At 43.8% G+C, this 113,471-nt stretch overlaps 1 protein-coding gene across 4 annotated transcripts; it reads right to left on the bottom strand.

The window, feature by feature from the left end:
• Positions 1-16,892: 16,892 nt before the first annotated feature.
• CNKSR3 (CNKSR family member 3) lies at positions 16,893-105,398 on the bottom strand. Of its 4 annotated transcripts, XM_077349112.1 has the most exons (14): positions 104,944-105,398; positions 64,204-64,367; positions 53,219-53,421; positions 51,047-51,134; positions 49,736-49,777; positions 39,948-40,067; positions 37,560-37,619; positions 31,181-31,249; positions 30,004-30,150; positions 26,575-26,699; positions 23,835-24,040; positions 22,082-22,171; positions 18,229-18,443; positions 16,893-18,019 (listed from the first exon to the last, which is right to left on the bottom strand). In XM_077349112.1, the coding sequence occupies exons 1-14, from the start codon at positions 104,993-104,995 to the stop codon at positions 17,975-17,977; spliced, it is 1,626 nt and encodes a 541-aa protein (XP_077205227.1). In that variant the 5' UTR covers positions 104,996-105,398; the 3' UTR covers positions 16,893-17,974. The 4 variants fall into 4 exon arrangements, with proteins under 4 accessions (XP_077205227.1, XP_077205234.1, XP_077205217.1 ...); XM_077349119.1 differs by having other exon boundaries at positions 16,893-18,443; positions 64,179-64,367; XM_077349102.1 differs by having other exon boundaries at positions 16,893-18,443; positions 104,944-105,395.
• Positions 105,399-113,471: the final 8,073 nt, after the last annotated feature.

Below are 113,471 nucleotides of genomic sequence, written 5' to 3'. Positions count from 1 at the left end.
AATGTTTCTTTTGACATCCCCAAATCCTGTTTTAATTGAATCAGTTGCAAAGTTTTTTACAACTTGCAAAGAGGTGCCATGATCATCCTCTATCTCACCCTGAAGTATATCTGCTTTTGTCTACTTTGTATTGAGGTAGGACCTTCTGTATATGGTTCCCTTATCTTGTAGCGCTTTCATATATGTTAATAAAGGCTTTCTTGTTGCTGTTGTAGGCCTGGCTGAAGGTCAATATCAGTTTTTGATGCATGCTCTGTATCATGGAAAGTTTCAGGGGCTTTTTGCACGCCTTCAAAATCACACAATGGTTGCCAATTGGAAACGCTATTGATTTGCCATAACGCACGACGTCGTAGACAATCTGCCACACACCTGGAACCAATCTGCAAAAAGCGCTTCCTTGTAGCGCTTTCAGGGAAATCCCAAAAAGTGGATTCACCCTCCGGAAAGCGCTACACTCCTGCAACCAATCTGCAACACTAGCAGGAAAGTTCTGTGCGTTACCATTGTTGCGGTTTCTGCAAAGTCCCTCCTCCTGAGCCTGTCCTCCAAACTTCCGGCGAAGCGATCGCCATTTTTTTTTCTCCGAGCGAGCGGGGATAAACGCACCAGCGAGCCTCTTTCTGTTTAGAGGCTTCCCTGGCTTCAGTCCTTCACCTTTAGTCACTAAGCACAAACCACAGAAAAGCCCGTTTGCTGATGTATTTTCCCATTAATTTTTACACATTCAGTCAGCCGAAAATCGGGCCCGTGAGAGGGGGGGGGATTTTTTTTTTTCACTCGGAGGCACCGTGGCAACGATCAAACGACAGCTCAAACACATTAGGCAGCTGGATGGGTCTCTCCGTTGCAACGAATCTACCCAGATTCGTTGCTATGGGTCTGTTTTTTTTTTTTTAAACCTTTCTTAAAGGGAAAGGGGCTGTTTGGGAGCATGCTAACGGCTGCCCATTGGCTGCTTGACGGCCAGGGGCGGGACAGCTCGGCAATAGCGCTTCCTTTCTAGCGATTTCTGCCGAGACCGGAAGCCTGTGGGAAACGCTACAAAACGCAACTGGATTCCACCACAAAGGCAGGTATGCATAACGACGAATTCCACTACTTTAAATGGCGATTTTTCATTCAGTGACCAATTTGCAACAAAGATCCCGGTGCGTAAAGCCCCACAGTTACAGCACATTTCATTTTATATTAAATTGTGCAAGAATACGAGTTATAACACAGGTACAGACCTTATCTAAGGCTGGGTTTTTTTAAAGAGGCGGCTTAGCATTGGACTGTACCCATTGCTTGAATGGGGGCTTTGTGCATCTATCAGGCATCTTTAAGATGACCAAAGTTTTATTCCAGATATAAGCTTCTGTGTGCATGAACTCTGTGATTCTGTTAGAACCATAAGTCCTGGCAGCCTCAGCTGTTCCATCACCTGGGATTGACACACTGTAGGCAGCAAGGGAATAACTAAATCAGGCAAGCTGTACTTCAGATGGGAAGTACAAAGACTCTTCCAATAGGTAAGATATGCTAGCTAGCCTGCATGCACTGGAAATACTTCATTTGTATTAGCTAGGAAATCAGACAGGTCTGGGGAGCTGTGGAGGGGGAGGCCAGATGCCTGGGTTTTGACCTATGAAGGCAAAGGGGTGGCAGGTGACAGTAGACGAGCAATTGGGATGAGAGTGCCCTGCATAGTGCAGGGGGTTGGACTACATGACCCATGAGGTCCCTTCCAACTCTATCCTTATCCATTGTTGTTCCTCTATATATTTCTGAAACAGCCTAGGGGGTGGGGCGTGTCCGGCTGTCCAACTAGGAATAGGGCCAATCAGGGTGCAGCCAGCTTTGTCTTGATTAGCTCTGCCTCTGCGGCTCCCGCCCTCCAGCCCTGGACTCTAGCCTCTTTGCTCTCAGATGCCTCAGTGCTTGGAGCCAGCAGCAGGTAAGGGGAGAGGCCCTGGGCAAAGGGTCATGGTGGAGGGCTTGCTAACGAGGACCTTGTGGCCTGCTAGGCTGGGCCTGCTGACGAGGGCTTCGCAGCCTGCTGCCTGCCTGCTAAGGAGCTCTGTCTTGGGCCTGTTAACAAGCTGCCCAGCCCCCGCCTGTCCCACTTGATTTGGCTGCGAGCTGCAGCCCAAAGCCACCTTAAGCTGCCTGGCCAGGGGCAAGGGGAGGGGACCCTTTCAGGGCCCGTTCTTAGGAACGGGCTTTGAAGCTACTTATTCTATGATTCCATGACCTCTCTTTCATAAGAAGCAGCCCAGTCACCTAAATGAGCAGGATAGTTAATGGATTTGATACACCTTCAATGACATTCCTGAGGCAGAAGCTAAGGTTTTCCCTTCTCACCAGCAAACACAATCATAGAATCATAGAATCATAGAGTTGGGGGGGGCCATACAGGCCATCTAGTCCAACCCCCTGCTCAACGCAGGACTAGCCCTAAGCATCCTAAAGCATCCAAGAAAAGTGTGTATCCAACATTTGCTTGAAGACTTCCAGTGAGGGGGAGCTCACCACCTCCTTAGGCAGCCTATTCCACTGCTGAACTACTCTGACTGTGAAAAACTTTTTCCTGATATCTAGCCTATATCGTTGTACTTGTAGTTTAAACCCATTACTGTGTGTCCTCTCCTCTGCAGCCAGCAGAAACAGCATCCTGCCCTCCTCCAAGTGACAACCTTTCAAATACTTAAAGAGGGCTATCATGTCCCCTCTCAACCTCCTTTTCTCCAGGCTGAACATTCCCAAGTCCCTCAACCTATCTTCATAGGGCTTGGTCCCTTGGCCCCAGATCATCTTCGTCGCTCTCCTCTGTACCCTTTCAATTTTATCGACGTCCTTCTTGAAGTGAGGCCTCCAGAACTGCACACAATACTCCAGGTGTGGTCTGACCAGTGCCGTATACAATGGGACTATGACATCTTGTGATTTTGATGTGATGCCCCTGTTGATACAGCCCAAAATGGCATTTGCCTTTTTTACCGCTGCATCACACTGCCTGCTCATGTTTAGTTTACAGTCCACAAGTACCCCAAGGTCTCGTTCACACACAGTGCTACCTAGAAGCGTATCCCCCATCCAGTAGGCATGCTTTTCATTTTTCTGACCCAGATGCAGAACTTTACACTTATCTTTATTAAATTGCATCTTGTTCTCATTTGCCCATTTTTCCATTGTGTTCAGATCTCGTTGAACTCTGTCTCTATCTTCCGGAGTATTTGCCAGTCCTCCCAATTTGGTGTCATCTGCAAACTTGATGAGTAGTCCCTCCACCCCCTCATCTAGATCATTAATAAATATGTTAAAAAGTACCGGGCCGAGCACCGAGCCCTGAGGTACCCCGCTACTCACCTCTCTCCAGTCTGATGAAACACTTACAATATCAGTAAGAAGGATGTATACACTCATCTCTCACACCCACATGCTCTGTCCTTTGCCCATGTGCTACCTGAATAAGACCTGTCTCCTGAATTTATGATCTGGGAATTAGCAACTCTAGGAGACAAAGCAGCTCTAGCAACTCTAGGAGACAAAGCTTTGCAAGAGGGGTAACAAGCAGGACTCTCCACCAAGTAATAGGAGAGAAGGATCTAGCCAGAAATCTCAGCCAGAGACAGACTTTAGATATTAATAAAAAGGATTTTATTGAAAAACAAAAAACCACAAAGCTCCTAACACACAAGTCCATAAATTTAAACTAATACTTCTGCACAGAGGAAATAAAATGTCCTTAGCACACAAGGGAGATTAAGTTTCTGGGATACCATCCATGAGGTACAGTGGTCCAGTACTGGGAAGAAGGAGGAGAAGCAGCAGCCCAGCCGGTAAGCTGGGTTCATGTAGGTCAAGCCAAAGCAGAAGACAAGGATGGCTGCCCTCCATCTGCTATTTATAGCCCAATCTGTAACTTGAGGCTAAGACTGGGTATGACATCCCAATAACAATGGGAATAACTGGGAAGTACTTAAAAATTTTTTAAAAGGTCTGGCCAGGTGTCCTGATAATGCCAACATGATGTTACTGGAGATGTCCCAATTTGCAACAAGTGTCAATGATGGCTGGGGATGGGGGAATTTTCTGAGCAATGAATAGGTGCTGAATTGCATATGGCAGTTTGACATTACTGGAGTAGGCCTGGTTGGGAATCTGGGGGCAGGGATTTGCTTTGGGTGTAACAGGAAAGAAAAGATATTTAGTCAAAGATTGGATTAAGTGACCTGGGGCAGGTCATAGTTGTGCAGATAATGCATTATTGCTATGTCAAGAAAGGGAAATCAATCAGGCCATACAATAGTGGGCTACAGGCATGCTTAATAAAGGGTGTTTGTAGGCAAACTTCCCCCCAGAGTGAGGGAGGATCTAACTATCAACACATTGGCTATCTATTTTGTAAGAAAAGAATCACCCCCCTCCGGTTCTACTCAGGAACTGAGAATAATGTGAGAGGAGAGAAACCTTGAATATTTGAAAGCACTATTTTGCAAGAGAGAATTTTAATAGTGAATGGGAAGGTTTGAAATGGGCCAGAGGACCCCTTGACTGAGAGGTGCAGTCCTGCTATCTTTAATTTTTTGTTATAATTTAGACATTTGTATGGGGGTTTATTATGCTTTCATTCCTTCTATATTTAGTCTTGTATGACTTGGTTTCATTGTGTTTTTATGTTCTATTAGCTTACCTTAAGGATATAAATCACGTGAATAAACACATTCTGTTGGATTTCTGTGCTTTCTTTTCAGTGACAGAACCTGCTTAAACAGGTAATCTTTCCTTCTTTCATATTAACAGCACCAACAATACACAGTCATTGCATATTGTTGCAAGTGGTTGTTGGCAAGGCTATACACAGGAGAATACTGATATATTGCCCCCCTTACACAAGTCTGGTGTAATGCATGAAAGTGCATGAAAACTAGCTGAGCCAGTTCTTTGAACAATGGCTTTGAAAAATGGAAGAAGCCTGTCCTCCAGCTGAAGGGGGCAGGTTTGTCATTTCCTTCCATTTAAATGATTGGTTGTAGGCTGAGAACTTTCAAAGATAAGAGGGTGACACAGTATGAATGTGACTGACAGGTGTTGCAAGAGAAACAGAAATGATAAACCTCTGGTCCTAAATATGAAATCAAATCAACAAATTCTCCAGAGGATCCTTGTGAACTTTGGTCCAATTGGATTGGGAACTGAAATCTTGCTGGATGAATCATCTTAAGCCAGTTCCACCCCAAACCTAAAGATGTCAGCCTTCTTGATAATCTTATCCAGAAATTCAAGTTAAAAAAAATATCTGACCATACAAATAGTTGTGTTGGATAAAGCAAGAGTTCAGAACAACTGTCAGATGCCCCCTGGGCACTGGTGAGGGATAGGATTGCCTGGTGCAGAATGAGAAACTTATGGAGATTTGAGGGTGGAATCTGAGGGGCTTCAGTGAGGTACAATGCCATAGAGCCCACACTCCCAAGGATCTATTTCCTCCAAGAGGACTGATCTCTGTAGTCTGAAGATGAGGTGGCATCCCTAAATACAACCTTAACAACTAACAAAATATGTAGCAAGGTATGACTCAAGAAAACTCATATACTGCTACAAATGTTGTTCTTTAAGGTGTTATTGGACTCTTTTCTTCTGCTACAAACTCACCTACCTACAATGGCCAATCAGATGCTTCCAGGAGGCCTATAAAGAGGGTATTGATGACAGAGATTTTCCCTGTTTTTGCTCCTGAATGAGGAGGTCCTATGTGGTCATTGTTGCTGATGATGGCCTTTGGAAGATCTACCTTCTATGAATTTGTCTAAAGCTCTCAAACTGGTCTCTGAAGACACAGCATAGATACTTTCCTAATTCATTAACTAAATCAAACCAAACATGTAACCGGCACTATATCCTGCCCTGTTTTGACTTTTCATTTGCACTACTGGCAGAGGAACTACCACTATTGGTAGAAAACAAATCAGATACATTGACTCAGAAATTATGCTAGCAGCCTGGACATCAGAAACCCATGCCACCCAATCACACATGGATCTTCCATGCTTGGTGGCTGCATCTGATCTGGTTTAAGGAAACAGGATCAGTTTTCCAGCATGAAAGTGTTTCTTGCTTTTACTGCTCATTTGGGTGTGAGGATTGTAAATGGCAGTGGTAAACATGTGGGTTTAGCATGGCATTCTCACACAAATCTGAACATGGAAATTGCATAAACACTAGCAGTTTGCCTGTATTAGATCCATGGAATTCTCTCTTTTCAGGCAGGGGAACCATGTTGCAGTAAAAGGTTTAACATTTGAATATTTGAATATTTTATCAGTTCCCTCAAACACCAACAATTCAGAATGCTGACAAAAGCAGAAACAGCCTTTGCTAACTCATTACAATCTTCTGCCAAGTTAAATAAATGCCAGCAAGTATAACCTGCAGCTCAACCTTAAAGAGATCTCTCATGTGGCTGACCCCATGACCTTGTTTCTCATTTTCAAAAGGGACCAGGAAGGATCTACTCATTACCAGCACACTTTGAAATAACTGAGGAGTGTGATTTCCCGGTTATGCACTCACCAAAATGTTCTGCCAGACACTTTGGAAAACCTGTCATTTTCCCTGGGATCATAACATGCAGTCTGATAATGTATCAATTATTCTACTGACCTCTCACCATGGAGAAATTAGTGGTTTGCATTTTCTTTCCTGATAATAACTGTGGGTAACCAAAGATGTAAACATGTATTTAACTCAGATTTCTCTCCCTGCAGCTAAACACATAATGTGTCACTTTCTGCCAGCAAATATGGGATTTTCTTCATATTAAGCAAGGCATGTGAGTAATATTCCCATTATAGGGCATGCACACACGTCCTGCATGTAGATGCATACATCTGTAAGAAAAAGTTAGCGCACATTCACTTTACAAATGTATTTTTTTGTTTGTTTATTATATTTATATACCACCCTCCCCTGAGCCTCTTGTGGCGCAGAGTGGTAAGGCAGCCGTCTGAAAACTTTGCCCATGAGGCTGAGAGTTCAATCCCAGCAGCCGGCTCAAGGTTGACTCAGCCTTCCATCCTTCCGAGGTCGGTAAAATGAGTACCCAGCTTGCTGGGGGGTAAACGGTAATGACTGGGGAAGGCACTGGCAAACCACCCCATATTGAGTCTGCCAAGAAAACGCTGGAGGGCGTCACCCCAAGGGTCAGACATGACTCGGTGCTTGCACAGGGGATACCTTTACCTTTTTACCCTCCCCTGAGGCTCAGGGCAGTTTACATAGAACTTAGCAAATAGGGAACAGTACAATAATTGTAAACAGCAACAATACAGTGATGACAATAGAACAGTATGATGGAACAGTGGAACACGGACCAGTAATCGAATGAAATGAAATAAAACCAGGGACCAGTAACTGGATAAAAGCACATGTTCAGCTGTATGTGCATTGAATGTCACAGAGACTCACGAAACACATGTATAAAGAAATATCAAAGATACACTGTACACATGTGTGAGATCTCATACTTTACACGGCACTTCATTGTGGAGGCTTTTGTGGATGGACCCATTTGTTTCCATTATGGAACAATAACAAACTTTGGCTGACACCAAAGAACTGTTTTAGACACACACATCCTTTTCAGCACACAAACCCTAGGATTCTAACTTCCCTCCCTTTTCTAACCCTGTTTACAATTAATGTCAAATCTGTGTATGATGTACTGCTGATTTTTCATTATACATGCAGTGCTCCTATTATATTCAATCCACATATAGCAGAATGTGTGAGAGAGATCACAGAGATATACAGGTACAGGTCCCTAGTTTCTTTTGCAAAGTAAGTGCACGTTAGCTCTTTCTTACACAGATGTATGTACGTATGGGCAGAATATGTGAATAACTTGGAACAGAGCTTTAGTATCATGGGGCCGTGAACTGGAATCTGTGAAGATTCTGTTGTTCGTTTGTGTTCTTTTTGTGATTTCCCTATTTGCACTACATTCGCTTTATGTATTTTTCTTATTTCCTTGTGGGGTTTGTTTCACATAGTTGCTTGGGTATCCTTTAAGGAGCAACCGCTAGACACAGAAAGGGAGCCAGCAAATAGGAAGATCCTTCTGGCACAAACCATAGAGAGGGAGGGAATTCCAGCCCGCCCCCCGTAAAAACAAACAAAATGGTAGTCTCAGAATTGGGTTGCCATCCCTTAAGCTTGAAGGGAAGGAATTGTTGAAGGAGGCAAGCCGGGCCCTGTGCCTCAGCAAAAGCAGCACCTCTGAGAAGTGGTACTGTGGCCCCAGGATGAGGTCATTCCACACACACTGCTTTTGAAAGCCACTTCCTTTTCAGCATGCCATGAAATTGCTTGAGAAATGGTCAGCCCATTACTCTCTTGGTCATCCAGAGCTAGGGTAGCCCACTCCAGAATGCGCAATTCCTGGAGATTTGGGGATGGAGCTTAAGGAAGGTAGAGGAGGAGAAGGGAGGTCAACAGGGATTTTATGCCATAGTCTGCCCTACAAAGCTGCCATTTTCTCCAGGGGAATTGATCCTGGTAGATTAGTTGCAATTCTAGTTGCAAGGATTAGTTGCAAGGATTAGTTGCAATTCTAGGAAACCTCTGAGCCCCACTGGAAGGTTGTCAAATCTAGTGACACAGTTTTTTGGGGGACCCAGCACCTGTCTAAAATAAAATGCCTCAGTGATTATAAGTATTCAGAATGCTCATAGTATGAACTCAAAGTCTCTTTTCTACCTTATTTGGCAGTCTTGCCCACACACCACACACAGCCCTTTTTCATAGTGATGAAGTTTAATTTGGAAGACTTGGGAATAAGAACTCCCCTAGCTTGGGAATGGGTAGATGGTTTGACAGATGGGAGTAGGCTTTACAAGTACACTTTCTTTCCACCCCCAGCCCCAAAATTAACATAGAGGTTGCTACCCTTGGAACACACATTGTGCAGACAAAAGCCTCACTGAATAACATGAGACTTACTTTAAGTAAATGTGCATAGGATTGTACAGTCAGTAGTGTAGCAAGGCGTTTTCTTTTTGCCACCAATAAAAACAACCTGTTGCATCAATAGAAACCAATTTTTGTGCTTCTGTAAACAATCCCTGATATTTGCCTTACCAGACTTTGGGAGATCCAAAGAAATATTCATCATAATGCAACAGTCTAGAAACTTACCCTTTGACAGTGGTGTATTCTGATTCCAATGCAGTTTAAGTTTAATGGAAAATACTCCCAAGGGTGCATGCTCAGCCTTCTGTTATCTCCATATAGTTCTCAAATAATGCTAAGACAATTTAAATGGGAGGTGGCAGCTAGAGGGGAGAATGGGAAAGAGGAAGATGGGAGACCTTCTTTGCATCCATGGATCTATCTTGTTCTCCCTAGTCCCTGCAAGGTTTATTTCTGGTACTGGAGGCCAACTGTGGGGAAAAAATGTCTAAGGAGGAAAGGAATCTCCAGGTGACAATCATCAGCAGTCAGAAAAGCACACCCTACCCTCAACTTTTACTCTGCCCCTCTCTCCCCTGTCTGCATTAACACTGTGAGACAAGCACAGGCTGTCTGGAAAATGTCCTGGTTGGGCTGCTAGCCACACAGTAAGGTAACTATTATTACTTGATCCTCTGTCTTCCTAGTTCCAGTAGGTGTTTGCCAGCATACATGGGAAGAGGGCCAGTTCGAGAAGCAGCAACCGTGGCAAGTAAAGTTTTTAACTGATCATCATACTAGAAAAATTGGCTTGAATGTCCCCTGTGCCTAAGACAGAAATGCAGGAGACCAGAGTAAGGCAGGAAGAGACCAGGTAGCAGGGAAATGAATCTATCAAATCCATCTAAACAAGAGTCCATAGACCAGGGGTTCTCAACCTGGGGGTTGGGACCCCTTTGGAGGTCGAACGGCCCTTTCACAGGGGTCGTGGCAGGGCAAGCAGTTTGGCCGGGGGGGGAGGGGTGCCATCCACACAACAGATAGAGCATTCGTCTGTCTGGAGCAGCAGAAAAGAGCGAGATCAGCATGGTGGGACAAGAGGCAGAACTGAACTGAGAAACCCCGGAAAAAAAACAATTTATATACAATCGTGAACAATAGATTTTCATGCCATTGGTCATGCCATTTTGGTTTAATTTCTGTGAAAGAACACTTGCATAATTTTATGGTTGGGGGCTACCACAACATGAAGAACTATATTAAAGGGTCGCAGCATTAGCAAGCTTGAGAACCACTACCATAGACTCTTTTTTTCAACTGTGAAGATAATCACCCGGGATTATTCTGGGCAGAGGAAACAGCTAGCCCAGAGTGAAAACAGCATAGGTATAATGTGAAAGATAGGAATTCCAATGCATATAGCTCTGGACAAGTCACTGACAACCATAAAATGGAAATAATGAAATACCTTAAGGATCTTGAAGGGAAAATACAAAGTATCCTAAAGCAAAGTTTTTGTTTTTTAGAACAATACTTATGTAAATGCTGGTGATTTTTCACAAAGTTTTGCAAGTGACCTGTCCAGTCCCATTCTCTCCCACCCCCAAATTGAGGGCTGTTGCAGTAGCCTATTTTTTAAGAAGCTCAGAATATGCATGCACACACACTGCCGCTAAAATGCAAACCGAGTGCCAATGGTTCTTTGAGACCCAACTTGAAATGAAGCTCTAAATGTTACACAATTACTAAGTATCCAAACATCTCAATGAAATGAGTGAAGTTTGGACGTCACTGAAAGGTTCAAAATGTGCAAACAAGAGTTCTCCTCTCCTTTTCTGTAGGCACAGAGCCTGGCCTGACGAATGTTTCTCTTCTTCCAGCTCTCCTGCCTAAACACAAAAGAACGAGTGTTTACTGCACTCCTTTCAAAGTCAAGTGCTCAACTCTCCCTGCATCCAGCAGCTTTCTATTTTTAAAGCGGTGGCGCTGCAACGTTGGTGGTGGTACAGTCTAATTAGATTAACTATTAGGCCACGGCTTCAGCTACTTGTGTCCTTGTCCTTGTGCTTCTGAGAGAGTTATTTGAAGAAGAAAATACCAAATGTGACTAAGGGAGTCGGAGGAGGAGGCTTTCCGTAGAAATAGTACTGAGCTGCAAGGTCAAGCCTCCTCTCTTGGGCAGGGTGGTGGTGAGGGGCACATTAATTATTCCCCCTAATCACTGTGGCTTTTTGATCCTTCTTCTTCTTCTGAGGATTCTTCTTAGGCTTTCTGGGAGGAAAGTGGCTGAGGTGTGCTCTGTACTTCCCAAGTCAGGAACAGCTGGGAACCCAGTGAAAATGTATAGGTGCCCAGTCTGAAAGGCCACTGATTTACTGGCTTTCATTAGTATCCGTTTTGAAACCCTAGCAGGGCTTGTAATCCTTTGGAGCCCTTAGGACTGCAACCAGTTTTTCTTACCAGTTGCCATTCTCAAAAGATAGAAGTGGCAGCGTGAGAGCAACTCGGGCAGTGGTCTCCAAAGCAAGAGAACACTGAGCACATGACCTGAACACATGTGTGTCAAGAAAAGGGTGCACAAAGAAAAGGGAAGGGAGCATTTTCACCACAGAATCAGCATACAGCCTGTGTAGCCTCAACCGGTGCAGTTAGAAACCATGCACAATGCCTGAGCAGAGATACATGTGGGTTGTATACTGATATTTTGAAAAATGAACAAACGTGAGGGGTGGAGGTGGGAATGCCACAGCAATATTACTCTTCTAGGCATGTTCATATTCAGGCCTATGTCACATGGACAAGGTTTGTTCTGCTGAAGATTTCAGGCACTTTCTAAGATGTAGCATAGATTGTCACCATCATTCACATGAACTGAGTGCACACGCTAGGATGTTCCAATGTATCAGGTACCTGCATTTTGTTAGGAAAGGCACACAGCCATGGCCAAGATGTCTTATTTCCAAAATTGCCTGCTATTTCGTGTCTTCCAATTGAAAAACATCTGATAAACTGAATTAAATTAAAATAAGCTGGTTTTCTCCATGAGGAGGCAAATATCACTATTATTGTTCCCTAACCAGGCAGGCAAAGGAGGCAAGGCCCTCAGATAAACATGGATAATAAGAAGAGCTGTTTTTTTATACCTCACTCTTCACAATCTGAAGGAGTCCCAAAGTGGCTTACAAACACCCTTTCCTTCCTCTTCCCACAGCAGACACCCTATGAGATAGGCAGGACAGAGTTCTAACAGAACAACTCTGTGAGAACAACTCTGACTGTAACTTGCCCAAGGTCTCCCAGCTGGCTGCATGTAGAGAAATGGGGTTCTCTAGATTAGAATCTGTCACTCTTAACCACTACACCACACTGGTGTAGGACACAATACACAGACAGAAGCTACATGCTTTAAAGAAACATGCACTGGTATTTAATCAAGGGCAAAACTCTAAGGAGGTATTGGCATGAACTCCATGGATTTGTGCTCCTATATTGGCTTTGGAGATCAATTGCACAAGCAGGTGTCTTCCCAGCTACCCCATTACGGAACAGTTGGGCTACCGGAGGTGGGGTGGGGGAAGATGTTCACAGTGGAGGAAAGTATTTCATTTCCTTCTCTTAAAAGTAAAGGTTTCCATTTCTGCCATCTGTTTCCTGGCTTGGCTGTGTTTAGGCTTAGTGTTTTCCTACACCAACCTGCAGAGATGCACAAGTTTTTAAACCTCGGCTGGAAAGAGGAAACAGATTGTTCATTGGTTTCCTTGACTCTGAAGAATACACTCACAAAAATTGCTCTGCTGGTTAGCTATATCCAGGAAAACTCTCCTTTCCTTAAACTGGTGTTTGTTGCCCTTCTACTGTAGTCATTGCTTTGCAAGGACTTGAAAAAAGCCTCTAGCCCTCACTGGCCCAGATACACCCATCATTTAGCAGTGTCTCCATTGACCTTTGGAAGAAGGTTTTAAAAAAATAGCAACCTTTCTGTGGTTCCCAAATTATAGTAAGGTTGCTATGTACAGTTATTTAGAAATAATTCCTTGAATGCACTGAGATCCAATACAGAATATCCATGCATAAGATCAGTCTGTTTATACTGTCGAGTCTTGTTTCGCCTTACTATCCTGAAGGGCTCTGCTACATTTTTTTTTCAGATGAGGCTATAGGGAAAGATAAAAAGGACAAAACCAGTCTTGATGCTCCTTCTCCAAAGATGAAGCTCTTCAAAGGATGATAAAAAATTGCTTCTTCTTTTACCATTTACAGAAGAGAGAGAAGGAATCCAAGGGAAATTCACACACACTTGAGATCATTTACTCCTCAAAAGCCTGGTATGAAAACAATCTCCCCAGGAGAAGGAATAAGAAGAGATTATTGTGCAGCCAAGCTAAATTATCCTTTTAAAAGCCTTTCCGCCAGAACTACCTCACCAGCTGTTGAATAGCCAAGATTAAAAATTAGAAAAGCTCCACATTGCATAACTTGTACACATATATGGATTCCCCCCCCCACCCGCAAATTTAATTATAGAAATCCTAATCCAAATTCTAGAACCCAAGAGCTCTTGGCAATTTTAGCTCCAAAGAAATGAATGCATCTTTCCTTGGTACTTCATGATAGCCACCGAGGACACAAGTTCTCCAAATCCTTCACCAGAGCGAAATTTGACAACCTGCACACATTATGAAAACTGGTGAATTCACATAATTTATACCATTCTGGATTTGCTAGGTAGGTAGGCAGGTCACCAAAGCCCCACCTTCAACCACTGGAAGCATTATCTAACCTCTTCTGAGTCTCAGTAGATATTACCAATGCAGGTACATGTATAGCATATCAGTTATAAAGACTGTACAATCAGCATACCCCAACGTTCCAGTTCTTTTGTGCTGTCACAGATTCGCAGCACAGATACCGTCATGGATATATGGAGCGGCATAATTTAGAATTGGCAACAAGGCAGTGAAAATCAAGTCTTCTTCCTAAAGACTTAGCTGAATGATCTCTCAACCTAGCTACTTGAAGTCCTGAATAGGAAAGTCAAAGATAGTGAATCTGAGATCTTGTGGGCAGAAAATGCACTGCTGCTGTTGCCTAAATCTACAGGCCCTGCCCATTTCTGTGTGGCACACAAAGAAAACTCCCTGGGCTAACACCCTGGTATTCCCTGCCCCAGAGAGCCCCTTGCAGTTTGCCCTTCTGGAGGATGCAGTCACTTCTTTCCAGAGAGCCTTTAATGGGAGCTGAATCCAAATTTGGGGGGTTTGATAACAGGCTTAGGAATAGATTTTTATTGCCACATTTGGGGGGGAGGTAGTACCACTAAGGTTTTATTGCTGGAGTTGGTAGTATTGTTTGTTTTCATTGAACTTTTATGCTTTCATGCTGCTGCTTTGAACTATGCTTTTAATTGTGCATTTTTATATTTTGTATAAACTGTTCAATTTAAATAGTGCCCATTTTGATGCATTCATCTATTTCTGGATGTCTAATCTCTAGAAAAATTCTGTGTTAAAGATACAAGAATCCTTTCCATATGCCGATATAGTGCTTAGGCTGTGTTTTTTTGGGGGGCTGGGGGGAGGGGAGGGAGAGGATTGGTAATTGTTTTTGTTTCTTCATTAACCAGGGCAGGATGAAAGAAAAACAGAACATAGTGGACAGAAACCTATTGCTAAAAATAATTTGTTAACCATGAAGTACTAAACATTCTAACAGAGCAGACATTATAGTAGGTTATTTTGTGGCTTGTATCAAACATCCAGGAGATTCACTTGAATTAACAGAAAACAAAAACAGTCAGCTAGCGTTTAGAATACACTTAAAATGTGCCAGGAAAAAGACTGAGTTGTACAGGAAATCAGAATGTCCTGAGGATGTAGCATCAGCCAGCCTCAAAATGAACATGTCATTGGGTACAAAATAGGTGTGGGGGTGACTTTGCTCTGCTTTATCTTTCATTCCCAGCTGCAGAAATCACATGTCTCCCACAGCTCATGCTTAGCCTCAGAGAACCTATTTTCCAGTAAAACTGTGGGCTCCTGGGAGGGGGGGGGGACACTGAACATGCATAATAATACAAGAGCTTCTTCCCACACGGCTGTGTGCATCAAGCGAGGAGCCAACCACCACATTGGCTGCATCCATGGATGCTTAGCTCTTGCACATATACCAGTGGCATGGGACAAAACCAAAGTAAAGCTTAAGCAGCTTTCATCTTATTCGTATGCAGGTCTGGGGCACTAGGCAGGACTAGGATATCTGCACACACCAAACATAGTGGGCTTTGTTAGGACACATACCCTATTCATAAACTTGTGAAAAATCTGGTCTTCATAAACTGCGTGCCAGAATTATTATGCATGATGCACTATGTATTATTTTTTCAAACGAACTACACAAGTTAGCTCATAAGGAATGTAACTAATGGGAAGATGTCCAGCAACACTACTGCTTTAAGCTATAAGAGCTGCTTTCTGAGCCCTTATCAGGTAGAAGTCTTTCTTGGGGAAGAAAGGCAACTTAGAGACAGCAATTTTTTAAAAAGGCTAGGACCAAATGCTGAACTGGAGGAAGAAGAGACTCAGTTTACTTATTACAAATGCAAACGTGTTTGGTTACCCAGGGGCCCTGGGAAAGATCCCAGGGAAGTGAAACAATTGCAGAAACTGCAAAAGGGAGAAAAAGAGGGAACTATGTCAGGAAGAATCTTGGGGTCCAGCAAGATCACAGTTGGAGCCTTTCCTAGGTCTTTGCCCTGACTGCTGTGGCTCTGTTCTGAGGGAAAGAGGAAGCAAGCTGAGCACCAGTGTGGTGAAATAGTCATCAGGTTGGACTTGAAGCAGGGATCTGAACCCAGGATTTACCTGTCAGTCACAAAGCTTACTTAGACACTTTGGGTCAGTTGCAACCTTTCAGCCTGACCTAGCTCACAGGGTTGCTGTGAGGAAGAGATGGGAAGAAGGGAGACTTGATCTTTGTAAGGCAGATGAGTTTGATAAAATCCTGAAAGCAAAAGTTTACCAAAGGCCTCTACCTTACATACATGGGCTGAAGTATAATTTGAACCAGTCTCACACACCCCAGCCACTGATACAGCACTACTTTTCATGTAAAATACAACCAGATATTTGTCAAGGTGTTTTTCAGATTAGCTAACTAGCAAAGCAAGCCAAGTTAAAAAGAAACTCAAAACTGAGGCAAAGGTTGCCAAAACATGTAGAGAGATATGGCAGCATCAAAGCAAGGTTTATGTCCTTTACTGTCCAAGAATTGGGCTCCCTTGCTGCAACTTCCTCAATCATTCAAGAGACAGAGAGAGCTGCACTGTTCCAAGATTTATGGACTTAGTAAGATAAGATGCAACTCTGTTCAGGACTGCACTGTGGAGGACTCGGCTTAAATGCATGGTACGCCTTTCACATTCTCTATCATACAATCCACAGTGAGTAAAAAGAAACAGACCTGGCATGCCAATTTCCCCTGCCTTTTAAATCAAAGCCAATATTTTAGATACTGGGAGGAAATATCAACATGCAGCTGGGTTGAATCAGTATTAATGACATTTATCCAGCTGGTGCTGAATAGAAATCGGGGGAGGGGGGGTTGGGAGGGGAAGAAGATAAATATTGATTGTTATATTATCATTGGCTCTTGTCTGTGAAGACTGCATCAAACTGTTTTATATCCATATGATTCTTTTAATAGTAAAAATTAGTGCAAATTCAGAGAGCATAATAAAGTTGTGTTTGTTTCCTATACCGTTTTATCAATGTCTACCTTTCAAGCTAAAAACAAGTACACAAAGACATCACAATTCATCCCATCCTTCTTATAAACTTCTCGGTGCAGCTTGCTGAGGTCCAAATGAAAGCGTTAGACCCTAATCGAAGATCCACTGAATTCCTTTCTTTAGTGTGGGTGATTCACAAAAAAGCCCATCAACCAAACTGAGACCATCCAAGTGAAATATCTGACTGTTAATTTAATAGGAAACAATAACTTTTTTTGCAATGGCTAATTAGTGCACAGTACTGTAGAGAGGAATGTAAAAATTCCCTAGGGTTAAGAGTAAAAAATATAGATATATATATATACAGCTCTATTTAACACTTTTTAAATTACATTGAAACAGAATGTGCTTGGTGGATTTCTAACAAGACTCCTCCATACAAAGTTTTGCAAATCAACCATTTCTCAGCATCCTATCACTCTTACAAGTTCCTTTCTCCACAAACCAGCCCACCTCCCATGCAATGCTATGAAATTAATGGGGGCCAAATAGGTTTCCCGTTAACGCTTTAAAAGAGCAAAGTGTCTTAAAGCACAAACAACGTCAAATCAGTTCAACCTCTCATTTCTGTAGTACAAACAACATCATCGGTTCAGCCTTGAATTTCTGTGGCTGATCTGGAAACCTTCAAGGATTTGTTTTCAGAAGAATACTTTGGTTAACAGCAATTCAGTTTTAACATTATAAAAGAAATAAAAGACCGTTCTTTTTTTTTACCATCATCCCTAGAGATGCATTTCCTTGGCATGTTGTAGTAATCCATGTCTTAACTGGACGTACGCTGCAGCAATTCAGGGAAGAGTTTTGACCTGTACTGAGATTTTAATAACTAGGTATCAACTAGGATAGGTTCCCATCTCTGACTTATCAAAATGAAAAGAAGAAACTGCCTTTTATTCCTTACGGGTTTCAGTCATCTGCAGCCACTTGAAGTACCACAGTGTTGTTCAAAGGAAGAGGGGAGAGTCATCTCCCTCTCTCTCTCTCTTTTTTTGCTTCTTGGTCAGGAGAGCAGCTTGGGAATTTATTTTCTGCTGAGTGCTACACAGTCTTCACAAGCAGTAGGTCAAACAGCATCGTAGCAAATGAAGTGCTACCAGGTTTCATTACAATGCAGAAATTGCTTTGCCCTGCACAGGTCCTGCAGATTTCAGGTCAGCAGTAACCTGTGAGAGCACACGAGCCAGATCAGTTTCTCTGAGGGACCCTCTGATCTCAGATAGGCAAGAAATGGCTACATCTTATGATCTCTCTTCAACTCCAGTGAATTCGAGACAGCGATCTCAGAAGAGAAGAATCCTCCAGGGGAAAGAAAAAAAAGAGAACTTATAACCAGTAAGTAACTCTACTGTTTGACTGAGTGGGAACAGGAGGAAAAAAGGCACATGATAGCAAATCCTAACAATTATAATCCAACCAGTGATTCAATGAGTCAACAGCTTCAGCCTTTGGAGCCAGCTGACCAGCAGTGAAGGTTCTGTGGAGGACGATTTTGTGGAGGTGCTCACCGGTGGCCTTTTGGCCCCTTCTTCCTGAAAAGGAATAGTTGCGCTGTTATGAAGATCTGCGTTGACAAAATATCTGCTCCCCCTGATGTAGTCTGCACCTCTCACTAGCTGCCTTTCAGCCAGAGGCCGGGAAAAACGATGTTGTGATGGAGAACTTTCCTCAATAATGGGAGGGATCCTTTCGTTGCTGAAGTACCGACAAAGGACGTTTTCACCTACAACAGAACAACACCCATCAAACTTCAGCGTTACGTAGTCCCATGGAGGCTGAAACAGGACATGTGGTGAGCAGCTTCTAAAGGTAAAGATTTCATCATTTAATTCGCTTTCTTTTTGGCTTTAACCTGAACTGGGTAACACAACAGATACTTCTGGTATCCCTGCAATAAACACTATACAGCCACATTTTGCCCTATGCTTTTGCTACTGGGGTTGTGCCTTCAAGGCCATATGATACCTCACACACCAGCACAGACACAGACATGGGACCACTTCCTCCCCTATGTCCCTCAAAGGAGCCTTAGCTCCTGCTCACAAAATCTGCTGAAGATCCCTGGCCCCAGAGAGGAAAAGATGGCCTCAACCGGAGTCAGAGCCTGGTGGAACAACCTCCCATGTGAGATCAGGGCCCTGTGGGCCTATGGTTGAGGCCCCCAGAACACCAAAGGTACTGGCCTCCTGACATCCATTCAGTAACATACTGATAGCCCAGCGCATAACACTGAATGCCGCCAAAACATTTTGCTGGCACTTTATCCCCCTCCCCCTCCCTGTCACCTCTGAAGAAGGCATTAAACTCCTAAGCCAATACACATTATCACCAGGAATGTAAATTAGAATAGAGAATTTTATAATTGTAATAATCTTAAGAATTTTTTAACAACAACAAACGGCTTTTATGATTGTGACTGTTTGGTATATATTGTAAACCATCCTGAGCCCATGAGGGAAGGACAGTATAGACATTCAATCATCATCGTCAACAACAACAATAATAAAAGCAATCCCCGGTTCTGGGTCTCTTTCCTGGGTGGTGGGAGGACAGCTGGGTTGGGGAATTTTGACATAGGGAATGGAGGAAGAGCTCTATTGGGCCAGACTACTGAAGTGCCTAACCAGGTGCATATTCTGTCCCCCAAAGTGGCTAACCACACATTCCTGGAAAGCCCCCAAAACAACATTTTGTTGTTTAAACCCCAACCCTCAGCAATTCAGAGGTACGTGCATAGAGTCATCATGGTTAATAGCCACAAATGGGTCTATGGATTTATTCAGTAAGTGCCATTTTATCCCACCCCTCCTCCCGGGAGTTCAGGGCAGCATAAGTTGGTCTCTCCTTCTGCCCTTGACTCCCACAACAACCCTGTGCATTTAGTTAGGTTGGAAGGAAAGTGACTGGGCCAAGGTCACCCAACTAGAGTCATGGCAAACTGGGGATTTGGATTGGAAGCAGGCTCTCCCCGATCTTAGTCTAGGGCTTTAACTACTGCACCATGCTACCTGTATGAATTTGTTAAATCCCCTTTAAAGCAGTCTAAGCTAGTGGCCCTTTCGTGGATGCTTAACTTTCCCCTCCATATGCTTCTCCTCTTATGAAGCTATAGACTTGGTCACCCCTCACAGACAATATCTGAAATCCTCATAGGGAAAGGTATTTTTATTGGGGGGGGGGGGGGCTGCAGCACAAAATAGCAGGCAAAGATTAAGCTCACTAAATTGAGAGCCAGCTTGCTGTAGTGGTTAAGAGCAGCAGCTTCACTCTAATCTAGAGCAGTGGTCCCCAACCTTTTTATCACCAGGGACCGGTCAACATTTGAGAATTTTATTGAGGCCCGGGGGGGGGGGGTAGTCTTTTGCCGAGGGACGTCACCGCCGCCTGAGCCCCTGCTCCCCTTATTTTCCCGCCACCCGTTGGGGGGCGCTGCCAGCAGCAGCTGTGCAGTGTCATGCTGAGGGGGAGCCTCAGCCATGGCAGCTCCTGGAGAGCACCAAAGGTGAGCAGGCAGCAGAGTGGCAGGGCAGCTCCCGAGGCAGCAGCCAGGATGGAGGATGAGGAGGAGCCACAGCCCGGTACTGACTGATCCACGGACCAGTACCGGTCCCTGGACCGGGGGTTGGGGACCACTAATCTAGAGAACCGGGTTTGATTCCCCACTCCTCCTCCACATGCAGCCAGCTAGATCACCTTGGGATAGTTACAGTTCTCTCTCAGCTCCACCTTCCTCACAGAGTGTCTCTTATGGGGAGAGGGAGGGAAGGCAGCTGCTTTGAGACTCCTTTTGGTAGTATAAAAGCGGGGTACAAAAAAAGCCAGTTCTTCTTCCCCTAGAAATAGCAACCATTGGGCAGTTAATCTACATTATAACCTTGATTGTGAGTATTAAGCCTACTTTGTTCTGTAATACCACGGTAAGTGTTACAGTTATTTGCTAGTGCTAGGCCCCTCAGACCTGGCATTAGGGGTCATGACCACCCATTTATGCCATACTTCGGTGTCCTGTGGGTGTTTTTCATGGCCGCTGGTGCAGCATAAATTATAACTGCTGCTGTAGTACAAGGAATGGGACGGTCCAGCAAATGAATAAGGATCAGTGTGAACAGAACTGTTTAGTCAGTGTTTCATAAAGGCTATGAAATTAATCTCCATCCCAAGGCAGCATTGCACATTACATTCTGAAAGAGCAGTGCGTCTTCTCCTTGTCTGTCAAGACACGCACTGCGCAATAAAAGTGGCTGGCTCACAACCCTACCTATCTGCAGTGTTCTGGAAGCCATTCATGGGCTTTTGCACAGACTTTATCCCATGTGCTTCAGGACTGGTAGGAAGGGCCAGGGCTTCACTGGTGTGGCAGCATCTTGATCAAATTGCTCCCTAGGTAAGATTATGTTTCAGGCTAGCGTCTCAAAGTTTCCACTCACCACTTTATAAAATAATAGCTCCTAATATATTTATGCCCTTGAACAGAAAGACATATAGTTTTAAAGAAGAAGAAGAGTTGGTTCTTACATGCCAATTTCCCTACCCAAAGGAGGCTCAAAGCGGCTTACAGTCGCCTTCCCATTCCTCTCCCCACAACAGACACCCTGTGGGGTGGGTGAGGCTGAGAGAGCCCTGATATCACTGCCCGGTCAGAACAGTTTTATCAGTGCCGTGGCGAGCCCAAGGTCACCCAGCTGGTTGCATGTGGGAGAGTGCAGAATCGAACGTGGCATGCCAGATTAGAAGTCCGCACTCCTAACCACTACACCAAACTGGCTCTGTGGTAGTGACACTGTAGGTCAGAAGAAAATGGGAGAAAAACACAAGCTTTGGCCTGGACTCATTTCTCAGTCCAAAATAAAGGCCTACATATGAGTTCTCCACAATACATTGAAGAACAATTTGGTGTCCAAGCTTTCTACCCACTTCTGAGCCCAATAAGACAATGTCATATTAAGAAAAGCATAATATTTGGAAAACTTTCGGCAGGTCATCTTAAGATGAATTGACACAGTCTGATCCCTGCAGAAATTGCAGCTGCCTGTTTACATGAGTCGAGGGCAGGCCAAAGCTGTGGGTTTCAACAAACAGGAGCCCGATCTCCACATCCTAAGTAGGTTCTAAGAACATGCAGGTCTGGGTCTGGTCAAAGGCCATCAAGGAAGACATTCGCCATCTTGAATCCCTTGATGGAACAAACGAATGAGAAAATAAAATATCAACCCCTGACAATTTAGTGGCAAAAGCTAGCTGTACTCTCATTGCAAACCCTGTGCTGGAGCCAGGTACATGGCTTTAGCTCTCTCGCCGTGATCAGGAATCCACATCAGGTAGTGTGTTGTCAAACTGGAACATGTTGCACCCATGCCTTACCTTTTCTCCCCATTGCTCGGGGCTTGGAGAAAGGCTCTGCAACTCCCAGCCAGTTCCCATCAGCAGGCATAGACAGCGGGCGGGGCTTTCCTGAGGAAAAGAATGCAGTGCTACTACTGAGGGTGGAACACTGAGTGAATGATAATTACCTCAGCTTCCCAATAGTAGAATTGTGAGAACAGTTAAAAGTAACCATTAGAGAGCACCTAATTATTCCAACATTTGTGATACCTTAAAGCAGCCTTTTTCAACGTTTTGACTGTGGAAGAAACCCTGAAATATATTTTAAGGCTTCAACGGCCCCCGGAAGTGATGCCAGCTGGCCATGCCTCCCTGCCCTACCCCTGAAAGTGAGAAAAGCAGAACCTTTCCAAGGCAATTGGTACAATAAATTTTATATGTCAATAATTTTTTAAGGACCAACCAAAACGGTTTCTAGATATACTCCGTTTTCACAATTTATCTTCAGTGGTTGATTCCTTATACTCTTATCAAACAATTTTTATATATATAGATAGACCACCGGCTCTGTAAAGTATTGTGGGGAATGTCAGTCAAAAATCATGGAATGACTGTGGAATGTTTATGTTTTGAACCTTTCTTTCTTTTTTCGAAAACTACACACATCCTTCGCCCTCCTTTTGCTCCCTCCCCACAGCTTTACTACTGCTACTGTCTCATGGAGACCAGAAAGAAGGGCAGGAACTGAGAGGACAACCTGAACCCCCCCATATCACATTTCAACCAACTCCCCCTTTGAGTCTTACACCTATGGCCTACCCATTGAGCCCCTGGGGGGGGGAGGTGGCCAGTTCCCTAGCTTGTGTCCAAGTCCATTAAAGCAGGAGGGGAAAGGCCACGGACCCCCTCTGGAGCTCCCTGGTTCGGAATCCCTGCCTTAAAGACTAATCAAATTTTACTTCAGCATAAGCTGTCGTGGGTAAGATCCAACTTCAATAGAAGTTGCCGAAGAAATGGGCTTATGCTGGAATGAACATCATTAGGATTTAAGGTGCTATTAGACTCCAGTATATCTTGTGATAAAGGTAAAGGTATCCCCTGTGCAAGCACCGAGTCATGTCTGACCCTTGGGGTGACGCCCTCCAGCGTTTTCATGGCAGACTCAATACGGGGTGATTTGCCAATGCCTTCCCCAGTCATTACCGTTTACCCCCCAGCAAGCTGGGTACTCATTTTGCCGACCTCGGAAGGATGGAAGGCTGAGTCGACCTTGAGCCAGCTGCTGGGATCGAACTCCCAGCCTCATGGGCAGAGCTTTCAGACGGCTGCCTTACCACTCTGCGCCACAAGAGGCTCTTATGATAGAGGCTCTTATGATCTTGTGATAGGGAACCCCATAAGTCATGGTCCCAAAGAGCACTGCCGATAAATCAGATGGGATAAACCCAAGTAGTGCTAGTACTACATGAGCAAGAACGAGGACACATGAATTACATCAATTTTAAAAGTAAATGAATTACAAAGCATACAGACCACTTTCTATTTTTAGTTGTTTTCATTAGATGTTTCATCGTGCCACTTCTAACATCTAAACTAGCCAACTGTTTTTGTTCATTTTTAAAGCTACAAATAATTAACAAGTGATGACTCAACAAGCTTTCACTTTGACAAATTGCAACAGGCGGTTTCAAACTTCCTTTCTTAGTTTGCCAAATTCTACTTTTTTCTTTAAAAGAGTTTTTTTTAAAGCTTTGAAGAACAAGAACAGAGAAAGCAGCAGAGATTTACTCACCATAAGATGGAGTTTTTTCTCGCATCTTTGCAGGCAGAATATTTGCTTCTATGGGACGAGTCAAAGGATCTGAATCGGTAAGGGTAAACCTTCGCCTCCTGCATTCCTGATCCAAGAAAGAATTGGGAGATTCTGCACCTTTGGAACCAGGTAGGGGCAGCTTTGGTTTATTGCCTCCTCCATAAACGAAGCTCCCCTTCTCATCCCTGGAAAGATATTTGATTAGATTAGGATTGCAAATATAAAGGTACTGAAATGATTCACTCTCAGAACCCTTCCTTTCTCTAGGGGCCTGGTACTTCTCTGCTTCCATCAAGGTGAAGCAAGAAGCAGAAGATGTGTAAAGGCATTTGTCAGCACTGCAATTCCACAAAAGTACAGAACAAGTACAAAATCTATAGAAGTCATCTGAAAACTAGCTTTCTTCTAAAAGGGTATTCTAGCCATTCTGCAACAGCATACTTCCCATCTCCCTGCTCTGCCCCCAAAAGTTGCAGCCTCAAACACCTGAGGGGGCAGCTGAGTAAGATTTTGGCGATCAGGAGGTGAACTACTTCCACATCACACCTTTTCTCCTCCCAATGATTAGCAGCAATCCAATAAAGCAGGGGTAGTCAACCTGTGGTCCTCCAATTGGTCCTCCAATTGTAGTCCATGGACATCTGGAGGACCACAGGTTGACTACCCCTGCAATAAAGCATGAAAGACACTGGATAGCTCCAAATTGATCATGAAAGACAGTTCTGCAAATTGTGGTCTATTTGAATCATGTGAACATTCTTTCAAACCTGGCCTTTCTTGGTGCCAGACTGAATTTTCTGTGGCATCTAATGAGAAGAGGGTGTGTGTGTTAAGTACTGAATACAGACGGCCTTCATTAAACACACAGATGCACAGTAAGCACACTTATTCCACCCCTTCTCTTTTTGCCTATTGTCAACCTAAGTTATTAAGTTATTGACAACTACCACAAAGAAATGTGAATCTGTTACGAGAGTTTGGGAACCACCAAATGGAGTAGGGCTGATTGAGCAATGGGAAGAGAAGGAGACAAGCAGCTTTAAATGTACAAGACATGGTCTGCTTTACCCAATCATTGCAAGGACAGGTAGGGACTGGCAAGACCCATGGTGGAGAATCCCATTTGCCCCTGCTTAGCTCACTTGTCCTTCTCTCTTTGAGCTCCCGTTCCTCTCCCACCCCTGGTGGGACTTGTGAGAAACTTATGGAGGAAAGGAAATATTGCACATCCTCCCCCCACCCTACTCTGCCTTCCTGCTCCCTCCCTGTAGTTCTCCCCAACCACCCTCCTCCTCCCGCAATGGCTTTCCTATCCTTCTTGTCCTCCATATAAATCTGGCCAACCTCCTACGAGCTCTCCTGCTGCCTGCCACTCCACTCCAAAGGAGGCAACAGCAGGGGCAGGAGTCCCCCACTCTCTAATTTCCCTGCCTACATGCAGTGCAGCTACCACTGTCACCACCTATTTGTCTCACACGGGGCAGTAGCTCCCACTCCTCTTCCATCTCTGTGGTGGGCTGATGGAGGCACACTCCTCCCCCTCTATTATTTCCTAACTTCAAAGATTTTCTTACAAACTTTGTTGTCTTCCCAGATCACTAGAAAGATTTCACGTTCTAGTGAAGAAAGATTTTAATATCTGCCAATAGGTCCATGTTGAGAATTAAATATGAAAGAGGATGCCTAGGTGAGGATTGAAGTAGAAAAAAACAACAACCAGAGTTGTCTATATTCTTCTTCCTTTTAACAAATGGCATGACACAACAGGCAGGGGAGCGGGGATCTAGATGGGGACCAAAAGTGGAAAAGTGGTTCTGATTAAAATAAAAGATAGTTTTCATGCAATTCAAAGTATGGGAATCATCTCCTATGGATTTTAACTATGCACATTATCTTGGCAAAAAGGGTGTGCATAAACCTCCCATTATCTTCTAGGGTCCTGGTTTGTTTGGCTATATTAATTACAAAGAACTTGGGGTAGAAGAAGAAGACTTGATTCTTATATGCCGCTTTTCTCTACCCAAAGAAGGCTCAAAGCGGCTTACAGTGGCCTTCCCTTTCCTCTCCCCACAACAGACAGCCTGTGGGGTGGGTGAGGCTGAGAGCGCTCTGATATCACTGCTTGATCAGAACAGCTTTATCAGGGCTGTGGTGAGCCCAAGGTCACCCAGCTGGCTGCATGTGGGAGAGCACAGAATCAAACCCGGCTCGCCAGATTAGAAGTCCGCGTTCCTAACCACTACACCAAACTGAAGATGGGGGGACGTGAAACAAGGCATTTTAAATCATCATTAGATTGACTGATTGATTTAGATTTATAAGCTGCCGCTTTTGAGCCCATCATCTTGGGGAAGCATACAACATGGAACTTATTGTTTCAAAATGCTAGTCTGGCCTTCTCTTCTTGCTTTCAAACATGTTGACCAGCCTTGCATCCACATGTGCATTCTCAGCATTTTAAAAGCAGGGTTTCTTTTTCTGCCACACAGCAAGTTCTAAACTAGTAAGAACAAAGAACCTCAAGTGTCATTACTTTGTCCATGGCCCATGCACAACTATTTTCCCCAAGAAGCCATAGCAATGCTAAATACTTAGTGGCTCCGTTATTTAGCCAAAAGAAAAATCTGTCCAGTCTCAGGCTAATTTGTAGAGTTCTGCAATGCAGCCAGTACTGAGCAGTTTGAAAAGTATCACATATAGCATGCAAGTATTGGCATACCGGGGCGCATAAGGAACAGCTGGTGGTGGAGGTATATAAAGATCCAAAATGGCTGGCTTCTCCTTCTTCAAGGAAGTTTCTATGGTGCTTTCAGGTGACTGGGTTGTAGTTGGGGGAGGGCTGGTCTGCAAGTGAAATAAATAAAAAATTATCTTGGAAATAATATACCTTCTACTTGAGCAAAACATTTTCCATCTCTCCCCTAGCCTCCTAGACAGGAATATTTTTATGGTATTATTCAGCAGTAACCAGTTGTTATCTTGACCCTCTTTCCTTCTCTCCAGAGGTAGGGATAGGGGGGGGGGAGTTGGAGAGTTGGAGGTGTTCTGCCATGTTGTCTGTTTTATTGTGATTTTTGTTGTCTGTTTTAATGGGGGTTTTTTTAGATATCTGTAACCCGCCACAAGCCTATCTCAGGAGTAGTGGGAAATAAATTAGAGGATGGTGATGATGATGATGATGATGATGATGATGATGATGATGATAAAAAGGTATGAATTGGGCTCTCAGAAGCAGCATTTCAAGGGCCATTTTGGGCTGCAGTAGGACTGGGAACACAAGGAAGCTCTCCTTCAACAGACCGAAGTCCACCCATCCATGGATGTTTTAGGCAAGACCCATCTCACTATGTCTGGGATCATCTGCCATTGATTTTTTTTTAATTCAGAGACTTCTCTGGACATCTCTTTTAGATGTAAACATATTGTTATTCTGTAATCATCACTTCCAGTTAGAAGAAGAGTTTATTCTTATATGCCACTTTTCTCTACCCGAAGGAGTCGCAAAGCGGCTTACATTTGCCTTCCCTTTTCTCTCCCCACAACAGACATCCTGTGAGGTGGGTGAGGCTGAGAGAGCCCTGATATCACTGCTTGGTCAGAACAGTTTTATCAGTGCTGTGGTGAGCCCAAGGTCACACGGCTGGTTGCATGTGGGGGAGCGCAGAATCGAACCCGGCATGCCAGATTAGAAGTCCACACTCCTAACCGCTACACTGAGCTGGTTCTTGTTAATAAAAGGACAAGCATTCTCACCTAATCAAACATACATAATGAAAAGAAAAAACGACACTAACACCTGTTTGTATCTGGTTGCAGAGTAGTGCCTCAATAATACAAAGGGAGAAAATTTATACATATACCGTATTTGCTGGCATATAAGACTACTTTTCCCCCCTGAAAAACATGGCTCCAAGTGGGGGGGGGTCATCCTATACGCCGGGGTGCACTTCAGTTGGGATAGACATAGCTGCCCATAGTGGCCTTCCGATGCCCGCCCACCTCATTCTATATTCCATCCAGTATTGCGCAGTATCCAGAGCGGCCGCGGCGGGTCATCAGCATGGCTGAGGTGAGCATCAGCAGCGAGACAGGGGTACCAGCCTTTTCGGCGTGACCGGCCCATTCTGCTCGGTGGGAAGCAGCGGCGCTCTGGCCCACCCCTTGTCTACACAGAGCTCGCACATGCGCACTTGCACACTAGTGCCGGTCACAGGGATATGCAGGGGCGGGCCGGAGGCGCTGCGGTCACGCTGAGGCTGTACAATGGTGACAAACTCTATATTTTGAGTGGAAATGTTGGGGGATCGTCTTATACGCCCAGTTGACTTATACGCCGGCAAATACGGGTAGTTGCAGTTATATGCGATCAAATCAATTGAAGGTGTTAAACTGCACTTCCTCTCCATCTCAAAATTATCTCATTTCTTTCCCTCCCCCTACATCCTCTGCACGTTGCAATATACTCAGTTCTGCTCCTGCAAAAAGCTGCCAAGCAGAGGTCACCATCAGCTACACTGCAAACACCACCATGGATAATGCTGCTCTGATTCACAAATATAATCTATCACTATTGTTAGTTTCACAACCCAGGAAGTATTTACTGTTTCTTTCCAGAATGCTCAGGTCACAAACTCATCAGAAATTCATCCCAAATGACCTCACTAGGGTATCTGTTTGGATCAACAATGCAGGATTAACGCAAACGAGTATTTTGTTCCTTCTCATTCTTTTGATATAGCTAAAGTGGAGATTATTCTCCAAGCAATTGCCAAAAATATTTTAAATTAAAATGTGCTGTTAATGTAAAATTATCTGCAACTTAAAGAGATAAAGTCAACTGTGTGCTTCTTTTTTTGCATGATCAGTTGGCTCAGAGACATTGTATGGTCAATTTATACTTAATGGGTCCTGGATCATTTTTAAATGAGAGTGAAAGAAAAGCTTTAAACATATTGGTACCAGGGCATTCAAGTTTGTTTGTTTGTTTATTTATTTATATTTTTATACCACCCTTCCCTACAGCTCTGGCTGGTTTACATAAAACATTTTTGAACATTCACAGAGAACGCTATCAAAATCAATATAACAGTATAACAATAACAACAACACATCAACTGGAACAATTAGAACGGCACTTCAACAATAACTTGACAATCCCTCAGTAGGTTCGGTCCCTCAGTCTGGGGGGCACCGGTAGGTGTTATGGCTCAGTCAGCCCCACCAAATGCCTGGTGGAAGAATTCCTTTTTGCAGGCCCTGCGGAATTGTGGAAGTTCCGGCAGGGCCCTGATCTCTTCGGGGAGCTCATTCCACCAGGTGGGGGCCAGGACTGAAAAGGCCCTGGCCCTTGTTGAGGTCTGACGTGCCTCTTTAGGGCCAGGGATCCGTAGCCAGTTGGAGGTGGCGGAGCGTAGAGCTCTTCTGGGGGTATAGGCAGGGAGGCGGTCTCTCAGATACACTGGGCCCACACCCGCGTATGGCCTTAAAGGTGATTACCAAAACCTTAAGCTTAATCCGGAATTCAACTGGGAGCCAACTGAGTTCTTGGAGTACCGGCCGGATATGAGATCTCCATGACGTCTTAGTCAGAATCCTGGCCGTGGCGTTCTGCACAAGTTGTAGTTTCTGGATCAAGGATAAGGGTAGGCCTGCGTAGAGCGAGTTGCAGAAGTCCAGTCTGGAGGTGAACATCACATTGATCACTCTGGTTCCAGGTAGGGCGCTAGTAGTTTGGCTTGGCGGAGGTGGTAAAATGCCAGCCGTGCTACCTTCGTGACTTAGGCTTCCATTGTAAGGGAAGCATCCAGGATCACGACCAGGTTCCTGGCGGAGTGAGTTGCTAGGAGCTGCACACAGTCCAGGGTGGGCAGCTGCGCTTTCTCCCATGGTCCCTTCCTACCCAAACACAGGACCTCCGTCTTTGCAGGATTGAGCTTCAGACGACTCTGCTTGATCCATTTTGTCACAGCTTCCAGGGATCTGGCTAAAGATTCTGGGGGGGGGGGGAGTCAGGGCAGTCATCCATCAGGAGGAAAGTCTACCCCACAAAAAGTAGAAATAAAGAAATAAAAGTAGAAAGACTACCCCACAAAAAGTAGAAATAAAGGAGTATAATTAGGGGGTACATTTCTGCATAATTATATGTTACCTGTACAAGTGGTGGTTTCCATCTTAGGTTTTTAAGGGGAGCAGGAGTAAAATTAAAAGAGCCGGTATGACGTTTCTTTAGTAGTAAAGTAACTCCAGAAGGGTTCTCCCGCAGTTTCTTCACAAGGTTCTTCAGTTGCCAGCCCACCTTCAAAGGAGTAAGAAAAGGATGTGTGGGTGAATTGGCTCTTTTCGCCACACCCCATCCCTGTGGAAATAACAGACCCCTGCAGTCAAAACAAAACATCTCCCTTGTTTTGTATATCTTGACATGGTCTTTTCCCAGCTACTCTCATCCTGGCAAGCGGACAAGGGGGCACAGAAACTACTTTTGCTGCCCACTCATAGCACTGCCATGGGAAAGAATGAGGGGTGGATGGTAGTGGAAGATGACCCACTTGCTGACCATCGTTGTCAATTCAGTAAGCATATTCTTCTCTGATGCTAACCTCATTTCCCCCCTGCTGTACTGTAAGAAGGAAGCCACTAACAACATCCCCTTCATTTCCTCCCTTCCTGTTCCTTCCTCTTCTTTCCCCAAGCCCAGACAGGCCCAGTGAGGCAGAGGCTTGGCTGTAGCATTTAATGGGAAAGGAGGTGGGAGATGTACTTTGTGGAGGCAACGAGGTAGACATGATCAATGGTAGTGGTGGATCTAGATCTGAACAGACAGACAGGACACTTCTGCATACATTTGCAAGTGTCATGTCTGGTGAGGCCCTGTTACTACCGTAGCTGACAGATTCCTCTCAAAGCTGCAGAAGTAAGCTCTGGGATTGGGACAGTGCAAAAGGAAGAAGAGTCCTTTCTTCCAGTACCACAACTTCCAACACGAACATAAATTTGTCCTGCTCTAAGAAATCCACCATATTTCCCACAAACACTTATTTTTGAGCAGTAATTCGGACCTCATGTTCTGAGACGCACAAACAGCTGAAACATTTCCATCAAGAAAAATACATGCTTAATGGCCAAACTTTTGTCAAGGACGTTGCTGTCTTCACAGCTATTTCTGTGAAGAACACATGAAAGGCTCCCAGTGTTCTAAGTGACATTCCTTGTTTTTTTACTTGGAGGCCCATCACAGGTGAAAACAACAGATCTGCCTTGTGAACTACTGGCAGCCTGAAATCTACTTAACCCAAAAATAAGGATCAGCAAAAGCCGCCTATACTTACCACAGTCTGGCAATTCACCTGAATCACTTCGTCGCCAGCATGAATTTTCTGTGACCTATCAGCCGGAGACTATATAAAACAAAACAGAAGCATTCGTTTTTCACACACTTTCCCACTGCTTTTTTCTTTTTTTTAATTCCCCCTCCCCAAAACAATGCTAATGTTGACAAAAAGGCTACATAAACAACAACAGTATGCCATCTGAGTGAGAGCTTCAGCTGTCAGGGCTGGACAGCACAACTATTGTTCAAATAACTAACAAAAGTCTTGCCTTTACATAGGAGGAAGAGAAGGAGAAGAAGAGAAGTAGCATGGCTTAAGTGGTTACAGAATAACTACTCACAATATTAACATTTACTATCAAGGCGTTTCTACTGTTATTCACATCTTGTTTTATTTTGTTTCACTGCAGTAAGCTTATGTCAGATTTTTGTAAGAATTCACAAACCCTGAAGTTCACATCTTCTTTATTGCTCATTCATCTATTAAAAGCTGCAGATTTAACCATACATGCGTAATATATTTGTTTAAGCCATCTGCCTATTTTGAAGCCAGAGGAACATACCACCTGTTCACTTGTGTATTGAAAGACTAAAGGTGTTAAAAACTTCATAGATTTTGCAACTAGATGAGACACTTGGGTACATGTTAGCAAGCAGCAGTTAAAGACAGCTAAATATTTACATTGTCCTATGATCTATTCAGCATAGAACACACGACAGCAGCCATTGCGTAAAACATCTCTGCTACTATAATGCATAAAGAAGTGCAATGACACACCAGTGTTATGTGTCAAAAAAGTGGCCGGGGGGGGGGAGGGGGGAAGCACACATACTAAGCTAATTCCGCAGGGCCTGCAAAAAGGAGCTCTTCCACCAGGCATTTGGTTGAGACCAGGCATAACCAACAGCGACTGAAGGGCCCCTGCTACCCCCCTCCCTCCCAGAAATCCACCTGAGCGCTCTGGACCTCTTGCGCTGTTGCACTGTTGCATTGTTTGTACTATTATATTGTTATATGTTATACTGTTACAGAAATCGTTATTAATATTACTGTATGGTTATTAATATAGATTGTTTCATGTATTGTTCCCATGTTCTATGTAAACCGCCCTGAGCCTCCAGGGAGGGTGGTATATAAATAAAATAAAATAAAATAAAATAAAATAAAATAAAATAAAATAAAATAAAATAAAATAAAATAAAATAAAATAAAATAAAATAAAATAAAATAAAATAAAATAAAATAAAATAAAATAAAATAAAATAAAATAAAATGAATAAATGTGACTCATACTACTGAACCAAGTGCCTCATTTCCCCTCTTCCCTTATTTGGAGCAAAGGAAGGCAGGATAATCCCCTTGAGCTACCTGTAAACTGGAAACCTGCTAAGGAAAGCTACTCTCACTGAACATCAGCTGACGGGTCTCACACATTCTCCTCAGACTGAGTCAGAATTGTGAAACAAGAACTACGCCTATAGAATCTTTGTCAACTGGAGTTCTTGGGAAAGGGAGGGAAGATCCTGAGGAAGATAGGAAATCTCCAGCCATAATGAACAACTCATTTCCTCAGCATGGAAATACCTATTCATCAAATAGCCCAGTAGATCATACCTTGGGCTCTGCAGTTATGGATGTGTAGCTATAAATATATTTTGCACATACCAATGAATCTCTTTCAGGATTGGGAATCTGCTTCTAAAAGCTCACCCTCCCCCCTCAACTACAACTAAAAAATTTAAAAGTATGCATCGCAAGCAACTGGAAAAAAGACTGGAAAGTTGTGTTCAGGTCATTGCATTCCCACAAAAAGCAGGAAATTACAAGTCGTTAAACTCAACCTGGAAATCCTGTCACTTGACTGAGCATCAGACACGTAGCATTCTTCTTGAGCAGCTACAACTGCCAACAATAGGCTATGATTTATATTTACTAACTAATGGACAAAAAGCAAAGGATGAGCGGTCCCAAGGAATACAATATCAGTTCTCTACATTGTCACTAAGAATGCTGACCACCAGCTACCAGTAGCTCCTCTGCAGGTTCCCTTAAAGTGGACGCTGTCTTGTTTAGATGCCAGAACACTCAGAGATAAAGATTCAGATGTTTAGACCTGCACATTATGAAAAATGAAGAGGACTTGCCCTCTCCTCAGAGAAATATCCACAGATCCAACACTGCGCCACTTAGCATAGTTAGGAAACTCTGACACTTGGGGAAAGCAGATCCAAACAAATGAATACAAAATTTAATCTGCTCATGAATCAGCAAACTGAGGCAACTCCTAGGAGGAGCTGCTGAGTCAGAATTTAAATGCCTTTTCAAAACTGAATTAGACTCATCAAGGAAAGGGAGTGTAATTCTACCGAGAACAATCTTCCTTGCTCACCAGTTTATGTGTCCTGCTCATTTTATTCTGACAGTGCTGGATATGGAATCGTTTTCACTTTTGAATAAATCTTGCGCTCAGCTGTGTGCTGCAAAATAGTTGCTGCTGACTAGCAAGACATGCAGGATGCAAATGTTTTAATAAGTGCATGAATGCTAGAACTTCTGGCCTCTCCTGGAATGTTCCCTTCCCCTGCTGCCTTTCCCAGCTGACCGTAGCATTTGATGGAACATGTGATGAAGTGAGCTAGCTTAGCGATTCCCAGCCAGAAGCCCAAGGACCCCTAGAGGGCTGTGCAAGGCGTAATAATCCATCCAACTTGGGCAGGTTCCCGTCTTCCCCCACCTGTCTCTTCCCCCCTGCTGGCCTCCCCATTTGAGTGAGGCCAGCTGCTCTGACTCAAGAAAGCTTCTGCTAAAATAAAACTGTGTCACTTGTTAAGATGCCACTACACTTCTCATTTAGTTTGCCACCTAGATTAGTAATCACTACATCATCAGCTGTGGAAAAGATCTGCCAGTCAACATGTGCACAGAAATCTCGACACATATTCCAGAGATGAAGTTCCCCTTCTTCGAAACCAAGTGCTATTATTAAGGCCTGGGTGGTAGAAGAAGCAGTCAGGGATCCTTTGACCATGCCTGTATCCAGTACTATTTAGAATTCAGAAGGAACACTTTGTATTGCATTTTAATTATTAGTTGTGCTAGATTCTAATATCAGGGTGCTCTTTTTGGAACCAAGTGACCACTCAAAAGCAGGATTAAAAATACAATGAATCCACCAGCTGTTCTCTCAAGGGCTAAAAGCTCATTGGGCATTCAAGCACATTCCCATAAATACAGATTAAAAGCTAATTATTTGGGATGGGCACAAACGAGTCAATGAAATGAAATTTGACCCAAACTTGAGCTGGTTTGGAGTTTGCGAACCCATGATCAAGAAGGTGTCTTCCCTGAACATTTACCAGTCTTGTGGCTGATTCAATTTAATAATACAGTCATTGACCAGCAAATTTCCAACATGCAGATATAAAAACACATTCAACATTTGTTCACAATGCTGAGCTGTGTGGGTTCTATACAACTAAGCATTAAATCTGATAAAACATAAATTAGAAAGTATACAATCTAATCAGCTATAGGACAGGAAGGCCTGGAGGATCATTGTCCATGGGGTTGCGATGGGTCGGACACGACTTCGCACCTAACAACAACAAATCAACTATACAAATGAAGAAATGTCTATCAAACAGTGTAGTAAACATAAATATAAAATAGAATCCTAACTATAAAAGTGACATCATTGTTGGCAATTACTCAGTATTAAAAGTGATTTGCATTTACAGATCACTATATTACAAAAGTTTGCTACAATGCATGAGACTCTGTTGTGCCTGTTATCCAGAAGATATTTCAATAAAAGACTCTGCGTGATGGAAGAAGCTTTCTAGGGGCTGAAAGTGCATGAGGAGGGGCTTGTGGCCAGTTCAGTTCAGCTGTTCAGGGCCAGCCATTTAACACTTTGGTTTTGCTCCCCCTCTGCAAAGGAGGTGAGCAGTGAAACCAATGAGTTAAATGTGGACCCAGTCAGCTTTTATATTTAAACTAGAAAAAAAAGCCCATTTCTAAAAATGGGCAGAATGCGGGCATAGAGCGAGGCCCCCGTACCTGGGAGTTTGTTGGGTAGCTGGTGGGGACAGGCGGGTAAACGGCGCGACATGGAAGTGGGGTGGTGCGGGTGACGGGGAAGGGAAGCACGCATGCTCGGGAGTTCGGTGCATGCGTGCTGCAGCTGGGGGCGGGGGGCGGGGCGTAGGGCTGAGCCACCAGACATGCACGTGAGTCCGCGCATGCCTGGTTTATTTGTGTGGCGTGCCGGCCAGCGCGCAGGCTGCACCAGCTGGCGGTGTCGCTGGCAGGCACAAGGGAAGAGAGGGACAGGGAGCAGGAGGCCCGGAAGAAGGTGAGCGAGGAGCAGGGAGCAGGGAGCGGCCAGGGGAAGGGTCTGTTGGTGTGGGGGTTGGAAGGGCGGGGACAGGGGCTGGGGCAGAGGCGGCGGATGGTTGTCGGGGCATTGTGGCGGATCGGGAAGGGGTCTGGGGAGGGTTTGGGGGGTTAGCGGGCGGCGGGTGGGTGGCGGAGTGTGTGGCTGGGTGGGTTGTTTTGTCTCGGGAAGCGGCGGCGGGTCGGGCAGGGGTCTGGGGAGGGTTGGAGGGCGGCAGGTGGGTGCCGGAGTGTGTTGGTGGGTGGGTTTTTGTGTGTCGGGAAGCGGCGGCGGGTCAGGAAGGGGTCTGAGGAAGGTGTGGGTGGGTTAGCGGGTGGCGGCTGGGCGCGGCAGTGTGTGTGTGGGGAGGTCTTTGTGTCGTCGGCAGTCGCAGCGGGGCGGGAAGGGGGCTGGGGATGGAGGACAGGGTAGTAGGACTTACCCGTTAGCGTGGTGTTGGGGGGTGGCGGGAAAGGAGCAGGGACGACACGGTGTCCCTGCTCCTTTCCCAAGGGCGATGGGAAGGAGTCCCCTGGCGGGCTCTGTCCGTGGCAAGCGGCCGGCCGCTTGGCCCAAGAGTGGCACTCATAGGGGCGAATCACGGACAGAGCCCGCCCTAACTCCTCCCCAATAGCCCTTAGGGCTTTATTTAATCCGCTCTGCAGGAGCGTTTAAAGATGGCTGTGAGCCATTAAACCTCTGAGTTTTGCTCCCTCCTCTTCAAAGCGGGGGGATTTGAAACCTATGGCTGACAGCCATTTAACCCTTCCTATTTAATCCTCCCCCCACTTTCTTCTGGCCCTAATGAGCCAGGGCTGGAAGAAAAATGTAAAGAAAATCTCTTCCAAGGTAGCCTCCACCTCCTTTCTCCCACAGGGGGAACTGAACTACTAGACTGGATTGGTTCAGTTGGCTCTTTTGGGTCATTTTGGTTTGGAGGCTCTGCTTTGGGGAAGGAGTGCCCATCCCTACTAATTATGTTAGCAAAGGCAGCTACACCAGTATTTCCAAACTATACAAACATGAATCTTTCATAATTTCTTTGCACTCTCTACCCTTCAACCAGACTTCCATTCTCTGGAATCTGCAAAACAGTATAATAAATAGGCACATGTACCTCCTGTAGACAGAATAAATAATATACCTTGTACATATACACATTAGTGTTTTTCCAATGTATGTAGATGCAGACGTAATTAATAAAAGACTAATCAATTTAAAAAAAAACATTAATTCATTGTAATTTTTGGCCACTATGCATTTTCTCAACCAGCAGATAATAATAGTGCAATTATCATCATGCATCGGGGAGGGGTCCATACATTTTTGTTTACATTAAAAGGAGTCCATCATACTTGAAACCACTGAAACTACATTGGAAATCACTGTTCTAGATCCTAAAATCTTAGGCTACAATAAAATTGTCAGTCTTGAAGGGTGCAATAGGATTGCTAGCTTCACCTGAAGCATCAGTTCTTCTGATCATTTTTCACAGTCATCCACTCAGCTTGCCCTTCTCCATTTTCATGAAGCTTTGCAATTAAAAGACTGGTTTCTGTTATCTTGCAAAATTCCTTTGTCCCAGGAAGTACATAGAATTTTTAGACTAAACATCCTGCTGCTGCTTTTATAAGGACAGAGCATATTATGAGAGTACATATTTGCTTAGCCAGCATTTACTAGACAAATCCATAAGCTCTTTGCTCAACCATACTTCTGGTAATTCAGGTCACTCCAAATCTTGGTTGGATTTTGAAACAGTTTTGTCTATTTGCATGGAGCAAAATGAACTAGTAGGCTGATAATAAACAGGCAGACACAGACAGACGAGAACACTCTTAATTACTGCCGTCAAGGATAAGTTAATAGCATTGCAAAACTGATATAAATACAATATGGCTTCAGAATCTGCTTTTACTCTAATTAGTGCCTTGAGTTCTCTGTTATATAAAACAGCTTTTGATCATTCTGTTTTGAAGAAGACATTAAAAAGAAACTTACATTTTCAGTTGTACCAGTGACGACATGTAATCCATCATATGTTGATTTTATGTACATTCCCTAAGGTAGAAACGTTGAAGAAAAAAAGCACACTGTAATTACAGCTTACTCACAATTACACCAAGACTGTGTACAGATTTCTAAATAGCAACTTTTCCTTTCATAAATACCACAGCACCAAGCCCAGTCGAGCACTGAGAGCTTGAATGGGGAGAAGCCTCACTCTTCTGAAGGAAAAAGCCCATTATTTCCTATTCTGTTTCCTAAATTACAGCTGCACAATTTAGACTTATGTAATGCAAGTGAGTAGTAAAATTGCCTGCACCAGCTCACAAGCAGCTTATAACCCAGACAATCAGAAGCTGCTAATGGCCGAGAAGCAGAGGGGGACCTTGTTAAAGACTTAATAGGATATTTACTAGGTGTTATTTATTCATGGACTACTGTACAGAGGTGAGAGTTAAAGGCATAGCCCATCACTTTGACTTATCAGAAACGCTTACCTAAAAAAGTGGAGTATAATATACATCATCTTCAGAGCTTTGGAGTTGGATATTATCTAGATCTAGATCTATATAGCTATATCTATATAGCTTTACCTTTGTGGGGGCATCAAGTCATATCTTACTTATGGTAACCCTATAGAGTTTTCAAGGCAAAAGACATGCAGAGGTGCTTTGCTATTGCCTGCCTCTGACCCTGATATTCCAAATACCAGCCAAGTCAATTCCTAGTTTGAGGTCTGATAAGATTAGGCTATCTTTGGCTCTCCACTCAGGGCCATCCAGATATATTTCATTATGCAGGCTTTCAGCTGTGACCATCCATGCTTTGAGAACATGGTTAGGTGAGTAAGGCAGAACAAGCTGAAGCCGGACAAGACTGATGTTCTGGATCTACTTCTCTCAGATACAAGCACTTGGATTTTGCAGAGTCAAGAGTTTGGGGGTACTCATAGATCCAGCCTTGTGCCCAGAGAACTTTCTATCAGCTTTATCTGGTTCACCAATTCTCTCATTTCCTAGGCTTGGATGACCAAGGTCATGGTTGGCTTAATGTAACATGGTCCACAGTGGGCTCCCTTTGAAGACAACTTAGAAACTGCAGCTGGTCCAGAATGTGGCAATTAGAATAGCACAGTTAGGGCATAAACCAGAGTCCGGACTTTTCCTGTTGCGTGCTTTGTCTGTTTCCCATTGTCTGTTTGCCAGCGCTTCTAATGGAGTATGAGCAGCAGGCATTTTTGGGAGGGGGATATTTGGAATTGCTTAATTTTATTTGGTTTTAATTTTAAATGTTTCAATTGTTACTTGTAAGCCATCTTGAGCCAAGAAAAAAGGTATTGTATAAATATTTCAATAAAACAAATGTTATGAAAAGCTTCAGCTGCTATTTCTATACATTAAGGCAGTGGTCCCCAACTCCCAGACCGCGGCCCGAAGGCCTTGGCGCCGAGCCGCGGCTCCCTCTTCCCGCCCCCCCCCCCCGCAGCGAGAAGCTCGCCAGGCCTCAAGCAAATCGGCCGCCGAAGCAGCTGATTAGCTTGTGGCCTGGCAAGCTTCTTGCTTCGGGAGGGAGGGGGGAAGAGAAGGTTGCCGGGCCGCAAGCTAATTGGCCACTTTGGCGACCGATTTCATCGCGGCCCAGAGGGGTGGGGAGAGGGAGCCGTGGCCGCCGGCATGCCAGCGGCGCAAACGCACATGCGCGGACTTGCCGTGCATGCGTGCTTGCGCCTGGCGGGGGCACAAAAACGCATGCGCTGCAAGTCCGAGCATGCGCATTTGCGCTTGGGCTGCCACGCGTGCGTGTGGCCATGGGTCGCACTCTCCCCCCACCCCGGCACAGCGGTCCGCGGCTGCCAAAAGGTTGCGGATCGCTGCATTAAGAGACAAAACAATTTTCTCCAAATCTGTTGGGAAGCCTACAGGCAACTGCACTTTAGAGATAACTTGGGGGGGGGATGACAAAGCAAATGTTGTGGATAGCCTGGATGAGAAGTGAAGATGGCTTTACAGGGATTTGGAGGGGGTCCTTTACACAGCTACCGTATTTGCCGGCATATAAGACGACTGGGCGTATAAGACGACCCCCCAACATTTCCACTCAAAATATAGAGTTTGTTAGATTACATTACAGTACTATGGGCCACTATGGGCAGCTATGTCTACCCCAACTGAAGTGCACCCGGCGTATAGGACGACCCCACCACTTGGAGGCATGTTTTTCAGGGGGGGAAAGTAGTCTTATACGCCAGCAAATACTGTATTTAGGTTAAGTACTAATTTGTGCCCCCACCCCAAAAAAGCATGCTCTAAAGTCACTTCCAAAACTGATCCAAGACACTGAGTAAGGCACAACCCATGTACGTTATACTGAAAGTATTCTTACCAGGCCTTCACCAGGTTTGATATTAGTTAAGTGAACTGCCTCAAGACAAGCACCCTGGCTCATCAGTGGATCAGTTGCTGACCGGATTGTCTTATCACAAATTCCATTTAAAATTTTGGCCTACAACAAAAAAAGGAGACAGTAGTATTATTTTCCCCTCATAATCACAGTGTCTGTTCCATAGTCCCCATGCTGTCTCCAAAGAACAGAGGGGGAAGCTTTAATAACTACTCCCAGTTGTACCCAAATTTGTAGGTTGCAACAGCTGCTAGGAGCTACCTTTCATCAGCCCTACCTGTTAAAAAGGGTGTAGTCCTTCGTTTCATATTTTAAATTCTGAAGCCATAATATAAACCCTATATACATTGAAGCTAGGCAACTGTAATCAGTCAGTCTGTCAGTCAGTAACCTTTTATTGGCATAAAATATGTATAAGACATATAAAAATAGGGTTTAAAACTTCAACAAAATAATAAAATAGGCCATGGGGTTACATAATCAAACAGATCTTAAAATGATTAAATAAACTATAAAAGATAAAATACAAGGTAAGCAGCATATTATAAAACCATCTTAGTTAAAACTCTGGCAACTAAAATGGTTACCTCTGGGTCTTTATCAGAGAGCAGAAATTGCAAGGTCATAGATTTACTTACAGAAGGCTTGTTTCCCAGCAAAACAACAAAGCTGTCATCCCGACACTGCTCATATAAGGGGCAATCTAACAAAATGTGTGAGACAGAGTCAGGGCAGCCAGAACCACACGGACAGAGTCTCACATGGTATGGGAAATGGTGGAATCTTCCCTCTAAGACCTTTGAAGGGAAAACATTCATTCGTGCCAGGAGAAAAGCTCTTCTCGGGGGTGGGACATCAAGAAGATGCAAATATGTAGACATAATATTTATCTGCATAGTGATGCCAAAGAATGCTGGTGAGCAGACTCGAGGCTGGGTAGGTATGAGTTCTTGCTTCTCATGGTCTAGTATTCTCTGTTTAATAATCCGGAAGATACATTTTTCTTCCAGAGGTAGTAGGGAGTTCAGATCGATGCCAATGAAAACTAATTTTTGATCAATAGCCTGGAACCATAGAAATTTTAAAGGGTCACTTTTTAGACAAGATAAAAGGCTGCCAGTTTCTACTCTAAAATAGAGTCTGACCCAAAATTGTCTCTACCCTTGTCTCTACCCTAATTTGGCCAAATTCTGCGCAAATGGCATGATAGGCGACAACTGGGAACCCGTGCAATTTGCCTATAGAAAGCAGATTGAACACCCTCAATAGATTTATTAAAAGCAGGAACCCATAAGGGGCATCCAAACAGGAGCTGGCACATCACTTTGGCATTAAAAATTTTAATTGCTGCAGGAATAAATTGGTTACCTTTCGCAGAGAAAAAGAACTGTTTTATCAAGGAAGATGAGGATTGGGCCAGATTGATAGCTCGTTGGCAGTGGGAGCGCCAGTTCTGGTTATATTGGAAGGTAACACCTAGATACTTAAATGTTTTGACTTGTTCTATTGAGGTGCCTCCAAGAGACCAAGTCATTGCATGCCAGCTCTTAGACCGCTTATGCACTGGGAACTTCACTGCCCCAGCTCCTGTGCAGGAGCACAAATCAGGGGCGGACGACGTGCACCAGACCAAATGCTCCCCCGTGTGGGTGCAGGAAGAGGCGGGACAACCTGCTACGACTAAAACTCCAGCCTGCAGCCTGGCATGAAACCTCCAGTGCATAAATGGTCTTAGAAAAAACCAAAACTTTTGTTTGACCATAGTTAATTACTAACTTATTATCTTGGCAATACTGGTAAAAGGTGGATAAGTATCGTTGTAAGCTAACCCTTATATATGAGAGTACTGTAGTATCGTCAACATACAGCAACAAAGGAATATGCTGGGAACCAAGTTTTGGGGGATGACCATTAAATAGTTTTTGTGCTAAATCATTAATGAATAAATTAAACAACAAGGGGGCCAGAATACAGCCTTGCTTAACTGCAGGGGTAGTCAAACTGCGGCCCTCCAGATGTCCATGGACTACAATTCCCATGAGCCCCTGCCAGCGAATGCCCCAGAGAATGCCCTTGACTACCCCTGTCTTAGAGGTTAAGTCTCCCTTTGAAGGCAACTGTAATCATGGCTAACTTACAATTTGGAAACTTTGTGCAGAAAAGAATACAATCATCACCTTACAAGTGGAAAGGATCCTAGGGAATATATATCCTGCCTCTAAGTCCAATTCTGTTATGGTGTATAAATCCCCAAATAGTTCAATTGCTAAGAGACTTCTTCCACCACTACAATTGCCCAAGCGCACCCATTTATGTTTATCACGTGCACATCAATTCATAAAACAAAGACACAGAGAGACATTCTTGGCAGTTGTTCCTCAGCTGTTGAAATCTCTGTTCTGTAGAAACCTGACAAAGCCCATTGGAACAGCTGTCTTAAATATAAAAATACCTTTTATATGGGTTGGCTTTAGACATCTAGGTTTAAAAGAGTCATAAGTGAAGTTTATTTTTCATTTTATTTTTTGTTAATCATTTTAATAGATGTATGCTTTTTAAAATGTACTTCTTTAGTTATTTCTAAGCTGCCTTAGAGTCAAAACAAGTCAGTTAATGTGAGTCCTTTGTTATCTATTTATTTAGTTAGTTTATACAAATATATTTTGTATATTTTATTACAGGTCCAAAAAACTTTATAATACGGCAAAATACAGAAGGAAGGAGGTTGTGAGAAATGGAGCTTTGTGTTACAATTTGACTGCCTTACAAACAGTATGGCTGTCTGGTTTCTGAAGTGAGCAGTGACTCACAAAAGCTCATAACCCTGCCACAAATTGTATTAATCTTTATGGTGCTACGGGACTCTTGCTCTTTTCTACTGCTACAGACAGAATAACAGGGCTACTCATCTTGGTAAACAAGGTTATCATATCATAAACTCTTTCTGTTTATATCAATCATAGTCAAGAGTTTCACAACTTTCAAAAAACATAGAACGTTTCTGCTAGCTTACCCCTGGATCTGTGGTAACTGCATCATGACAGCTAGGGTTTTGTGGGTGGTACCACATACAGTGATCTCATACATGACCACGCATGAGACTCTCCCAATCTGCCTTGTCAACTGACCCACTAGCTTGGTGGTGCTGCTATTAAATGCCAGGTTATTCCAAAACAAGTCTTTTCTCATCCATGACCTGATATATGTAACAGAGATTTAGATGGGTGAACTCGGAGGACACTTATTCAGATTTGCCCCCCACCCCACCCCAGAGTATCTGGTGCAGTGCCAGTCCAGGCCTGTGGATCAGGGTGGGGGAGTTACCACAGTCCATAAAGAATCAATTTCTTTCACTAGATGCCCCTTTTATTCTATAACTGGGTTTGAGGGACTGTTCCTGCTGTTGGGCCAGAGAGACAGAATGGGGTTGCTCTTGGTGTACCATTCATGATGCTGCCCAACAGCTTCTCTGTCTGTGTTGGTGGAGGCTGTCTTGGAGATGATGTTGAGAGACTTCAATTTCCATGCTGAGGATGCCTCTTGTAGACCAGGCCAGGACTTCATAGCCTCCATGACAACCATGGGATTATCTCAGTATGTTACAATCTACCCTATACTGTAGGGATATACTCTTTACTTGGTCTTTTCTACGGAGCATGAGGGTGAATATCCGTTGGTAGGGGGACTTTTAATGAGTCCTTTATCTAACAAAGTTTGGGCTTATGGTGTTTGTGCCTCTCTGCAGGGTTGAAAGACCAATTGAGATGATCTGCCCCTAGAGACTTATGGAATCTAAAAGATTCGCGATAGCTCTGAGGGAGTTTCCAGTTCACATGGCTCCTGTCAAGGCTGTGGCCTTACTTTGGAATTGTGAAGTGAGCACAGCTATTGACACCAAATGTCCTTGCTGACCCTGAAGAACTTATAAGGCACCCAGGTATAGCAGGGAAATTTGTACAATGAATTGGGGGCGGAGGTTGACAGCTATAACACAAGTGGTGTAGTATTCAATATGAATCTGACCAAACACTGGTTAGAGCACATTAGCTGACCATGTGGCAGCAGTGAAGAAGAAGGATTACTTCCCTGCTCCATTGCATCTTCAAGTGGCCATCCAGCTGAGGTGTTCTGGGTGGTTAAAGGGCTATTATCATCAAGCCATAATGTTAAGTCCATGCCACCTTCACAAGCTTGCTGCAATAAATTTGCAAGGCACTTTCAGGATAAGGTCACTCAGATTCACAAGAAACTGGACTCTACGGTTGGTAAGAGTTAATTTATTTTTTATATATTTTTAAAATTTGTCACATTAATCTTGTGATATGACAATATATCAGTGGTCCCCAACCTTTTTCGGGCTGGAGACCGGGGGGGGCCAGAGGGAGGCGGCTGTGCTAGCACACTGGCGGGTGCAAACACACAGACACAGCAGCTCTGCTCCTGCAGCCATGCCCGCACCGCCCCCCCACACACAGCACAGCACTTGCTGTGCCAGGGCCCAGGAGCAATCAGCCACCAAAATGGCCAATCGCTTCCAGGCCCCAGTGTGGCGAGCGCAGCGGGGGGGAGGGAGGCATGGGAGCTGGCATTCTGGCAGGCGCACACACGCAGGTGTGGCAGCTCCGCGCCTGGGCATTTGCGCCAACCGGCGCCCACACTTACCCCCTACACACACACAGCACGGCGCTTGCTGCACCAGGGCCCGGGAGCGATTGGCCACCGAGGCGGCCGATCGCTTGCGGCGCAGTGAGTGCCCTGCCACGGCCCAGTACCAAGAGCTCCAAGGCTCAGTACTGGTCTGAGTCTGTGGGTTGGGGAAGACTGCCATATATGATCATGTTGACCCCCACTCCCAAAATGGTCAATGATTGTCCTGGAGGGGGCAGGAAGGGCCCTGGGTAGGCATTTCTACAGTTATTCTGCATGACTGTACAGTTATTCTACAGTTATTCCAGCCATATTTTGCACGATTGCACCATTTTTAGAGTTTCTTAAAGACTGAAAAATGTTTCTCGGGTTTCTCAATGGTAAAAAAATTGAGAAAAGCTGTATTCAAGGACATGACCAAAGGCCCAAAAATATGAATTAGGGTATATTTCAGCAAATTGTCTCAAAGGAAGAGCTGCAGCCTCCAAACAATTCTAACACTAAATTCTGAGATAAGGTAAGTATATTTAAGGTAAGTATATTTAAAGTAGCTGAAAATAAGCTTCCTTAGAATTGCTTAATAAATCTTTGGTATTCAAAATCTAAGGACAATACCAAAAGGGAGAAAGAGTTTTTAAAATTACGTTTATATTCCGCTGTTCCCAGTGTAGTTCAGCAGACAAGCACACTCTCAGAAGTATTAGTTCTACGTTCTACACTTAGGTCTTTTGCTTTAAAAGGATCTCAAGGAACAGGTTCATTTAAGACCACTGTCTAATTCCACAGTCTTCAAAAGCTGTAGCTGAAACTAGTTGACAGTACTGGGCTAGATGGCCTAATAGTCAGTAGGCATAAAATTTTGCAAAATGACTAAAATTCTCCCCCAAAAAAACATGTGCACATACACAAAATATACATAAGAACTGAATATGTAAAAAATTAAAACTAAAGCAGTCTTAATGGTTCCATGTCTGAGGCAGCAGGGGTATTTTTAAATACTGTCTAATGAATTCCTAAGTATCTGTTAGCAGGCGGAAGACCTTATCAAACCATGTCAAACGCAGGAAGCAGTGATTAACTGTTACAAAATATTTAAAAGTCTGTCACTATGCCTCTTTCGAGGCTGGAAGATTGCTGTAAAAATATTTGGAGTAATCTTTTTTCAAACCAACTACAGTAAGAAACAGAAGTTTAATATCTCCCTAATTGGTGCAAGTCACATTTGTTCTAATATAAATAGTTTTATTATAAAACTAGTAGTAGAGCCCGCTGAAACTAAAATTCAGCGGGCGCTAGGGGTCTGGGAGCTCCCCCCCCCCCCGATCCGGAAAAAAGCTCCCCAGGCCCCGGGGAAGGCGACCCGCGGCTCTGCGAGCCGCGGATCGCCTTCCCTGGAGCCTGGGGAGCTTTTTTCCTCCCCCCCCACCCGGAAAGGAAGGAAAAAAGCTCCCCAGGCTCCAGGGAAGGCGATCTGCGGCTGGCAGAGCCTTCCCTGGAGCCTGGGGAGCTTTTTTCCTCCCCCCCCCCCACCCGGAAAGGAAGGAAAAAAGCTCCCCAGGCTCCAGGGAAGGCGATCTGCGGCTGGCAGAGCCGCAGATCGCCTTCCCTGGAGCCTGGGGAGCTTTTTTCCTCCCCCCCCCACCCGGAAAGGAAGGAAAAAAGCTCCCCAGGCTCCAGGGAAGGCGATCTGCGGCTGGCAGAGCCGCAGATTGCCTTCCCTGGAGCCTGGGGAGCTTTTTTCCTCCCCCACCCACCCGGAAAGGAAGGAAAAAAGCTCCCCAGGCTCCAGGGAAGGCGATCTGCGGCTGGAAGAGCCTTCCCTGGAGCCTGGGGAGCTTTTTTCCTCCCCCCCCCCCACCCGGAAAGGAAGGAAAAAAGCTCCCCAGGCTCCAGGGAAGGCGATCTGTGGCTGGCAGAGCCGCAAATCGCCTTCCCTGGAGCCTGGGGAGCTTTTTTCCTCCCCCCCCCCACCCGGAAAGGAAGGAAAAAAGCTCCCCAGGCTCCAGGGAAGGCGATCTGCGGCTGGCAGAGCCGCAGATCGCCTTCCCTGGAGCCTGGGGAGCTTTTTTCCTCCCCCCCCCCACCCGGAAAGGAAGGAAAAAAGCTCCCCAGGCTCCAGGGAAGGCGATCTGCGGCTGGCAGAGCCTTCCCTGGAGCCTGGGGAGCTTTTTTCCTCCCCCCCCCACCCGGAAAGGAAGGAAAAAAGCTCCCCAGGCTCCAGGGAAGGTGATCTGCGGCTGGCAGAGCCTTCCCTGGAGCCTGGGGAGCTTTTTTCCTCCCCCCCCCCCACCCGGAAAGGAAGGAAAAAAGCTCCCCAGGCTCCAGGGAAGGCGAGCCGCGGCTGGCAGAGCTGCAGATCGCCTTCCCTGGAGCCTGGGGAGCTTTTTTCCTCCCCCCCCCCCACCCGGAAAGGAAGGAAAAAAGCTCCCCAGGCTCCAGGGAAGGCGAGCCGCGGCTGGCAGAGCTGCAGATCGCCTTCCCTGGAGCTTGGTGAGCTTTTTTCCTCCCCCCCCCACCCGGAAAGGAAGGAAAAAAGCTCCCCAGGCTCCAGGGAAGGCGAGCCGCGGCTCTGCCAGCCGCGGATCGGCTTCCCTGGGGCCTGGGGAGCTTTTTTCCTTCCCCCCGATCCGGAAAAAAGATCCCCAGGCCCCGGGGAAGGCGAGGCGCGGCTCTGCCAGCCGCGGATCGGCTTCCCTGGGGCCTGGGGAGCTTTTTTCTTTCCCCCCCGATCCGGAAAAAAGATCCCCAGGGCCCGGGGAAGGCGAGGCGCGGCTCTGCCAGCTGCGGATCGGCTTCCCTGGGGCCTGGGGAGCTTTTTTCCTTCCCCCCGATCCGGAAAAAAGATCCCCAGGCCCCGGGGAAGGCGAGGCGCGGCTCTGGGGGCTCCGTGGGGCGGCGGCTCCGTCTCACTTCGGCTGAGGTGGTGGCGGCCAGGGGCTCCGTGGGGCGGCAGCTCCGTTTCGCGTACGCTCGCTTCTTCTCCGACGACGGCGGCGGCGGCAGGTAGGCCTTGGCAGCAGCGCAAAGGAGCAACTGCGAGCCGCGCTGTGCGCGGCTCGCAGTTGCACGGGGCTGGGAATCGGAGGGACCAATCGGCAGGCGCTTCGCGCCTGCCGATTGGTCCCTCCGATTGTCTGTCATGAGGAAGGGTCCAATCTGGACCCTTCCTCATCCCGGACTCATCCCGCCCCAGGACCTCTTACTGTTTTATTTAGTCCGTGGCGCCCGCGGCGCCACGGGCGGTGTTAAGATTGTATGGACTTAATCTTCTATTCCGAATCAAACACGTTTCCCATGAGCCACATGCCATGAAGCCATCTAGGACAGTGGTCCCCAACCTTTTTATCACCGGGGACCACTCAACGCCGGGGACCACTCACCGCCTTTTACTGAGGCCCGGTGGGGGGGAGGTAGTTTACTCCTCTACTCTCAACCACTGTCCTAACGCTCTCTGATCGCTATGGTAATGTTTACACATCCCTTCTAAATAAGATACAGACACGCCACAACAATGAAGTGTGTTTTAAAGGGCTGGGGGGATGAAGTAAAGGGCCGGGGGGGGGGGAAGGCATCCTTCGGGGCCCACCTCCAATTAGTCGAAGGACCACATGTGGTCCGCAGCCCACAGGTTGGGGATCGCTAATCTAGGATAATTTCCATTAGAAAAGTGACCATTGTATTATTTACCACATGATGTTTCCAAATTGTAAGTAGCTTTATGCCCAGAATAAAACATAAATATGGTCAGTCACAATTTAGACTACATTTTCTGTTTCCTATCTGTATGATAAAAAAAGAAACGAATTGGGAACATATATTTATTCTCCATACTCTATATTTTTGAGGGAAGATGGGGGTAGAGCTGTGAGGCCTGCAAGGACTTCACTGTCAGTCAAGGCCACAAAAGACTCACTGGCCAACTCTGACAGTTCGCTCTAGGGAGTCACGGGGTTCCAAGAGACAAGACAGAAGAAATTGGGTACTTGAACTCACCTCCTCTTTCAAGCTCAGGCCCATCAAAGGAGGAGGTAGTGTACCCCAGACTCCCCCATGTGGATAACAAGTACAATATAACTGTTGACACACTGTACCGCTGCAGGAATAATGCACCAAAAATGAACAACAGCCCTCTCCAGCCAAGCGTGAAGCTTCTCCCCAGCACCACCACATGTCAAACAAAGCTTCACAGTTGGCAGAAGTATGCAGAAGTCCGGGGGGGGGGGGGAGGGAAGCCAATTTACAGCACTGATTTAACTAATATTATACATTAGTACTTCATGTAGATCAACCAATTGTTTTATTTATTTATTTAAATATTTGTTATACTGCCCCTCCCCGTGAGCAGCCTCAGAAGGGTTTGTAATAAAACACAGTTAAAAACCTGTTAGACCCAGCCCCCCCCCCCCAATCATCTTAAATACCCACCACTAAGTACTCAGGATGGAAGTGATACAAAATTAAGACGGTCTAAAATAAGAAGTGGGAGTTGAGGAGCAGGAGTATTTATCCATACTAAATATTTAACTTAACCTTAAAAAACCTTAATCTACAGATAATTTGAGCAGCAGAATTAAAATTGTTAAATACAAATCAAATTATTACTACTACTAATATTGCTACCAATTCATATTAATAAAATCAGTACTTTTTGCATCCTAATTATTTTCAGCACACAGGACCCTAATGAGTTACCTATTATGAGCTGATAGAAGTAGGACATCTTGCTGCTTGTACTATAAAATCTGTAGAATAAGCAGCAATCCCTTCAAGCAAGCAATGTTCATCCTTAAAGATCATGCCTATGATACACAGAACAGAATCATGGCAAGAAAAGGACCATCCTACCTGCTTTGGGTTGAGCGGCTTTCAATATCATGTATCTCAATTTCCCTGAATTCTCTATATCATCCAAAAGCAACTTCTAGAGTAAGAGTGCAAGTTCTATTGTGGCAGGCAGCAGATCATTGGGTGGGCGGGGAGGCAACACACCAGGCATTGCTAGCCTACGCTCAAAATATGCACAGCTTCTTTCCATCAAAGAAATTCAAGCAGGTATTGGTAATAAAGAAATTCAACAGTGGCAAAGAAATTCAAGCAGGTTTTGGTAACAAACATATACTTACTACGCTAATAACTTTATCTTCCATTTCAGCTACATGACAATCCTAGGAAAAACGAAAGTCATTTACTTCAAGATTTGTGTGTGGCAACAATAGACTAGCACTTCTGAATTGCTCAGTAAGAGATCTTTGAAAAGGAAGCCAAACCACCTCATGGCACTTGCAGAAACAGATTTGCTCACACACTGCAGGTAATCTGGTGCAGGAGCCTTTCATGAGGAAATTCAGAATTAGTTTCATACACACAGAATTGTTCACTGTTAATTTCTGCAGTATCTCAGACTACTTCTTGCTGCTTGTGCATTGGAGAAGCATGTTGTCTCTTCTGTTGCGTACCTAACCACTTGATCACAACTTTATTGACAAAAGAATACAGCAGTTTCCTGACCAAACCATCACACTCCTTTTCAGCATGAATTCTAAAAACAGTACTGACTCTTATTTTCTTCTAAGGTTTGACAAACCTAGCCTCTGAAATTTCTCAGGGTCTTCACACATTAAAAATCTGATGTTCTCCAAAATACACTATTAAAAGTATTCAAGCCAGCAAAGTATTAAAGTAAACAAAGCATTATTGACTCAGTCAAAGTATAAACCACTGAATTAAAGCAGGCTCATGTATAACATTGCATTGTTGCCTGGAATTTTGAAGGAATGCCTAAGCAGAGTTTTCAAGGCACACTATCTAGTTTAATTGTATGCAGAACTTTAAATATGTATTTAATAAAAGAAAAGATGGGACCACATCATCAACAAATCATTTAACAGCTGTGATTGCCTGCCAGACAATGGTTAAGTAGTCAATATCAACCAACGTACTCATATACGTAGTTTCTTGTAATAAAGCTTCAGTGGTTCTTTTTCAATGCTGGACTGGGGAATGGTTCCAAGCACAAATCACCACACATTAATGGTTAGGGACTATTAATAGCAGTTGAGCCTGAAGAAATCCTTCATTGAATCTGGCTAAAAACACAAGTACACAGAATAATTGTGTGACTGATAGGCACCGGGTTCTGTAATGCAGAGAAGATTAATACTTCTTTTTTTAAAAACCAATAGAATGGTTGAGTAAATAATTTCAGAAACCACTCAGTGGAAATAAAACAAAAAGGTATCAGCTGTGGGGGAGAAGAGCAACAAAACCTGGCAACAGTCTTAAAGCACCTGCTTTCCCTAATGAATTTAAAATCCCCAAGACGCCAATGTATTTATGTTACCAAGCTACACAGAGATTAATGAACATCTCTTTCTCCACACCCACTTTTGCCTTCCTTCTTTGAGGAAGGTGAAAGAATGGCACACAAAACTGACCTTCTGGACAGTGGTAGTGAGATCCAGGCAGAGTTGAATGATTTTGTTCTTTGTTGTGGAAAAATCGGCTATCCCAGTAAATGGAGTCCTGTGGTACACAAAAAAACACCTTTAAAAAAGACGAGGCCACTCAAAAGTAGCTCAGCATAAACTCAGTTTAATTTATTAGCCTTGCCAGAACTTAGGGGATAACTATACAAATAAGTTTTTAGGACACTTCATACTATGTTCTGCCAAGAGGCAAAATCTTCTGAAACAGGCATATGTGAGTTAAAGCAGCCTCAGCTACACTCTTTCAAGCCATTTGGATCTCAGAAAAGGCTTGGGAGGAGCAAGGCCTTAGGTGTGCTGGGCTTTGGAGAAGAAAAGGAGAACTTGAGAGATGGTGAAAGAGAAAGATCTAAACCATGTCAGTCTCAGACATTACTGGCCCCAATATTGGGGGTGGACAAGGGAAAAGTTTTGCCTACTCCCCTAACTACAGTTCCCTTTACATTCTCACAAAGATGCAGATGGCATTCACTGACTTGTGTGCAAAAAGTAAATACTACAGAACACTTTGCTAGACTCCTGTTAAACGTAACACTTTCATTTTGGCACAGAAAGCAAGTGACAAAGCTTAAAGGTACACAAAACGCTGCGTTTGTCTGGTGGACAAGTTACCTCCAATGGTTATTTATGAGATCATACACTAGTAAAATCTTAGTATATTTCTTTAATTTATACTCTGTGTTTCAAACCAATGGAGATCCCCAAAGCAACTTGCATTTTTCTCCACTCTTCCATTGTACCCTCACAACAGTCCTGTGAGGTCACTTAAGGGTGAGAGCATATGACTAGCCCAAGGTCACTCAGGAAGTTTCCATGTCAGAGTAGGGATTTGAATCTGGGCCTCTCAGAACCCAGTAAAACTTTTTAATCAGCATACTACACTGGTTCTCATCATAAAACCCTTTTGCATTAAAATTATACTGGAACTGAGCTAGATTAGCCAATCAGAAATCAGAAATAAACATTTCTAATAACTCTAATTCTCTAATAACACACTATAATGGTATGTGCTTGTCTGATATAGGGATGCCTGGTAATTAGCAGCTAACTTTTTAACACAGTTTGGAAGCTTGCCTCAATACTGAAAAGGATAATTATGGCTTTCCTTAAACACAGCTTTGGGGAGCTGTTGAAAAAAAAAAACTACCCACAAATTTTAAAGGGTCAACCAAGGGGAGCAATCAGGATCGGCCACAAATCATATTAGCATTGAAAATGAGTAACTGATTGAATGGTTACTAAGTGCAAACAATAGGGAAGACTACAAACATTGATCCCAATAGCACCTTTAAGACCAACAAAGGAAAAACTGTGATGGAAGCAGAACAGGGAGCAGCAAACAGTCACAGAACAGATCCAATTCCTTGCTAGAAACACCACTTATTTAAGGCAGACAACCACATTGGCTGGTTTACACCCCCACAGTTTATACACTTCCTGTCCAACACATGTGCTTCTTAAAGATGGACAGCAGGATGTGAAAAATTTTATTTCCATCCCTAAGCAAGACCACAACTGTGGCATTCTCTGCTCCAGTACTTGTCAGTTTCCACTACAGCTGTCAACAGAGTCTGCCAATACCTTTATGAAGGGACATTTCTCATCTCTTGCCACCTTCCCCCAATTCCTTTGTATCATACAGATCGGAAACAGAAAATTTAGTCTGAATTGTGACTGACTATATTTATGTTTTATCCTGGTATAAACTTTTGTGTGCATGCATAGTGCTTCAGATACACACATATATACATGAAAGCTTATACCCGGAATAAAACTTTGTTGGTCTTAAAAGTGCCAAAGTGCCAATGGACTCAAACTTCGTTCTGTGCTTCAGACCAACATGGACATCTACCTGAATCAACATTTACATGACTATATGAACTGGAATACTTCCATGTAATCTATTTGCAGCAGCGCATACGGGAATACACTTAAAAGCACAAGATAATGTTAAAACATCCCAAGAAGGCAAGTAAGAAGACACTGGCTTCCCTCTGAAGTCTGTCTTGGCAAGGCGCAGGCAAAAAGAGAATTCAGGCCAACTATGAATCCCAAAACATGCTGATCATCTTTCCAGGACTTTTTTGTTTGTTTTAAAGACATACACAGAAGGATCATTACCTGTCCAGCCATGTCAACAAAGCCTTAGCAGAGCCAATAAGCTCTACCACTGAGGTAAGGAATTCATTAGGGGGTTTGCGCAAGGTATTTCCATCATAATTTGAACTTTTCCTCCGGCTGCCGATGTAATTTTGCAGATTGTTTGAAGAAGCTCGTAACTTAAGGACCAGGCTCTTCATGTTGTCTGTTTCGAGGCCATAATTCTATATTTTTAAAAAGAAAAAGAAAAAGAAAGCAAGAATAAGCATGACAACGTCTCAAGGTGGTTCCTCAAAGCATGAATCAGGCCACCATATGAATTAAATCATGTTTTTCATTGGTCACATGTGTTCTTCATACCCTAGTTCAACTTCTATACATGCATCCGATACATGCTTGAAACTCACATTTTTATTTGTATTTCGCCCTTCTGCTCAGGGTGGGTAACAATACTAAAACATATACAAAGATTAAAAATTTAAAAACATTTCTGTATTTCTGTAACTCATACCCCCAAATCCAATCTCTGACGGGGAACATTTGGCAGGAGCTAACCTTCTTTTCCCCCCTCCACTAGTTGTGAGGCCAGCTTCCATGGTGGATATTATTTTTGGCCTTGACCATAAGCCCAGTGGAATAGTTCTATTTTGCACACCCTGTGGTACTGATTGAGGTCTTTCAGGGTCCTGATCTCTTCTGGGAGCTCATTCCACCGGGCTGAGGCCAGGCCTAAAAAGGCCCTGAACCTGGTTGAGGCCAACTTCACCTTCTTTGGGCTGAGGACCCTGAGCAGATATTGTTGTGAGGATCTCAGTGCTCTTCAGGGATTGTAAGGGAAAAGGCGGTCCCACAGGTACACTGCTCCCAGACCATTTAGAGCTTTAAAAGTTAAAACCAGCACCTTGTACCTCATTTGGTCTCAAATCTGGAGCCAACACAGCTGAGCAAGCACCGATGTTATGTGTGTTCTATATTGAGTCCCTGTCAGGACTCATGCAGTCACATTTTGGACCAGCTGGCATTTCTGGAGCAGTCTCAAGGGCAGCCCTGTGTAGAGCAAGTTGCAGAAGTCTAATCTATTATAGAGGTGACCTTTGCATCTATCTAGGTCCAGCTCCAAGAGGTACAGTGCAAGCTGCTTTACCTGGCGTAGGTGGAAAAATGCCAGGTGGGCTGTCTTCATGACTTGGGCCTCCTTTGTTAATGAAAGATCCAAAAGCCCAGACACATGCTGGGAGCTGTATCATCTACCCTTCTACATGCTGGTCCAGTCAGAGGACCTCCATCTTGGCTGAATTCAACTTCAGCTGACTCTGCTCGAGCCAATCCAACATGGCCTCCAGACAGATGGTCTTCCATTAACAGAAATAGCTGGGTGTCATCCACATACTGATGACAACCCAGGCTGAAATTCCAGATCAGCTGGGCATATAGGTATTAAATAGCAACAGGGAATGAATGGCACCCTGTGGGACCCTACAATTTAGGGCCCTATACTGGGAAATAAGCTCTACTCCCTCCCTCTGTCCCTGATTTTGGAGGAAGGACTCCAGCCATTTCAAGGCTGTGTCTCTAACTTCTATCTTGGCTAGAAGGTAGGTCAATAATTTGTGGCTGACTGTGTCAAACTCTGCTGTCAGATCTAGATGGAGCATCAGCAGTGACCTGCCTAGATCCAGCTTTCTCTGGAGATCATCTGTTAGGGTGACCAGAGCCATCTCACCCCATGGCCAGACCAGAAGCTGGATTAGAAACGATCAAATGATGAAGTTTCTTCCAAGGATCCCTGGAGCTGTCCTGCCACTGCCCCTTCAATCACCTTATCCAAAAACACTAAGTGTGAAACTTGGTGGAAGTTGGCTGAATCGGAGGGATCCAGCTCTTATTTTTCAATGAAGGCCACATCACAGCCTCTTTCAACCTCTCCGGGAATATCCCTAAAATCAAGGACAGGTTGATGATCTCCCAGAGGGGATCTCGAATCTCCTCACCACCATTACCAGCCATGAGGGACACGGATCAAGAGGATAAGTGGTTGGCCTGACAGCTGCCAGGACCTTGTCCATTTCTGCTGAGGAGGGTGGACTGACACAGTCCAAAATAGGATTCTGAGACAGCTGAGAGATCTCTAATTTACATTCTGCATTAAGCCTGGTGGGAAGGTCCTGGCAGAGCAGCAAGATTTTCTCTGTGAAATAGCTAGCAAATACTTCACAGCTAATATCCAATTTGTTTTGGGACAATCCTATGGATGTCAGTGATATAATTGTTTTAAATCATTGTGCCAGGCATGAGCTTGCAGAGGTATTGCTGGCCGCATATAAATTCTTGCCCTACTTAACCTCAATTCCAGAACATTAACTGGATAATTCCCCTGCACAGCACTAAGAAAGGGAAATTATTCTAAAAATACTAGCACTCCAAAGTGCAAACAGAATACCACACACAGAGATTTATGGTATTGGTCATACTCCTGGAGGCTAGTTTTGGCTTTTCCAAGGTTCTAATGACGAGGTCAATGAAAGCTTGCAAATTTAATTTGAGTAGAGGAGAACCGAGCCTCCCATTACCCCCCCCCCCAACACACACACAGAGATAAATGAATGCATATACATCAGGCAACGATAGCTATACAATTCTGCCAGCAAGTCTTAAAAGCCATTCTCTCTACACAGATGAAGAAGCAGCATCCTAACAACTGAGCATTAATGTATCTGTCTTAAGTTATTCAATAAACAAAGATGCTTTAGGATGCTTTCGGCTGATCCTGCGTTGAGCAGGGGGTTGGACTAGATTGCCTGTACGGCCCCTTCCAACTCTATGATTCTATGATTCTATGACAAGAATTTAAATGTAGCAGAAACTTGAGCCTAGTACTTTTCAAACATATACAGAAGCACAAGTCATAATTCCAATAAGGATCTTGCATGTGAGTTTTTCCATTCCATTCCACAGTAAACAAGTTACATCAAATCACATACATGATATAACAGATGAACTTCTGATGAATTCTACTTGGGGTCTGTATTCCAAATAGTAATAGAACTAATAGTAGTAAAAAAAGGAGAAGAGGAAGAAAGAGTTGGGGAGTTTTATACCCCGCCTTTCACTACCCGAAGGAATCTCAAAGTGGCTTACATTTGCCTTGCCTTCCTCTCCCCACAACAGATAACCCTGTGAGGTAGGTGAGGCTGAGAGAGTTCTGGGAGAACTGTAATGGCCCAAAGTCACCCTGCTGGCTGCCTGTGGAGGAGTGGAGAATCAAATCTCCAGATTAGAGGCCGCTGCTCTTAACCACTAAATCATGCTTACCCCACCTAATACGTGCTATTATAGTTAGGGAATTATGTGTTCTAACTTGTGAGTTTATTCCAACTATCCATTAATCTAGTTTATCCTAACTCACCACTTCTTTAGATCTGGTGATGATCTATTCCTTCGGATCAATGACACCACAATATGACAACATTTTCATGGCTGACTTGGAGCAGCACTTCTTCATTTCCCATCTGTTAACACTCCTCTTGTACTTGAGATTTATTGATGACATTTTAATCATCTGAACACATGGAAGAAGCACTGGAGAAATTTCACCAGGCCTACAGCACTTTCCACCCCATCAACAAACTGATCAATAATCAATCTACACAAAAAGTACATTTTCTAGACACCACTGTACAAATGCATGTAAACCGCCTTATATGGGAAGCCTACTAATTGCTAAACATATCTATCCATCTCCAGTCACCATCCTGAGAACACAAAACAACCCGCTGTTTACAGCTAAGTTCTGTGCTACAGCCGCATCTGTTCTGATCCATCCCAAAAAGATTCTCACCTGCAGGATCCACAAGAGGCATTTTTGGAATTACAATACACACCTGATATAGTAAGGAAACAGATCAACAAAACCAATCTGATACCAAGGGATAATCAGCTACTGATCTAAAAATGGCAGTCTTCAAATAGAGAAGCTTCAAGGGGAGATTACAATGAAACTGAGTTTATTCAAAAAATCAGAACAATGGATTCCCCTCAGGGCTGAACAGGGATACAGGATTCTTATGTTGCAGATGTTCACTTTGAGTCCCTAAGCATTTCTCCCTTGCCCAAATAAACCTTTTGCATTTTGCATTATACCCCGCACCCTGGCTCTTTCCTTCCAACTTCAGACTGTACCTGACGAAGGGAACTTTGAGTCTTACTGGTCTCCTATAGGTGCTATTGGACGATATTAAAGCTATCCTCTGACATGAAAGCTACTAACTTTACAGTAAAGCTACACATCTTTACTAGGATGTGTTCTCACATTTCTACCTCTTTTACCTGAACACTAGTGCTTCCAGTCTACAAATAAGGAAGTGAGGCCAGAGGAAAGTAGGAAGTGGACAGCATGTGAGAGTCACTGACGGCAACTCACCTGAGCTAAGCATCAGTCAGGCCTTAGAACCCTCGAGTCTGGCAACTTCTCCCACCTTCTTCCATTAACATTATATAGGACAATGTTCATTTAGCTCAAGTCCTGAGCCACTGTAGCAAGTAACTTTGATATTTAAAAGTTTTTTAAAAAAATACACCGTTGTGTAAGATGTTCAGCTTCCACACTAAGCCAAGTACTTTTTTCATAGCTGCAAGGGCAGTTTTGTACACAGCACCTCAGAAACTCCTCTGGCATTCAGCACACCCTGACTTTCATCTCACACCCCACACTGGATCCATTCTCCTACACCATCTCAACAACAGAAAGAAACACACCATTGGGAACACATGAAGGTCAAACATTCCTTTCTTGTTAATCATTAACTTGACTAGCTGTGGATCACATTGCTTTCTACAAAGTTCCTAAAGCTTGTTCCAATTTACACAGACACAACAGTGTAAACTATGTCTATATAGCAGAACAAAGAAACAAGAATAATGCATGCCTGTGTCTTAAAATATGGCATCACTGGTAATCTAAAACAAACCAACAACAACAGTGTACCAAAAGGTCCATGGCATTTCAACAAGAGCAGTTCTTAGCAATCTGTCTTGGGCATCTTTACAGCAGTCCTTCAGGTCTTCGTATTATAGGCAGAAGTGGAGCTTGACTTGCCCCTAGAGACGCCCAGCAAGTTCATGACAGAGATTTGACCTAGAGTCTCCAAGGCATAATGCTAGGGGGCATTTAGTTCCCTGTTCACAACTTAAGTTACCAGGAAGGGCACTTGGGTGTCACAGCTTTCTAATTCACACACAACTCTGGCCCTCATGCACACCCTGAGACGACAGTGCTTGTTCCGCATCCCCTTTTTTTTTACTCTCGTTTGAAAACTCGGGGGGGGGGGGGGATGGAGTGATTCTATAATCGCTACCTCCTTGGTCCAATTACCGAACGACATTTTGTTCCTTTCAGCCATCTCAATAACAAGACTGCTTTCTAGCCAAATTCATTGCACACAGGCTTATTTTGTTTAAAATATGTGTAAATGTAATGGATAAGTAAATGCATTATCCAAATATAAAACATCATTGTTGAATGTAATATAAAGCAAAACGTGCCCTCAAGCTGTTCCAGAGTGCCCCACGTCAGAACAGAGATCCATGTTTTTAAAAGTTTGCCTACAAGATACTGGAGATGCTAAACAGGCGAAGTCCCAGCTGAGGCCCCTGTGAGAAAACGGTTTATTAAAAGTGGTCCACACAAATAACTTAAAATTAAGCGTGAAGACCGATTTTTATACAAGTACACCTCTACAATATCCCATACCATATCAGAACACCCACAAAGGATGTTAAGAAGTGACAAAGGAGATAGCACACCTATACCATTTCCTGTCCTCTACCCCCAACATAAGGAGAAGACATTTCAGCTAATCCACAGGAAGATTCTAATGCATTAACTTGAGCTGCACCACACAGAAGAAAGATCTAGGGCGAAGGCCAAAATGTGCATGAAGGAAATTAGGAGGAAATTGTAGAAGATAGGACAAAGCTTTGGGTTCTGGCAGATATTCAGCTCTCTCAATTTCGTTGTTAAATGAGACAGAAAGGGGGAATGCTCATGGGTGCCTCTCATGTCCATTATTCCAGACAGCAGTGCATATAGCAATTATACCATTTTACCAGATGCTTCTTGCTCGTATGATATGACCACCCCAATCCCAGAATGGTGGATTGCATTTCAAGTTCCTTAAATTGAAACATATTTCCTCAGCACCACTTTTGTTTTAAGTATTACGATTTTGCAATTGTGAAACTGCTGACCTGGGAAATATTTAGGCCAGCTGTTTCAAACAGAAAGCTTATCATAGGTTCCACTAACTCCCAACTCCAATTTATCAAACACAAACTGTTTCTGTTCCATCCTTCTGAAACAAGACCATATTTTATACCAGGAGTCAAAAGCTCTGCCCATTTTAAGAAGAATACACTCAAATACAAGAGCTACATAATGAATGGAATGCAGCCCAGTAAGGCAAAAGTGTGACAGAGCATTCTTTCCCACCATTCTCACTGACGAAACTGTATATTCTGTTGGCAAGGACTCAGAATTTGGACAAGCACAGAGAGAGTCCCTATCATAAAGTAATCTGTTTCCACTCCTGCAGTGGGAATTTTTAAAAAGGCATCAAGAGAAAACGAATATCCTAATATCCTTATGAATGACCTGTACAGACCATTCTGCATTCATCTGTTTCATGAATCCTCCACTTTTCAATTTTGCTGTGTTATCAAAATCACAAGATTTACATGGCTGTTAGATTAGACAAGATAGGGAAGGGGGGAAAGGTGCTCTTTTAAATACTCAATTAACATTCTCCATTTTGCCTTAAAGTAACTCTATTAGTGTGCTTATTTCTTGTCTGCTTCATTTTTCTATTTTAAATATAACCTTTTAATAAAAGTTTTTCAAACTTTACTGGGGGGGGGGGTCTGTTTGTCTCAGGCTTGACCTGGCTGCTTCCCCTTGTAATACAAAGGGTCTCTGCCAAGGGAATCAAAGGGCAAGGGGGAAAGTAACCTTGCTCCCCCTTCAATAAAGCATAAGTCCAGATTGGTGGCAATGGCCTATCACATTCACCCAGTGATTGAGCATAATAGGCAGGAAAGGAGAAAAGGATGAGGGAGGGGCTCTCTGGCCAATTCATCCCTCTCCAGGGGCCCCTGCTCCTGTGATAGCAGCAACTTGTGTCCAAAAGGAACCTTATAATGTCACCCCTACAATTACCACAGCCTAGTGAACAGAAATCTGTTCAGCATTAAAGATGTTGTCAGGAACATGGGCCTAATTCCATGCCTATGGACCCTCAAGCTGATGTGCCAAAAACTCATGCTGTCTATGCAACCTATGTCAAAATCAGGGTACTAACAGATGAAATAATTGTTTGATGCCATGTTGAGCTTCTTCAGTACAACAGGGGAGTTAAGAATATTCCTAAGCATTATCTTCCTAAATATCAGCAACAAAAACTCTAGCCCAACTGATCACATTGCTAAGGCAGGGGAGCAATTAAGTGATTCAGGTAAATTCAGAACCAAGTAAGTGACCTATTTAAACACCAACTGGCAAGAAGTTTACACAAATAATTAGAAAAGGCTGGGAAGGGACTCACTCACTTCTTCACTTGCTCACTACCCGATGTTTCAAGAAATACGATGGGTCAAGCTTTTGGTGTAGTGTGATCTCACTGGGTCAAGAGCCATCTTAGTGTAGTGGTTAGTTCAGACTGCTAATCTGGTGAGTCAGGTTTGATTCCCCATTCCTCCATATGCAGCCACCTTGGGCTCGCCACAGCACTGATAAAGCTGTTCTGACCAAGCAGTGATATCAGCCTCACCTACCTCATAGGGTGTCTGTTGTGGAGAGAGGAAGGGAAGGCAAATATAAGCCGCTTTGAGACTCCTTCCGGTAGAAAAATGTGACATATAAGACCCAGCCCTTCTTCTTCTTTTAAATGGAGATGGCTCTTGAACCTTCTTTGAACTGATTGCAGCTAATGTTACCATCCAACAGTATTTGTCAAGCAACTGAGTTGGAATCCCCAAAGTGGATTATGGGTAATTGGGTGAGAAATGGGAGCAGGACAAGAGGCTCAATGGCAAAGTCAGGTTTGGCTCTGCAAAATATGCAAAATCCCATGAAAAACAACTTGTTATTCAATAAAACAGAGGTTTTTTTAGGGTTTTATTTATTATTACTATAAGTAGAAGGTAAGTAGAAGATTTGTTTTGCCTTTTGGTACTTTCCATAGAGTCCTGGAGGAGATCAGCCCTGACTGCTCTTTAGAAGGCCAGATCCTGAAGATGAAACTCAGATACTTTGGCCACCTCATGAGAAGGAAGGACTCCCTGGAGAAGAGCCTAATGCTGGGAGCGATTGAGGGCAAAAGAAGAAGGGGACGACAGAGAATGAGGTGGCTGGATGGAGTCACTGAAGCAGTCGGTGTGAGCTTAAATGGATTCTAAGTCGCCGAAGAGCTGAGGTCTGCAGGGCCTGCAAGACAGAGCTATTCTGCCTATAGTTGTGGTTGGGAATATAACACCTAATAACATCAAATTGGCTGGCCTCCCCCAAGGAAACATCTACTGGAACATCAAGGGTAATTCCATCTACTCAAAAATGATACCTTCCATAGTATTCACTCAATTGGCAGATGTGTTAGGACACTGCGATATGTGATTTAAATGTTTAATGTTATTTATGGTTGCATTTTATTGATTGATATTACTCGCCTTGAACCTCACAGAAATAAAGCAAATCTTCAGAAGGAGACCTGGGAGTTCTAGCTTCTAGGGGCTACAGAAGATGCTCTGTTTGGAAGTAAGGAGGCCATGAATGTCAGACCAGCTAGAACTGACTGCACTGAAGGTGAACCAGCTCTGTGGGGTGCCCCCATTTTTTAGAGTTTTAAAGCTAGGAACAAAATATATGTAGGGTTGCATTAGAAGACAGAAGATGAATACTATATGTTTAGAAATAGTAAATAACAGAATATAAACTTGTTCACTATAAAATTATGTTCCTGTTTAGAGCAGTGGGAGGGAGAAAGAGGAGCAACAGGAAGTCACTTTTTAAGTGGGCTCAAAAACTACAGCCTGTTTAGAAGTGGGTCTCCCTTCTAATACCTTTTTATTAAACACAATAAGGAAGACGAAACACAGACATCCATCAGCAAAAGAAGCCCAGGAGTGATATCAAAGGCAAAGTATGGTAGTTTTCACATTAGCCAAGTGATTACTTTATACATGCCAGAAGGAGGGGAGAGAAACCTGAGTGAATACATGAAGCTGCCTTTTTAAAGAATTAGTACTGCCTATATGACTGGAAGAGTTCTCCAAGTTTTCAGGTCTTTCATACCATCTACTATCTAAATCTTTTAACTGGAGATCCGGGAACTGAACCTGTTTGCAAAGTGATTTAGAAGAAGAGTTGGTTCTTATATGCCACTTTTCCCTACCCGAAGGAGGCTCAAAGCGGCTTACAGTCGCCTTCCCATTCCTCTCCCCACAACCGACACCCTGTGGGGTGGGTGAGGCTGAGAGAGTCCTGATATCACTGCCCGGTCAGAACAGTTTTATCAGTGCTGTGGGCAGCCCAAGGTCACCCAGCTGGTTGCATGTATATTTCATATTTTAAAAATCAAACATGACAGCTCACACATTTTAATGGCTTATCTTAGAACCCAGAGGAGAGGCCAAGACGCTTGCAGGAGATGCAACTTCAGGTTCATCCCAGTTCTTTGCTCATTCACAAGAACAAAGTACATGCATAATTATGCAAAACAGCCAAAGCAGTTGATTTCCATAATTTAGAGAGGCTGTAGAAATTATTATTCTCTTTGCCCGCAACTTGGTACAGAACTTAATTCTTTAATCAGCACACACCTCTGATCATAAGGCTATCCCTGCATGAACCACAAATGTTGACTGTTTCAACTTAATTAGACTGCAAAAGATTAGTAACAGTGGGTTCTTAGTCATTTGAGTTTTCTGTGGTGTTTAGAGAGGCTTACTAAATAAATTAGAACCAAGCCAAAACACTAACAAGTGTAGCACAACATCGAAAAGAGCTTGAAAGAAAAGTTTCCTGAAAGAGTTCAGTTTTTATGTTCCGTGAGGGGCCTGATGAACGAGAATGCTCCATAACTTGGGGGAAAGCCTGCCCCCTTGCAGTCAAAAGGTCATGAACCGGGAATAACCACAGACTGGGGGGGGGGGGGAAGAATGTCTAACTATCAGTGCTCTCTAACCCATACACAGTCCTTAACAGCCCTTTTAACAGATTCAGAAGCATACCAGCAACCAACAGAAGAGACCTGAGATCTCAATGGAACCTTGTCCATGACTTGCTCTTGTGAAAAGTGCTCCTCACAATTCTGTGTGAACTTCACTTCCAAACCAACTCCTCACTGTACCCTTCATAGTAGATTCAAGTGGGTAGCCGTGTTGGTCTGAAGCAGCACAACAAATCTTTGTTGGTCTTAAAGGTGCCACTGGACTCCTATTTTGTTTTGTTGTGCTTCTTCATAGTAGGTTAACCAGGAACCATAGCTAATCCTGACGAGAGTACAATAAGCAGCCTGCTCATCAGCCAAAGCCACTGACACACAAGGGATTCCTGCTGCAGCACAGGCTTTAAGAGCAACTCCAGGCAGTGAATCTTGTTCTTCTGGAGCCTGAACCCCTATCCTAGACAAACCACCACAAGCTCTGAGCAGGCATGTTATAAAAGTCCCTCCCATCCCGTGTTCACAATCATCTAGCAGAGAAATGCATTCAGGCAATCGCTCAGGGAATGTGTTCAGCAACAACAACAAGAAGAAAAACAACTGCTCCACAGCGAACTGCTTCTGTATCCTCATCCTTTCTGAAGATAAGACACAAGTTCCCTAGTTCACCCTTGAAACATTATGCTGAAACAGCCCAAGGGGCACAGTATTCCTCTTCTGACAAATCATCCCAGCAGAGACAGGAAGGAGAGGACATATAAGCATCACACCTTTACATTCACTCTGTTAACTGACCAATGCACAGAGGAGATCCACAGCCTCCAAGACGAGCTCCTGATGTCCAATCCGGGTGATACCCAATTCTTCCAGATCCTGGTGTGAAATCTGGAGCAGCTGAGCCCCATTTATCTTCTCTTGTTCAAATTTTTGAATATACTGCTGAAGACAATCATCCAGTCCTAAAGAAGAAGAAAACAGTTATTTATTGATTTATTTATTTAGATTTCTATGCCGCCCATTTCTTTGCAGCTCTGGGCGGTTTACACGGAACATTATACAGACTATAACATCAAAACAACTTTCAATAAAACATCAAAAGCTTACAAAACCACATTTATAATATAATAACAATTAACAGTAACTTTGGGAGAGTCCTGGGCAGGCGTCTGGAGGGACCAGCAGGTGTTCTGAGTCGGTCGGCCTCGAGCAAATGCCTGGTGGAGTGGCCAGACACACACACACACACACACACACACACACACACTCCCTCAGTGACTCCTACGCTATATCCAGCGAAAGGCAAGAAACTTCCAGGATCCCTGGCTAATCTGTCAGGGAAGACAATTCCTTCCCGACTCCAAAGTGGTGATTGGCTTTACCCTGGGCATGTGAGAAAGGGTCATGAGAGTCGAGCACTGACTCACCCCTTCCTGCCATCCCTCTAATGAACTGCCTGTTCACTCAATTAGTATTGCTGTCAGGTAGTCATCTAGGCTAATGGCAGAAAGTGAAGAGGAACTAAAGAGCCTGTTGATGCGGGTGAAGGAGGAGAGTGCAAAAGTTGGCTTGAAACTCAACATCAAGAAAACAAAGATCATGGCATCCGGCCCTCTCAATTCCTGGGAAATAGATGGGGAAGAAATGGAGATAGTGACAGATTTTATTTTCCTGGGCTCCAAGATCACTGCAGATGGGGACTGCAGCAAAGAAATTAAAAGACGCTTGCTCCTGGGGAGGAAAGCTATGGCAAATCTAGACACCATCCTAAAAAGCAGAGACATCACCCTGCCAACAAAAATGCGTTTAGTCAAGGCTATGGTATTCCCAGTTGCAATGTATGGCTGCGAAAGTTGGACCATAAGGAAGGCCGAGCGTCAAAGAATTTTGAACTCTGGCTTTTGAACTCTGGTGCTGGAGAAGACTCTTGCGAGTCCCTTGGACTGCAAGGCGAACAAACTGGTCAGTCCTAGAGGAGATCAACCCTGACTGCTCTTTAGAAGGCCAGATCCTGAAGATGAAACTCAAATACTTTGGCCACCTCATGAGAAGGAAGAACTCCCTGGAGAAGAGCCTAATGTTGGGAGCGATAGAGGGCAAAAGAAGAAGGGGACGACAGAGAATGAGGTGGCTGGATGGAGTCACTGAAGCAGTAGGTGCAAACTTAAATGGACTCCGGGGAGTGGTGGAGGACAGGAAGGCCTGGAGGATCATTGTCCATGGGGTCGCGATGGGTCGGACACGACTTCGCACATAACAACAACAAGTCATCTAGGCTCTGCTTAAAAACCTCCAAAGAAAGAGAACCCATCAACTCCCAAGGAAGCCTGTTCTGCAGTGGAAGCATTCTGTCAGGAAGTTCTTCCTGCAGTTTAGCAAAAAATTATTTTGATTTAATTTCAATCCATAGGATCCAAGAGATGGACCCTCTTGGGGAACAGAAAATAATTATACTCTATCCTCTATATGACAACTCTTCAAATACTTGATGGCTATCATTTAACCTATCAATTGTTTCCTCTCCAAGCTAAACACACCCAGCAACTTTCCCCATAGAATCCAGTCTTTTAATCCCCTTAACATCTTGGATGCCTTCCTCCAGGCACATTCCAACTTGTCAACAACCTTCCTAAACTGTTGAGGCTCAAGACTGAACACAATACTATAACCAGAGCAATGTGATACTGTCACTTCGTGAGATTCAGACACTACTGTGGATGCAGCCCTAAATCACACTTGCTATTTTTAGCTACCACGTCACACCGCTGACTCAGGTTCAGTGTGTGGTCTACTAAGTCTCTGAGATCCTTTTCACAAGTACTACTGCCAAGACAAGTCTCTCCCACCATATAATTATGCATTTGATTTTTCTGATCTAAATTGAGAACTTTACATTTATCTCTGCTGGAATTAATTTTGTTAGTTTTAGCCCAGTTTTTCAGCCTGTCAAGATCAGGCTGAATTCAGTCTTCTGCTGCATCTGTTACCCCTCCCAATTTAGTATCATCCATAAATTTAATGAGTTTAATTAATTTAATGAGTATTTCCTCTATTCCATCATCAAAGTGATTTATAAAGATGCTGAACAACACAGGGCCCAGGACAGATCCTTGAAGCACTCCACTTGTCACTCCTCTCCAAGATGACGAGGAACCATTAACAAGCACTCGGTGGGTGTGATCTGTCAACCACTTACAAATCCTCCTAACAGTAATATTTATTATTTATTTATAATTTGATTTCTAGACCGCTGCTCCCAGTGAACTGTCTTGTGGCAGTTTACAGCATATATATAAAAGCATAACATAGAAATCTTACAAATCTTATCCCAATAAAATACACCTAACAATGAAGTAGAATAAAACAAGATGGTGGTACAACTGAAAGATCTCCCCAGTCTCCAATACAGTTGATTTGGTGGGATGGAGTGGCTGGGGGTATGGATTTCAACAGGGTGGTTCTATATAATACCCAAGAACCGTGGGCGGGGGGGGGGGTTGAAATTCCCCGGTACTCATCACGCCCAGCCTCAACCAAACCACATTTTATCAACTTGCCAACAAGAATATCATGTGGAACTTTATCAAAAGCCTTACTAAAATCAAGATAAACGATGTCTATAGCACGCCCCCTGATCCAACAAGGTAGTAACTCTCTTAAACAAGGAAACAAGGTCACTTGTTCTTGAGGAACCTATGCTGGCTCTTAGTCATTCTTTCTAAATGCTTAAGGACTATTTGCTGATGTGTGCTAAAACATTTTCAGGTAGAGAGCATCAAGATGACAGGTTGGTAGCTTTCCCCCTTTTTGAAGACAGGGATATCTGGCTACCTTCAGTCTTGTGGCACTTCACTTGTTCTCAAAAATAATGGACACAGACTCCAGAATTTCACCAGCAAGTTCCTTTAGTACCCTCATATTTAATTCATTTGGCTCTAAGACATAATTTCATATAGAAAAACTAGGTGTTTTTCCCTACGCTACTCTGGTCTTCAATTCCTTTCTCTCATCGTGTGTTTGATCTTCAACAGGCTGAGCCTTGTTTCCCTCGCAGGAGAAGACTGAGATAAAGTAGGAATTGAGCATCTCTGCCCTTTCTTCATCACTGGTTAAAATTTTACTTTTTTCTCCCCACAATGGGCCTACCACCTCCTTTTCCTTTTCCTTGCTCCAAACATAACCGAAGAACCATTTTTGTTGTGTTTGGGATCACTCGCTAGCCTCTCATATTATGCTTTAGTACAAAATTCTATTCTTTAATTTAAAACACTGCTTTAAAAATATGCTGAATACATGCCTTCAAACCCATACATGTTGTACTCCCTTTACTGGCAGGAAAATAAGAAAAAGAATTCTATTTGTGTATGCTAGCCTGACTTTGTCAAGAATGTTGACAGTTCTCAAAATCAGATTTCTTCAAATGGCTCTATATAGTTTTGAACCTAAGGTCCAAACATCCATGACATTATTCCTGTGACTACTTATGGGTACATCATCTGTTGATGCAAAAACAAATTAACAACACATTCTTTTTCCGGATAATGTACATCTGTTTCCCTGATCATTTTTTGGGAGCATGTGAGCAAAGCTAAGTATTCTCCACAGCACCAAGACCAGTTTGAAAAATGATAGGCATGTAGTGTGATCTCACTGGGTCAAGAGCCAGCTTAGTGTAGTGGTTATGAGCTCAGAATGCTAATCTAGTCAGGTTTGATTCCCCGTTCCTCCATATGCAGCCAGCTGGGTGACCTTGGGCTCGCTACAGCACTGATAAAGCTGTTCTGACCGAGCAGTGATATCAGGGCTCTCTCAGCCTCACCTACCTCATAGGGTGTCTGTTGTGGGGAGATGAAATGAAAGGCGATTGCAAGCCGCTTTGAAACTCCTTCTGGTATAGAAAAGTGGCATATAAGAACCAACTCTTCTTGATGAAATATTTGGGGGGGGGGACCAAAAGGAAAGGAAAAATTACATTGCAACTCCTTAAGCTGTCATTGGTTTAAATATTCCAAAGTTATAGAGAGGCTGAACAACTGAGAAGAGCTGTTTTTTGTACCCTGCTTTTTACTACTTGAAGGAGTCTCAAAGCCAATTACAATTGCATATCCTTCCTATTCCCACAACAGACATCCTTGTGTGGTAAGTGAGGCTGAGAACGCTCTGAGAGGACCTGTGACTGGCCCAAGATCACCCACCTGGCTGCATGTGCAGGAGTGGGGAATCAAACCCAATTCTTCAGATTAATGGCCACTGTTCTTAACCATTGCATCTTTTGGGTGACCATCAAAAGATCCCTAAAACAGAGCTGAAGTAAATTGACAAAAGCCATTCTGAAAAAATAGGAAATGGTTAAGCTTACTAATTCTCTCTGCCAACAGACAGTAGGTCAAGATGGCTAGTTTCCAGTCTCAGCCATTAAGTAGGAAATTCTCAACAACAAATCCAGAGACCTGTTCAAAGGACATCTTCAATCTGGGTCAAAACTGCAGCTATCATTTCTACTTTAGAATAAGTGTCGACTTTTTGCTTGTTTAAAGTAGTATCGCTCACCAGTAAAAGATATCACAGAAGGAGGAATACATGAATCACTGGAATGCTAATGAAAACAATGCAAGTGTTATTAAACCACCAGTTCAACTTGCAAAAGCCTCTTTGTTCAGCTGAATTCCTCTGCAGGACAGCAATCAGATAATCAAACTAGGGCACATAAAAACAGAAAGGACTGATTTCACAGAAACTCGTATCCTCAGTTCCTTCATTGTGATGAAAGAATTAAGACAGCATGTCTAACAACTCAGCAGAAGACAGTGCTGCAATTAATATTAGATTTTTAAAATATACCCTTTTCACAGTTTAATCAAGTGGACACTTTAACCATTCATAATTGAAGTTTAGGTTTACATATGCAGAGAAATTAAAGGAGTAACTGAACTCAAGTCACAAGCTGAGTAACTGAAGGGATTCTGGTTTTGGGGGGGCATCATCTGGGCATGGAACTGAGGTCACTGTGGGTGGACAGGATGGTTGTGAGTTCCTGCATTGTGCAGGGGATTGGACTAGATGACTCCGGAGGTATTTTCCAGTCTATGGTTCTATGATTGCAACATATCCCACCACCATTCACAAGTGACATACTGGTACCTGGGTAAAGCAGCAGCATACCTGTGTCTGATTGCCACATGGCAACTCGAAACCAAATTTATAATCTTTTTTTAATGTGCTAAAATAAAAGTTATGTGAATTACTCCATATGAGATGTGTATACCGAGTGAACTGCATATTTAAAAGCACAATTCTTCAGCAAATCAATCCTGGACTGGGATCTGGAACAAAATAACTGAAGCAGGACTAGATTAAATGAGAACAGGTAGGGTCAAACTAGGACAGCTGTATGAAAAGTCATAGCTCATAGCACTAAGACAAGAGCAGTGATTCTGGGGCAAAGCCTCAGTTGGGGCACCAGAATCATTATCCACCCACACTGGGACAAAGAGTGCTTCTTACCCTATGAAAAGAGGGTGTAAACCACCACTACTGCTAGACACCAGCTGCTTAATCCCAAAACAAAATAGGCACAACTTGTAGCAGGAGCCTGCTCCCTCCCCTTCCTTGAAGAAGGTAGGGCTGTGAGCAGTCAGAGCCTCCCCCCCCCCCCCCATTACAATGGCAGAAGGAAAGCAAGTTGATGACTTCTGGAGCTCTATTTTCCGTTTGTTTTAGGAAAAAAAGATAACTTTTGTGGTGAGCCAGCTTTAGGAAGATACAGCCCTCCAGGACCCATAGTCAACAAATGGTTTATCTAAGCAAAGCTTCACAAGAGGCTTCCAGAAAACACAGCTAAAGGAGGTTTGTATCTAAGACAGAAAAAACAACAGAATAATGTTAGGAAACAATCATGAGGTTTTCTTTTGGGTTTTCCTCTGTCAGTCAATCCACAGTTTTCCATTACTCTCTACAGATTCAGATGGGTAGCCATGTTGGTCTGAAGCAATAGAGTAAAATTTGAGTCTGGTGGTGCTTTTAAGACCAACAAAGTTTTATTCAAGGTATGAGCTTTCATGTGCATGCATGCTTCTTCAGATATTACTCTCTACAGCAAATCTTGTTGCATTTGCCTTCAAGTACTTGGAGTGTCACAGATTTGAATGATGTTGGCCACCATGCAAATAGCCACTTTAGGGAGGGGACCAGAAGTGACACAGGAACACAAGAAAGAAGAGTAGAGCAGTCTGCAATCAAAAACTGGCAAATTTTTAAGACAGTGGGCAAGGGAAGAAAGTGCTCTTTTAAATGCCACTAGCAGCCCACAGCTTTGACAATCTTAGCCTTGATTCCACCTACAATGATGACTGGTCTGTCCCCCTTCTCAAGGCTACAGAAGACCTTCCATTAGAATACCAAACAGATTTTAAAGTCTAGTACTAACTAATTAACACCACCAAACAATGAGATGAGTCACACTCCTTATATACAGCCAGCTGAGGTTGTGGGCTCCACCTTCTGAGCTCACCGTTTTTCAGAGATTGCAATATTGTATTAAGGGCAGTCTGCCCTCAGCAGAGTTGCCTTGGAAAAGCAGCCCCCTGTACCACACAAAAATTGCTCTTCAAACATGACTGAGTTGCAGGGTTAGCTGTTCAGTGATCAGTGAGGGAAGGGGAAAGAGCACTTCTGTTGAAGAAACATGAATCCAAAGTAACTTCACACACAAAAGCTAGTGCACAGTATACTGCCATCAACCATCAATCACATCAATCTAGTGTGATTTTGTAGCATAAGAGCCAATTGTGAATTTTTTCCTCATGTGAAAATGCTGATTGTAAGCAATAAAATTACTTCTTCCTATATATAATCCAGAAAAACCGGAAATGTAGCTTCTAAGAAACAACTGCAGATACAAAAGCCAGTCTAGTATTAAAGTGTGCATTCAACTTACCAGTATTTTTCAGGTATTCAGTCGGATGGAGGGTTTTGCTATTTTTCAGCTACCTGAAAATATTCAGGATTTTTCAGGATTGCCAAATAGCTGCACTTAAAATGTGTTTCAAGGACCATGTTCTATATAGGGTTTAAGATCGGGTTCTCCCCTCCCCCCTCCCCTTTGGGTACTGGGTCAGTATTAGACTGGCCTGAACCAGGTGGTGATTTGTCCCCTGCTGGCATCATCCTCAATCATGGACATCTGCCCAATTCTTAGACTGGCACAGACTCGCTGTGAGGGATGAATTTTACTAAATTAATTAATATTGCCATCAATTGTATAGTTGAGTTGCCCTGAGCCCTCGGGGAGGGCGGTATAGAAATATAATAAATAAAGTTATGTTTTAATGGGGGATTGTTTTAAATGGCTGATTATGTTTGTACTGGATATGTATTCTACAAGTTTGTAAACCGCCACGAGCCAGTTCCAAGAGCAGTGGTTATATAAATCCACACATAAATAAAATAAATAATAGACACAATTTCAACTTAGATGGATCTCTGTCAAAAACGCATCTGTTCCAAGACTCCATTACCCAAATTTAATTTGTTCACACTAGCAATGCCTCTCATGAACAGTGAGCACTTCAACTGTGTATCATGTAACCAGACAAAGATTTAGAAGGACTACAAGCCTACTGTCCCCCCCCCCCCAGGGACGTGCTCTGAAGTTGCACACTTCCTAGGTGCTTGCAGGCCAGATGTGGATTAGGATCATAGAGCACAAACAGTGGGCATAAATACCCCCCCCAGTCTTTTCACATCCCAAATAGCTAGGAGGGTGCCATTTATTCCATTGCAGAGATGTAACATACAGTTCATCAGTACATAGGAAGCAATTTACTCTCCATTTTAGGTTAGGAAAAGGGTGGGAATCTAAGGCCTCCCTTGCAGTCTTGATCTGAACTAGGCCTATATGCACCTTGAAAACATGAAATTAAGGATTTGTCTCACCATTCAAATAAAAAACGTCTCCAGGGAAAATGTAAGGCCCTTAATCTACCCCAGTATTCTCCCCATAGTTAATTTCGCTTCTGTTTTCCATTGTATTAACTTCTCTTTCTCACTGTCTTCGAATTAATCTTTGTACAATTCCCAAATACACAATAACGATAGGTTTGTGAACTTGTAGAGTATAGGGCATAAGCTAAGGCTGACATTAGCAAGATATTTCCAATGAGTGACAGAAAGAGATGAATTTTTTAAAAATCCAAGAATTTTTTTTAAATCCAAGGAGTCAGGAGATAACAGCTAGGGAGTTAGATACTATGACCCTTCAGTCCGTGGCAATCAGAACCAGGATTTACTGCAAAAGAGCCAAAAACGGAAGTCAAAGACTCTCCTCAGTGGCTGTGCTAAAAGCTCTGTCTTCCCATGAATAACAGCAGTGCATTTCATGAAAAAGAACTAGTTGACATGGTAAAAAAATTGACCAAAATAGCATCCAAGACCTTATATAAAACAATGAGCATTATTGTTTGCAACTGGATGAAAAGCCATCACACCAAGACCCATATTCTTAACAGTGCCAGATTTTTCATACTTACACAAACTCGGGAGGGGGGGGGTGTCACACCCTAGTATCAAGTAGAGTTGCCAGTCTCTGGGTGGTAGCTGGAGATCTCCCAGAATTACAAGTGGTCCCCAGGTTACAGAAATCGATTCCCCTTGTTGCTTTGGAAGATGCCCCACTGAAGTTCCTCCCCTATCTTAATCTAGCCCTCCCCAGGCCCTACACCACCACCACCACCCCCGCAAAGCAAAACAAAACAAAACAAAAACACCAGGCATTTCCAGAATTGGAAACCCTTGTGCCAAGTATGAAATGGTATTAATCCACTAGTGTGGAGAAGTATTTTATAATTTTTACTGTGTTCTGCCTGCTGCAGAACTGACATACTGCCGATGCTATTTCATAATATTATCTGGGTATTAGGTTCAAAATTCTGCCAAATGTAAACGGGCATTAGAGTTGAAAAGAGAGATTCCCCACTCTACCTCAAAAAGAAGAGTTCCCCAACATTCCAGTAATCTATCCATGTGTCACTCAATACAATGGGCTCAATAAGGTATATTGGTACCATATTGATATTAATGAGATGATGGGTTCAATCTGCAACACAGCCTTTTAAGTGTGTGTCAGTAACTACATTTGTCTGAAATACAATATTTCTATATACAAGCCCGGTCTCTATTATCCAGACTTAAATAAATCAAATGAAAACAGAGTGCTTTCATAGATGTGCTGCAGACAGTAGGCATTTCATGTTTCAACAAAACCTGTTACAAAGATTGGCTTCTTTCAACAATTGGATGCAATATCAGGGGAACTAAAGAGACGCCTGCCTCATTGGGACAAGCCCAGACAGCCCTAGTGCCACCACAAAGCTGGCTTGAAGGACAACATCCATTTAAAATGGAAGAGTTTTTCCCCTGCTAGAACTCTGTATAAGAGTTAGTCCCAAATTGGCAGTACAGATTTCCTGCTTCTTTAGCAGCTCAAATCTGTAATTCTGTGTTGCCGAGAGAGGATATAGCCTTTAAGTATGAGTGAAAACCTTTTGCAAATCTCAGGAGCCAAGGCTGGATTGTCCCAGTAGCACTATTAGCTTTTTATTCTTATTGTATGTAATTGCTCGCTACAAGTAACAGGAATGATGTTATAATAATGCCATTCAAGAATCAACACATTCTTTACAGCTGCATGGGTTCTGGGATGGGGAAGGGGTAGCCAAATTAACTCTTTAAACTTCCATGAATATCCTCCCCTTCCCCACAATTATTATTATTATTTATAATTTTATTATTTATTATTATATGAAGCATTTACAGAAAAGTAAAGAGAAAAAAAGTGACCAGCTGATATGGTTTGCCATCCTCTTTTAACATACATATTCAGTTCCCATCACCTATTAATCCTAATCTAGAAGTTTTTACCATTTTTCTTAGCAAAATGATTGTTAATACATATGAGAATATGATCTATTAAGAATATGATCTTTTTAAGAAAAAAAAATTGGGAGGTCTAATTTTAGGCCATCTATTTATTACATCATTAGGTTTTAATATAACCAAGCTATACACTTTAAAGCAGGCATTCTCAACAGGGCCATATGGGGGACTGGCACATTTGAAGGGGACCACAGACTGAAAGATGTGAGAAGGGGAGCCCAAAGGGCCCTGGTAACATTTTGTCATGTATGATGTCATTAATTACTAGAACTTTCAACCTTTGCTAAGGGAAAGAAAAAGAAATCATGTATTCTATTCCTTTGTGTGTGCTTGAATTAATGCGTTCAAGAAAAAGAAGTGAACACACATGCTTCTCTTGGTCAAGTATTCTAAACTTTAATCTCATAATCTTTTAGAAAGGCTCTCCAGTATGTCGGAATGTTCACATTTCCTAGGTGTTAAGTAATAAATTATTTTATGTCTTTGTGTTGTATCCCTATGAAGTTAGGTTGAGGGACTTGGGGATGTTCAGCCTGGAGAAAAGGAGGTTGAGAGGGGACATGATAGCCCTCTTTAAGTATTTGAAAGGTTGTCACTTGGAGGAGGGCAGGATGCTATTTCCGTTGGCTGCAGAGGAAAGGACACACAGTAATGGGTTTAAACTACAAGTACAACGATATAGGCTAGATATCAGGAAAAAATTTTTCACAGTCAGCAGAGTAGTCTGGGCAGAGTAGTTCAGCAGTGGAATAGTGAATAGAGCTCCCCCTCACTGGCAGTCTTCAAGCAAAGGTTGGATACACACTTTTCTTGGATGCTTTAGGATGCTTTGGGCTGATCCTGCGTAGAGCAGGGGGTTGGACTAGATGGCCTGTATGGCCCCTTCCAACTCTATGATTCTGTGATTCTATTTTATTATTCTATCCGTGATTGACAGGGGACTCTGGAATCTGAGGACAGCTCCCTAAAGGGTTGTGGCCCAAAAAAGATTGAGAATGGCTGCTTTAAAGCATGTATATATCAGGGGGGAAATGCACTGAAAATCTATCCTACAGTCAACACTTCTGTAAAACTTTCTCCTTATTCTGAGATGGCAAGGACAAGCAAGGAGAACTCAGAAATAAAATAAATGCACTCTGCATATGTTCAGGAAAAACACTTTCTGAATAATGACAACAACATAAATAACCACACATGGTCATATTCACAAAATTGTGTAAACTCTGGTTCAGATCAAGGGTTGGTGCAGGCCTTTGGAATGTGTCAAGTACAAATTCTGAACCTGCACTTTCAAAGCCAAGCAGCAATTTTGCCACTCAGAAGCACAAAGAGCTGAACTCCAACAATGCAATCCTAAGGAGAGAAGTGCTCTTATAAATCCATTTAATTCCATAGGCTTATGAGGCTTTGACTCTGTTAAGGATGGCACTGAATTGTACTTAGCACTTCTGTCCACTGGACTAGCTATTCTCCTCACATCTCCTTGACTTTGCTATTTCCAGTCTTTTTTGCAGGGAGGAAACGTGTTTGCTTTGGCTGGAACCAATATTTTCTCAGCCACGTAGACCAACATTTGGGAACTTTGCACTTGTACCATCCAGGCTCTGCAGTTACTTCCATTTCTTCTTTGAGTTTCCACTCCAGCATTTATAATGTGCTAAAGTCATAAGTAGACATTAATATATATAAGTGAGTGATAAAGACCTCTTAGCAGAGTCCAACAGTTTTCATACTCTCAGGTGTTGAAAGAAAATTAGATTTGTGGTGATAAGGAATGCAAAACACTTCTTACAGACCATTTCCTGGATGAGGTCAACATTTGTTTGCAAAGTTACAGTCCACTCCTTGCCACCATTCTAAGTGCATGGGTTTAGAAGGTCTCTGTTTTGTTTGGGATTGCATTATCAGTGTTGTACAGTAACTGGAACAACTACTATCAAAGAGAAGCACAGTAACACAAGTTAATCTAAGGTTTTTTAACGTTTGGTATTATCAGGGAGGGGGGAATCATAATCAGCTTTCTCTTTGAGCCCTTTCCTTCTCCATGAATATTCTATTTCTCCTATTGGAAATTACTGTGCCCATCCTTCTGCTTCTTCTGGAAATGTTGGATGCATGAATAGGGAAACAAGCCAGAATTCACACCCTCACTGCATGTGCTGCATGATCCAACTAGCCTACTGCATTTTAACCCCATCCTTCCTCCCAAAAACTCCTGCTGTACAAAATATAGCACAGACCAACTGTCAGTTAATGCGCAACAGGAGAGGTATGCATTCACACACATAAATGTAGATATCAAAGCAGCACACTCAAATTATACATCATGTAACTGATAGTATGTCAGCTTCCTTTTCTTATTTAGCAAGCTTCTTGAAATCATTGCAAGTATAAAACCATAATGAGCATTAAAAAAGAAACAGGGACTCCAGATTTTGTGTTGTTTATGTGGGACACATCTTCTGGCACACTTGCTCAAATGGATATGAATATGGACATGAGTCACCTCTAGACTAGACTTCTGCAACTCGCTCCATGCAGGCCTATCCTTATCCTTGATCGGGAAGCTACAACTGATGTGGAATGGAGATCCCACATCCGGCCGGTACTCCAACAACTCAGCTGGCTCCCAGCTGAATTCCGGATTAAGCTTAAGCTATAAGGCCATATGCGGTTTGGGCCCATTGTACTTGAGAGACCGCCTCCCTGCCTATACCTCTAAAAGAGCCTTGAGCTCCGCCACCTCCAACTGGCTGTGGATCCCTGGCCCCAAAGAAGCACGTCAGACCTCAACAAGGGCCAGAGATTTTCGGTCCTGGCCCCACCTGGTGGAACGAGCTCCCTGAGGATATCAGAGCCCTGCCCGAACTTCCACAGTTCTACAGGGCCTGCAAAAGGGAGCTCCTCAAGCATTTGCTTGAGGCCGACTGACTTAGAATATCTGCTGGGCCCCCCCTCAGATGCCCTTCTATGACTGAACAATTTGATCTCCCCAGTGTTGCTGTTATTGATGTTGTGTTATGAATTGTTACTTGATTGTTGTGAAGTTGTATTGAAACTTGTATAATGTTATAGATTGTTATAATGTTCCTTGTAAAGTTACATAATGTTCCATGTAAGCCACCCAGAGCTGTAAAGAATGGGCGGTATAAAAATACCAATAAATAAATAAATATATCCGTAGCAAGCTAGAGACACTACACTTGGAGAGCATGTAGAATAGCATGGGGGGGGGGGTTGATTTGCTCCACGTTTGGTGTCTCTAGCTTGCTCAGGTCTGTTCTATATGCTCCTGAATTTGAATCTGTCAAAAATGACTGAAGCTTAGAGTATATAGAATGGATTTTGTTCAGGCTACAGATGTCAAAGTCACAGGAGACCTCACCAAGATGCTCCTCTACATACCTTCCAAATTGTTCTTTTGAAGTTCTGTAAACATTTTGATTGAGCGGAGATCGTCTGTCTGGGAATGTCTCTGCTCATGAACTTGCAAGAACATCCACAAACAGCTTGAATGTTCATGAGAAGTCTGTGCCAAGTGACCTGCCACAAAAGTGACTTCACAAAGGATCAACTGGCCAAAATTCATCATGAACTTTAGTTCTTGAACCCGTTTGCCCCCAACCTAGTGACTGGCCCCAGTTCACCCAGAATGCTTCATGGCAGAATGATGTAGCTTGCAGATGTCAAAACTATATCTACAATGCATTCTGTTTAGAATGTGTTCCAAATTTGCAAATTCCCTTTAAATCTGACTTTTCTTAATCTAAAATATAACATTCAGAAAACAGATTCAATCAAAAAATGAAAGCAAGAGAGAGATCCTGAATACATCATTAACAACAAGGAACAACATGTAAAATTCAAGAGACAAACATCTTTCAAACACATTTCTGTGGGATTTTATGTCTTTGGCAGTCCACTAATAATTTGCTTCACTTATACCACCCAATGAAACCAGGAGACCACCTTCCCAGGGAGAGTGCTATTTATACACTTCAGCAAGTAACATAATATTTATTTTAGAAGGTCAACAAAGTCCCCAGGTTTCAGCCAGTCAAGCCCTAGTTTATTTTACTTTTAAAAACGAAGGCAATAGTACACTCACCGCAAACTCTGAGTGTATTTCTTATGCATGAGGTTCTGTGTGCATAATTGCTTGCTGTGCTTTACAGTGCAAAGGAACACTTGTATTCCAAAAACTTCACATGCCGTTTTCAGCTGAGAGGGTGTATTGTTCAAACTTTTTTTGGATTTTCATGGTTAGCAGGACTTGTGAGTCACAATAATGCCTTCACTTGAACTCAAATAATTAATATTTTAAGGCTTATTCCCACAGTGAAAACAGGAAGCTGTGTTGTAATATGAGCTCTTGGCTCCCAAGAAAATGTGAAGCAACACCTGGGTTGGGCTAAAATGCCTCCTACCACCATGTGCCATTGTTTTGGAGGATTGCAATAAAGATCATGCACACGTCATGATCATCTTCCTTCATGCATATGTGCCCCTGGATTAATATTGCACGTATATGCAAGGATCCACAGGGACTTCTGTCACACCCATAGGCCAGTCAGACTGTAACTGTGTAGTAAAACAACATTTCCATACTGTTGGCAAGCAGTCAGAGCTTACAGTGATACCTATCTAGCAAATGACTACAGTGTATCATGCAACATTCATTGCTTGACCTGCAATCCAGCAGCCATCGTCTAGCTTGGGAACATTCTGCCTGGGAAAGGACACTATCGCTACACCTCACACAAAAAAAGGTTTGGCTTTATGGCAAGGTAATTACTGCTAAACAAAACCAACATTAAAAGCTGGTTAGGAGATTTCCAATTAAACACAAAACAAAAACCACAACAAACTAAAATGTCTGATCAAATGTGTCATTACCCCCAAGATATAACAAATTACTAGGGGCCAAGCCCATTGCATTCAGGAATACAATGGGTGCTAGACTGTGGATGGCCTCTCACTCCTCCCAGAACCTGGAAAAGCAGCCGGCAGCTGTTAGGGAACTCACTGGCAGGGGCAGCTCTCACGCAGCAGGGATCTGCAGACTCCAAGCTGCAGTGGTGGTCAGGGGTGGGAGACAGAAGGCAACTGGCTGACTGCTGGACAGACAGGCTGATTGGAGGAGGAGGCACTCAGGGGCAGGGCAGCCTCGCTGAGTGGGCATTAAGTGCTGAGTGGCACTTCAGCCATGAGACACGCATCTCCCCCAAGGCCTTACCAGAAATATTAAGTGGAACAGATAACAGAGAGGGACCAACAGAACATGGAAGAGGGTACAATAAAACTAGAAGTATATTTCAAAATCACATATGTATACTGCTTTAATCAGCTCATGAATAATGGGCTGACACTGTGGGATAAGCCATTCATTATTGCTTCCTAATGCCCAACCATCCAGAGTTTATAGATGGAGCCTTGCTTTAGGAGCAGCAGCCATAGTTTTTGGACTGTCCCACATCCGACAATGATCACTGGTGGCTGCATCAGGGACTTATATAGAACTAGAAAATAAGCCCGCTGTACTCTAAATACAGCGGGCGCTAGAGGGCTCGTTCGCCCCCTCCCCAGCGGCGCGGCTTACCTGGAGGCGAGGGGGGCCAGAGTCCAAGCGGGTCACTGATCGGGTGCGGTGGCCAAGAGCGACGGGGGCGAGCGGCTTCTGCCGGGCCCAGGCGCTCCCTGGCGGAAGCCGGACAGGAACGGGGCGGGAGGTGGAGGTTTCTGCCGGGCCCAGGTGTTCCCTTGTGGCCGCGAGGGAACAGCTGGGCCCGGCAGAAGCCGGAAAGGAAAGGGGGCGGGTGGTGGAGGCTTCTGCCGGGCCCAGGCTCTCTGCCGGGAGGCTTCTGCCGGGCCCAGGCTGCGAGGGAGCGGCTGGGGCTGGCAGAAGGCTCATGAGGAAGGGACCCGGGGCGGCTCCTCCTTAGCAGGTGGAGAAGGCGGCACGGCCCCCCAGAGGACTCACCGCATTGGCTGGCAGTCCAGTCTATGCGGTGATTCCCTGGCCGGGTGAAGCAGCCAATGGGGAGCCGCACGATTGGCTGCTTGGACCGGATGGACACTCAGAGGGGCCAATCAGGAACCGCCTCGCGGCTCCTGATTGGCCCCTTCGAGTTTTTATCCCGGACAGGGCCCGCCCTAACTCCTCCCACACAGCCCTTACTCTATTATTCAGTTTGCGGCGCACCGCACCGCGGAGCTGTTTAAAGATACTTCAGGCCATCCCACCACATTTGACAGCTGTCAGTAGTAACCAAAGACAACAGCCCAACATTCCAGCCCTGCAACCCAAGACTGCTTTAAGCTGGCATTTGCTAGTGACTAGGCTGTAGACACTAAGGTCTACCCAGTGAAGCCTTCTGTCAAGGCAGCAAAAGCAGCCTTAACAAATGCAATAGTTCCCATTTTTATGTTTCTAGTATTAGAAACACATCCTCCTCCCCGGCTGCTGCCTTGGGGGCTGCCCTGCCACTCTGCCACCGGTTCACCTTTCGTGTGCTCCGGCAGCTGCCATGGCTGGGGCTCCCCCTCGGCGTGGCACTGTGTAGCTGCTGCTGGCAGTGCCCCCCAGTGGGCAGCGGGAAGTCAGGGGTGCCGGTGGGAAAGCAAGCGGAGCAGCGGCTCAGGTGGCGGCAGCAACGTCCCTCGGCAAAAGACTACCCCCCCCAGGCCTCACTAAAAATGTTAAGCGTTGACTGGTCCCTGGTGATAAAAAGGTTGGGGACCACTGCCTTAGAGAACCCTCTGATTGGCTAACGCTAACTGGCTGATGGCCCTTGGCCCCAAAGAAATATCCTTTACCTCAATACAGAGGCAGGGCCTTTTCAGTCCAGGCTCCCACTTGGTGGAATTCACTCCCAGGGGAGATCAGGACCCTGATGGAACTTGAGCAGTTCCACAGGAACTGGAAGACAGAGCTCTTCTGCTTAAGGTTGAGGCCAACAGAATCAAACTATGATAACATCTGATTACAGCCACCCTCATCCCACCTTCTCCTACCCCTCTCCGTCCTCCCTATGGGAATAGAGGTTCTAAGCTTAATTCATTTTATAATAATTTTATTATTTATTTATTTTATAATGTATTGATCTATATTAATATTAATTATATTAAATGGACATTGATCAGAATGGCAAGATCAGAAGATGTGGACAGTTAAGCCATAGGATCGCCAAGAAGTCACACATGACTGAATGGCTAGCATTATCATCATTAATTTCATTTTGATTTTAAATATTTCCTAAAATTCTATTGAAACTGTAATTTCTTGTTTTTTATATTGATTGTTCTACTACTGTCTGTGTTGTTCATCACCCAGAGGAATCCAATTCCAAGGGAGCAGTATAGAAGTCACATAATGGCAAGGTTCCCTTTCCTGGACTGATGTGGAGCCCTCAGACACAGAGCAACCTAGCCCCCAGCTCCCTCCATGTGGAGAGCAAAACATACCAACAGGATGAATGGCAGGGAAGGGAGACAAACAGATGAGCAGACTGAAGGAACAGACAACCATGCAACCAAGAGGGCCAAGGACATCCAGCCACCTGTTGCAGCTGGGGAAGGGGAAAGCCCAAGTCGTCAGGAGAAACACAGGCTGGGCCTGAGTGAGCATCACACCCTCTCCATCTGGAAGAGATGACAGCCTTTAACAACCTTTACGCTGGGGAGGGGGGCGGAGCAGGGGGAAAGGATATAAAGAAGGGCCTCAAGAGACAAGAGGAGGCAGCTAGAAAGAGGAGAAGGAATCTGGGCATCTGAGCCAATTGTGTGGGAGGCCAAAAGGGTCAGCCCTAATCCCTGTACAAATACCCAAGGACCTGACAAATAATAAAATAAACACATATTTAGTAAATGGTGTTTAGAGAACCCGACATGTTAATTTATGTTCCAACAGTCCTACATTACTTAAGCATAAATATTAAATAAAGGGGGGCAGTATGATTAAAATATTATATTATATAAAATATTATATTAATTAACCAAATTCGAAGCTTTATGTGGAAATTATGTTTATTCGTACAATCCAATCTTAGCAATTCCATGCCTCCAACTACAACCTTCTGTACCTGGTCATCAAGGAATGATTTAAATAACTCCAGTTCTTCTCATCTCAAACTTACTTCTAGGTTCTAATATGAAATGGCCAGTTGCGTCAAAGGTCACAAACAGCTGTAACAACAATAAGTGGGAGACACAGCCCTCATCCATCAAGGCAAGGGCAGCAAATGCCTAAAGCCTGATTGAAAAGAGCCAGTCAGGCAGATCTGTCAACTAGAGAACCCTGGAGTCATTGCCCCTCTCAGTCACTTTCTATCAAAAAGGCAAAATGGAAACACAGCTATAGTCTTATCACTTTTATCTAAGCTGTTTTTCTTCAACCAGGAGGGACCTGTCACATACTTCAGCATCTCAGGAAACACAGCTTGGCTCAGTGAGCCAAGTACAAAGAATGAAACAGTCCTAAGGGGAAAAAGCTCTCTCTTGGTAGGTGATGCATGGATATGTTGCAGTGGGCACCATCTAAGAAGCGGCATCTTCTTCAATATGAAACAGACAGGACTTATAAGAGAGGGCACACCATCAGAAATAAGCAGTATTTGCTTATTTTTTTAAGCCAGTTTGGTGTAGTGGTTAGGAGTGTGGACTTCTAATCTGGCATGCCAGGTTCGATTCTGCACTCCCCCACATGCAACCAGCTGGGTGACCTTGGGCTCGCCACGGCACTGATAAAACTGTTCTGACCGAGCAGTGATATCAGGGCTTTCTCAGCCTCACCCACCTCACAGGGTGTCTGTTGTGGGGAGAGGAATGGGAAGGCAACTGTAAGCCGCTTTGAGCCTCCTTTGGGTAGAGAAAAGTGGCATATAAGAACCAACTCTTCTTCTTCTTCTTCTAAAGTGACTAGAAAAATCTGCTATTCCATTAAACGTGGGAAGCTTTATTAAAAATCAAAAAGTATTTTAAGCCACTTAATCCAATCAATTAACCAAGAGTTGCAGCCTGCTCCTATCATATGACTATGAGGTACGTTTATTTATGACTTTCCCTTTTTTCCCCTCTCATATGATCTGATATTTTTTATTTCTAAGCAAAATTTGATTTCATATGTCCATTCATTCATTCAAAGCAAAAACAGCTGTAAGGCTTGAACAAACTGCCACACTGGAGTCAAGGTGCCAGAAAAGCAGAAGAGCCATGACTTCATGCTTTGGGGAAAGTTTTTGGTCTAAAGTTGATTAGAAGAAGCCAATTTGACTCAAGAGAGGAACTTCTTGACAGAACACCAGTTCATTCCCTTGCAACCAGACTGCTACCTGGTTAGATTTCACCTTGAATTTGAGAATGTGGCCTATTAATTTGTCACTGAAGTTTTCCTGCCAGTAAAGTAGGGATAAATCATCACACGCTTGGGAAAGAGTTCAGGACCTGGGAAGTGAATACTTCTGTGAATGTGTACTGAATAAAAGGCCATGGCATACCAGGCATGTGACCTGTCTACAGGGAGCTAAAATTCTTCTCCAATTATACTGGGGATTTGTGCAAGTACAAGCCCTACCCAGCTAAACCTCGGGGGGGGGGGGATAAAGCTAGCACTATTACGTTCCCAGTGTGGCTGCTTAGATACCAAGTTGATAAGCAGCTTAGCAAAAGAAGATATTCATCACTTTGGAAACACTAAATCAAGAAATTGTAGTACAATAACAGTGGAAGCAACTTCCAGAACTGTAGCATCATGCATTCCAGCCACTTGATATGATCGGGGGGAGAGGTTGGACCATTGTGTTGCAGTTTGCTTACTAATCACAGTGAAGACAGGCAGATTTGATTCTGAGATAAAATTGCAAAACAAAACACATTTAGAAAAGTAAAAATATTTCTGTATGTTCAAGAATTAAAGCAAGATTGGTTTTCCTCTGCATTTCTGGGTGATCCATCATCCCTGAGTAACAGCAGTTTATAAAAGCTAAGCATTTAACCATGGTTAGGTTTAAGTCAAAGTCTTTTAAGAGTTTGCTTTTTCTATAATGCAGTGTTGGCTACTGATCTTAGCATGGTGGAGTCTGGACAGCTCACTTGTTCGCTCTACTTCCAAAATAAAACAGAAATCCTCAATCCTCCCAAGAACCTCCTCAGGCACAGGTGTTCCCTAATAGGCCATCAATGATTAACCACGGCTGTGGTTGAGTCACTCTATAAGAGTGGTTTGGTCTTTTCCATTAAAACATGCCGTTTCTGTGCACCTTCTACCAGCCACTAGGTTATCACGACACCTTGGCCCCAGAGAAAGTCTGGAATACAAAAAGATGGGATGCTCCAGAAAAAATGTGCACTCACCATCCCATTTTTGGTTTGGTTGGTTGGTTTGTGCCTAAGGAGAAAGACCACACACCCTCAGCTCACTCCCTGCAGTTTTGCCTTTATAATCTTCAGTACAGCTATGGCTGGTACTTGCATTAGACTCAGATGCCATTAAAAGACATTCTGCAGAAGAACTCTCTTGGATATCAACATATATCTCCAGCTGCTTCAATTCCTGCTCAGAACCTGCTTTTCCAGCAAAGCCTTTGATAAATAACTCTCCCACTCCTGATCCTCTCCCACCACATGACCCCACTCACTGCCTGACTAATCACCTGACACAGTATTGTTCACCTAATGTAGACTGTTAAACATAAAATAAACTGGTTTTTTTGTAACTCGTTTTTCACTCCCTTATAATTGCCTTGTCTTTTCCCTCTTGACAACAGATATCCTGTGAGGTAAGTGGGGCTGAGAGTGCTCTTAGAACTATGACTGACCCAGCAGGCTGCATATGGAGGAGCGGGGAATCAAACCCTGTTTTCCAGGTTAGAGGCCACTGCTCTTAACCACTACATCAAGCTGGCTTTTGTAGGACAACCATTTAAAGAAAATGAAGCACACACTAGTGGCACTCAACAAAAGCAGGAGACATCTAAGTGAAGAAGTCCAGACCTCCAGGTTACACGTTATCACAGAATGGCAGATTTATTGTTTATCACAATCACTGCAGTGTAGAAATCTTTACGGGCATTAGAGAAGAGCTAAAGATGACCCATTTAATTTTTATCCAGAGAACAATTTGTCTTCTAGCTCTATTTGTGTCTGTACAACTATTGTGGGATATAGACTAGGCTAGGAAAGTAAGCATGACTGGCCCAAAGGTCACCCAGTGAGTATCATGGCAGAGTGAGACTCCGAACCCAGGCACCATGACTTTCAGATGGAAGCTTTGACAACTTATTTTTATAAGGATTATACTATCACCAAAATGCTATTATTTAATATTATTTACTTCCCACAAACCATTTAACAAAGCGAATTATTAGTTTGGAGCAAGCCCACAGGTGATGCATTGGAAAGCAGGACTGCTAGGGCTAGCCATACGTCCTGAAGGAAGGATTTCACTCTCAAGCTTTACTGGGTTGGCAAGTCTCAGATTAGAATCCTAGTGCTTTGTCTAAAATTGTGCTGTCTTCCACTGGTATCGCTGTCAGTGGGTGCCGGAGCATTGTTTCCAATCTAGATTCTTTAGGCAGGTCTCAACTAGTTCCTTTGAACCGTCCTCTTTTGGCAAAAGACTGTTTACAATGGGAAGCCAATAACTACAAACAAATGAGTTTAAGGATTTTTAAGGAGAGCAGGGCTCTTTTCAGGTACATCACAGCCACACAGGAACTACACGTACGCCTCTATGCATTCCATTATGTTTGAAATTCTAGTGCATGCCAACCAATTTCAATATTTGTTAAACTGTCAGTCTCACTGATTTAGGCAAAGGTTAGCTAATAGTACAGTAAGCAAAGTTGTAGGATAATTATTGCCTCAGAGTCCATACCCTTATTCACACAGAGCATGAAAATTCAAGGTTGACTTCACTAGCCAAAAAAATTCTGCTTTGCCTGTGATCAACGAACTGTCAGCCAGGGTCAAACGTTTCCATAGTTAATTAGAAGAATCCCTTAGGCGGTTTGTAGGAACATGGAGAGGAGACTTCCAATTAAGTCAAATCCACTGCTAGCAACAAAATATAACAATCACTGGCCAACTACCCCTCTTAAGTATACCTGTGCCTGCAGGAGGGAGAGGCTATTCCACAGTATCAGGTACTTTAACAGAACCTGCTCAGGCACAATGCAGGAACAATTACCTGACATGGATTTCTAGATACCACTGATGGCCCAATGTACATGATTTCCAGTTATCTCACTTATTAAAGTAAAAGGATGTAATGCTTTGCAACACAAACCCAATACAAAGTTTCATCAACACTGAAAGATGGTTTGTAGTCCACAGTGAACCACACTAACACTCAGGCACCATGTTGTTTTTGTTGTTGTCAGCCATGTCTGATTGTTGGCAATCCCTGATCCCACACTGCCTCCCTGAGCCAAGCAATGTTTTCGCCACTGTCCATTCTGATCATGTCCAACCACCACACCCTGTCAACCTGGTTTTCTTTTTCCACTGACCAATCCTAGCATAATTGCTTTCTCCATTGAGTTGGATCATATGATATGGCCAAAGTAAGTGAGCTGGAGTTTCGTGACTTTGCCTACCAACGATATATCAGATTTTATGCGCTGTAGGATTTCCTTGCTTGTGACTTTTGCTGTCCATGGAACCCGCAGAAGCCTTCTCCAACACTAGAATTCAAATGAATCAATTATTCTCTTGTCTGATTTTTTCATCGTCCAACCTCCACAGTCATAAGGGGCTATTGGAAATACGATAAATCTAACTAATCTACATTTAGTAGTCCTTGCTTTTTCCATGTTCGGGCCAAGCTCTTAATTGCTGAGGAATCCAGAGCAATTCAACATTTTATTTCCATACTGGAACACTCATGTACATCAATTTGTGATCTAAGAAAAATGAATTCTTGAACACATTCAATCTCTTCACCATCAATTATTATTGTGACGTGTTTGTTTTTTAGGCACCATAAAGCCTGTCAATATGGACACAAGGGAATGCTGACATTATACAGAAGAAATGCTGACATTACTATAGGATCCTATGATAGGAGCATGCAAAAGTACTGCATCATCCCTCAATTGCTAAACTACTATGCAACATTTGTGCAAAGTGGTCATTGCCCTGCAGAAAGCATGCTGAACAATGTTGCAGCTAGACAACATCGCATTATGACTTTACATTGATGATTCCAAACTTTAGACATTATTTATCGGCATAGCAGTTCAAAAGTGCAACAGCCCAGGCTTAAGCCTTTTCAATGGTCGCCCCATGCCTCTGGAACAGCATCCTGGAAAAGGTCAGGGAAACTTCAACCCTGCTAATCAGGTCTGTAAAGCAGAGCTGGAAAGGAGAGCTCTTGGCAGTTGGAGCGTGGCCAGATTTGGCACACCCACAGGTCAGTGGCCTATGGTGACTTTAGACTGCTTTTAATGAGTGTTTTAAATGTTTGTTTTATAACTTCGTTTCTACATGGTTATTCTCTGAGATGCTGAGTGGAAGGGGGTACATAAATATATGTTAAATAAAAGGGAAGGCTCATTGTTCAAAACATCAGCAACAACCTGAAACAAACCACAGCAAACTGAGTAACAGAAAGAACCCGGGAGGAGTTGTGCAGCTGCAATTGTCAGGCTCTGACACTTATAATTTGGCAGCAGCTAGAGCATTAATGGCACACCCAGATCTATTGGCTGCACAGTTCAGTCCAAAAATGCACACAGTCTACATATATAAGTGATCCACATAAGTGCTGGCAACAGCTTTTGTATCTTGAGCCAGCTCATCAACTACCTAGAAATGGGGGGAGGGAAGAGCAAACTGAGAAACTCCAGCTTCTTTCTCTCACTGTCCTGTGGAAAATGGGTTATGCAGATCAATGAGATACATGAGCTCTAGAAAGTCCTCAGAAATTTACATTCCTCACTGCCAGAGAGAGCACCCCAAAGACATAGACACTTCTATTTTAATACCCATGTCAGCCAAATCTTTGGATATTTAAATCTGGTGACTGGAGCTGTGAAGGGGCAAGATAAGTCTTTCTACAAACCAGAAAAACACCCAGTTTGCAGCAAAATATGAACTCTTTATTTTTTAATGCACGAAACATTATGTGTCCCAAATGATAAAAGCAGCACCTGTAGCTTTAAGCAACAGATTCTCTCAGTGACTGTTGCTAGGCAACTGAATTTGGTTCTATTACTAAAAGGCAGGGGGAGGAGGCAGGGTTTTCTCTAGGCCTGACCAGGGTTGCCAGCTCCAGACTGGGAAATTCCAGAGATTCTGTGATAGAGTCTGAGGAGGGCAGGCTTTGGGGAGAGGCCTCAGTCAGTTATAATGCCATACAGTTCACCTTCAAAAGCATCCATTTTTTCAGATCTACATCATCTGGAGTTCAGTCGTAATTCTGGGACATCTCCAGGTGCCAGCTGACAGTTGAAAATCTTGGACCTGGCAGCAGCCTCTCACTCAATTAAAAAAGGAAACCAGAATATCTGGAATCCAATGTACACTATACAATTTATGTGCATTATAAACAAAGACACTATAATTTTACAAATTCATTCCTGTACTGTTCATAATACTGGCGGGCCCTGTCCAGGATGAGGAAGGGTGCCCATTGGCCCCTTCTCCTGGACTGACAAGCAGTCTTGTCAGTCCAGCCCCAAACAACCAATCAGTAGCTGTGCGCACCCCCCACGAGGGCAAACCTTGGCCCCACGGCAGCCATTCCTCTGCTGGCCGCCGAGAGGGAAGGTAGGCCCGCAGCCTGCTGTCGCCTGGTGGAAAAAGGCTCCCCAGGTCCCAGGGAGGCCCATCGCCGGCTCGCAGAGCCGCTGATCTTCCTCCCCGGGTCCTGGGGAGCCTTTAGCCTTGGGGGGGGAAGGCTCCCCAGGCCCCGGGGAGGACGATCGGCGGCTCACAGAGCTGGCAATAGCCCTCCCTGGGGCCTGGGGAGGCTTTTTCCCCATGGGGGGAGGAAAACACAGTTAGGCCACAGTCTTCCTTGGTAGAGGCTGCCGTGAAAGAGGGGGAAAGTTTAAGATTACCTAGAAATAATAGATTAAAAGGTAGGGTGTGAAGAAGATAGCTTTGCCAACTCCAGGTTAGGAAATCCCTAGAGATTTGGGGGGTGAAACCTGGGAAGGGTGAAGTTTGAGGAGAGAAGAAATCTCAGAGGGATATAAAACCAGATGTCACCCTCCACCCTTGTAATCAGCCATTTTTTCTAGAGGAAATAGGGCTGTCAACCTTCAGGTAGGAGCTGGGGTACACCGAGAATTACAACTGCTTTCCAGAGGGAAAGATCTAAGTACAGTAAATACACACAAACCATTTTTCCTATTGTACTACTCTGTCCCTCTTCTTACAACCTAGGTATCAGCCCTATTTTTTTGTCAGCAAGTCGCATCTGATTTATGGTGACCCCAGACCACCAGAGTGTTCAAGGTAAGAGACATTTAGAGGTGGTTTGCTATTGTCTGATGTTGCCTAGCAACTCTGGACTTCTTTGGTGGCCTGACCCTACTTAGCTTCCAAGATCTGACAAAAACAGCTAGCCGGGGCTATCCAGGTCTCGACTAGCCTACTATTAATACTGGAATTAGAACATTAATCTGAAAGTTTTTAAGTTCACAATTATCTAACATCACTAAGTCATCAACGCTTCTGTTATTTTAGTGAGCTCAAGGTAACACAAATCTGTTGTTCAAAATAGAACAGCATTCATGCAACAGCTGCAAGTAAGTGTGTGCACATGAAGAAAGATTATCCAAAAACATGATGGGCATTATGCTAAAGTGACCTTTAGCATACAGACACAATCCTGAGATCTGTTTAAGATGCCCAAATTTAGGTGTATCAAAAATTAGTCAACTCTATTTTTTCACTTTTTCCCTTCAAAAGCAAAGCTTCAAAACCAATTTATAAAACAGTATAGGCAATGACTGAGAACCAGTTCAAATAATATGACATTGTTAGTTCAGACCAACGGGCCATCTAATTCAGCATTCTGGATTAGCCGCAGTGGTTAACAAGATAACAAATCTCCTTTAAATTAAAATCTTACTTTTGCATCTCGTGGTCAAAGATACACGGTTTCTAAACAAGTGTGCTTCTTTTAGACATTACAGCTAGTTGTCATTAAAAGACCTAACCTACATGAATATTTATCATCTTTTTTAAAAAGCCCTTTAAACTAGCAGCCATGACTGCAACTTGGTGGTGAGTTCCATAAATCAATGGTGAACTGTTTGAAGTAGTACTTCATTTTGTCTGTTCTTCCCATCAACTTGATTGGTCATGAGAACAAATAAGGTTGCATCCGCAGAATAAATTTTCCCTTTTTTATCACCTTCACCTGGGTTCAATAAGCTACCCACCATGACATCAAGATCACCATGTCCATTAAACACCAACAGTTCAGAATTCATTGCTACATATGCAACACTGAAATTTTGTCTCAATACATATCATTTTACACTTAGTTGCATTGAATCTTAATTGCCTTACCTGGCCTTACATGGATTTACCATTAAGTGAAAACATTTTGAGTGCAACTGAAAGTCAACTCCACTACTATTATATTTTACCACTATAGAAAGAGACCACATGGATTTTCAGTCTTGGGCACCAAAATATCTTGGAGTATCTTTGACTGCTCAGTATTCAGCAGTGAAGTCACTCTGCAGTGATGAAATTGAGAGGAGGGAGAAAAAAGAACACCGGATAGTCCTGACTAGCCTGATCTCATCAGATCTTGGAAGCTAAGCAGGATCAAGCCCTGACTAGTATTCAGACGAGAGACCTCTGAATGCCTCTTGCCTTGAAAACTCCAAAGGGTTGCCATAAGTCAGTTGCAACTCAATGGCAACACCAACAAGATAAAATAATTGTAGATCACATCCCCATTTGTTCCTGCAATAATGAGCAGTTAAATTCTGCAAGAAGAGAAGATGGGAAGGGAAAGGGGGATGGAGAAATGAGACCTTCCCACAAAATATAGTTTCCTGAAGATGTTGCAGCAATTCTTCCCGTTGCTTTCCAATTTGAGAATAAGCAACAAATTATTAGGGACTGAATTCATGCTAATACTAAATAGGTACATATCAACAAAATATGAGAAGAAAATATATAAGAAACCATGCAAATAGATTTTCTGGCATTCCTGTTAACTTAGGAAAAATCTAAAACATTTGATTGTGGTTTTGTGTCCCCACCCACAGTCTGGAAGATTTTGGGAAAAGGAGTGCACACCAAAACATATATGATTCAAAAGGAATGTTTGTCGTCTTAAAACAGGCCACTATAAATAATTATTTGAAAACAGTCCTCCTGTGTGACACACATACATAAAACTCAGCAGGAACCTTCAGACCTCACAAGAAATACTCCTGTTCTGGCCCAGGGCAGCTCAGGAGCATCCTAGGCCTCTCCTTCCTTATGCTAATTTTCATATAGGCAGCTCTCTCCAACCCATCCCTTTCCCTTTCTCCTCCCTTCTCATGAGTAAGACCTCATCCCAAGTAGGCTTTCGCTCATGACTCAATGGGAAGTTATTCAAGTCTTGGGTCTGCCTTCACAGTAAGACTGCTTCTTCTTCTTCTTCAGTTTATTCAGGCACTAACCTCCAGTACTACTCCTTTCTCATTAGCATGGAATCCATTCCCATCACTCAAAGTCTCCACACCTGCATGTTTCTATTATTTTTTATTTTCTTTACAAATTCATTCTGCCTTTGTTAAAAAAAACAACACACAAACATTTTGATTAAATGTTCACCTTTGGTTTTAAAGGACAAATCAACAGACACGGTGGACCAGGGATTCCCAACCAGAAGTCCACTTGTGCTCCTTGGCAGATGTTCCTATCCTGCCTTAAAAGTCAGTGAGTTCTTGAGAGCGGGGAGGGGGAGCTGGGTTTTGGTGGGGAGCTCAGCTGAGGGAGGCAGGAGAGAAAAAGACAGCAGCCCTCAGAATAAGGCTGGCCCATAATGGCTATGCTGGAAGGGCCCTGCCTCCTCCTCCCCCCACCCCCAGTATCACATGGCTCAGCCTTGCAGCTAACAAAGCCACAGCCCTTGTTATGTGGCGATGCTGTGGAAAGTTGGGACCCTATGGCCTAGTTGAGGTGCCACTGGGAAGAGTCTTCCTGCCCTTTCCCTACCTTCCTCTGCCTAACCAACTACAGTTCCAGTATAAAAATCAAAGGGGGGCAGTTGTGATATAGCATGGGGGATCTGTTTCTCTCCAGCCTGCCAAGGACATGAAAGGAGGGTGAAAGGTGTGGGTGGAGATGTCACTTCCAGAAGTATTTCATTTCTAAGGGCTGTGGCAGGGAGGTATGGCCAGCCGACATCATTTCTGGGGATTCTCAAAGCCAGAAAATGTATTTCAAGAGCTCCTCCACAGTCAAAATGTTGAAAAAGTCTGGAGTAGACTATACCTGGAGTACTGTGCACAATTAGCCCCACTTCAAAAAAGATATGGACAAAATTAAGAGGGTGCAGAGGAGAACAATGAAGATGGTCCAGACCCTGGGGTCCAAGCCCTATGAGGAAAGACTGAGGGGCTTGGGAATGTTCAACCTGAAGAATAGGTGGTAATTGCTAAGTGTTAGAAGGATTGTCCCTTGAAGGAGAGCAGAGAACAGTTCCTCTTGGCAGCAGAGGATAGGTTCTACAGAAATGGCCTTAAATTATGTGTAGAACAGTACCAGCTGAATATCAGGGGGGAAAATTCATAATCAGAGTTCAACAGTGGAATTGACTGCCTAAGGAGGTGGTGAGCTCCCCCTCACTGGCAGTCTTCAAACAGTGGCTGGACAGAAACTTATCCTTGATGCTTTAGGCTGATCCTGCATTGAGCAGAGCGTGGGACTACATGACCTGCATGGCCCCTTCCAATGCTATGATTCTATATAAATTAACAGAATTCCTATGAAACTATGAACTAGTGGTAAAACTAAAAACTAGTGGTAAACCATAAACTAGTAGTAAAATACAGACACCCATCTCCCCTTCAGATTTTCCCCCAGTAGCCATGGTGTCTGCAGAAATGACATTAGAAACTGCAAAAGCCAGTTTCCTTGATCTCCCATGAATTTCAACTTAAAACAAAAATCTGCCTTTGACAATAGGGTTGGTTGGCCCTGTTGAGAACTACAATAGACAGTGTGAAAGAGTATCCATTCAAAGGCATTTCCTGGCTTATTACGCAAATGCGGTTTCAATATATTTTTAACCTCTAGGAAACAAAGGAAATTCTTCTACAGCAGAATTAACAGGCTTCACTTTCAGTGCTAAAGGAGAGAAATGAAGTACTCACAAATAGGAATGCAACAACACCAGCACAATTAGACTTATGTTACTTAGTACCTAGCAACACCAGTTAAGTGCGCTCAAGTAAGCGTTCGGAAGACACAGTCCGGTGCCCCATGTGGCACTCCTGGCTATTTCTGTGCCCCATCTATATTTTGCAGCTTTACTGAGTAAACAGATGTGATGCAATTGTATCATGAGGGACTAAATGGCCATATGCACTAAAGTGAAAGGGTGTTACAGTTACTACTAACAATGGCCAGGGGGGGAAAAGCAAAAAACCCATGTTTTTTTAAACAAGGGCTCTTTGTGCTGTGGTACAAGAAAGACAGACAATAACAGAATGAAGGTGTCTGAGAAGTATACAGAATACTATCACAAACAGCACAAAATACATTGCAATAAAACACTGAAGTGACATATTACTAGAATAACTTTAGGGGTATATTCACTATAGTGCTCTCACAATTCATTTACTAAAGGTTTCAAGGGAAAGAATGGGAATCTTCAGTTTCTCCCACCAGAAGCAGACCAGAAATGAATCTGATGGGTAATCATGTATGCGTGCATACCAGCCAAACTTGAACTAGTGAACTTCTGACCTTTTCATAGGCTCAGTTCAGATGATACAAGCAAACCAGAGTGTGTTCATGACAAGCATAATCCTGGTTCTGCTCATGCACTCCCTCCACATGGATTTGTTCTGACATCAAATATGGGTGCCTTAATAACATGGGTTTTGTTCTTTCCACATTAACCTACATTTAAAATCCAGCACGTATTGGGAAATAAACTTCAATTGCTTATGCAGCCTGACAGCATTATAGCCCCAAGAAACTGGGGCTTAAGAGGGGAGGAACTATGGCAAAGGCCCCAGTGATGTTACCTACCAGGTAGAAAAAGTAATCACAGTCTAATTAGGTGACAGGTTAAACATAAGCTAGGTTTGGGGAATCCCAATGTAACTCTCCTTTAAAGTATGAACCGGCACACAGCTTCTAAAAAGTGGGGGGAGGGGTCTACTAAGACTCCTAGATCCTTTTCATACATGCTACTGCCAAGACTAGAAGAAGAAGAGTTGGTTCTTATGATAAGGTTCCCCATGATGTTCTGATGGTTAAGTTTAAGGACTGCAATCTGGATTTTCAGATAGTTAAGTGGATAGGGAATTGGTTAGAGAACCGCACTCAAAGAGTTGTTGTCAATGGTGTTTCATCAGACTGGAGAGAGGTGAGTAGCGGGGTACCTCAGGGCTCGGTGCTTGCAGTAGCGGGGTACCTCAGGGCTCGGTGCTTGGCCCGGTACTTTTTAACATATTTATTAATGATCTAGATGAGGGGCTGGAGGGACTACTCATCAAGTTTGCAGATGACACCAAATTGGGAGGACTGGCAAATACTCCAGAAGTTAGAGACAGAGTTCAACGAGATCTAAACACAATGGAAAAATGGGAAAATAAGAACAAGATGCAATTTAATAAAGGTAAGTGTAAAGTTCTGCATCTGGGTCAGAAAAATGAAAAGCATGCCTACTGGATGGGGGATACGCTTCTAGGTAACACTGTGTGTGAATGAGATCTTGAGGTACTTGTGGATTGTAAACTAAACATGAGCAGGCAGTGTGATGCAGCAGTAAAAAAGGCAAATGCCATTTTGGGCTGCATCAACAGGGGCATCACATCAAAATCACAAGATGTCATAGTCCCATTGTATACGGCACTGGTCAGACCACACCTGGAGTACTGTGTGCAGTTCTGGAGGCCTCACTTCAAGAAGGACGTAGATAAAATTGAAAGGGTACAGAGGAGAGCGACGAGGATGATCTGGGGCCAAGGGACCTATGAAGATAGGTTGAGGGACTTGGGAATGTTCAGCCTGGAGAAAAGGAGGTTGAAAGGGGACATGATAACCCTCTTTAAGTATTGGAAAAGTTGTCATTTGGAGGAGGGCAGGATGCTGTTCTCGTTGGCTGCAGAGGAGAGGACATACAGTAATGGGTTTAAACTACAAGTACAACAATATAGGATAGATATCAGGAAAAAAATTTTCACAGTCAGAGTAGTTCAGCAGTGGAATAGGCTGCCTAAGGAGATGGTGAGCTCCCCCTCACTGGCAGTCTTCAAGCAAAGGTTGGATACACACTTTTCTTGGATGCTTTAGGATGCTTTGGGCTGATCCTGCGTTGAGCAGGGGGTTGGACTAGATGGCCTGTATGGCCCCTTCCAACTCTATGATTCTATGATTCTTATATGCTGCTTTTCTCTACCCGAAGGAGTCTCAAAGCGGCTTACAGTCCCCTTTCCTCTCCCCACAACAGACACCCTGTGAGGTCGGTGCGGCTAAGAGAGCCCTGATATTACTGCTCAGTCAGAACAGCTTTATCAGGGCTGTGGTGAGCCCAAGGTCACCCAGCTGGCTGCATGTGGGTAGGTGCAGAATCAAACCCGGCATGCCAGATTAGAAGTCTGCACTCCTAACCACTACACCAAACTGGCTAGAAGGAAAGGAGGGAACAATTAAGCCTCTTATGCCAATGACCACACACTCAGGAGCTAATTTATCCCCACACACTTTGCTGGGTCATATGTTCAAACACAAGTTGGGGTAGGTTTCCCGCAACCCAAGTCACATGTCACATATTGTCTAATCAGACTCTCATTTTGCAGCTCCTCCTATTTTGCAAAGGTAACACAAGAACTAGCCTCGTGTTGTTCAGTTATATTGTTCTAGACTTGGACTGAATGGGACAATATCTGGGACATTCAAATTTGTTTCTTTGAGGTACTTCGAGAATATCTAAAGGGTGAATTAAGTAATTTAACAGAACAAGCTTACCTCCCAGCACCTATTAATTTATTTGTGACCCGAAACCTCTCACTGAGGCCCTTATCTGTGAGTTATGTGTACTGAGGCCTAGTCCATCCATACAACAGAATTAAAAGGGTAGAATGGATTGTATCTGTGAGTTATGTGTACTGAGGCCTAGTCCATCCATACAACAGAATTAAAAGAGTAGAATGGATTGTACATCTGCAGATAAGAGGGTGACATTTCTGAAAGTTTCTCCACATTAATAATTTCCTGTAAGATGAAAACTGGCAAAACAACCTCCCATACACACGCACACACAAACATACATACCTGAAGTGGTATAGCCCAGTTGGCATTTCAGAATTTTACCCCCTCATTCTGCTGCTTGTCTAGGCCAGGCCTGAAAGAGGTGGGCACATGGCTTTAGAACCCAGACTTTGGAAGACCCTTCTTTTTGCCCCTTGCTTCCCAAAGACTAGTTAAGAAAGACAGGTTTTGTAGGACATTGACAGTATAAGCCTAAAGAGAGTTACACCCTTTTCTTGAAGTCAGGAGGCTTAGAGGGGTTTAACTCTGCTTAAGATTACAATTAGTACAGTATGATAACTTTTCAAATGTGTAGTTTGATGGACTGATCTAAACCTGTTTAAATCCATTAATGAAGTCAAGCTTCCAGTGTTCCGATTCACATATGTTTCCTGGAGGAAAGCAGCCAATTGGCTAGGCAGGTGGCTCTTCCTCCTCCTCTTCACTTCCATCACCCCTCTGGGAGGAAGAGTCAGGTCCAAGCAGACTGCCTCTTCCTCTCCTTTTTCTTCTTTGGAGATGGGACCAGTGTGAGCTGCAGGAGGGGCCCTTTCCCAGGCTTGTTCACTCCCAGTTTGGGACAGTCAGACTGCTCATTGTGTTTTTCTGAGAAGGAGAGGAGAATTATGTAAGCTGCTTTGGGTACCTATCATGGAAAGAGGTAGACTATTAATGAAATAGCTAAATAATATGTGTAGCTAAAAATGGAGGGGCAGATAAAAGATTGGCGGGTGAATGGAAAGAACAGAAGGTAGCAAAGAAGGTTAAAGATATTGGAGTTGACCAGTGGAGGGAAAAGGGAAATAGTGTAGTAAAGCTGAGATGAGGAAAATGGATACCCTTTGCAAATCCTTGCAGGTTGTCCTTGATGCAATGCAAGCAGCCATAGTTTTCCTGGGTAGAGGGTGCCATGGTAAGGCAAAAAAACTGAAGATAGGGAAAACATAACTGTATGTAGGTTGTTGGATGATAAGGAGAGAATGAGATAGGAAAGGAATAGAGGCTATGGAGGTGTTTAAGAAAAGGAATGGAAGAAACAGTGGGTAAGAGGGATATTCACTCCACAAGTCCTGGAAGGCTCCCTTCTGGTACATCTATTTACAGGGAGGTAAGCAACTGGCAATATACAGATTTAGTTTTGGATTCTATTGTACAAGGACACTAAGCAAGAACATTTAAATGCAGGCTCAGAGATTTCCAAAAGCAATAGCTGGTAGTAGGGAGAACAGTGTTATCCACTGAGATGGAAAGTTTTGTTTAGCCACCTACAAATCCAGTTTGCACTTTAGTATATACATGATTCTTGTATATTGTTTTACTCTTTTACACATAAAAGCAAGCTTCAATATACTGATTTATCTGTGACTTGTTCTGGGTTTTGTTTTAAGAGACCGTTATTGCATAGACCAGTGGTCCTCAACTTTCCTAATGCCACAACCCTTTAATACAGTTCCTCATGTTGTGGTGACCCCCAACCTTAAAATTATGCAAGTGTTGTTTCACGGAAATTAAACCGAAACTGACCAATGGCGTGAAGATCCACTGTTCATGATTGTATATAAATTGTTTTTTTCCTCGGGGTTTCTCAGTTCCGTTCTGTCCCACCATGCCGATCTCGCTCTCTTCCACTGCTCCAGACATATGAACACTCTATCTTGATCTACTCCACAAGGCTGTAGTGTGGATGGCAACCCCCTACCCCAGCCAAGCTGCTTGCCTTGCCGCAATCCCCGTGAAAGGGTCATTCAACCCCCAAAGGGATCCCAGCCCCCAGGTTCAGAACCACTGGCATAGACCTTAATGTGGTCCATTTGTATTCAATTCCAATTCCATGATAGGTCATGTTAGTTGTTAGTTCTAAGGAACAGTTTAACACGGGGGAATTAATTTAATAATAAGAATTATATGCTACAAAACTTACTTAAAATTCTATTTTTACTGTTTTAAAAGCAATTATTTATCAACTCACCAGTACAGGTAATGACCCAAGTAGCAACCCACATAACAGAGTGTCAGACCAGCGTCTGGGAGACCCAGGTTCAAATCTTCACTCTGTCATAGAAACACGCTGAGTCCGCATTACCAACCTCACAGGGACTGTTGTGAGGAGAAAATGGAAGATTTGGTCTCCCACGTGGGGTAAAAGGAAGGGTATGAATAAAAATAAACTTCCAAGACAGTTTATTTTAGACAACTGTACTGGAGTTATTCTTATTAGTGTAGTCATAACAAATAGCTGCTATTTGTTTCTTTTTTGATATACTGTCATTAGTGGTTTGCTAGGCTACATCAGTTGCACAGCGGGTCTTTTTGTCTGAAAGTAATTAGTTATAGAATAGGGATGGACAACTCCAGCTCCAGGCTAGACCCAGTTCCAAAGGCAATTTCATTTAAGGGCCCTACATTTTAATCTACCCACAGCTCTGTAGCACAGCAGATTCACAGGCAATGGAAGACAACATGAACTCAAGCCATTATCTACCCTTCTGCTAACTGCTGGCAAGTTAGGGCAGTTGTCCAAAGTGCATGAATGTTATCAAGCCACCCCCCCCCCACTCCAACACACATATATATCCAAACACATTCAATAATCAGGCATGTAAATAGATTAAAAAGACAAGACACAGGAGCATCCAAGATATACTGTATCAGGTTACGCTTCAACAAGTTCTTGTTAAGTTTAGATTCAGTTCATGTATCAACCTTTTTAATGATCATACCCACCCCGACCCAACACGTATATGTAAACACGCGAAATAAACAATCAGAAATGCAGATTTAAGACACAGTGATATCCAGGTCACACCATAACAAGGTATGTTTCAAAGGTACATTCAGTTCATGTATAAACTTTTTTTTTCAATAAACGTTTTTTTCACCAGGCATTTGATTGAGGCTAATCCAACCCAACAACATCGGTGGGTCCTCCCCTCCAGACATGCCCTCATGACCTGAATGAATCTGGCCTCCCTTGGGGTTCGGTTAAAGTTGTTGTCACTATCTAAATTGTTGTTCAATTGAACCAGTTGCAATATTCTGTTAATCTTATAACCACTGCTGAAATTGTTGCCGATGTTATGTTAGTTATATCTACAATGTTCTATATAATATCCCCAAGACATTCCATGTAAGCCGCCCTGAGCAGTACGGGAGGGTGGTATAAAAAATCAAATCAATCAATAAAATAATCAGCTCTTATTAGTTACCAAGGCCTTCAAAAGAAGACAGACAATTGTTGCTGCTTTTCAAAAGTCAAGGAAGCACTGAACCCAGAAGTGAAATTAGGCCCCCACAGTGCAGATCAAATTGTTGAATTAACAGAAGTTTGGCAAGACTTTAAAAAAAATAGATGTTCTAGCAACACACATTCCAGCTTAAGCACTATGAGGGAGAATCAGCAATTTGTGTAGGTCCAGAAAAAAAATAAAAGCATGCATGAGGGCCCGGTGGAAACATGCACTGGATTGCAGCCATAATGTGCAAACTGAATGATTAAAGTTTAATCACGTAACCTGCCACAGATGGACACACTATTAGCTTAAACTCTCTTGGGAAGGCTCTCAGCGTGTTTGGCTTTAATAAATTACGTACCTGAGCTTACTCTTTTCTGCAGGCTTCTTTTTTTATCATGTGCCCATAGGTTTATAACCTCATTTAATTAAGAGCAAACTCGCCTTTTTCAGTTTGCACAGTCGTATTGTTGCAGTGTGTTCTGAGACATACTTGCTTTGTTTTCTTGTACTGTTTATTCTAGCCTGCCCTCTGCTAATCAATCAAGGCTTGGCTTTGTCAGTCGGCACTTTAACTTTTCTGATGGATGTAGGCACTCTGCATGAGAGAAAGTCCATCTGAGAAAACAGATTATATTTTATTTGATGCACGCAAAGTGAATCTGACCTCATAGTTGAACCTTGAAAAGTATTCTAATACAACATCATACCTGAGAAGTTCATAATGAGGCAACAAGCTGGCAGGAGAAACCCTGCCTCTTTATGGGTACATGCTAATCCCTTCAGTTACTTATGAATATCACAGTTGTCATTTAAAAGCATGTGAAAAGCTATATGTTCATACTGACAGTGAGCTACAGAACTCTACATGTAAAGAATTCTTCCAGTCAATGAGAAATCATTTGAAAGGATTCATAATTAGCAACTTCCAGGCTCATTTGATGCTATAAAAAACTCCTTCTTTATTTATCTGAACATCTGCTCACACACAAAATGCAATATAACTTTCAGGAGAGATACAGACAACTCTTTAGATATAGTAGATATTGCTTATCTAACATTCTACCTAAATGTGTATGCAATGGATAACTGGCATGAGGTCAAACCAAGGTTGTATGTCAGGCCTTGCCATTCCCATACATTTATGGAACCTCTGTACCTGAATACAGTGGTCTCTAAATGTCCCGATTCACCTGGCAACAGATCAGAACCTGAAAAAATATTCCAAGATCATGTGACAGGAAAATGAGAACTTGAGTTACATCCTACTGCTGGAGGACTTCAAAAGCGTCTGGTGCAGTGCTGAACTAAATGATGATGAAGGAGCCAAATCAGATTTTGTTAGCAAGGAGATTGTTGAGAGGCAAGAAAGATCTTTTGTAGGAAGAAAAATACTGAAAATCCCCCAAATAGTCGGGAGCTACCAGGAATATGGGAAGCCAACCTTTTAAGGCTCCCAGGACTTTTAATTTAATTTGACTCCATGTCTGTGTCTTCCCAGTGTCTTTGGATATTCTTTGCCCTGAAGAAAGCATGGATTTTCCCCACAAAAAAAACCACTGTGGATGGCTGAGAGCATCTTATTCAGGAGTCCAAGAAGGCTAATTCATTTGAAACTTGGGAGTTGATTAATGGAAAGGCAATAGAAGCTCTGCTACAATTTTGACATCATTTGCTCAAAAAAAAAAAAAAAAGACAGCATCACCAACCCTCTGGAAAGATCCCCCATAGAGAATAATGAATCTGAATAATATCAGAATCCCAGAATGGGAAAAAAGGGGTGGGGGGAAATACAAATATCCAACTGTTTTTTTAAACCCGGTTAACCAGAAATACCAATTTTGTCCAGCTCTCTAATATCCAGATCTGAAAAATACTGATTTTTTCCCTCAAGCTGGAGAGCCAGTTTGGTGTAGTGGTTAGGAGTGCAGACTTCTAATCTGGCATGCCGGGTTCGATTCTGCGCTCCCCCCACATGCAGCCACCTGGGTGACCTTGGGCTCACCACAGCACTGATAAAGCTGTTCTGACCGAGCAGTGAATATCACGGCTCTCTCAACCTCACCCACCCCACAGGGTGTCTGTTGTGGGGAGAGGAATGGGAAGGCAACTGTAAGCCACTTTGAGCCTCCTTTGGGTAGGGGAAAGTGGCATATAAGAACCAACTCTTCTTCTCCTTCTAGGTGGAATACCTGTGTTGCAAAATATATGAAAAGCCCACAGTTCCTAGTCCCAAGGCTGAACTTGTCCCAACCATTTCTAAAAGTGGCTGGTACACAGCTATCAGGCCACGCAATATGCCAGTCCTTTGGTGCGCCAGGCTAATGAACTGCTGCCTGCGTACTTGTACTGGGGAGGGCAGGAGAGGGCATAAATGCGGCAAGGCTCTGGATGACGAGTGTGATTTTGAACTCTTCTTAAATAATAAGAATAGAATTGCTGGAGTCCCTTCCCCCCCCCCCACCCCATCATCATACAGTCCTCCATTTCACCACCCAACCCCCCCTCAAGAATTTGTTTTGCTTTGAAGAGGTTTGTTATTGCTTTTTTTGCATACTGAACGAAACAGCTATAAAAGGGAATCTCCAGAGCTACGTCATCAGCTGAATTCTTAAAACATACAAGGACATTCTCATGATCCAAGTAATCCTCTGATTACTAGGAAATGCCATATAACTACAGTTTTTTTACACCTGTGTTCTATACAAGAATAACCAACCTTTGATAACCAACCTTAACCATTCAGGGGGGAAGAACTGGGCCAAATCTGTTTCTTAATTGCTGATTGAAGGGTTAACTTGAATTAGAACTGTCTATTCGGGAACTCTAATGGTACACATACTCTACTAACAAAGCATAAGCAAGCAACACAAAACTGGGCAGGCCCAAGGGACACAGTTCAGTTCAACAAACGTCAAAAAGAGCTAAGCAATTAAAAATATAATGTATTTTCTCTGAAACTACACATTTCCAAATGCTTGAACCGAGACTGGCCAGTAAAACCAGAAGAAAATCAGAGTCCAGTGGCACCTTTAAGACCAACAAAGATTTATTTAAGGCATGAGCTTTCGAGTGCAAGCACTCTTCCTCAGACTATGAACTGATGACAGAAGAAAAATTGTTTAAAATAGTACAGAAAACTGTCATTTCTTCATAAGAAAGATCTGAAATAGCTCCCTTGATCTAACTCATCTAACTTGGTTCATACAAAGAGTCCAAGTCTTTCCCACTCTTTTCCCACATTAAAACAAAAACAACACACACCTTCCAAGGATGCCTACATCACTGCACTATTCCAATCCAAATCAGTCAACACAGATTGACTGGGATCTATGCTCATATTTGTGACCCCAGACGTAAGCATGCCTTGAACAAGCCATCATTTTTCATGATTTAGCCACATAAAAATACACCTCCAATACGCTGGCGTGCCAAATTTATGCTAATATTGAGGATGGGGCCTAAAGGAAAGAAGAAGGCCCAAACCTTCCATAGTTCAGTATAAGATCTTTATCTATTTTGAACCCCTAACTCAGGGGTAGTCAAACTGCGGCCCTCCAGATGTCCATGGACTACAATTCCCAGAAGCCCCTGCCAGCAAATGTGAATGCTGGCAGGGGCTTCTGGGAATTGTAGTCCATGGACATCTGGAGGGCCGCAGTTTGACTACCCCTGCTCTAACTAATTTATAGAAAGAAACCGGGCACCCTGCAAAAGACACGGGGAAACAAATGGACAAAACAATACCACAAAAGGAGGAGGAATGCTACCATGGTATAGCCCCAGTTCCACCAGCCCTCAACTTCCAGCACACTATAATCTAAACAGATGATCACAGACTGCACTCTATTTGACTGGATCATCTGCCAGGAATGCTTGGGCAGGAGAACACAGCCAACTATATAAGGAACCCTTTGGAAGGATCTCTCGCCTCTCATGAAAATGAAGCTATATGTGTTTTCTCATAACTATGCTCCAGGGAGTTCAAAGGGATTCAATTTCTCCCCCAAAAAACATACCGACCATTTACAGTTTTAAATGATGATACCCAGTATTTAAAAATGCTGTTTTTATAATATTACAGAGTCATGGTATACCTATGATAGTTAGCCAGAAGTTGAAGAGTGTATTCAGAAGGAAATCTCTGGAGTCATCACAGCTTTTGAGACTCTATATGAATTCAACAGGTTATTGTGAGGGGAAGACCCTAATTCCCCAACAACACTTTCCTGGGAGTAACCCCAGATGAGTCAAGGATGGCACTATTAGGCCCCTCTTCCATCTGTGATGTAAGTGGAGTTGAATCAAGATTTCATTAACCACAGTGCCTTTCCCTTTATAGCCCATGATAAAATACCCTTATTCCTTTATATACTCCTATATACTAGCGGCTAGAACGTGGCTCTCGGTTGTAAATAACCCCCATCAGCCCAGGAATACTTAGCAAAGTGTGCCTCTATGTGAAGCCCACCCTCAGCCTAAATCCCAGAAGAGGAGAAATCTCTTAACCCGAACTCCTGAGCCCGGGCTGCAAAACTTGTCCAGGGCCGCTGCCGGCTGACTTGTTTGTTTGCACTCGAGTGGCTGGATTTTCTAGTTGAGAGTCGCGCGTGTCGCTAATAGCCAAGGAACTGGATCTCTCTCGCAAGGCACTTTTCGGATTAAGAGCGATAGCTAATGGAAGAGAGAGCATGATCTCTTTTGATGAGGCTGCTAAACGTGCCCTCAGTGGAAACGGGACAGGACGAAAGCGGGGGGGGGGGGGGGGGAGAGAAGAGGAGGAGAGCTGAACTAAACCCGCCAGTTCTAAGGGAAAGTACGGAGAGAGGAGAAGACATGAAGAGCAGAAACTGCGCGGGGGGTTGAAGCAGGAGACTCTCCCAGATGCAGCCGAGAGGAGAGGAGAGGAGCGAGCCGGAGTTCTCTTCCTTACCCTTCGTCCACTCCACTACTTGCTTAGGGCTCCACTTGGTAACCGGCTCCATACTCCTCGATCCAGGGCTCGGAACACTCTGCGCCCCAGAGCTCCCAAAGCCAGGCGCCGACCCAGCCCTGCTTCAGCTCGCCCTTGTCTCCCTCGCCCCCTTTCAGACTCCCATCGCGGGAAGCAGGCAAACAGGCAGGCAGGCAGCCACCAGAGCGCCCGTCGCCCGCCCTCCTGCTCCGCCTCCCCGGCCCGAGCCCGCCCGCGGCTCCTCCTCCACGTGCTGGGAGCTCCTGCTGGGAACTCTGCCCTCGCCGCCGTCGGGCTTCTCTTGGCGGCGCGCCTTCCGGGTGTCTTTCCGTCGCTCCGGACTCTGCAGGCGCGCTGCCCTCTGCAGGGGAGAGAGGCGCCGCGAACTAGGCTGAGGGCACTCGGCTTGTGGCGCCTGCCGGCTGCTGGAGCGCCACTTCTGAAAGGCACCGGAGCCCAGCCCAGAACAGGCGGCCGCCGTCGCCCACGCCAGCCCAAGGCGGGGGCTTGCCCAGTGTGCGCCCATTTGTCGTTTTAAACGCTGCCCAGAGTTGGGGGAGTTTTCTTTTGAGCAATCCCGAAAGTCCGGGGTGGGAGGCAGGATTCTTTGTTTTTTTTTATATTGAAAACTGGACGGTTTAAAAATACTTTTCTTAAGAAGCAATCCAGATTTTAACATGGTGAGTCCTTACGGGGAGAGTAAGCCTGTGTCACTTCAGACTGTAGATGGAAACCGAAGAAATAATTGCATTTCAGTGTTCTGCATACAGGGGATTTTGGTTTTGTACCAAGGAGTGTTGAAGGTGCAAGACTGCTTACTTGCAGGAGAATTAGGCCTCAGCTGCCTCCTGACAGGACTTCCAAATCACTGACTACTCCACTAATAGAACAAAGTCTGTGCGCATGAAAACCTACACCCAGAACTAAACATCATTGGTTTTAAAGATGCCATTGGACTTAGACTTTGTTCTGTTGCTTCAAACCAACACGGCTACTCCCCTGAGTCCCTCTCATGAATAGTTCAAACTGAAGAAAGATCTGTGAGGAATCTTGGGAGAGGAAAATAGTTTGGAAATGCCTGAATCTCATCAACTTCTCAGGGGGTTGAGCAAAATCATAGAGTTGGAAGGGATCTCATAGGTCATCTAGTCCAACCTCCTGCACCATGCAGGACACCAACAGCCCCATCACTCATCCACGCTAACCTGCCACCCCCTTGAACCTTCACAGAATCTGCCTCTCTGTCAGATGGCTATCCAACCTCTGTTTAAAAATTTCCAAAGATGGAGAACCCACCACCTCCCAAGGAAGCCTGTTCCACTGAGGAACTGCTCTAACTGTCAGGAAATTATTCCGAATGTTCAGACGGAATTTCAATTTGATCAAATTGGTTCTGGTCCGTCCGTCCGGGGCAAGGGAGAACAACTCTACTCCATCCTCTATATGGCAGCCTTTTAAATACTTGAAGATGGTTATCAGATCCCCTCTCAGTTGTCTCCTCTCTAGGCTAAACAGACCAAACTCCCCCAACCTTTCTTCATACTTCTTGGTCTCCAAACCCCTCACCATCTTTGTTGCCCTCCTCTGGAAACGCTCCAGTTTGTCTACATCCCTCTTCAACTGGGGTGCCCAAAACGGAACACAGTACTCCAAGTGAGGCCAAACCAGAGCAGAGCAAAGTGGTACTATCACGTCCCGTGATCTGGACATGATACTCTGTTTGATGCAGCCCAAAATCCCATTTGCCTATTTAGTCACCGAGTCACACTGCTGACATATGTTCAATGTGTGGTCTACTAAGACTCCTAGATGCTTTACGCACATGCTACTGCTACTGCTAAGACTAGTCTCCCCCATCCCATATTGGTGTGTTTGGTTTTTCCTACCTTAATGCAGAACTTTACATTTGTTCCTATTGAATTTCATTTTATTCACTTTAGATCAGTTCTTGAGCCTATCAAGATCATCCTGTAGATCAGCTGTCCCCAACCCCCCCCCCCGGTCCGGAGACCAGTACCGGTCCATAGATCAGTCGGTACTGGGCCGCGGCACCTCCTGGTCCTCCTCCCTAGCTGCTGCCTCAGGGGCTGCTCTGCCACTTTGCCGCAGGCTCACCTTTGGTGCTCTCTGGTGGCCACCATGGCTGAGTCTCCCCCTCGGCATGGCACTGCGCAGGACCCCCCAGTGGGCGGTGGGAAGTCAGGGGCGCCGGCGGGAAAGCAAGTGGAGCAGGGGCTCAACAACAGCAACGTCCTTCAGCAAAAGACTATCCCCCCCCCCGCCCAGGCCTCAGTAAAATTGTCAAGCGTTGACTGGTCCCCGGTGATAAAAAGGTTGGGGAACAATGCTGTAGATCATCTCCCTCCACTCCTGCCTTTTCCCTCACTCTCAGCATTCCATATTTCCTAGAGCATATTGAGACCTAATGTGTGTGGTTGGGTGTGTGTGTGTGTGGGGGGGGTGTCTTTTAACATACAAAGTTACTGTTCAAATAAGTAGATACTCCTATGTTGTCTGTTGGTGGCCCCATTGTGATTGACACTTGACCACTGGATTCAGCTAGAGATCAGAAAGAAATTTAATTTCCTAAAGTACTGTGCTCTTCATCACACATTATTACAGAGAACTCTACTTTTTACTTTAACTTTCAGCTCCCCATGTTCCTGGGTAGTAGGAAGTTCCAGCGTTATCTTTTCTGGGGGCAAAACAAAGTTTGTCCAGTGGTACCTTTTAAGGCCAACAAAGTTTTATTCAAGGTATTAATAAAACTGTTGGTCTTAAAGATGCCATTAAACCCCCCAGTTTGTTCTGCTGCTTCAGATCAACACAGCTCACCACCCAAATCTCTTCTATGATCAGTAACCTTTAGAGGGAGGAGAGAGAGAGAGAGAGAGACTAAGGCTATGGCCCGTTTACTGAGAACTTGGTCCTTCTGTGTACTTAATCGCCAAACAGCTATGGCCAAACTAGACCTAGGGCCTTGTGGAAATTTTAAATGCCAAAGTCGGCTCTAAAATGGTGTCAGTGTCTGCAGATTGGACCCATAGAATCTGTAATGTCTTGTCTGGACTTACCAGTTATCCAAGACAGTTCACTGTTACACTGAGTACAAATGGTACATTTTGGAACAAAATGTAAAGAATACAGCCAAGTGATTCACACCCAGGTCCTGAGATAACAACAGGAGAATTATTTCCCAGAAAGCTCTGAGCTAAGACTCAGTCTCTTCCCCATATTTGCACTTTAAAAAAATGTTACTTTAATGTTCACATGAGACATCAGGGGGCTGGGGTAGAGCATAAATTCCAGTGGTTTGTAATAGCCAACAAACATCAGAGGCTATAGTCAACATCTTTTTACTATCACGTGGTAGAATGTACATAAACTTTCCAGAACTGGAGAACAAAGGGATTGAGTCCAGTGCTGTGTAAATGGAAAGCAAAATGCACTGAGCGCAGGTCTGTTTGTGCAAGCTGTAGCACAACAGCAACAGCAACAAAATACTTTAATATAGTTTTTAACAAAGTAATCTGCATATGAAACTATTGAATTTAAAACCGATAGTTTGCATCATTTTATGTCATTTAATTTAGAAATTGTTTCAGAATAAATACTTGTGCTATATGTTCCGCTTTTACCTCTCTCTCTCTCTCTCTCCCTCTCTCTCTCTCTCTGCCTCTCTCTCTCTCTCTCTCTCTCTCTAGGTGACAGAGTATCCCCTGATGCCATATTTGCTGGCACCATATCGCAAAGAAGTTTGTTGACACCATATCCTGAAATGACCCACCAAGCAGCTATCTGAACTTCTGGGGAAGGCTGCATTTTTTTTACATAGTTTAGTATCCTCTGAAAAGGAAGGGACAACAGTGACTACAGAGCTAGGAATTGGGGATAGGGGACTGGAAGCAGTGCTTAGCTGTTTGCAGATGACTGCCCTGGGGATCCTAGCCCTCTACCTGTGTGAACTAAATTCTGGGAAGGGTCAGCCAGGATGTGGGGGCTTTGATCTCCCTGTGGTGCATTTCCCCCAGAAGAACGGCAAGAAGCGATCAGACAACATTCTGTGCCAGGTGCCCAACTCTGGAAATATGGATTGATCTACTACCATGAGGGTGGTGGTGGCTAGAGCAAAGGAGTATACTGATTTGGTGCACACTTAGGTATCCTGAGCTGCTTGGGGTCTCATGGACATGGCTATAGTTTTGCATGGGAGGGGGAGGAATGCATGTATAGAATCATAGAATCATAGAGTTGGAATGGACCTCATGGGTCATCTAGTCCAACCCCCTGCACTATGCAGGACACTCACATCTCTATCGCTCATCTACTGTAACCTGCCACCCCCTTAAGCCTTCCCAGAATCAGCCTCTCCGTCAGATGGCTATCCAGCCTCTCTTTAAAAATTTCCAAAGTTGGAGAACCCACCACCTCCTGAAGGAAAACTGTTCCACTGAGAAACCGCTCTAACTGTCAGGAACTTCTTCCGGATGTTTAGATGGAATTTCTTTTGAATTAATTTCATTCCATTAGTTCTGGTCCATCCCTCTGGGGTAAGAGAGAACAATTCTGCTTCATCTTCTATATGGCAGCCTTTTAAATACTTGAAGATGGTTATCAGATCCCCTCTCAGTCGTCTCCTCTCCAGACTAAACAGACCAAACTCCCCCAACCTTTCTTCATACGTCTTTGTCTCCAAACCCCTTACCATCTTTGTTGCCCTCCTCTGGACATGCTCCAGTTTGTCTACATCCCTCTTCAACTGGGGTGCCCAAAACGGAACACAGTACTCGAAGTGAGGCCAAACCAGAGCAGAGTAATGCGGTACCATCACCTCCCATGATCTGGACATGATACTCCGTTTGATACGCCCAAAATCCCATTTGCCTTTTTAGCCACCGAGTCACACTGTTGACTCATGTTCAATGTATGGTCTACTAAGACTCCTAGATCCTTTTCGCACATGTTACTGCCAAGACTAGTCTCCCCCATCCTATATTGGTGTGTTTGGTTTTTCCTACCTTAATGCAAAACTTTACACTTGTCCCTATTGAACTTCATTTTATTCAGTTTAGCCCACTTCTGGAGCCTATCAAGATCATCCTGTATTCTGATTCTGTCTTCTACTGTGTTTGCTACCCCCTCTCAGTTTACTATCGTCTGCAACTTTAATAAATACCCCCTCTAATCCATCATCCATCCAAATCATTTATAAATATGTTGAACTGCTCAGGGCCCAGGACAGATCCCTGGGGCACTCCACTTGTCACTCTTCTTCAAGAGGATGCTGAACCATTAGCAAGTACCCTTTGGGTACGATCTGTCAACCAGAAGTTGCCATGGCTGTTGATACGCTACAACATCTTTTTTGCTAGTACAACTTTGTGCCTGCTTGTAAGTGGGTGTTCCCATGCTGAAAACTCTTTGAAAGTCACCTATCTGCCCCCACGGCCCCTGGAATGCCCACATCTCCACCAGCAGCAGAGTTTGTGCCATTGCTTCACTGGTGTGCAGCTGCAACATTCCTGTGCCAGTAGGACTCAGCAGCGCAGCACCAATTGTGCCCTGCACCAGTGTCAACGGCCCTTATGCCGACAGAGGGATCAGTCAGGTCTGTTCCGATTCACTCCCCCCCCCCCTCATCCCATGATTGTCCTGCTAAATCCCCTAATTTGATCACAGAATTCCAGTAGTAAGGAGGTTAAGATTTTGGCTACAGCTACTCCCATCTTTATTTTCCTACTGCTCTGTCTTTCAGCTTGAATATAAAAAGACCAGTCATCCTTTCGTGCCATGCTTTTAGTTTTTATTCTCTCCTCCTGTGAAAACAACCAACTCCAAAGAGACCACACATGGTCCTGACCTCACCCAGTTTGCTCACATTCTGGCAGTTCTGTTTTCTCCACACCATCTACACATGTCTGACGCAATCGAGCCCAGGTAACACGCCTCATTGTGTCTCATTTCTTTATCAGACTCAGGCAGGTGCTGATTTGTTTTTTCCTGGTTTGTATATAACTTTATCTTCTATTTATAAGTCATGCCATCTGTTTTGTTTAACCACTTTATTCACTAGCATGGAACTCTGATTTTTTTTCTGTCTAAAACTGCAGTTGACACCCATTTGTGCGTCAACAGGCAAGTTTCAGTGTAGTTCCACAGATGGTGGGAGGACTTTTGCCAGGATTTTCTCACCACGTGGAACTGGAAGACCTAAAGATACTGGCAGAAAACTCATACTGAATCTGATGGAACAAGCCATAGAATCCACTGGAAGACCTACAGCAGTGGTTCTCAACTTGGGGGTCGAATGACCCTTTCACAGGCAGGGCAAGCAGCTTGGCCAGGGGGGCACTATCCACACAACCACTGACCTACAGGGTAGTATCAATAGTGACAAAGAAATGTTGTTGCTCTGCAATAATTGTATTAGCTGGTTCACATCCTCGTAACTGTTTATGGTTTCTCAACATCTGCAAACCCGAAAATCAGAGCCTTTATTGTCTCAGAAACAGACCATTAGCAGTGATACCTTGGGACAGTCATACTCATTCAGCCTAACCTACCTCACAGGGTTGTTGTGAAGATAAAATGGAGGGGAGTAGAGCGATGTGATCTGCTTTTGGGCCCCATTTCGGAGGAAGGAAGGGAGAAAGAGATCTCCCAAGTGTGTGCTTCAGTCTGCAGATACTTATACCCATACATCAGGCCCATGCTTGCACTAAACAGAGGTTTCTGCTCCTGGGGACCCCCTGTGTTTGCAGAAAAAATTGACATGAAAATATTGGGAGGGTTTAAATCCACCCCAAAACCTTATTACAGTCACCCCAAAATAAAACCTTACCCACATCACTTGTGTCGATAGCGTAAGAATTGTTACTGCCAGGCTTGGTTTTTTAGGAGCTGCCGCCAGGCCCAGCCCTCTTGGAGTCACACCAGGCAAGTTATCAAAAGGCTGACAACAGGAACCTCCCTGCAAGACCCTTATGCACATGTTGGATAATGCACTTTCAGTGTGCTTTTGCAGCTGGATTTTCCTGTGCGGAACAGGAAAATCTACTTCTAAAGTGCTTTGATAGTGCGTTATCCAGTGTGCGCATAATAGGTCAAGGCAACTTCTCCACATATCCCTAGCCTAGAGCTGCTATTCAGCTGCTGCTGTTTCCTCCTGATTTGCTGTGGATGCCACAGTGTACATTGTTCCTAAACTTTGGTTGACGTTTGACTGTTCATGACTGTTACGTTTCATTCAAGTGGGTAGGCGTGTTGGTCTGAAGCAGCACAACAAAAGAAAGTCCAGTGGCACCTTTAAGACCAACAAAGATTTAATCAAGGCGCATGCAAGTGGTCTGAGGAAGAGTGCTTGCGCTTGAAAGCTCACACCTTGAATAAATCTTTGTTGGGCTTAAAAGAGCCACTGGACTCTTTTGTTGTTATGTTTCATGTTCATATTGTTGCAAATAATTCATTGTTCTTTCTTGTTCTGTGTACACCACCCCGAGACATCACAGAGAGGGGTGGTATATAAATTAAAATAATAAAATCAATAAAAGTGGCAAGAGGGAAGCCTCAGCAGGCACTCCCAATCCAGCTCCAGGTGAGCCACCAAGGCTGGGGGTGGAGGGAATCCTCAGCAGGCCTTCCTGGAGCAAGTTCAGGCAAGCCACCAAGAGCGGGGGTGGAAGGAAACTTCAGGGGCCCACCCGGAACAGGTCCAGGCAAGCCACTGAGAGCAGTGGAGGGGGAGTCAATGCTGGCTCACTCAGAGCAGCTCTGCACAAGCTGCAGAGAACAGCAGAGCCCAGGGGCCCCACCACATCTGGCAAGAAAGTGGAGGCAGAATGTGTGTCAAGTATATACACCTGGGTCCAGCTTGTCCTTACCTGTTTTCTTGGTCCAGGTATATAATATGAAATCTTTCCTAGTCCTCACTCAAATCCTCTGATGGTTTTTATTGGTGAATAATTTAAGAAATACACTTGTGCAGTACCCTGTATTCATCTGCTGAGATGCTCCTAATTTAAAGCAGTCTAGTATCAGCAAAAAGTCTGGAGGATTCCCTCTCATCGGTTGTATCAGGCAAAGTTAAAAGAAAACAACCAGCAGATCTCAAGCAAAGCCTGAAAGGAGGTGAGAGAGGGGACTTGTAGCACAGTATTTAAACAAGTTAACATCAAGCTTTTATCGCTCAGTGGATGCTGAGTTTCCAATAATGATCCTTCCTCTCTTCTTGAGTAGAACATTGTTTTAGGTGGATTTAAAATATATATTTAAAGCAGCTCTTTAGAAGCAAACACTGGGTGTGTCTTGGAGGATCAGGTAATAGAAGTATCACCTGTTGAAATTCTGCCTCTTGTGTAGTTGTCAAGGCAGCTGTTGGGTATGCAGACAGTCTGCTCAAGAGCTGCAGTATGCAAATGAAGGATCCCAGTGTGACCAATTTATTTATTTAATTTATTTATTGTATTTATATACCGCCCTCCCCAAAGGCTCGGGGTGGTTTACATGAA

Source organism: Paroedura picta, chromosome 1 (genome assembly GCF_049243985.1).
Source record: "Paroedura picta isolate Pp20150507F chromosome 1, Ppicta_v3.0, whole genome shotgun sequence".
Taxonomy (NCBI): domain Eukaryota; kingdom Metazoa; phylum Chordata; class Lepidosauria; order Squamata; family Gekkonidae; genus Paroedura; species Paroedura picta.
This window is presented reverse-complemented; position numbering and strand designations above follow the sequence as displayed.

Excerpts from the sequence above, each read along its gene's own strand:
- CNKSR3 (XM_077349102.1), bottom strand. The coding sequence starts at position 104,995 with ATGGAGCCGGTTACCAAGTGGAGCCCTAAGCAAGTAGTGGAGTGGACG. Across the intron at positions 40,068-49,735 it reads AAGATAAAGTTATTAGCGTA|GCCAAAATTTTAAATGGAAT; the intron begins GTAAGTATATGT and ends TTTTTGTTGTAG. Across the intron at positions 18,444-22,081 it reads CCGAGCAATGGGGAGAAAAG|GTGAAAACGTCCTTTGTCGG; the intron begins GTAAGGCATGGG and ends GTTCTGTTGTAG.